Source organism: Myotis daubentonii, chromosome 2 (genome assembly GCF_963259705.1).
Source record: "Myotis daubentonii chromosome 2, mMyoDau2.1, whole genome shotgun sequence".
NCBI classification, from domain to species: Eukaryota; Metazoa; Chordata; class Mammalia; order Chiroptera; family Vespertilionidae; genus Myotis; species Myotis daubentonii.
In genome coordinates, this window is record NC_081841.1 from 75,416,022 (window position 1) to 75,560,200 (window position 144,179).

Here is a 144,179-nt window from a genome sequence, read left to right on the forward strand (position 1 = left end):
CACAATAAGAGAGGCGTGTGTGTATGACATCTTTTACTCCTTCATATCTCTTGGCACACTTTTTTATGCTCCAGCCTTTGCTGCCACAGCCAGCCATGCTCCATCATGGCCTTGCCTCAAGTGCATGGAGCATCTCTTGCTTTTTGCATAGGGCTTCTCTGCCACCACCATCCAGCTGTTCTAGCACAGGCACAAACTGGGGAATGTGTGGGAGTTGACACTTACTGGGGCAACCTTTTACCACTGAAGAGTAGAGCCAAAGAATCAACTGTCCTCCTCTGTGTCAGATAATTCTGACAATTCCGAGGCACAATTCACCAACTCTCAAAGGACACTCAGCAGGATCAGGCTCCAGGTGCCCACAGTGTGACCAGCTTGATAATGTGTCTTTGGATCGGCTTTCTTTCCTTCCATTTACCATTCCTCTCCAGACCTCTACTCGTGCCCCCTGGAATAATTTCCCAAAGTAAACCAACTGCATCCAACTCCTTGTCTCAAACTGCCTTTCAAGGGAACTCAAGGTAAGATTTTTGATATCAGGAATAGACTGCAAAGCAAACACCCAGGAAAGGATTCTGGAATTGAATGCCTTGCCAGTCAGACACTCCCACTGCTGATGGGAAGTGATAACCCCTAGCCTGAGTCAGCATTGCTAAGACGTTCACTGGTGGATGAGCCCTGAGGACCCAGCATCTGACTATGTTTCCCAGAGGACGTATCCATCTCCAAGGCAGTAAGAACTACAGTGGTGAGGGTACCCCCCACATTTTTGAGAAGCTCGGTGGTAGCTCTTCACTGTTGTTGACAGTAAGAGATGCTTCTATGGAACTGGGCTTCCAGATATCAATTTGATTGAGTCCAAATTATCAGAAGCCAGATGGTAATTAGGATAATGGGTGACAAGACCAGAGGGGCAACCAGAATGTCTTCAGCTACAGGGTTCTGAGATAATGATTAATATACCATGGTGTTCCTCAGGACAAGTTAAATGAGTATCCACTAGAGTGTTACTTGACCTATTTGTATAACCAGAAAAAGTGAACAGCTGGTGAACAGAAGGCTGATGACAGCTGTCTCAATGGGAAATTGCAACCTCTCACCCAGTTTACAGATGTAAGCGAGTTCTCGGACCCAAAGTCTGTCATTTGAAGAAGGCTGTGTAAAGACCCAGCAATACCAGCACAAGTATATATGCTACAGACTCCCCCAATTGTTCACCAAAAGGACATATACTCGCTTATGGAGAAACTGTACGTTAACAAAGGGAAAACATACAGGCTTTCAAGGCTTGATGGATATAGGATCTGAGCTGACACGCATACCAAGAAGCTAGAAGCCCTATCATAGCCTCCAGGGAGAGTGGGAAACCAGGGTCAAAGTTCTTCTCACAGTGGTTCACGGAGCCACAGACACACCTTTGTTTATATCCCTGGTTTCCAATTGAATTGGAATGGAGTATACTTAGCAACTGGCAGAACCCTCACTTTGGTTTCTAGTAAGAATTAGTATGGTCGTAGTTTGTTTGGCTCAGTGAATAGAGCATCGGCCTGCAGACTGAAGGGTCCCAGGTTCGATTCTGGTCAAAGGCACATGCCTAGGTTGTGGGCTCAATCCCCAGTGGGGGGTGTGCAGGAGGCAGCCGATCAATGATTCTCTCTCATCATTGATGTTTCTATCTCTCTCTCCCCTCTCCCATACTCTCTGAAATCAATAAAAAAAATTTTTTTTAAAAAAAGAATTAGTATGACAATTCTGAATTCTGGCCCCTCAGAAGCTCTCCAGCAGGGAAGAGCCCCCACTGCCTACAAAGGTAACCAGATCAGTAATGCACCTCTGCCTTGGTTTTCTTCTGATCCTGTTTTATTCCTAGTCCTCTACCCCAACTCTTGCTCCCTGGGGTTATGTCCCCAAATAAATGAATGTGAGTGAGCCCTTGTCTCAGGTCCTACTTTTCAGGGAACCCAAGCAAAGACAAAAAGGTAAGATATAGCCCCAAGTATGGTGTTATAAGGTTTTTCAGAGGAAATAATTGAGTTAGGTCTTAAAGTCTCTACCTTAGAAATTTTCCATGTGGACAAAAGAGAAAAGTGTTCCAGGTACAGGTTACAGCATGATTAGCCATAATTAACTCTGGGAAGTGTTATTGGATGAATAGGGAGGGAAAAGACAGTTAATTTTAATTGTAGATATTACTTTATTATTTAAATGTTTAAAATAATATGCAATTATTACTTTTAAAATTGAAAGGCTGGTTTTAAAAAAAGAAATTATTGATTTCCAGATAGACGGGAATCTTGAATAGGATTCTGCAGGAGTTTGGGCATGTAGCAATTCAATGCTGATGCCTAAAGAAAGTAAGGCTCTAGATTCAGGTAAATGATTTCACTTTTGTCTTATTCTCTTAATGTGGTATCTTTAGTTATTCTATCTTTTCTCTGAGTGAAGCTTAGAAGGGTATAATCTAGGAGAGAAGAGCGGGACTACCAGATACCACAGCTACAACAGTTTAGCTTTTCTTATCTGAGAGACAGAATATCTAATGGACTGCCTTTGGGTGTTAGGACTGTGTCTCATCTCATTTACCACGCACATTAATAATTTAAAAGTGGGAAAAGGGGTGCTTAGTGATGAAGTCTGCCTTAGGTTTCAGTGGTAAGACTTTACCTGTCTGGGGATGATTTAGGTAAGGAAGATAACAGAGAATATTAAGAAGATTGAGAAGAAAATAAAATAAAGAAGACCTACAGCATGAGAGGTGTAGGATAGAGATCCAGAAGAAGTTTCTGATGGTAGAAACTACCACAGACAGAACAGAGAGAGGCTAATTGCAGACAGTGTAGACTTTTCATTATGGCAATTTAAAAGGAAATTATTATCTGTTTAGGAAGGTATTATTATAATTAGAATCATAAAGATAAAAGAAACTTTAAAGAGATCTATTCTAAGCCCCTTAGTTTTATAGATGATAAAACTGACACTGAGAAATTAAAGTGACAAAGATCATATAGTTAATTAGTTGTAAAGCCAGAACCAGTGTTCACTTTCTTATAATAGTCTTTCTTCTATACTACATTTATGAAAATTATTTTGTCTGGAGGCACTAGGATAAACTAGATGACTTCCCAAAGTCTTTTATAGGTGAATGACATTAGTCAAGAACTAAAGCTATGACTTATGATCAGGGATTTTTCCTCATATGGGACCCATGGACTATGCTGAGGGAGTCCAGAACCCTGTTATATTTAGGCAAAATTGTGTGTATGTATGTTTGGAAATCTGTAGTTCTGGCACCTTCTCATATAGACTAATCTAACAGCATGTATACCAAAAGCTGAATTTGAGATTCATCTCAGAGAATTAAATTAGAAAAATGTGTGCTATACACACATACACACACACACACACACACACACACACACACACACACACACTAGAGGCCCAGTGCACGAAATTTGTGCAGGGGGAGGTGGGGGGATCCCTTAGCCCGGTCTGCACCCTCTCGCAATCCAGGGCACCTCGGGGGATGTCTAACTGCCAGTTTAGGCCTGATCCCGCAATCTGGGACCGCTGGTTCCTCACCGCTCACCTGCCTGCCTGCCTGATGACCCCTAACCACTATGTCTGCCTGCCTCATCAACCCTAACACTCACCTGCCTGCCTGATGGCCCCTAACTGCCTCTACCTGGGCCCCCGCCACCACAGTTTCATCTGGAAGGACGTCTGGAATGACATTCAGCAGGTCGTTTGGCTGTCTGGTCTAATTAGCATATTATGCTTTTATTATTATAGAAGTCTAAGCAACTGTTCAACAGGTAGCTATGGTGCACACTGACCACCAGAGGGCAGATGTTCAATGCACAGGCATGGAAACATGGAACAGACTGATGAATCTCAGAGGAAAGGGGGAAGGGGGGAGGTTGAGAAGATCTTATATGCATACTAGAGGCCTGGTGCACGGATTCATGCACTGGTGGAATCCCTTGGCCTGGGCTGCGGGAATCGGGCAGAATCCATGCACTGGGCCACTGACATCCCCCGAGGGGTCCTGGGTTGTGAGAGGGCGCAGGCCAGGCTGAGGGACCCCACCAGTGCATGAATCTGTGCACCGGGCCTCTAGTAATAATAATAATAAAAAGCAGTTAGAAAGAACCCAAACTTAGCAAAGCGGGGTGGTGGAGTTAAGGGGACTCTCAGGTTCAGTGATGTGGGAATATTTTCTCATGCATCTGATTATATCAGCATATCAAAAGCTGAGTGGGAGGGGAAGAAAATTCCCATGTGTTGGGGAATTTTAAAATGTCCAGGTGGCCAACTAAAACTGCACCACGGATTTTTCTATCCCTTAATACTTGCTTTTAAAAAAAGTCTAGAAAATTTACCAATTCAGCAACCAAAATACGAAAGAGGTATAGTGTGAAGTTAAAAAGAAAAATAAAAGAACTGGCAAGCACACAAAGAAACATTACATTCTGAAACGGAGCAGAGTATGGTTTGGCTTATTTCTTAACTTTGCCCTTTCACCCATTTGCCCATCTCAAGCTATACTGACAAATATACCAAATTCTGAGTCATACTAGCATCCCCAAATTTGTAGAGAAACAAATGTAATGGATCTCCTTACATTTTTTATTTCTTCACTGTACATTACTAGAAATAGCTACAAGAAAGGCTGGTGATATGGGGGAAGTAAACTATGGGCTGTTTCTAATGAAAGTAAAAGTTCCAGGACTACTCACTAAGATGGGAGACTACCCGATGCCTGGGGCTACATCCCTATGGAAATGACATATAATTCTCCACTAAAACAAACACTCAGCAAGGAGAGCATGACTCAAGCTTTCCAATGCAGCTTACCTCAACAGAGCTTATCTCTCCTTCACCATTTCTCTGAGGTACAGAAAAGTAAACAGAAGATAAAATACTCTGTAATCAAATAAAAATTAAGAGTGGAAACCAATCAGGACTCAGGTATGGAGGAAAGAAAGTGAAAGCCACCCATACCGTATTGCAACAAATAGAATATCTGTCAGAGCTACCCAAGCCTGAGCAAGATGAAGGGAAATGGCAGAGTAACCGTGCAAGCATGTTATTGCCAGAGAACATACGTAACATTCCTCAAGTCACAGAATTAAGATGATGAGACTGGGATTCAAACTCAGGTGGTCTGACTAGCCTGAGAAATCGGAATAGAACAATGTTTTTATTTACTAAACTATTTCCTAAATAAGATAAAGCAGTTGAAACAACTATAGTTACATTTCCAAATCTCAGTTTGAGTCTTAGATGTGAATAAGCCCGTGTGAGAGGAGTCTCTGGTTCCTAATCTAATGGGACATAAACTAATTAGGTTGTATCCTTCCAATGATGGGCCAGGAGCTTGGGGAAGAGTAATCACATTGTGGAAGTGACCTGGTCACAGTCTAGGCCTACACCAGTTCCACACATCCATATTGTCCTAATGAAGCCCTGATAGAAAACTTTATTCTTTCAATATCCTCCTGAACAGGAGCCTAGGCAGGGGTCCAGAATAGCGAGGCAAAACCTTTATTAGCACAATCACTGTTGCTGTTTATAGCCCTGTGTTAAGCATGCCTGAAACATAAGAGCATTCTGCCCTAAATCAGGGTAACAGGAGAGGGGATGTCATAGCAGGGGGCCACTTCCTTCATGTGTCACAATGGCCAAATCAAAGTCTCCTCCTCCTCCTCCTCCTCCTCCTCCTCCTCCTCCTCCTCCTCTTCCTCCTCCTCCTCCTCCTCCTCCTCCTCCTCCTCCTCCTCCCCCTCCTCCTCTCCCTCCCCCTCCCCCCCTCCTCCTCCTTTTAAAGACAAAACATAAAGAATACCCAATTTGTTCTCAGTGTGGGTTTGGGTCAGTGAAGATGTGCAGACTTTAGCCAAGTCCAGTAGCCATTCTGAAAAACATAAATGACATTAACTACATGGCAGCATATAGGAGGTAAGAAGAGGATGAGTAGAAATGTGGAAAACATGTGGGAGATCACTGAAAATATGTTTTAAGTTTTATATATTTCCCCCTAATTCATGAAGGGCTATGGCATAAAATTTCTCTCAACAGCTTTGCCTAATGATAGCAATGTAAAAGATTTCTGTTATTTTTTATAGTTTTTAAAATCTTTATTGTTGAAAGTATTACAGATATCCCTTTTTTTCCCACTGACCACTATGATTTATTTTCAATAAGAATTAACTTCATCTTCTCTTAAAGTTGTGATTAATTATAAGTACTATGTAGATAATCAGTTATAAAAACACTTTCCTGGGACTGCTGAATTGTCATAGAAAAGCTAATAGTGTATTTGACATTGGATCAAAGAAGTAATTTTATGGCAACAATAGTCATATCCAGTCATGATACTTAATCAACTATTATATCTCAATCTAATAGCTTATTAGCTGTTGTCTACATATTTGATTTCAGGGATTGTTAATGCATCTTTAGTTGTTTGCAAACTTCCTAACATGTGGTTCTATACAGACTCCCTAGTACAATCCCATGCAACCGTCATGTACACTCACTATAAATGGTTAACAAACCTGTAAAAGGGAGATGCTAACCGTACTTACCTCATAGGCTGCATATGAGGATTAAACGAAATAATGTATATGAAGTATTTAGAACAGTGACTGGCACCTAGAGTGTGTATTAGTCAGGCCCCTCCAGGAAATAGAATTCCCTCCACACGACAAAGGAAAAAATGTTAGTGAAAGTACTACTTACAGCGAAGTGTGTAGGTTTAAGGGAACAAGCAAGGGATGGTGGCCACCCAGAGACTAGCAATACCCTCTGGCTGAGGGGACACGGGGAGGAGCGCCCGCTGACAGCTGGAACTACAGAACAGGGACCACTAGGTGGGCACTGTAGTCTAAGAGGATGAAGCTGCTGACAGAGATGCTTTGTCAAACCAGAGGGGGACTGGGAAGAATCACTCTGGCCTATTTCTTCTGCCAGTGCCTCCCATCAGCCAAACCCAAACTGCAGCCAACTTGGCCAGCGTAGCCCAGGAGAGGAAGTCCTTGGTGAGTAGTTCGCTATAGCACCGGCAGAAATGAGCAAAGAATGGTTGGTGCTGGGGGGCGGGGATGAAGTGTAGGGGGAGGCTGTTGGGAGGAGGAGGGATGCAAATGAAATACTTTGGATCATTTTCTATTTTAAACCAAACATACTATTTGAATCCTCACAAAGTTGGTATAACATTATCTTTCTTTCCCTAGGGGAAATAAATTATCTGAAATTTTGTCTAAATAGAGGCTCATATATGTTTTCCTTTTTTCTTACCTTCATTAATTATTCATTCATTTAACAAATAATTATGGAATAACTAATTGAGAAAGTAATATGGTAAGTATTTTGTATAGGATTGGTATTCCTGTTCTTATGGGGGTTATAATTTACAAACCACTCATATAAATTAATATCCTATATAATAAAAGTCTAATATGCAAATTGTCCCCACGGGCAGGAGTTCGACCAACTGGGAGTTAGACATGCGCTGACCACCAGGGAGTGGCATGGAACATGGCGGGTGCCGGTGACGTGGTGCTGGTAGCAGGGGGCAGTGGAGGCACTGCCGGCCCTCATGGGCCCCGACGAGAGTGGGACCATGGCGGGATGGTGGAGCAGCTGAAGGGGTGGCTCCAGGCCAAGGCAGGTGTGAGCAGGGGCCCCGATTGCCCTGCTGGCACCCCACAGATTGGCCCTGATCCCTGGCCAGGCCTAGGACCCTACCTGTGCACTAATTTCGTGCACCAGGCCTCTAGTCATTTAAATAATATAATATAGTAAAAATCCCCAGGGAAAATTTTTATTAATGTAAAAGGAGGTAATACTTCTAAAAATGGGGACTTTACATTTCAAATGTTCCTTTTTTGGATCAATAACCCCTTAAAAATATGATGAAAGCTGTGGATTCTTCTCCCAGGAAGCAAAAAAGTGCAGATGCATATAGGAAGTGCTTTCATTGATCATTGTCTTAGTTGAAAGAAGGGTCTCAAGCTTGCTCAATTGAGCCTTTCTCACATACTCCTCCCATCTCCTAACTGGGAGGTGTGCAGGGGTTCCTTTGGGCTTGGAGGTGCACTAGAACATTGCAGAGGGTTCAGGTCAAAAGGCAAAGAGTAAAACTTAGTGGCATTGCCTGGCATGGCCACACCTTGAGTTATTACCAACGTCACCGGCAAAGAGGTTCTTGGCACCCCTTCAAGATAGCAATCAAGAGAGGAGGCAAACCAGATTCAAAAGAAGTAGTTTAGTGAAAACAAGGTGGAGGGAGAGTGAAAAAGGAAGGAGCTGGATGCATTAAGCGAGCACACAGGGTCTGGCTTGGGGCTGGGTTCTTCACACCAGTGTGGAGTGGAGCTCTCTGGGGAGTGCCTGAAGAGAAACTTTAAAATTATCTAGGAGAGGCTTAAAAATAACTGAAGAGCATTCTCATCCCTTTAAGAGAGGCACAGCCTGTCTCGCCAAGGCGCAGTGAAATGATGGAACACTGGTGCTTAACAGGAGCAGCTTCCTCCCGTATACAGAATGAAGAGAGGCCTTGGACACTTACGTTTTCCAGATAAACTAGAAATCTAGATTTTAAGGTAAAATCTCCTGATTTATTGAATTTTGGTATCTACTTAAAATATATTTGGAAAACTACCATGTGGGCCAAAGGAAACATGTTTGCTGGGTGAATTTAGCCCTTCGTCCTCCCACTTAGGACCTCCATGAACCTAGGATCACTGAGAAGGCTAAACATCTTCGTGTTGTTGTTGTGTGTTTTTTTTGAAATCTCTTCATCGTACCTCTGCCCCAATATTCCTAATCCATGGCCACCCATGACACACTCTTTCCTGTTCTTCATGCCTAGTTTCTTCACCCCTCCATCATTCAACACCTCCTCTGTCCCATCGCCCAACTTTTCTACTGTTTCCTTTCTGTGCTCCCATCTTTTCTCTATTCCCAGCAACTGCGGGGCATAAGGACAAGGTGTCATTTGAACTGTTGACGTGAAAATAACTTCCGTCCATGGTAAGGTGCGTCTGAAAGCAGTTTGGAGCTCCCAAGGCAGAACCCTAATCCTTTCCAGTTCGGCATCATGGGTGCAAGAATCCCAACCAGAATTCTTGGTTTGGGCCAGGACCAAAAGAAGGAGCACCAGCTCTGACTGGACTGAGAACAAGCAGCAGCGACCGGACAGGCACAGAGAAAGCCGGCTGCAGAGTCAACCGGGAACCTTGTATTCGCGCTGCCGCGTCTTCTGTGAGCAGTTTTGCTGTAATGAATGACACCCAGGCCGCCTTGGCTATTGTCGCTTATGACTGGGCACCGCACCCAATCCCCGCTTCGTGCCCGCTTTTCCCAATCGCGCCTCGGGAACGGCGTCCAATCCAGATCCCCGCTCTCCCTAGACCCTCCCCTCCCTCGGCGGGAACCGAAACCTCACAAAAGGCGCTTCCTCCTCCTGCCTTTCCCGGTGGTACCCACGCTTCTCCTGCACGGTCCTTCCTCCCGGTTTATTTACAAATAAAGCTGACCTTAGCGGATCGCAGACTTCTTCCTGCTGGTCTTGGGCTGACTGCCTGGGCTTTAGCAGGAGGCAGGTTAGCAGCAGGATCGCTCAGGGTCATGTTTCATCATCGCTGCTACTTCTTCCTCTGAGCTCGCAGTGGTTCTCAACCTTCTGGCCCTTTTAAATACAGTTCCTCATTTTGTGACCCAACCATAACATTATTTTCGTTGCTACTTCATAACTGTAATGTTGCTACTGTTATGAATCGTGATGTAAATATCTGATATGCAGGATGGTCTTAGGCGACCCCTGTGAAAGGGTTGTCCGACCGCCAAAGGGGTCGCGACCCACAGGTTGAGAACCGCTGGATAATGTGTAACAGCTCAGCACAAGGAGGAATGCCTTCTGTAATGGTCCCGTCCCCACCCCCCTGCGGCTCCAAGATGCGTTTACAAGTGGCTTTGGCCATGTTGTCTGGCTCCCCTTCCAGCGAACTGAATGCCCGGCCCGCATGAACATGCATTAGATGGGGCTGCACGGGCCTTGCGGACGTACATTTTTTTAAATGAGGTTCCTGCTCATTCAGGACCCAGGGGCAGAGGTTGGGGTCCTTTTGAAAAGACTGCTCTAGGAGGAAGCCTCCAGCATTACTCGTGCTTTTGCGGGCGGCCCCACGGCGGGCATACATTCGGGGTGACCTTTAGGAAGCGTGGAGGAAGAGGGTGAGTCTTTTGTCTTCACAGGGATGCGCGTCTGGATTCAAGCCGGAGGTTCCCAAACCTGGAACCTGTGCGGGTTCCGCCGGGGTCTCCGAGGAGGGGTCCCGGGGTCCCGGGGTCCCGGGGTCCCGGGGCGGGACAGTGGGGCTGTGGGCCCGGGCCGCCCGGCTGCCTGCGCCCCCGACCGCGGCCACGCGGCTCCAGTGCGCCCCCGCTCCCGCGCCGCCGCCCGGTTCCCCACTTTAAGGACTCAGTTGCCCTCCGGCGCCTTCTCCGGGCGAGCAGAGGCGCACCTCCGCCTCGGGCTGGGGCCCGCCCCCAGCAGCGCGGCCCACGCCCAGAGCGGTCCGCCCGCCGCCCCGCGCAGTGCAGCAGAGCGCGCTCCCGCCCGGGCGGCCCGGCTCGCGCGCACGCGCAGGGACCCGCGCCCTCCGAGGGGCGGGCGCAGAGGGGGCGTCCGGGGGCAGCGGCCGCAGAGGGAGGCGGTCGCGTCGCCGCCGGCCGGGCTCGCGCTCGCCCTGCCGCTCGCCCTCCGCCTGCCCCGAGCCCCGCGAGGGTGAACGCTTTCTCCCGGCATGCAGCGGGCGGAGGGATTTAACACCAAGATGGCGGACGGCCCGGACGAGTACGAGGCCGAAGCGGGCTGCGTGCCTCTTCTGCATCCAGAGGTGAGCAGCGGCGCGGGGCGCGTTCCTCGCCCTCAGGTCCCCGGGCGTTTCGCCCTCGGACCGGCGGAGGGCGGGGGCCTGCGGGTGGCGGGTAGTGGAACGTGCCCAAGTTTGGGGCGGCTAAGCCAGGCCCGGGCGCGGGCGGATAACGGGGGAGGAGATAGCGGGGCGGGCCCGGCCGGGGCGGGCTCCGGGACGCGGTCCCTGGCGGAGCCTGGAGGACGGAGCTGGAGAGGTTGATGGCTGTGCCCTGTCGCCGCGCTGCCCGCGGTGCACCGACGGCGGGGGCCATGGTGCTGGTTCGGAACCGCTCCTGGAGCCCCCAGTCGTGCCCCAAGCTTCTCCGGCGAGGAGGAAGCGCCTTTAGTTTTGATTTCTTCTTTCCATGCGCCTGAGTGCATGACGCTGTCAGTTCCTCCCATGTGGCTGTGTGTGTGTGTGTGTGTGTGTGTGTGTGTGTGTATGCGTGGGGGGAGTATAGAGGAAGAACACAGTTTCTTGGACAAAGTGATGTCCTTCCACGTTATGCTGCAAGCAGCACCTCATATAGCAGCACCTTGTGTCGGGTGTCCTTTTTGAGCATTTGTCCTTAAGCAATTAAAAAGGGAGGTCAAAACTTTTGGGAATGGACCCACGCTCCCATTAGCTCGTCAAGGTACCATTTTTATATTTTTATTATTTTTGTTTGTTTTGGAGCCAGAGGAGGACAGTGCAACACGTTACCCATCACGCGAGTATCCTCCCCTGGAAGTAAACAGTGCCCCCGCTCCAGGGCCAGCCCCATTCTGCACTTGCTTACCTCTGAGCGGGTCGCCGAGCGCGTGCTAGTCCAGGCCTGGCAGCAGTTCTTGATGCATTCTTGTTTTCCACGACCCGCAGTGATGTGTGGATGGGCAGCGGCGAAGCTTCCGGAAGAGTCCCTGTAGTTTTTATGCGGTTAAAGGATGAAGATCATCTTTGCGTTGTAGTCGGGTGAACATAGAAGTCTGTACCCGGCTACTCGGCCTTAGAAGGCTTTTCTGTATTTCTGGATTTTGATCTGTGGCATGCTTATGTTATTTAGGAAGGTGTGAATAAAGACAAGCACTTAACCATGTCATGTATGAATACTCAACTAGGCTCGTATTCATTACTTTGATTAATCAAAAAGAGACGGGACAGTTCCTTAGGAATATACCTGGGTCAGTCGCAATAGAAAAGGCTACTCTGGGTTTCCGACAGATAGAACTGAACAGTAAGACTATACCTTTTTTATGTTTTTGTTGTTGTTTGTTTTTTAACCAACGTGGTAACATTTTCTGGGATTGGAGAATATATCAAGGCCCTGAAAATATATCAGGAAGTAGACAAAGTAGTTTTCAGATGATGGATTGAAAATGTTGCCAAGGAATTTTTTTCCCTTAAAAAAAAAATTTTTTTTATTGATTTTAGAGAGGAAGGGAGAGGGAGAGAGAGAGAGAAATATCAATGATGAGAGAGAATCATTGATCGGGCGGCCTCCTGCATGCCCCCACACGGGATCAAGCCGGAAACCTGGACATGTGCCCTGACCGGGTATCCAGCCGTGACCTCCTGTTTCATAGGGAGATGCTCAAACACTGAGCCATGCTGGTTGAGCACTTTTTCTGCATTTTAAAAATTGGGTTAATAATACTTATCTCTTAGAGTTCTTGGGAGTATAAAATAGAATGATGTGTATAAAGCAGTCTTCAGAGACCTAGGCACATAGGCTGCCAATCAAACCTACTAAAGGTCTTGACATACTGGTGCTGTTATTTTGTTTTCTGACTAAATAGGTGATTATTTTATCACAATGTCGGAAATTAGAGGCTATTTGGGAAAGGATGAACTGATTAGGGTGCAAATCCCAGCTCTGACTTGAGGCTAGTGGACATTTAACTACTTTTAGTGTCTTTGCTTTTAAGATACAGAGTCCAGACTACATAAGTCTAAGATGTCCTCAAACTTTAATGGTCTAATTATAGTGATTTTTCAAGATTCAAGCATAGCACTGTGCTGGGTTATATGGGTGAAACGAAAATAAATGGGGTAGCTTCTGCTCTCCAGAAGTTAATGATCTAGTTGGGAAGATGTATGCATATGAGACACTTAACAGAATCCAAATAAGTGCTGAACTGAGTAGTGTAACCTACAAGGAGTGTCAGATTCCTGTCATCTAGAATGGTTAGAAGACAGACTTTAGTGGAGAGATAGAGGCCATAATATGTTGGTCTACAGCAGTGGTTCTCAACCTTCCTAATGCCACAACCCTTTAATACATACAGTTCCTCATGTTGTGGTGACCCCCAACCATAAAATTATTTTTGTTGCTACTTCAGAACTGTCATTTTGCTACTGTTATGAATCGTAATGTAAATATCTGATATGCAGGATGTATTTTCATTGTTACAAATTGAACATAATTAAAGCATAGTGATTAATCACAAAAACAATATGTAATTATATATGTGTTTTCCGATGGTCTTAGGTTACCCCTGTGAAAGGGTCGTTCGACCCCCAAAGGGGTCGCAACTCACAGGTTGAGAACCGCTGGTCTACAGGTTCAGCTGACTTGCTATTACTAGTCATCTATTTCACCCACTAGTACATCCTCAGGAAGTCATCTCAGTTCTTTCCTAGAATGAGGCCACAATACTCTCTTCTACCAGAGCATTATTATAGGGGCTGTTTCAGCAAGATCTGAGCTTTGAACTGCATTGCCGAGATTATCTAGGGCTTTCATCTCTTGCCTGCTTCCTTTTCCCCAATTTGCCTTCTCTCTAGTTTCTCATTTTTTTAATGGTCACATTTTTTTGTTTCACATGTTCATATTCATGTCTCATTTTTTGTTATTTAGAATATTAAACCAAAGTACTACTACATCTCTTGTCTTCACATCAAATATAATAAAAGGGTAACATGCAATTATCCCCTTGACCGAGAGTTCTTCCGGGAGTTCAACTAGGGGGCGGGGCTGGCCAGGGGAAGAGAGGGAGCACCCGGTGGCAGCTGGCAGCCAGTAGGGACGATCCTGCCAGTGCATGAATATAGTGTACTGGGCTTCTAGTATTTTATAAAATCTATTTTTTGAAGCTTTTCTTTAGTAAATGTGATTTTGCCTTTTCCATTACTATTTTTTTTTTTGCCCTATTGTGTAGTTAGAGATACACATGTTTACAGTCACATAAAATAACTCATTTGCTTTCAGAAAGCAGATATAAAATTACTTTGAAAATTGTGTTTCTCCTTCTGATAGGTTACTGGCATGTTCTTTCCCTTTAAAATGTATCTTTCTGGCAATCTTTAGGATCTCATGCCTTTTATTATTCAGCAAAAAGGTTATAGGTCATAAAATTATAATTTAGATTTATAAATATTATACCTTAAGCATACTAACCACTGAGTCAATATCTAGAAAATGAAAATGCAACTAATTGGTTACCTCATGGGATTGTGGCAAAGCCAAAGTTGAAAATTACTGACCTGTAGAACCAAAAAATTATATTTAGTTGCGAAAAATGCCATTTTATGTGTTGAATTTTTTGTTTTAGTGCTCAGTATTTTTATTTAATTTGAGAGAATTATTCCAGAAGTATATAAGAGTTGACTCTGAAGTGGGTAGATACAAGAGCAGATAGGTTAAAAGTGTGAGGGCTGATGTTTGGCTGCTTGGGTTCAGATCCTAAGTTTGTCACTTACTAGCTGTGATCTTGGGCAAATTATTGAACTTGTCCCAGTCTTCCAGACTAAAATGAAGATTAAATAAGACAATGTATACAAAGTTCAGTTGTGAAGATTAAATGAGATAATGTATAGAAAGTTCTGTGGCATTTAGTAACACTATAAATGTTAGCTATTAATGTTGTGGTAAGAAGTTAATATTTCAAGCAATCCTATATAATAAAAGGCTAATATGCAAATCGACCAAATGGTGGAACAACTGGTCGCTATGATGTGCACTGACCACCATGGGGCAGATGCTCAACGCAGGAGCTGTCCCCTGGTGGTCAGTGTACTCCCACAGGGGGAACGTTGCTCAGCCAGAAGCCGGGCTCACAGCTGGCAAGTGCAGCGGTGGTGGCGGGAGCCTCTCCTGCCTCCAGGACATCCCCCAAGGGCTCCTGGACTGCAAGAGGGTGCAGGCCAGGCTGAGTTGGCCCCCCCCCCATCCCCCAATTGCAGGAATTTCATGCACTGGGCCTCTAGTAGTAGTATACACATCTATCTATATATATAAAAGCCTAAGTGACTGTTTGACCATTTGACTGGTAGCTATGACATGCATTGACCACCAGGGGGCAGATGCTCAATGCACAGGCACGGAAACATGGAACAGACTGATGAATCTCAGAGGGAAGGCGGGTGATGGGAGGGTGGGAAGAGATTAACTAAAGATCTTATATACATACTAGGGGCCCAGTGCATGAATTTGTGCACCTTGAAAGGAACTGTGGGCCGCAAGACTGTGATGGGCACAGGGGTGGGTCTTGGCCCATCCTCCGCGCCCCTGCCCAGCCCCTCCTGCTGCAGCCCCCGGTCCCCTGTCTGCTGGCAGCCCCGCTCCCGCCGCTGCCATTCTCACGCGCTGACGGCTCCGCTTGCACCTGCTGATGGTGCGGAGCAATTGGGGCTGGTACCAGCAGCATGTATGAGCGGGGCCGGTGCCATCAGTGGCTGCCAGCGGCGGTGGCTGCCCCGATCACCGCGCAGGAGCAGGGGGAGGTGGAGAAGCCCTCAGGGGCTATTGGGGCCGGCAACCACCATTTGCACCTGCTGATGGTACTGAATGATCGGGACCAGCCCTGGGCGCTGGCAGTGGGTACAAGTGACGGCTCTGGTGCTGGCTACAGGTGCGAGTGGGGCCGGTGCCGGCAGCAGGTGCGAGCGGTGGTTGCTGCCCCGATTGCTCCCCAGGAGCAGGGGGGAGGTGAAGAAGCCCTCAGGGGTGATCAGGGCCAGCAGCTGCCGCTCGCACCTACTGATGGTGCCGAGCGATCGGGGCTGGCACCAGGTGCTGGCAGTGGGTGTGAGTGGGGCCAGCGACAGCAGCAGGTACAACGGGTGGGACTGAGGAGCGTGGGAGCAAAGAATTTTCAGTAACCACCAGAGACTCACTCTGATGATAGCAACCAGTGCCCCAGCTTGGTCTGGTGCCCCTGCTCACCTACTCCAGCATCCCATCGAGGCCGACACCCGCCATGTTCTGCACGTCAGTCTTCAGTCTATTTGCATAGTAGGGTTCTATCTATCTATCTATCTATCTATCTATCTATCTATCTATCTATCTATCTATCTATCTACATACTAGAGGGGTCCCTCGGCCTGGCCTGCGAGAATTGGGCCGAAACTGGCCCGGTGTACGGATTCGTGCACCAGTGGGGTCCCTCAGCCGGGCTTGTGGGGATCAGGCTGAAATCGGCAGTCCAACATCCCCTGAGGGGTCCTGATTGCGAGAGGGTACAGATCAGGCCGAGGGACCCCACTGGTGCACTAATTTGTTCACCGGGCCTCTAGAATTAGATATGGAAGCAACTGACTAATAGCTAAGAAAATTAAATTTGATTGTCTGGGAATTGAGGAGATGGGCAGAGGACTCTTTTTACACGCCTTTTTGCACTATTTAATTTTCTTAAAGATGTGTGCTATGATTTGAGGAGTATTTATTGAGCATCTAAGTATGGTATTGATGCTTTGTTAGGCCACAAAGTAAAGAGGAATACAAAATAGGGCATTGCAAAGTCCTGCAGATCCCTCAGGATAGATGGTGAGTGTGTGTACATGCGTATACATTTTGTTAAAAATTAAAAAGGCATGTGGACCTCTTTTCCTCCAGAGAGTATCCTAAGGGTATGTTAGACTAGTTAGGGTTAGTTAGTGAAGGGATCTTGATGGAATGTGTGTTTTTAAATATATTTTTATTGATTTTTTACAGAGAGGAAGGGAGAGAGATAGAGAGTCAGAAACATCGATGAGAGAGAAACATCGATTAGCCGCCTCCTGCACATCCCCCAGCGGGAATGTGCCTGCAACCCAGGTACATGCCCTTGACCGGAATCGAACCCGGGACCTTTCTGTCCGCAGGCTGACGCTCTATCCACTAAGCCAAACCGGTTTCGGCTGGAATGTGTTTTTAACAGAACCCCCAACAACTACGTAATCCAAAAAGGCATTATTTCAGTATCAAGGTTATGTGCAGTTCTCTTTCAAAGCATCATCCTTACTAATAAAAGGCTAAGTAGTCGTCACGCCCTCATGTATGATACCCTGACGCTGTCACAAGATGGCTGCGCTCACAGTAGAGGTGGGGCTCCCAAGGCCCTGCGCGCCTGCTGCGGAGGCGGGACACCCGGCTCCGGCTACCTCTTTTGGGCAATCCATCGAGGAGCCCCGGATGGGTGGGTGGGGTCTACCTCTTTGGGGCGATCAATCATGGGGCTCCCACACTGTGAGAGGGCACAGGCCAGACTGGGGGAACCCCACCCCTGAGTGCATGAATTTTGTGCCCCAGGCCTCTAGTCTAATTATATTATTACTATATTACTAGAGGCCTGGTGCACAAATTCGTGCACGGGTGGGTTCTGGCTGCCCGGGGGAGGGGCGGAGGATGGTTGGCCAGCCGCACCACCCCCGATTGGGGGAGGGGTGCTGGTCAGGGGTGGGGCCAGCTGGGGGGAGGGGCCAAGGGGCCCTGCCCCTGGTCAAACTCCCTGTTGAACTCCTGGTCAAAGGGACAATTTGCATATTAGCCTTTTATTATATAGGATTTTATATTTAGATTATATTACAGATGGGCAATTCAAGAATCAAATATTAACTATTTTAAACTTGTTCATTTGAAAACTTGATTCAGGACAATATTATATTATAAAATATGCAAGTAAAATTTTCACCCAGTTTTCATCCAATTATTGGATAATGTCTTCTTTTTTAAAAAAAATATATTTTTATTGATTTCAGAGAGGAAGGGAGAGGGAGAGAGAGGTAGAAACATCAATGTTGAGAGGGAATCATTGATCAGCTACCTTCTGCACACCCCCCACTGGGATTGAGCCTGCAAACCAGACATGTGCTCTGATCAGAAATTGAACCGTGACCTCCTTGTTCATAGGTTGACACTCAACCACTGAGCCACACCAGCTGGGCTGGATAATGTTTTCTATTAAAAAATTATTAAAATAAAGCTACAGACAGCTAATTTGAAAATACAGTGGAACTTCAACCTTCTGTGAAGGAGATGCTATGAAGAGCTTAATTTCCTGAGTTTTAGAGGGCTAAACAGAATATTTTTAGGTTTTGTTTCAAATGAATTACTCCATATTCTAGGGATAATACATACTGAATTACTCCATTTTTCTAGGGATAATACATATTGAATTACTCCATTTTCTAGGGATAATATATACTAAACATGATAGAATTTTTCTTTTATAAGTCAGAATATTATAGTGTCTTAGGCTCATTGTTTTCATTATCAGTAGTATTGTTGAGGAAATGGAGATCATTGGGCTAAATGTACCTGAAGGTTTCTTTTTGTATACTATATATGTCAGGTAGTTTGTGTTTTTTATCAGTTGTTTTATATTAGGAAAAAAATCAAGTGAAAAAATGATAACTACTGATTGAGATGTTACTGTTTTATACCCTTCTTCAGTTTTTTAAAACAACTTTCTGATTATGTACCTTTGCTAATTTATGCATGATTTAATGAGGGATGAACAAAACTGGTGACCAAAACTATCCTCATTCTCATGAAAATAAAATAAAATAAACTTGTCTGTGAGCTGAAGACTGAAGTTGTTATTGTTAGAATCCCCAGGTTGCAAATATCACCAACCCTTCTAAAACTTACTTGGGGAAAAAAAAGGGAATTTACTGGCTCATATAACCCAAATTTAGGATGGCAGAAGTACAAGTAAGCTCTGAGCTGAGAAGATCACCAAACTGTCTTCTCTCTTCTCATCTCTGCCTTTTAGCTTCATTTTCTTCTAGTGCAGAGCAGCTTCTTTCTTCTATGTACTGGGGTTTTGGATGCCAGCATTTTTTTTTGCCATACATCTCAAATCTCAACTAACCATTACAAAGGGTCTGCATATCTTCCTTTATTCCATACCTAGATTGTGGGTTCGATCCCTGGTCTGGGTACGTCTGGGAGGCAACCAATTGATGTTTCTTACATTGATGTTTCTTTCTCTCTGTCTCTCCTCTTTCCTCTCTGAAATAAAAAATATTCTCAGGTGAGGTTTAAAATTTTTTTTATATAAAACAGCAGTATAATACTTACAAAAATTACATGTAATGGCATGAGAAAATATGAGGGAAGAATATAAAATATATGAGTGCTATGATTACAAATCACATAAAATATATAAACATTTAAGCAAATAAATTTTGTATACCAGTGTTCAAAGAGATTTGCAGAATTAGGTTCAATTAAAAACCGCTTCCTCCTAAAAACATAATTCCCGTCTAATAATGGGGGAAAAAAGCCCACAAAGGCAAATTCCAGTTGAGCGTCATTCTACAAAATACCTGATAGTTCTCGTCAAAACTGTCAAGCTTATAAAAAACAAGGAAAGTCGAGAAATTATCATAGCCAAGTGGAGCCTAGGGAGGAGCCATTATAACTTAAAAGTAATGTGGTATCCTAGATGAATCCTGGAATAGAAAAAGGACATTATATAAAAACTAAGGAAATTTGAATAAAGAATAGACTTCAGTTAATAATAATATTTCAGTATTGGTTCATTAATTGTAAAATATGTACTATGTCAGTGTTAGATATTTATATCTAAACTATCTAGAACTTAAACTATTTTAAAAATGTTTATTTTTAAAGAGATAGAGATAATATACATACAGAGACTTTTTTTGTGTGCATATAGACATTTGTTGATCAAATATTTGTGGAAAGAAAAAGTATGCCAACTTTATGCATATTGTTACAAATATGTGTGTACATATGGATTAATGCTAGAAGGAAATGAAGTAAAAACAAGTTTTTGAAGAAACTAGAAGATAATGAACATTTTCCTGGTCTAAATTTTGTTGGAAGCAAGCATTATTAATTTGACTAGGGGCCCAGTGCACAAAATTCCTGTATGGGTAGGGTCCCTAGGCCTGGCCGGCAATCAGGGCCGAACTGTGGGGTGACTGGTGGGGTGATCAGGGGCCCCCTACTGGCACCTGCCTTGGACGGCCTGGTGCTGCCCGCTCGCTGGCCCCGCCCCCCACTGACCAGTCGTTCTGCAGGTCATTCCGCCATTTGGTTGGTTTGCATATTAGGGTTTGATATAGATAGATAGTTTGGATTGAGGAAGTGGTACTACACTATGAAGAGAACCTGTGTCTCAAGTTGGACTCTGATATTAGATGCAGCATTCATGTACTGTTAGCCAGGGATCAGGGACCACAGCAGAACACATAACATGTAAGAGACCATTTGCATATTGGAAAAGAAAATGGAAATCTTTCCATTATATAACCACATCATTTTTGTCCAGTGTTTCCTTAAAGGAGGATGGATGCATCAAATAGGTTAGTAAAGAATTCTCTCTTGAGTTTAGTGCCATCTGCTGGCACTATTAAAAACATTTTTAAAGAAAGTTATTTTATGTATTATGTGGTTACCGGTTTCCCTTGTTATTCATTATTCACTTGGTTATAAAAGTTTTATGCTTATGCTACCTTTTTCATTATATATAATCAATATTTCTTTTTAAAAAATCCTTATATCTCTAGAATTTTGTTCATTACTTTCTTAGGTTTTAAGATGGCCTCACATTTGGCCCATTGATTTTAGTTAGGGTTTAGAAATGAATCAAGTACACAGAGACCTTTTTTTCCTTTTCTATTTTCTTCTTGTCAGCAGCCCTACATAGTGTTCTAATATTATCTTGTACATTTAATGGAATTAAATTTCAGCAGCAACATTATATAATTAAGTACATTTAGTTCCTTGAATTAGAGTCCAATCTATTAGAATGATACTAACAGCAGATATTTACACAGGGCACATCATAAGCATATGGGTAAGCCCTAATGGCTTGCTAATTCACCTGTGTGTATGGGCTATGCACCAAAGGCATGTGTCTTGAAGGTAGCATGTATATGCCCTAGAATTTTATTGACTTGATTTCGCTTCCTCATTTTTTTTGTAACATTTAATTAATCTATACATATTTTTTAGATTACATAATACAATTTACATATATTTGCCATTGTATTTTTCTTTGAATTGTCTTCATAGCTTTTGCCCATTTTTCTTTCTTTTTTTTTTTTTTCAATCTACAATTATTTTTAATGAACTGTAGTCTGCAAAGCAGTTGCAAATATTTCAGTCTTTGGAAAAAGTGCATACTGATAAAGAATAAGAGTAAACAAAGATACACTTTTTGTCAATTTAATGCCAATCTTTTTGTGAAGTTTTGAAAGGGTTACCAGTCTACTCTTGACACAATCTTCATGGCCACTCTCTTTTTAGAGTGAATTCATTTTTTTACTTCATTATACATGCTCCAGAAACTTGGGTAGGATTGATATTTTATGACATAGATTAGATTTCAAACTTACTTTATTAAAGTCATGACTTTTTAACTGAGTTTTGATGTCAATTTACACAGAATGTCTATACTATATTGAATTCAGAAAGGAAAGTTTTAAGTTCTCTTGAGGACCTTTTCAGGTCCTTCATAAAAGAACCCTATTGCTTTTTCTGGAGTCTTTACTAAAGAGCTTTGTTGTCCAGACTAATATCAGAAACCATAAAATCCAAATCTACCTATTCTTTCTTTCTTTGAGTCTACCAAGGAAAAAATCATTCCAATGCTACCTTGCAAACCCAAACTATCGCTCAGGCTTCAATGTCTAGAATGTTAGTTTTCCATGATTTCTGTTCTATTTATCTAAATCACTATTTTTCTACTTAATTCTTATTTTTTTTATTAAATCTTTATTGTTCAGATTATTACAGTTGTTCCTCTTTTTTCCCCCCATAGCTCCCCTCCACCCAGTTCCCACCCCATCCTCTGCCCTTTAACCCCCCCCCCCCCCCCCCCCCGTCCTCATCCATAGGTATACGATTTTGGTCCAGTCTCTTCACCCACCCTCCAAACCCCTTTCCCTCCCGAGAATTGTCAGTCCACTCCCTTTCCATGCCCCTGATTCTATTATAATCACCAGTTTATTCTGTACATCAGATTATTTATTCACTTGATTCTTAGATTCACTTGTTGATAGATGCGTATTTGTTGTTCATAATGTGTATCTTTACCTTTTTCTTCTTCTTCCTCTTCTTAAAGGATACCTTTCAGCATTTCATATAATACTGGTTTGGTGGTGATGAACTCCTTTAGCTTTTTCTTATCTGTGAAGCTCTTTATCTGACTTTCAGATCTGAATGATAGCTTTGCTGGGTAAAGTAATCTTGGTTGTAGGTTCTTGCTATTCATCACTTTAAATATTTCTTGCCACTCCCTTCTGGCCTGCATAGTTTCTGTTGAGAAATCAGCTGACAGCCGTGTGGGTACTCCCTTGTAGGTAACTGACTGTCTTCCTCTTGCTGCTTTTAAGATCCTCTCTTTTTCTTTTGCTCTTGGCATTTTAATTATGATGTGTCTTGGTGTGGTCTTCTTTGGATTCCTTTTGTTTGGTGTTCTCTGCGCTTCCTGGACTTGTAAGTCTATTTCTTTCACCAGGTAGGGGAAGTTTTCTGTCATTATTTTTTCAAATAGGTTTTTAATATCTTGCTTTCTCTCTTCTTCTGGCACCCCTATAATTTGGATGTTGGTTCGCTTGAAGTTTTCCCGAGGCTCCTTACACTATCTTCATATTTTTGGATTCTTTTTTCTTTTTGCTTTTCTAGTTGGATGTTTTTTGCTTCTTCATATTTCAAATCTTTGACTTGATTCTTGCAATCCTCTAGTCTGCTGTTGGAACTCTGCATAATATCCTTTATTTCAGTCAGTGTATGCTTAATTTCTAGTTGGTCCTTTTTCATATCCTCGAGGGTTTCACAAGATTTCTTGAGGGTTTCACTAAATTTATCGGCGGTTTCTAGAAAATTCTTGAAAAACCTTATAACCGTGGTTTTGAACTCTATATCCAGTCGTTTGCATTCCTCCATTTCTGTCATTTGTGACCTGTTTCTTTGTCTCCGCATTTTTTATGCTTCCCTGTGTTGATAGGGTGGCTTTGTGTGCTAGGTATCCTATAGGGCCCAGTGGCTCAGCCTCCCCAATTACCTGAGGTGGACACACTCTTGGTGCACCCCTTTGTGGTCTTTGTGCACAGTCTTGTTGTAGTTAAGCCTTGATTGTTGTAGGTATCACTGGGAGGAATTGACCTCCAGGCCAATTGGCTGTGAGAATCAGCTGTGTCTGCAGTGGAAGAACTTCTGTGCTGAAGACACCCTTATGGGGCAAGACTTGCTTCAGTGGGGCTTTGGTGCTCACTGAGTCTGCCCTCTGAGTGTGTCCCTTATGGATCTGAGGAGTTGTAATCTGGATGGTCCCACTCTGACCACTGGGTACACTGGCTCTTGGATCTCTAAGGAGGTGCTAATTCAGCCTCTATGTGAGGCTACCCAGCAGGAGCTATGGAGAGATCTGCAGATTCCTCTTATTTCTTTGGGATTTGGAGGTGCCCATATGAGGCCCAGCTGTGAAGCAATGCAAGCTGCTATGGGGCTTTGGGTCTTCTTTTGGATGTTCTGGGTCTCTCTGACCCAGCTGCAATTTGTTAGGTAATTTTCAGATTGCAAAGGGTCAGGTCATTCCTATGCAAAAGGCTCTGTGCACAGCTTGGGTGGGGAAGGGTCTCAGGGAATCAACAGGAGCAAACAACTATGGCTGATCCTCAGCCCTGCCCTAAGAGACCCTGGGTCTCAGTGTCCCGCGGTAATCGCTGCAGGCACCTCTGAGAGAAAGCCGCCCTCAAGTTCTGCCCCCTGCCAGACAGTCCAGTTTCTCCCTGAATGATTCTGGGTCCCCAGAGACTTGCCCGGAACTGGAGTTCAGAGCAATCGGAGCTTGAGACTCCCTCCTGATTAAAAAAGACAACCTCGTCCTCAGTTGCCAGCCCTTGCCACGCGCACCTCCGTACCTCTGCACTTTACTTCCACACGTCCTATGAGTCTCATTGAGCTTTTCTCTTTCCTTCTAGTTGTAGAATTTCCACTCAGCCAGCTTTCCTGTGATTCTGGATGATGTCCGTTTTGTCTTTTAGTTGTAGTTTTGAAGTGGTTGTGCGAGGCAGCAATTTCAGGTGTTTACCTATGCCGCCATCTTGGTTTCTCTCTCTAAATCCTGCCCATTTTTCAAATATGTTGTTATTTATGCTTTTCTTAGATTTTTTTTTTTAATACATTAGGACACTTATTGCCAGTATTTTTATTTTTAAATCTTTGGTCTGGCTTTTGAAGTTACCTGATATAAGGAATGAGGTGGGAATCCATAGGAAGAGTCTTCAGGAGACTGAGGCCTGGTCCTGCCAGGGTATAGTCACAGCTCTGGGATCTTCAGTTGACTGTCTTGAAGTAAACAGGAAAAGTCCCTGTAGCCATTTGGAACAAGTTACTTAGATCCCATGAGCACTAGGCATATGGTCAGAGTCTCCATCCAGAACAATCAAGAGCCCGGCGGGGGAGGGGGGGGTGGTTGTGGGAGGAACACAAAGACTCCCCAAGAACAGGAGGGTGGTGCATGCTTCTCTCATTAGGTCTAGGCATCTGTATGTTCTCTGGAGAGTGGCTGACCTGGCAAAGCCTTCACCTGGGAGCCTGCTGCCCTGAGTCCTGCTTTGGCCCTGTTATTCTCAGGCTCATTTCAGTATCACCTGCCATTAAAGAAACTATAGCTGTGGCTGTATTTGTTGGCATCTTTCCATCAAGGATATTACCCTTTTATATTGAAGCCTGCTGAATTAAAAAAAAACAAAAAACAAAAAACAAAACACAAAAAACCCAAATGGCTAGCCAGTGGTCCTTTTTATACCATTTATTGAATGTCTTTTCCTCCTGATTCTGATTCTCACTCTTCAAGCTCTATTACATTGCTCTGACTGTTTATAACCAATGCCCCTATTTTTATATTGGTTTGCTTTCTAATAAATTGTAATTGTTGGTAAGTCCCTTCCTTTACTCTTCTTTCTGAATATTTCTGAACTTACCTTGTATGTTTGTTTTCAGACATACTGTACCATAGGACCTATTCTTGGAGAACCTTTGCTGATAGAGTACTTGTAAAACATCTATATTTGGTTGGTATAAACTTAGAAGCACTGGGCCAATAGAGGATTCTTTGGTCACAGACACGTAGTAACTAGTTGATTGGTTTTATAATTCTACCCTGCATGTGAATAAATGTATTATGGCATCTATCACCTTGGCATGTAAGTCAGCATTTGCCTATACCTGCTGTATAAATTGAGTTCTAACATGTTGATTTCTCTTAGCAACAGGGTATAGTAGCTGAGCTTATCACAGCTCTTCTTATTCCTATCTACTATTTCAGCAGTCGATTTTGGAGGTTCTTTTTCACCTTTCAGCTCTCTTCAACAAGCACCAGGGCTGTGTTTTCCTAGTGGCTATATTTTCTATACTCTAATGTATAAAATCATTGTATGTTAGCCTTAGAAGAGATCTTGGAGGACTTCAAATCTAGTAGTTTAAATTGTGGGTTTTTTTTTTGTGTGTGTTTTTTAAGAGCAGCTGGATCTTTTGTTTTTAATTAAAGAAATCTAAACACAGGATAAATTACAGTTTAAGAAGGAAATGAATTGAGTGGGGCTTGGAACCTTTTAGCTCTTTGATGTCCTGATATTTGTCCTTGAAACAACTCAGAGGAACTCCATGAAGATCTTATTCATCCTTCTCTTTTTACAAATAAGGGGCCTGAATTCTTGTTGGATTGTAGCCTAGATAAGAGAGTGGCAGACATTCAATTCAATAGCCTTGTACTCAAGGACTTTTTCTATTACACCAAGCTGTTTCTCATGGAATTAATGTATTTTTAAAAGGTACAATGACCTACATATGTATTTTTAAATTAGTATTTTCTTGCCAGAGCTATCAATTAAATTGCTTCTTGGTTCCTATTAAAGTCAAGGAAAAATTACAGAATTTTAAAGTGTCATTAAATATTTGTATGTTGAATTGTATCTGATATAATAGCAAATTGGTAATTAAAAAAATTGATATTGTCTGTATATTTTCAAGATGTACTTATTTACATGAACATAGTAATTTTATTTTATTTTATGTTTTCAAAGTTTAAAAACTACGGTTGTTATATCTAGGACTAGTGATAATGGTTATCTTGATAGACAGTGTTGGCATTTGTCATATTGATAGGGTACTAGTTCTAGAGATGAACCAGTTTCCAATCTGTGTAAAAGCGAGAAAAATACATTTAAGTTCTTTATAATAATGGAGGGTAATAAGTCAGGTAAGAGATTTGCTTTGCCATTTCTTCTATTTTTTATGGGAATAACTGTACCTTGCTAGAATTAATCTAGGGATATTTTTAAGCCATCTTTAAAAAAAATCATTTCTTTTACTAAAAAGTAAAAATAATAAAATAAAAACCTTACAGATGGGATAACACAGATGCCAGTGTAGGTTTAATATAAAACTATTACTAGAAAAAATAGTGATTTTTGGTGCTTTTGGAAGATCGTATTTGGCAATGTCAGTGAGATTAGAGAAACTATAGAGAAACTGAGAATAGGTCTCTGGGGATAAAAATGACCTTAAAGAGCATGAAGACATTATAGTAGTAAGTAAGCCTTAAGTAGAAATTTACTTTTTGTTTTATGAATGTTATGCCTGTAAAGCACTGTATTTGTCATTAGTAAAAAAAAAAAAAAAATAGCAGTTTGCCCTAAAAGATTTTTCAAATTGAAATAGTTTTTAAAGTTATTAATTTTTGGATGTAATGTCTTTATTTAGGTTTTAACTTATTATTGGAAGGTTTTTGCATCTACCAGTACTATTTGACCTATATTTCTTACTTTGTCCTTCCACTCTGGACTGTAAAGTCCTTGAGGACAAGAGGCTATGTTTGGTGTTTGTAGTGCTTCTCTGAGCCATTGTGGAACCTGGTGCAAATAGAAAAATTAGCAGTATTGATGCTGTCTATATTCAAAATGGTGATGTTAGGGATTTTTTTGCATTTTTTTTATTTTTAAAAGATAATGCATTAAAATATTTTAAATTGTGATTACTGAGTTTTTTGGCACACTCTTAAACTTTGCACTGGCCTTACACTTATTCTGGCCTGAGGTCCCAGTACATTGGAGAGTGCTTTTCATATAGTAGGCTCTCAATACATGTCTTTTTGGATATACAACATTTTTCCATTTTGCTTGTAAACTACTACCCGTTTTAAAAAAATAAAATATATATATATATATACACATATATATATACATATATATATTCACACACATATATATATACATATTTTAATATATTTTATTGATTTTTTTACAGAGAGGAAGGGAGAAGGATAGAGAGTTAGAAACATCGATGAGAGAGAAACATCTATCAGCTGCCTCCTGCACACCTCCCACTGGGGATGTGCCCACAACCCAGGTACATGCCCTTGACCGGAATCGAACCTGGGACCTTTCAGTCTGCAGGCTGACGCTCTATCCACTGAGCCAAACCGGTCAGGGCTAAAAAAATATTTTTATTGATTTCAGAGAGGAAGGGAGAGGTAGAGAAATAGAAACATCAATGATGAGTGAAAATCATTGATCAGCTGTACTCCCCCTACTGGGGATTGAGCCTGCAACGAGGCATGTGCCCTGACTAAGAATTGACCATGACTTTCTGGTTCACAGGTCGATACTCAACCACTGAGCAACAGCAGCCAGGGACTAACAGTTTTTATTTCTCTTCAGGTGTGTTTCACCACTATAGAAGTCACAATCAAAAGTTTAAAAAATTATTTTCCTGGTGGTAGAGGAGAATAAAAATCTAAACAGAAGACTTAGAAAGAAGGAAATGTTATTGGTCTAAGAAGTTTCTTTCTTGACTTCACTCCACTGAATATAGAGCATAAAGAAGTTGAGAACTGTAATTCAGTGGAAAAATTAAACAGAAAAGATTTAAAAATATTAAATGGTTAAGTCTTATGAATTGGTTTGTTTCATCAGTTATTCAAAATGTTGCACATACCTAAAATGCTATACCCCTGTCCATGTTCAAATTTAACCAGTTTTATTTTAATGGAGTCCAAGAACAATCTCAAAGAAAAAAAATCACTTAGTAAACTATATGCATTATGCATGTTGTGAATCTTGGTTTAAGACTTATGTCTATTTTCTTTCATCTGCTAATGTAGATTAATGATTATTACTGTGGCATTTTAATATTAGCTATAACATTTTCATAAGGAACTAATCTGTTGAAACATTCTATACTAAGCAGAATTTGCTTTTGTGAAACTTTTTAATTCTCCTTGAAAATATTCAGATTGACATTCTTCTAAATTTATGGCTCAAACAAACTAATTTTGGAATTTCCCAAACAAATTGAATGGCGATAGTAATTTAAAGATAATAGCCTTTTTCTTTCAATAAAATGCCATTCAATTTGGGTTATTAAATATCAGTGGCCAAGAGAGCATGAATTCTTTTAAGGATTTCATTCTTTCCAGATATCTTGTTATGCTGTATCCTTTTATTTACATTTACATTTGTGTGTGTGTGTGTGTGTGTGTGTGTGTGTGTGTGTGTGTGTGAGAGAGAGAGAGAGAGAGAGAGAGAGAGAGAGAGAGAGGAAGAGAGAACAGAATAATAGAAATTTGAATGGGTGATATTAGAATTAAATATGCTCAATTTTTCTGTTTGCATATAAGAAAATATAATTGTATCTCAGCGCTACATTATATTGAGGATGCTGATTATGCATAACAAATTTTGTATTTTAAATAGAAAATTACACATAGCATATAAGTTTTGGATATACTAGTAATATTCTACAAAACAGTTGTTTAATTGAATTTTTATATAAAAAGTTACTTTAGTGGGTTTACATTTTATCAGAGCTGTTCCATTGTTCCTTATGCATCTAATGGTAGGTGCTTAACACTAGATTGCCCAAGGAAGTCATTTTGACTGCTTTTTAATTTCAATTAGAAAAACAATTATGTATATAAGGACACAATGTCTTAGAATTTTGTGACTTTTTGTACAACATATAAATGCGTTTATTAATAATTGTAGTTACCTCCCCCTCCTTCATTTCCGGTATATATATATATATGTGTTATACCTATATTGCCCAAAAGCAGTCATTTTGACTGCTTGGGAAATTTTAAATAATCAAATGACTCTTATTATTGAATTGAGTAAATTTCTTATATGACCAGTTCAGCTCTGTATTGAAATAACAGTTTTCATTTTTTTTCGATTACCGTCACATGATAACATACAAGTACATGATAAATTGTCGATACTTGATAAGTTGCAGTTGCTCAATAAGCTAAACTAGTACTTGTTATTCGAATCTTTATGCAGTGATACTTGTTCTAATAAGTTGTTTACTTTTTTTCTTTTGCGCCCTAAATTCATGAAAGAAATGTCGAATAGAAGTGAGTTATTGGAAAAGCTAAGGAACATAAGTGAAGAGTGCTCCGATATTATTCTTTCACAATGCAGTCATTTTGACTGCTTTTGGGCAATATAGGTATATACTAAATTTCAGTCTTTCTAGTGTTAATAAGTCCTCAGCATGAATGAGTATAAGAAAAGATAATATCTGAGAATAGTAGAAGAATAATATCCCTGAGTTTTTATCTTTAGGAACCTAGAGTTTATTTGGCATGTAATGAAGGTTTTAGAGCAGGGGTGGGCAAACTTTTTGACTCGAAGGCCACAATGGGTTCTTAAACTGGACCATGGGTTCTTAAACTGGACCGGAGGGCCGGAACAAAAGCATGGATGGAGTATTTGTGTGAACTAATATAAATTCAAAGTAAACATCATTACATAAAAGGGTACGGTCTTTATTTTTTTAGTTTTATTCATTTCAAACGGGCCGAATCGCCCGCGGGCCGTAGTTTGCCCACGGCTGTTTTAGAGTAAGGTGTTAGGCCTAGGGGTAATGTTAGAATAATAGAAAAACTGGTCTAAGAGAACAAGAGTTGATTTGATGAAGAGATAAGAGAGTTTTATGGAACTAAAGATGAATTTCACTTACTAATTTGTCACTAATTTCAGGTCTTGCATCTTTTCTGTTTTGGGAGTGTGTACCAAGGGTTTTTCTCTAAAGAGTACAGACCTCAGAAAAGATAAAACTTAATAATTTCAATAACGAGCATTCTTCAAATAATGTAAAACAGTAGAGAAATATTGAAATGTTTCCTGTAACTTTTATCAATTCTTGCCTCTGTGTGATTTTTCTCTTAAAAGGAAATTAAACCCCAAAGCCATTATAACCATGGATATGGTGAACCTCTTGGACGGAAAACTCATATTGATGATTATAGCACATGGGACATAGTCAAGGCTACACAGTAAGTTTCTGTTGTAGTTGTTTTCTTTGATATATGTATTTTAAGTGAAATATGAACACATATTTCTTTGTCTTTATTGAAAGACAAAGGGATAGTTGGTGAGACATTGTTTTCATATTTTGGTTCTTTAGACATGATTTCCTTTAGTTCTTTGTACAAATTCAAAATAGCTGATTTAAAATCTTTGTCTAGTTAAGTTCAGCGTGTGGCATTCCTCAGGGACAGTTTCTATTACTTGCCACCACCACCCCCACTCCCCCAGTATAAATTATACTTTCGTGTTTCTTTGGAGGTCTTATAATTTTTTTTAATTGTTTAAAGTATTATATATGTCTCCTTTATTCCCGATTGACGCTCCCCACCCCCCCCACCCCCCCGCCCCAGCTACTTCCACCCCCGATGTCTTATAATTTTTTGTTGAAAACTTGTCAAATAATGTAATGTGACAGTTCTGGATATCACGTTCTTCCAGGGTTTGTTGTTTGTGACATTTCTGAACTATTCTGTAAAGTCTGTATCTTTGTTTTGTGTGGTCACTGAAGTCTCCATTCAGTTCGTGGTCAGGTAAAGATGAGACAGACTTCTTAATTCCTTAGAATCATTAAGTCTTGATCTTTGTCAAGGGATTCTTTGTGCATGTTGGGGCACTGAACACTCAGCCAGGCAGCTGCCAACTCTGACTTAGCCTTCACTTTCTGTTTACATAGAACCTCAAGGTCAATCAGAGGTGAGAGCTTGGGCTATCAACAGCTAATGTTCATGGCCTTCTAGATTCCCAAGAATATGTCCAAACTTTTTTAAAGCCTCTATGGATATCTTGTTCCTTAGGTCTTGTTTTTAAGCTTTTTGATTTGTCCCTTGTTTGTTTCAACTACTATTCATCATCTCAAACAACTGCTATGTTAAAACATTGACATGCTCCCCAGAGAGAAGCTTTTAATGAGTTTGAGTGAGATCTAATTGGTAAGTCTTTCAAGTAGACAACCAGACAGGTCAAATAATGACTCCTCTTTGTGAATGAAGCTTTGAAAGACTCCATCCCTATTCTGCTCACTCCAGTACCATAACACAATCTTAGTTTTTAAGGCAGCTGGGAAGCAGAGGATGGGACCATGATATGTTAAAACACCACCATTCTCTTGTTGCTCTTTGGATTGCTGAAAGCTTTTGTTTCTTTTCAGAATTTTGAAAAAGTTGACTCTTGACAGTTTTTGCCAGATTTTTAGTTACTTTTGTGGAGAGGCAAACTTTGGAAGTCCTTAGGCTACTGATGTCACCCTACTTTCTTGAATGTTATGTATCAAAAAAAGCAAAGTACATTGTGCCAATTGTATTTAACAAATTATACTGCTCTACATTCATTTTTCCTTTTGAGACTTTGTTTCTTTTGCTATTGCTTTTCCTTTATCATTAATCTCTCTTGCCCTACCTAATGCATCATTTTCATCAGCAAATATAACATCTTTTATTTTAAGAAAAAAAACACACAACACACAACTGTTTTTTTTTAATCCCTCACATACCTTTGTAACTACTCTATTTCTTGAAAAGTATCTAAGTATGAGGTCTATAATTTCTACCTTTAAAAACATTTATTTAAATTTTGAAGCATTTCAGTCCCATAGAGAAGAATAACTATCAGATTAAGCAGATGTTAACATTTTGCTGAAGTTACTACAGGTTGCTCAGTGTGTTCTTTCCCCTGTCTCCCCCAAGGAAACCTCTCTTGAAGTTGCTGTGAATCATTCTCATGAACATCCTTGTACATTTCTCCAAATATTTATAAACAAAATATGCTATTGTAATGTATGCTTAAAATGTATATAAATTGTATTCTATATTACATATCCTTTTGCAGCTTGCTTTTATTAAAAAAACTATATCGCTTTTGTGATTTATTATCATCATCCTATCTAATAAAAGAGAAACATGGTAATTAGCGTATGACCGCTACCCTTCCCATTGGCTAATCAGGGCTATATGCAAATTAACTGCCAGCCAAGATGGCGGCCGTCAGCCAGGCAGCTGACGCGAACAGGGAGGCTTGCTTGCTTCAGTGACGGAGGAAGCCAAGCTTCCCCGCTTGCCTTGCCAGCCTCTCAGCTACACTCTAAGCAACATTGTAACAAATATAGAAGCTAAACAAAACCCCGGGCTTCAGCCAGCAGGACCGCAACATTGTTTCAAATACAGAAGGTAAACAAAGGCCAGAAACCTGCTTTCAGCAGCGGAGGTCTCATAGCTGGAGCCGAGCCTCAGAGCTAAAGCTGGCCCAGAATAAAAAAAAAAAAAGGAAAAAAGGACAGGTTGGGAGCTTCAGTCACCCGCCAGACTGAAAACGGCCCTCAGCCCCTCACCCAGGCTGGCCAGGCACCCCAGTGGGGACCCCCACCCTAAAGGGTGTGTGACCAGATGCAAACAGCCATCATCCCCTCACCCAGGTTGGCCAGGCACCCAAGCGGGACCCCCACCCTGATCCAGGACACCCTCCAGGGCAAACCAGCCGGCCCCCACCCGTGGACCAGGCTTCTGTCCTATATAGTAAAAGGGTAATATGCCTCCCAGCACCGGGATCAGCGGAGCCGCGAGGCCTCCCAGCACCGGGATCAGCGTGACAGGGAGCAGCGCCCAAACCCCCGATCGCCATGCGGCTCTGTGTGTGACGGGGTGGGGCCACAACCTCCCTATCTGCCCTGCTCTGTGTGTGACAGGGGGGAGCTCCCCAACCCCCTGATCGCCCTGCGGCTCTGTGTGTAACAGGGTGCGGCGCCCCAACCCCCTGATCGGCCCTGCTCTGTGTGTGACGGGGGAGCTCCCCAACCCCCTGATCGCCCTGCGGCTCTGTGTGTGACGGGGCGGGGCCACAACCTCCCTATCCGCCCTGCTCTGTGCATGACAGGGGGGAGCTCCCCAACCCCCTGATCGCCCTGTGGCTCTGTGTGTGACAGGGTGCGGTGCCCCAACCACCCCCACCCCCATTGGCCCTGCCCTGAGTGTGACAGTGGCGGCACCCCAACCCCGTGATCCGCCCTGCTCTGTGAGTGACAGGGGAGCTCCTCAACCCCCTGATGGGCCCTGCTCTGTGCGTGACAGGGGGGAGCTCCCCAACCCCCTGATTGACCCTGCTCTGTGTGTGACAGGGTACGGAGCCCCAACCCCCCTGATGGGCCCTGCTCTGTGCGTGACAGGGGGTGGCACCGCAACCTCCCCATCGACCCTGCCTTGAGTGTGACAGGGGGCGGTGCCCCAACCCCCCAATTGGCCCTATCCTGAGCGTGACAGGGTGGCATCGCAACCTCCCGATCCACCCTGCTCTGTGCATGACAGGTGGTGGCACCCCAACTCCCCAATCGGCCCTGCTCTGAGTCCGACCAGGGGCCGCACCTAGGGATTGGGCCTGCCCTCTGCCACTTGGGAGCAGGCCTAAGCCAGCAGAGCGTTATCTCCTGAGGGGTCCCAGACTGCGAGAGGGCACAGGCTGGGCTGAGGGACCCCCTCTTCCCCTCCCCCCCCCCGAGTGCACAAATTTTTGTGCACCGGGCCTCTAGTCTAATCTAATAAAAGAGAAACATGGTAATTGGTGTACGACTGCTACCCTTCCCACTGGCTAATCAGTGAGATATGCAAATTAACTGTCAGCCAAGATGGCGGCCGGCAGCCAGGCAGCTTGAAACTAACATGAGGCTTGTTTGCTTCAGTGACGGAGGATTCCAACGTTCCCCGCCTGCCTTGCCGGCCTCTGAGCCTGCAGTTTTAAACATTTTAACAAATATAGAAGCTAAAAAAACCCCCAGAAACCAGCTTTCAGAGAGCTGGGATCTCAGAGCTGGAGTCAGAGCTGGAGTTATACATTGTTTCGATTACCTACTTTCAGCAGCGGAGGCCTAAGAGCTGGAGCCTCAGAGCTAAAGCTGGCCCAGAATTAAAAAGAAAAAGAAAAAAAGGAGCGGTTGGGAGCTTCTATCACCCGCCAGCCTGAAAACAACCCTCAGCCCCTCACCCAGACTGGCCAGGCACCCCAGTGGGGACCTCCACCCTGAAGGGTGTGTGACCAGCTGCAAACGGCCCTCAGCCCCTCACCCTGGCTGGCCAGGCACCCCAGTGGGGACCCCCACCCTGATCCAGAACACCCTTCAGGGCAAACCAGCCAGCCCCACCCATGCACCAGGCCTCTATCCTATATAGTAAAAGGGTAATATGCCTCCCAGCACCGGGATCAGTGGAGCCGAGAGGCCTCCCGGCACCGGGATCAGCGTGACGGGGCAGCGCCCTAACCCCCTGATCGCCCTGCGGCTCTGTGTGTGACAGGGTGTAGGGCCACAACCTCCCTATCCGCCCTGCTCTGTTCGTGACAGGGGAAGGCTCCCCAACCTCCTGATCAGCCCTGCTCTGTGCCTGATACGGGGGAGCTCCCCAACCTCTGATTGCCCTGCGGCTCTGTGTGTGACAGGGTGCGGCGCCCCAACGCCTCCCCCCCTCCCCCACGGGCCCTGCTCTGTGTGTGACAGGGTAGAGCCATAACCTCCCCATCGCCCCTGCCCTGAGTGAGAGTGGCGGCGCCCCAACCCCCTGATTGGCCCTGCTCAGTGAGTGATAGAGGGCGGCGCCACAACCCCCACCCCTCCCACGGGCCCTGCTCTGTGTGTGATGGGGTAGAGCCAAAACCTCCCCATCGGCCCTGCCCTGAGTGAGAGTGGTGGCATCCCAACCCCCTGATCGGCCCTGCTCTGTGGGTGATAGAGGGCAGCGCCCCAACCCCCTTATCCGCCCTGCTCTGTGTGTGTCAGGGGGCGGTGCCCCAACTCCCCTATCGGCCCTACTCTGAGTGACAGGGTGGAGCTCCTCAACCCCCTGATGGGCCATGCTCTGTGCGTGACAGGGGGCAGCACCCCAACCCCCGGATTGGCCCTGCTCTGTGCGTGACGGGGTGGCGCCGCAACCTCCCCATCGACCCTGCCTTGAGTGTGACAGGGGCAGTGCCCCAACCCCCCAATCGGCCCTACCCTGAGCGTGACTGGGGGTGGCATCGCAACCTCCCGATCCGCCCTGCTCTGTGCATGACGGGGGGCGGCACCCCAACTCCCAGTTGGCCCTGCTCTGAGCCCAACCAGGGGCTGCACCTAGGTATTGGGCCTGCCCTCTGCCACCCAGGAGCAAGCCTAAGCCAGCAGGGCGTTATCTCCCGAGGGGTCCCAGACTGCAAGAGGGCACAGGCCAGGCTGAGGGACCCCCACCTTCCCCCCGAGTGCACAAATTTTTGTGCACTGGGCCTCTAGTATATAATAAAAACCTAATATGCTAAGTGTCCATTTGACTGGTTAGCCGTTCAATCAATCAAAGTGTAATATGCTAATGATATGCTAAGGCTACTCAACCGCTCGCTATTATGTGCAGTGACCACCAGGGGGCAGACGCTCCAACCGGTAGGTTAACTTGCTGCTGGGGTCGGGCCGATTGGGACTGAGTGAGACAGGGCCAACACACCCTGGACCCCTCCCTTGGTTCCTCCCCAGCTGGCCAACCTCTCACATCTCTCCCTGGCCCGATCATGCACTGGCTGGATTCCCCCAGCCTGGCCTGCACTTTCTCGTAATCCGGGACCCCTTAGGGGACGTTGGAGAGCAGGTTTTGGCCCGATCCTGCAGGCCAGGCCAAGGGACTCCATTGGTGCATGAATTCATGCACCTGGCCTCTAGTTGTTAATAAAGACCTAGTTTATTCAGTTTCACTGCTTTATAGTACAGACTGAGTCCGCCCCTTATCTGTGGCTTCGCTTTCTGTAGTTTCGGTTACCCATGATCAACCACTGTCCAAAAATATTAAATGAAAAAGTCCCAAAATAAACAATTTACATTTACATTGTACACTGTTCTGAGCAGTATGATGAAATCTCGCACTGTCTCATTGAATCCCACCTAAGGCATGAATCATTCCTTTGTCCAGCATATTTATGAATGTAAGCTACCTGCCTAGTCACTTACTAGTAGTTGCCATCTTGGTTATCAGTTTGACTGTCAAGGTGAAAACCGCAGTGCTTGTTTTCAACTAACCCCTATTTTACTTAAGGATGGCCCCAAAGCACAATTTGGATATGCCAAAATGAAGCCTTACAGTGCTTCCTTTAAGTAAAAAGGTGAAGTTCTCAATTTAAGTCATTTTATCATCTCATCACAACATGGGTGAGTACAATACAATAAGATATTTTGAGAGCATGAGAGAGAGAGACCATATTAACATAACATTACAGTATATTATAATTGTTTTATTATTGTTAGTAATCTTTTACTATACTTAGTTTATAAATTAAACTTTATCATAGGTTCCTATGTATAGGAAAAAACATAGTATATGTAGAGTTCAGTATTATTCATAGTTTCAGGCATCCACTAGAGGTCTTGGAATCATCTCCCCAGGGTGAAGGGGGATTACTGTATTGTATCACTCTTTACTAAGGGACACTTAACATTTCTTTTACTTTTTCATTATTACAAACATTGTGTCAGTGAATGTACTTCCACTTGTTTCCCCTGCACATAAACAAGAGTTTTTCTAAGGTAGACACTCAGGTGGAATTTCTGTCTTGTTTAGGATATTCTTTTTCAACACTAGCAGTTATTGCCAAATTGATTTCCAAAGTGCCTTTGCCAGTTTATACTTCCACTGTCGAAAGAGTTCTTTTTTACTACATTCTTACTAAATTCTAGTTTTGTCATACTTAATAATTGTCAGTTTGACAGTTGTGATATGGGTTTTCTCTGTTTTGATGGGCCTTTCTCTGATTACAAGTGGTGTTGAATATCTTCCCTATGTTTATTGACCATTTGAGTTTCTTCCTGTGTGAATTGCCATTTTAAATCCTTTACCCATTTTGAGTTCTTTTATCGTTTTGTAATTTGTAAAAGTTATGTATTTTGATGGAGTCTGCTTTGAACTTAGTGGGATCTGTGTCCCTTAATGTATACATAAAATAAATATATATACCTTCCAAGTGTCCTGTCTGCTGCTCTCCCAGCCTCTTCCCACTCCCAGGTCATGTAGCTTATGATTCAGTCCTCCTCTCCAGTGTGTCCAAACTTGCATATTGTTCTGCTGAAACAATGTGCAGCAACCTCTCTGGAAACCTGGACTTCCACAAAGGCTCTCATCCACAGGTGGTTGCCTAAAACAGTGTTTTCCAGAGCTCTCAGACTACAGCCCAGATCATGGACCATTTGCAGGGGCCACAGCTGAGTTAGAGGTCTTTGTTCCTATTACCCAGTACATGGGTGAGTGAGACTTCTCCCAGATCACTTGATGTATGGTTCTGGATCCCACAGTTCCACAGAGGCACTTTGCCTGTGAATAGTACAGAATTATTGTTGGAGGGGGAACAAAATGATGGAGTCTTATTTTACCATGATGCTGATGTCACTCTGTGGTCCATATCTAAATACTCTTTTTTCTTCCATTTGCTTAATCTTTTATAGTTCCACATTGTTTTAATCATTTAGTCTTTAGAATGGTCTCAGCTATTCTTGGCCTTTTACTCTCACTAATGAATTTTTAGGGTTCTCCTTAGGAATTTCATGAGATAATTCATTTAGGATTTAAATTAGAATTTCATTGTATTTATAGATCAATTTGGAGGAAATTGGTGTATATATTTTATGTATACATTAAATATGTACTTTAATGTCTTATTAATTTTATTTACAGTGAGTGGTGTAATTAAACAGGCTTTCTTATTATTTTAGGTGGTATATGTATAAATGATATAGAAATCTGATCCTAAATTGATTTTTTAGATACTTTGTTTTAATTATTTAATTATTGATTGATTGCTGAAAAAAGGATAACTTCACAAAGAAACATAATTCCCTTATGGAAGAATTGCAATGTATGCTGCATTTACTAAGTCACAGTCATTACTTTTTCAGCGTTAATCACTAAGCAAATATTTTTTGATCTTTATCTTGTAAATATCCATTTTCTGATGACAGTTACTATGAATTAATCAGACTTTGGCATTTTTGAAATTACAAGAAATGGGTTCACACATGTTAGAAAACTATATCAAAATTTTTCAGTATGTCTACATGAGAAGGATTTTATAGGTGATGTATTTAAATCTTTCAGAAATTATCCTATATAATAAAGAGATAATATGCTAATTAGACCAAACAGCAGAATGACCGTCTGGACGAAGCCGGGCTGCGAGGGCCGGCCAAGGCTGGGAGGGGCTGCAAGGGTCGAGCCCCTTACATGAATTTCATGCATCGGGCCTCTAGTATTACGTAATGATGGAAATATTTCCAAACGTTTTTAAAAAATATTCTCTTTATAGTTTTTCTGAAATAAAAATAGTTACTTTCTCACTATTCCCTTTGCCTTGAAGGGGAACAGACTAAATATCTTTACCCTTCTAAAGAATATATGGTTGCTAGCATACTACTCACAGTTTTTTGGCATGACTATCCCCCGCCTCACACGCAAAGCCAGCAATTTGGAACACTTGTCTTTTTTGTTAAAGGGAAAATGAATGCATACTCACTTTTAATTGTTAGAAAAATAATCAGTGATTTTTTGAATGGTTAAGATTTTTATGGACACTTATTTCATTCAAAATGTGAGGTAGATTCTGCTCTTTAAGGTAATATACCTAGTTCACTGAACTGGGCATATGTAAACAATTTTCTGAAAAAGAACAAGGAATTGAAGAAGGTATCACTGTTGTCTACTATAATTTGTGGAACTCTTGGTCTTTCCTCAAGTTGATTACTTTGGGTGTGTGTGTGTGTGTGAGTGAGTGTACACATGCAATACAGAGCCAGTGAGAATAGCAATGTGAAGTCTGTACCAAATATTAGTAAAGCCTAATTTCTGTATTAGGTAAGATGTGAATATAGGTAGAAATTTTAATATTTGCTTTGAGTGTCCCATTAATGTGCCACTCCTACTGTGACCTCTTCCTATGGGGTGCCTTCCCCATTTTGAAGACCACTCTGATTAAGAAATTACAAATATAGTCATTTAAATATACTTTTGTGTCTCAGTTCCAAGGACCCAGTATTTTGTTTAGAATAAAGTTGATGGTTCTTGAGGCTTGAGGGTGGATTCTTGGTGGTTTATTGTACTACTAGAGGCCCAGCGTGTGAAATCGTGCGAGACCCAGACCCGCCCTGCACGAGCCGTGGGCGTCGGCCCCGTGTGAGCCCCGCCAGCCTCGCATGAGCCCTGCCCCTCTGCTGCAAGCAGCTCATGGATGCGGGGGGGGGGGGGGGGGGGAGCGGGGGGAGGCACTGAGAGGTGCACCTCCTGGTGACCAGTTGTTTGGTCGTTCCGCGTTATGGCATGACGACCACAGGCCTTTTATAATATAGATTCTTTCTACTTTTGCTTATGCTTGAAAATTTCCATAATAAAAAGTTTTTAAAAATTTAGGCTGCCTCACAATTACCAAAGCGGAAAGGTGGGAAAGGATCAGGGTCTTTGCCACTACCGTCTTTATCAAATATGAGCATCTCTCCTAGAACTCTCCCAGTAGATTTTTTCTTATGGTTCATTAGCTTGAACTCACAAGACTCTTTCCCCAACCCAATCCACTTCCCACTCCAACACATCCTTTTAAAATTTTCCTTCATGAATATCAAAGCTAAATTTGAAATAAAGAAGACTGAGGCTTGTAAAACATCTTTTCTTCTTGATATTAATGTAAGTCATTGATACGCTGTTTGTTACTGCTCTTTTATGTCCTTAACTAGAGGCTCAGTGCACGAAACTCGTGCACTCAGGGTTGGGAGGGGTCCCTCAGCCCGGCCTGTGCCCTCTTGCAGTCCTGGAGCCCTCGCAGGATGTCCAACTGACAGCTTGGGGGATGTCCAACTGATGTGCTACCTAAGCCATCAGTTGGACATCCTTAGCGCTGCCGCAGAGGAGGGAGAGGCTCCTGCCACTGCTGCTGCACTCGCCAGCTATGAGCCCAGCTTCTGGCTGAGTGGCGCCCCCCCTGTGGGAGTGCACTGACCACCAGGGGGCAGCTCCTGCATTGAATGTCTGCCCCCTGGTGGTCAGTGTGCATCATAGTGACCGGTCATTCCACTGTTGGGTCGATTTGCATATTAGCCTTTTATTATATAGGATATTTTAAAAAATAATTGTATATACTTTTATAAGCTGCCTCAAGTGTTTTGTGGTATAAATAAGTAGTGATATAAATAAAAACAAGTAAATGATAGATGTTTGATTTTTGGTATCCTTTTCTCTTCCAATTAATAAGATATTGCATTCTTATAGATGAGACAAAAACTCATCTATAAGATGGATTAGTAAAATCTGTTGGAATATTCATATGTTAAAAGTAGCATTTTATGTTCAGAAGTTCATTTTAATTTTCAGATATCAAAATGGAGCATTATTTTCTTCTGAAAATGTTATTTTTTAGCTTTAAATTTCTTGTCAAATAGTAGTAATCTCTATTTTTTTTTTTCAAGATATGGAATATATGAACGTTGCCGAGAATTGGTGGAAGCAGGTTACGATGTGCGACAACCAGACAAAGAAAATGTTACACTTCTCCATTGGGCTGCTATCAACAATAGGATAGATTTAGTCAAGTATGTGTTTTCTGTATTTTTAAGTAATTAGTTATAAAAATATTAGAAATTATTATAAAAAATAATAATTTCTAACAATCATAGCTTTTAAAATGTAGATTCTATGTACCTTTTTTCCTGAAAAGTTTTGTTTTTAACATATATTGAATGCTTATTAATGTGTCATACTGAGCTGAGTACTTTTCCATGTATATTTCCTTTAATTTTAATTCTTGAAGTAACCTTGTATGAAAAATAACAATTACTGCTATCCTGCAATGTGGAAACTGAAGCATAAAGAGGTTAAATACACTACTGACATACAGCTAATAAAGTTTGGAGTCAGGATGTTAACTCCGGCAGTCCACCTTGCAGCTCACATTTTAAATATGAATTCTATGGGGAAGAGTTACAAAAGAAAAGAGAGGGGTTAAAAAGATAATAGGTAATAATACTCTGATTTAACTATTCAAACTAGCATAAGTGATGAATACATACCAAGTATAAAATGATTTTTATTACTGTTAATCTGCTGGTTTAGTATTACTAACAGGTAGTTAAATAAGCCAGAGTCAGATGATAGAAATCTTAGTCAATCTGTTTTAATAGTCATAATTTGGACATAAGACCTTTAGATAAAGACAAATTTGAAAAGAACTGCTTGCAAGTATGCAGTTAAGTACAGCACACAGAGTCAAGTAAGATATTAATGTCACATAGAATAATTCATTTGCACCTAGAGTTCTAAAGAAAGATTAAGCAAGTAATATCTAAAGCATTGAACTCCATGAATCACTTTCTTCCAGAGAGCATGTTTTCATTTTATTCTTTTTTTTTCCTTTATGTATCTCTAACCGTCCCTTTGCTTTCACTGTGGGTCTCCTAATATCAAATTCTGCTCATGGGAAAATGTTTTGTGTGTGTGTGTGTGTGTGTGTGTGTGTGTGTGTGTGTGTGTGTGTGTGTGTTTAATCCTCATCCGAGGATATATTTATATTGATTTTAGAGAGAGGAAGGAAGAGAAACATCAATGTGAGAGAGAAACATTGATTGGTTGCCTCCTGAATGTACCCTGACTGGGGATTGAACCTACAACCTAGGTGTGTGCCCTGACCTGAAATTGAACCCACAACCTTTTGGTGGATTGGATGACCCTCCAACGCAGGAAAATGTTTTTAATCTTCATTAGTGAAGGAAATTTTCACATAGTATAGAAATCTAGGTTGACAGCTTTTGTTTGTTTTATTTTTAAAATATTCCACTGCTTTCTGGCTTCTTTTACTTTTGAGAAATCAGTCTTTTTTTTTTTTTTTTTTTTTTTTTTTTGGTGCCCCAACCAGAAATCAAACCTGAGACCCTTCAGTCCGCACAGGCTGACGCTCTGTCCATTGAGCCAAGCCGGCTAGGGTGAGAAATCAGTCTTAAGTATTGTGCTTATGGAGGCTTTCTGTTTTTCCTGGATGTTTTAGGATTTTCTTTTTGTTTCTGGCTTTTTGCAGTTTTATGATGATGTATTCTTGATTGTATGGATTGATGTTTCCATCAGTTCTGAAAATAATCTCAGTCATATTTCTTCACATATCACTCTGCCCCATTCGCTTTTTGCTCTCTTTCTGGAAAACCAGTTAAATGTCTGTTTGACCTTTTCATTGTATACTGCCTCTTATCCTCTCTTCTCTGTGTGTGTTCTCTTCTTCTGTCTCTGCTTCATTTTGGAAACTTCTGAGTTATCTTGCAGTTCATTCTCTGTTTATGTATAATCTGCTGTTAAATATATTCATTGTGTTTCTAATTTGTTTATTTTTAAGTTCTAGAATTTTTAAAAAAATATGTGATACTTAAATATTTGTTCCTGAAATTTTCTATCTTGTTTTATATACTTGGACATAGTAAATATAGTTTCTTTATAGTCTGTCCGAGAATATTTAACATTTTGAGTCTGTGTGGGTCTGTATCTGTTATATTGTTGTGTGTCTGACTATATTTGAATATGTATTAGACATTGTGTTTGAAAAATTATTTGTTGAGTAAGTTGAGGCCTAAGATGAGAAGATTTCTACTGGTATTTGTTTACGCTAGCCCCAACTTTAACTTAATTTTAAGGCTTTAGATTTTCTGGATCACTCAAGTGGCTGAAGACCATGCTAAAGCCAGTTTTATTTCTGGTTCTTAATTACTGCTACAGTACAGCCTTTTGGAATCCCAACCCTTGTCTTTAAGGCAGATGGTGTCCAAGTGGTTTCCTAACTTCTCTAGGTTTTAACCCTTTCCTGAATCTTGGCCTGATATATGCTCTTACTCTTCTTAGGCTTTGCTTTTTAGGAAATGTTTTTTAAATTTCATTGAGCTTTTTAGTTTTCTTTAATATGAGGGTTGGCTCAGATTATATCTAGCCTTCTACAACCTATAGTTTTTTCAATTAATACATTTTAATCAAAATAGTACATAAATGATTTGGAAAAATCAAATAGTACTTAAAGGCTTACAATGGGAAACAGCAATCCCTCCCCACTCTCTGAGTCCTGTATCCCCAAAGTAACCCTTTTCAATACGTTAGCTATTTTTTTCAGTATTCACTCTTGTATTTTATATATTTGTATTGCTACTTTTATCTAGAATATTATTTTCTTTACACAAATGATAGTAAACACTATTCTGCCTTTTCATTTAATTTATATATCTTTGAGATTTTCCAGATTAGTACAAATAGAGTTGCATTATTCTTTTTTTTTAAACTGTATAATATTCAATTATATGGACTTAATTCATGAATGGTTTCCTTATAGTTGATTCTGGTATTTTTACTAGTACAAACAGTGCTGTACTTGTTCACATATCATTGTGCTTATGTTCATATCTACCTTTAGAATTCTTAGGAGTAAGAAAGTTAGAAAGATGAATTTTGAATTTTAATGAATATTGCCAACTTCTATACTATTATTTTTTGATTTATCAGTTATTATATTTTGGCTTTCTACTTTGGGATAACTAGATGTCCTAGATCACCTCACCACGAATACTTCTTCCTTCACCTCTGTTATAGATTTAGTTAAATCATTATGCAAAGTTTAAATTGTTAGTACATAAATTCTCACTGCTAACCCCAGGAGTCTTCTATGATTATCTGTTCTTTCCTGTAAAAATCTGTTTTTTGTCTGAAGTAACATTTGCTTCATTTAAAAAAAATATATATTTTTATTGATTTCAGAGAGGAAGGAAGAGGGAGAGAGAGATAAAAACATCCATGATGAGAGAGAATCATTGATCGGCTGCCTCCTGCAAGTCCCCCATTGGGGATCAAGCCCACAACCCGGGAATGTGCCCTTGACCGGAATCGAACCTGGGACCTTTCAGTTCGCAAGCTGATGCTCTGTCCACTGAGCCAAAACTCCTGGGGCCAGGTGCTTCATTTTTAAAAATTGGTTCAATTTGCTATATGTCATAACTAATTCTTACTATACTCTTAGTCAGAACTGTAAAACCCCTCTATATGCAAATAGTATCAGATCATTTATCAGTTCTTCCTGGATTTCCACCTTTCTGCTCCAGCCCAAACTGTTTGCCCTTTAAAGCTACTATACAATTGTCTTGAGACTTTCCTTTGCCATTGTCCTGAGAAATCCCTTTGCTCCAGTGTTGCTCTGTTTCCTGATCTCAGGTTTTTATCTTTATTGCTTTGCTCCCTAGTTTTAGTAGAGCACATTTCCTGATAGCTTGCTGAGGGAGAGAATGATTGGGAGGTAAATGTTTTGTAGTTACAATATCTTCTGACCTCAAACCTTATTGGTTGTTTGTCTGAGCATAGATTTCTAGATTAAAAGTCGTTTTCTCTGAATTTTAAAACATTACTTTGTTATTTTCTTGCTCTATTATAGTGAGATACATTTGATTTCATTTTATTGATCAAAAATTCACTTTTGTCTTGTGTTTAGAAATATATAAGGAAGTTTGAAGTGAGAAATACAGATAAAAAGTCTTAATGCTACATGCCTTACAAATTGTTCCAAACCACGTATGGATTAGTGAGGTTACAAAATAAAGTCAGTAACTATAGAGTGAGTTAAAAATTATAGTGTCTGTGTATATTATATTTTCAGGTGGGTAAGCTTAATTTCTTACAGTACATAGTCTAGCAAGTTACTTTTCTAAAACAAACATATGCTGAGTAAATATAGTTTTCACTAACAACTGGTATTCATAGCCTCAAGATTAATTTTTACTATTGGGTTTGGAATTACCCCCTACTTAAAAACTCCAACATATTACTTCTATTTCATGGATGCTGGCAGAAGATACATGACTCAAGTAGAGACAAAGGACTTGATTATTCATAGCATAGCAAATAGCATGAACATAGTATTTGCATAGGACCCTCTTGCTCTTTAGGTCCTATAAGAGTGGCTTGATATTGCCCAGATGGATGCAGCACACACAGCAGGTTTGTGTTGCAGCTTGGGGAATTAATTTCTTTATAGTAAGTGGTAAGCAAGCTTGCTCTTTGTCCCAGAGGAAGACGTTACCTCATCTCTAAAGGCTGCTTGATGCAAACACAGCTCAGAGAAATGGCCTGTGTAAAGAGTGGGTAGGGCCTTGCATTTTTGGTATACCTAGCAAGACATGGGAGCACAAGAGACCCATGGACAAGTGTCTCTTCTAACAGTTAACATTTTATCAGAATGTGTATTAAAGGAACTTACCACAAGCAAAGTAGTTGGGTCGCCTTCATGATGATGATATATAAAGTAAATGTACTTTAAAAAGGAGGAGATACTCAGCCTGGATAGGTTTATATTCCTAATTAATGTCTTCAATTGCAAGTCTTTCAACTATTTCTCAGCTTTTACCTTAATAATAATAAAATAGAAAAGATTAGCTCAACCTCTTGTCTTCAACAGTCTGTTGTTACCTTAAAGATCTTCATTAACAACAACTAACAATGCATGAGTGTCTGATTTCAAGTCAAGGCTTTATTAAGAAATACTAGAGGCCTGGTGCACAGAATTCGTGCATGGGTTGGGTCCCTAGGCCTGGCCAGCGATCAGGGCGGTTCAGGTTCCTTGCCTCCCTGCCTCCTCCTTTCCTTGTTCCCTCAGCACACCGCACCAGCCATGTTCTGTGCCAGCCCCTGGTGGTCAGTGCACGTCATAGCAAGTGATCAAACTCCCAGTCTCCAGGTCGAACTCCTGAGGGGACACTTTGCATATTAGCCGTTTATATTTATAGATGGCCTTTATTAAAAAATATGGAGCTTATAATTTTCTGAGAACAAACTATGTGTGTGGCGTATTACTCTTGACAACATGTAATTTTTTTCTTTAGCCCCAATTTTGTGAAAGTTTATTGTGCATTGATGGGTTTTTATTTATTTAAAAATTCAATTTATGGCCATTAATTTGCCACTTTTAGCCTAGAAATTTGCCTTTTTAGTTTAGGGAAGAATTTTTGCATTGTGCCCTCAAGAGAGCCTCATTTTTATTTTCTGTTTTTTTCTTTCAGGAACTCTTACTTGTTAGATACTGGAACCAACCAAATTAATTTTTTTCTTTTTATAGCTTTATTCTAGCTACCTTTTGTCTCCCAGTATAGCAATTATACTTTGAAGAGAGTTTCTTAATTTATCTTCTAATCCCTCTTTTCATTTCTAATTATATCTAACACATTTTCAGTTTTTAAGCAGTTCTTCTGTTTCCCCCTATCTTTAAAGAAAAATTTGGTTCTTTTATCATAGGTATATAGTCTCTTATTTTTTTGGAGGCTATTAATTGTAACTTTTGTTGTGTTAAGTTTTTCTTCTCTGTATATTATCTATTTTAGGCTTGTTTTATTTTGGTCTTCTTCCATATTTGAACTTTCACTTAATTGTCTAGTCCTATTTGGCTGTTCATATTTAGGAGAGACATAAAAAACCTGATTATGCCCTGACCAGTGTGGCTAAGTTGGTTGGATGTTGTCTAATGCATTGAAAGGCTACCAGTTTGATTCCCCATCAGGGCACATGCCCAGGTTGCAGGCTTTGTCTCCAGGAGGCAGCCAATCGATGTTTCGCTTTTTTACCCTCTTCCTTCTTCTTTCTTTAAAAACCAATAAAAATCTTAAAAAAACAACAACCCTGGAAGCTGTGAGGCTTAGAGAATTTACATTAGGAGCCTCCCAAATGTCCTTTTATGGAGGTTTTTCTCTTGGGTTGTTCAGTTGCTCTAGAAGAATCTTCTAATTTGTGGGATGGGCCTAACCATCTGTCTAGCTACCTGCTGACCAGAGCAAGGAAAATGGCTTGGAATTCTTGTTGTTCAGTATGTAAACTCTCACTGGATTGCTACATTTTTAGTAAAGTGTTTTATATGGTTCTTTGACTTAATTCCCAGAGGCTCAAACTTCTTGGGTAAAGGTGCACAGAAAACACCTTTTGGCAAACACTGATGATTGACTATTAAAATCAACATGGGCCTAGCCCAGCGATGGCGAACCTATGACATGCGTGTCAGAGGTGACACGCGAACTCATTCTTTTGGTTGATTTTTCTTTGTTAAATGGCATTTAAATATATAAAATAAATATCAAAAATATAAATCTTTGTTTTACTATGGTTGCAAATATCAAAAAATTTCTATATGTGACACGGCACCAGAGTTAAGTTAGGGTTTTTCAAAATGCTGATATGCCGAGCTCAAAAGGTTCGCCATCACTGGCCTAGCCTATGGTTGGCAAACTGTGGCTCGCGAGCCACATGCAGCTCTCTGGCCCCTTGAGTGTGGCTCTTCCACAAAATACCACGTGCGGGCGCGCGTACAGTGCGATTGAAACTTCGTGGCCCATGCGCATAAGTCGGGTTTTGGCCTGGGCGAGTCTATTTTGAAGAAGTACTGTTGATATTTGGCTCTGTTGACTAATGAGTTTGCCGACCACTGGTAGGCTGAAGACTAAGTCACCACCATACCATGAATTTTAAGGATGTAAGAATGAATCAGAACTTTAAGAGTTTGAATTACTACTACAATAATATTAAAAATTTGAGTAGTCACATTTTAAGATTTAGCAGTATAGTGTACACTGTACTGTTAAATCAGTGAATACTTTTCTTTCAGCTGCTTGATTGCTTCCATGTCACTAAAATGCCTATTTGTGATGTTAAATAAATACTCCCTTTCATGGAGTATGTAGGTCAGAAAACAATTTTTTAGTAACTTATATTGACTTTCAGCCAGTGTTTATGTTTACAGTCCAGCTTCTTATTACTTTCTTTGGAGGTAACAATTGACTTTAATCTCAGCTTTTCTAGGGTTTTATAATATATTCTGGTTTGCTTCTCATTGGTGTCCTCCTCTGGAGACATTTGAGTTTTAGCAATTTGCTTTTCATTTTTCGAACGCTTGTTGATATCTCTTGTTCATTGATGGTCCTTTCTCAATACCTAGGGATCATTAGTACTTGCAATAGCATTCCGTGATAATAACTTTTTTCTAGTATTGCAGGAAAATTCTAGTTTAAAAATAAGAAGTATACAATCTCAGGAGTATAGTTTTGAGCTAGGGTTTTATAGCTACAAAGAATAACATGTTATAAAATACTAGAGGCCCGATGCACAAAATTCGTGTACTCAGGGCAGGGGGAGGTTGCCTTAGCCAGGCCTGTGCCCTCTCACAGTCCGGGAGCCCTCGGGGGATGTCTGAGTGGGCCTAAGCCATCAGTCGGACAGACTTAGCACTGCTGTGGAGGCTGGAGGGGCTCTCGCCATGGCCGCTGTGCTTGCCAGTTGTGAGCCCGGCTTCTGGCTGAGCAGCGTTCCCGCTGTGGGAGTGCACTGACCACCAGGGGGGCAGCTCCTGCGTTGAGTATCTGCCCCCTGGTGGTCAGTGTGCATCATAGCAACCAGTCATTCCACTGTTGGGTCGATTTGCATATTGCCCTTTTATTATATAGGATAGTAGTACTTCTCTTTCAGGAGTTTATAATGAAAAGGTAATAGGAGTGATTCTTTTTTAGCATGGAGGAAAAAAAAATTCCCCCATCCTATTGAAAACAAAGTTATATTTTAAAACCATGTTGGAAATTGCTTATTGTCCTAGCCCTAGAAAGTATTTGAAATGTGAGTAAAAATAATTCTCTGGAACAGATATATTGACTATAGAGAAGGCAATCAAATTTATTTGTTTTAATCCCAGTTGAAATTTTTCGGAAAATATTTTCTATCAAAGCTATTCTTTTGAGCTGTACTTTTCTTTGGGCTCAAGATATAATTTTTAGCTATTATATAATCTCTGCCAGGTACCTTAAGAAGCAATTTAGGACTAGTTAAATGTCTTTGTTCAGATTACAAACATTCTGTATTTTTGTTCTAATTTACAGAATTTAAAACTGTGATATTTTGGACAGAAAATATTTTAGTATGGAAATATTTTAAGTTACTTCAAACTATTTTACATGATAGAGTGGAGTTGGACTCCTCACTGCACAATGCTTTATAAGCACCAGTTTAATAAACATTTATATAAAGCAGAAAATTTCTGAATCAAGTATGTAAATATGAATATATTAAATGTTTAGAATTGTGTATATTAAGAGTGATTGCATTAAGAGCCCCAGTAATATACATACATCAGCAAGCATTTGACATTAAAATGCCTTAAATCAGCAGTAACCAGCCTTTCAGACCTCATGGACCACCAGAGGTCTGTGGACCACCGGTTGGCAATTGCTGCTCCAAAAGTTTCCTTAAACTAGAGGTTGCCAACCTTTTGGACCTCACGGACCACCAGTAAATCATTTACTATATTCAAGAGTCATTGCATTGATAATTCTTAAAGCAAGTATTATAAGAGGCAGCTAAGTCTTATTCATTTCACAGGGTATCAAGGTGCTATGACATTAATATATTAAGCAGTGAGGTTGCTCTTTCTTTTTTTAAAAAAAGCAACACAGCTTTAAAGTCATAACAAACAAGGCATCATAAAAAAAAACACCTTTATGCTATACTTTATAATTTACAAAATTCTTTCATGTGTATTGTTTGATTTAGTCTACAGTAAACTTGTGAGGGAAGTAAAGCTTAATAATCTGAGTGTCTTCTGCCCATAGACTGTCTAACAGGGGTGGGCAAACTTTTTGACTCGAGGGCCACAATGGGTTCTTAAACTGGACTGGAGGGCCGGAACAAAAGCATGGATGGAGTGTTTGTGTGAACTAATATAAATTCTAAGTAAACATCATTACATAAAAGGGTACGGTCTTTTTTTTCAATAGTTTCATTCATTTCAAACGGGCCGGATGCGGCCCGCGGGCCGTAGTTTGCCCACGGCTGGCTCTAGCATGTTGTACAGCTCTCCTAATTCCAAGATCTGCTGCTTTCTGAACCAAGTCTTTGGGGTTCTCTGACTGCTTGTTTTTTTGTTTTTTCTTGCTTGCTTTTTCACATGATTGTTTTTTGGTATTGCTATTACCAAATTGTAATTTTTTTCCTTTTACTTCTAGAACAAAAGAAGGTGATGTGTTTGATGTAAAATTCTGCTAGATATATTTTTTTAAACTCTCACAAATGATCATTTATCTTTAAAGGCATAAACTAGTTTGAGATCTAAAATGAAAAACATTTTTCTTTTTTTTTACATAATTTCTTAAAAATAGAAAATGAAAGTTGTCTAAATTATTTAAAATTTTGTCTTATAGATACTACATTTCGAAAGGTGCTATTGTGGATCAGCTTGGAGGAGACCTAAATTCAACTCCATTGCATTGGGCCACAAGGTTTAAATCTGCTTCTGGATTTATTTTTCCTTTTGGTTTCTTTATTAGTCTGTAACTAAGCAACTTTTTTAATGATATGCTATAATGAATAGGAAAACGTATTATGCCAATAGTATTAGCATCATTATACTAATGTATTGCTGTTCAATGTTACCTGCATTAGGATAAAAGTTAAAGACATAACAAATAAGGCATCATAAAAAAAACCTTTATGTTATACTTTGTAATTTACAAAATTCTTTCATGTGTATTGTTTGACTTAGTCTACAGTAAACTTGTGAGGTAAGTAAAGCTTAATAATCTGAGTGTCTTCTGTCCATAGACTGTCTAGCATGTTATACAGCTCTCCTAATTCCAAGACTCTATCTGCTGCTTTCTGAACCAAGTTAGGTTCAGAAAGTTTATTGTCCAAAATGTCCTTAGGGAATGAACTATGTTTATGTTAATCCAGTTAGTTATATGATTGGTTAAACTTTAGACTTGTAAATGTAATAATACTTTTGCAGCCTATATATATTACAATTAAAGAAGTTGCCCAGTTTATCAAACAATTTCTATCATGGTGGAATATAGTAACTATTTATTACAGATTTAAAGAAGGTATGAGTATCTAAATTTCCAAGGACAGTTATTCCAGTTAAGAATTAAGAACCATGAACCCTAAATGTATCTTGACACATATGCCTGTTATAAAATAATTCTAAAGGTATTTGTGGTATCTTTTTTTTTTTTTTACCATTACCCTGTTTAAAAAAAAGATCTTTCCAGAGGATACTATTTGAAATAACTGTATATCTAACTGTTTATTCTTTTATGTTTTAGACAAGGACATCTATCTATGGTTGTGCAACTAATGAAATATGGTGCAGATCCTTCATTAATTGATGGAGAAGGATGTAGCTGTATTCATCTGGCTGCTCAATTTGGACATACCTCAATTGTTGCTTATCTCATTGCAAAAGGACAGGTAAAAAAATCACAATGGTGGATTTTAATCAGATGTTCTTCATGGTTTAAATGCCTGATATCATTGGTGTTACAAATGTAATAACCTGGTAATATTTAAATAATACTTTCTGATGGATGAAGAGAAGAAATAAATATATACAGTAATTAGTTTGATATTCAGCTATGTGATACTTTATGTAGTTAACATAAAAATAAGGAAGATAATCATGAACACATAATAGTCCATTAAGTTGGGCTTTTTTATTTCCGAGAGTGACAGAGGTGAATCCCAGAAAGTAAGGAAGAAAATTTAGGTATTTTAAAAACTATATCATCTGAATTCATTTAAACTTTTTGAACATATTACTGGCTATTTTCTATATTAAGTACCTCTCGAGGGAGGTAAATTCTTTAAGATCAGTTTTTCAGTTTCTGCTAAATAAAATAATGCTGCTTCACAAATGCCAGAAAACGTCTCATGATTTAAGTGGTTTGTCTGATTTTTCTTGAATGTACATTGACTATAATCATGTTAAATATTATAAGTTTATATGTATCATGTTTTTGTAATAAATGTATTTTGTTAAAAGTAATGCCACTCAGTTTTTCTTTCATGTATTTTTTCTGGTTATGCTTAAATATTAGTTTTATAGCTAAGGATCTTATTATAAGAGTAAAACAAATGATTTGAGTTGATTGTAATTAACCTATATTTATTTTAATTTAAACTATTATGCTGATTTAGAATTTGAATAGTATTTATTTTATGAATCCCTTAAGGTATTTGTTGTTGGCAGTGTCAAGCAATGACAGTTGTGTTTGTGCATTATAGCTTAGGAAAAGAGACATAAACTGTTTAAGTTAATTTCTGGAAGGGGGAGTTTATTTATTACTGTGTTAACAAACTACCCCAAAATCGATGGCTTAAGAACAACACCAGAATTTATTATATTTCACAGTTCTGTGGTTTGGCCTTGACTAGGTGGTTCTTGTGATAATCGCTGGGAGCTGCAGTCATTTGGGAGCTCAGCTGAGCTAGAGGGTAGCTCACTTAAACATACTTTGTACCTTGGTAGGAATGGCTAAAAGGCTGGCCTCAACTGGAATGTTGAGACAGCTTGGCCTCTATCTTTTTCTCCATGCAGTCTCAGACCTTCTCCACAGTACCCTCCCCTCGCGCCCCCTGCCTGCAATGTGGTCTCTGCAGCAGGGGAAGTGGACTTACGGTGGCTCATAGGTCCCAACAGAACAGAAGTAGAAGCTGTTTTGCCTTTTTTAAGTCTTAGGTCTTGAACTGGCACAGCAGCATTTCTCCATTTTTTCAGTTACAGCAAATGACGGAGCCGGACCATGTTCCAAGTGGTAACGCAAGGGCTTGAATACCGGGAGGTGAGGTTTACTGGGGGCCATCATTGGAGACCAAAAACAGGGGATTATCCTTGTTCTCCCACAGTTTCTTCTAGACTGGTGGTTGAAGGAGTAGGTAGTGCCATACCATATGACAGTATCTTTAATGGCTTTCTGTATTACAGATATAATTTCATATTACTCATTTTTTTCTTTCAGTTTTTAACTAGGTAAGAAAAGTGTAAATCTTTGAGTCTTCCTGGTCTTTTTGTTAGTGCATTAATTTTAGAATTTGGATGATTTCAGTAATCTTTTCCAAGCATGTCAAACGTGTGGCCTGCAGGGAGGCTATAAAATTATTAAAGAGCAATGGTTTCTACCTGTCATGGTACTTTTTGTATAATAAATGCATGATGATGGTGATAGATGTCTTTCAAATAATTACTCTTTTTCATAAGTAAATTATTTTTCTGCTTACAGCAGTAACACATGCATAATTAAATTATTCAAACATAATAGAAGAGTATGAGTTAGAAAATGAAATCTTACTTCTCCTTCCCCTCTATTCCCCAATGAGGTTACTTCCTTTAACAGTTTCATATATATTTTCCCAGCATTTTTTACCTTGTATACTCTAATATGTTGTAAAGCACACCCCTCTAACGTGCATTACATTATACTTTGAATGGGGTCCAAAGTCCTTCCTGGCCTATGTGATGTAGCCCTGGATACCTTTTGAACTTAACTTCTGCCATCTTACTCTGCTTTAATTATCCCAGTCATGCTGTTTCTTGAGCAACTCTGTTATGTTATTGTCTTAGGGCCTTTGTGTTTGCTGTTTCTTCTGCTCATAAATCCTTTCCTCAGATAGTCACACAATTCTCTCTCTTCAATCAGTGTTCAAACAAATTCTATTAGTTTTGATTAGTTCCGAAGTATAAGCAGTAATAAGTGTATTTTTATTTCTTCTTCTCTTTCACTGACTTTAGTCAATAATACTGTTTTTTCTTAGTACTAACTTTGTTCTGATAAATATAACTACATTTCTGTTACTTGATTTTTCAGCTTTAAATAACATCCTTTGAGTTACAACTATTAAAGATTAGGCACTCATCATACTTTTTGTCAACCTTCTTTTTCTATTCCCTTCCCCCAATTTTTTGTTAATTGGAGCAATTTTACATTTTTAGGACATATAACATTTCCATACAGTTTATCATTCTATTCTTCACAAATGTTTCATTTTAGTTATACCACTAAATATATTTAGTGCTCACTACCAATTCTTTTGGATGATTTTCAGGAGAAAAAGGGAAAATGCTAAGTTACGGATCCCTGTTAATCATGGAATTCCCATAAGCTATTGATCTGGGCTTGTTAATTCTTCCTAATAGAGATACCCATACATCCAGGCTGTAATTGGAAAAGAAGTACCAAGTTTTAAATCCTGAGCCAAAGAGAGAAAAGGTTGAATTTCATTTTTCTTTTAAGTACTCTAGAGATGTGACATAATTTTACATTTTTTATTTATTGATATTTTTAATGCCATCACTTTTTTAAAAGGATATGAAAAGACTTACAAAAAGGAAGAAAAAATCTAAACATAATAATTTACCTGTTTGTTTTAATTGGGCATCAGATTTAGTTGAGCTTTCTTGAAACCATGACAGCTGAAGGAAGTAAAATAAGATAAAGTACTTAACTCCCCTGTAATAAACAAGGAAGCTCGCCATTTTTTTAGAGAAGATTTTTTAATTTAAAAAAATCAATGTATATAGTGTTGGAAATATTGTGTGAGGTTACATGAAATGTTCCCCAAAATATTTAAAGTAAATCCAGAAATGGGTTTATAATAGATAAGCCATAGCATTTAATTACATTATTCATGATGAGGCACTAAACTAATGACAACATCCAAACATGTGTGTTCTAGTTTGTCTAATGTGGTTCTCAGCTTTTTTTCTGCCTCAATACACTTGGATAATATTGACATTTGAGACATACTCCCATCAGTAATAATGGCTCACAGAGAACTGCTGCATAGAGATATGTGTTTTAAAGTGTACTCACTGTAAATCTGCTCTCTCTTCACTGACTGGTAATTAGATAACAGGTTAGATTAGAACTGCTGATTTAATGTAATTCAGGAGTGGGTGATGGGGAAAGGGGGAAGAGGAAACTTAATATTTGTTGAATATCTGTTATTTTCCAGGCTTTGGACTAGGTGCTTTACACATAGGATTCCATTTAATCATTACAAGGGTCTTATAGCCATTATTTGTATTTATATTTTTAGATGAGGAAGCTGAGGCTTAGAATTAAAGTAATTTTTCCAGTCTTATAGCTATTAAGTGGTAGAGCTCGGAATTCATAACCATGTCTGTCTTATTCTAAAGCCTGTGCCTTTTCCAGGAGTAGATGAATAAACATGTCTTTTCATTTAATGAATGAATTTTTATCATCTACTGTGCTGGGCACTGAGAATATGTGAATTTAACATAATTTTGATCCTCAGATAACTCGTAGTTAATGAGACGGATGCTTTGGTCATATAGGTTAATGGGTCCAGATTGGAGTGAATTAGGAGAGAGAATTTTAGGGAAGTGAAACTGATAGAATCCCTGATACATCAGAATGTCTTGAAGTTAGACTTGGATAATTTGGGAAGAGTTTTGGTTGAGTAGGTGATAGTTTCCATTTCAATTTGCTTGAAAAAACACACAAAAAACTAAGCAAAGGGCTGGGGGCGGCGGGGCGGAGGGGGGGGGGAGCGGGGGGAGATAGTGCCAAGTAAAGCAAAAAGTTGGGTGTAGAAGAAAAGTAATCATGATTTACTACATGATTTTGCTGGGAATAGTCACATTTTTATAATAATGTAAATATCAAATGTTTTAGAACCAAAATTACAATTCTCTTGAGAGGGAAGAACAAGAAAGGTATATACTTGTGATGGCACAGGGAGAAGAAAGAGAGAAATTCTCATTTTGCAAACTGAGGGGGTCTCCGAAGATAATGCCTAAAATTGAAAAATCAAAAAGTAGCAATTTAAGCATTTTATTTTAAGATACAGAGGTAAATACCAAAATAATGGACTAAAAGGTGAAAATAGTGAGGAGTAAGGCAGAGAACTGCTTTATCACCACGAACTTTGCAGAATTATTTAACTCTAAAAGTGTATATGCATAACGATAGACTGAAGAAAAAACATCAAATTTATTTAATTGTTTAAAAAGATAGGTCTTTTATTCATTGTTTTGAAATGCCTAGGAATAAACAGAGTTTTATTATTCCCTTTTATTATGAATTAGTATAAATTAAGTTTTTTAAAGACTTTAATCATTTAATCTATCTTTTGTGGCTGAAAGATCAAGAGTAGGTGAAGATCTTTAAATGCAAAACATTGAAAGGCTGATTAATAATGCATCTTAAAAAGGAAAACTATAAATATATGTTAAATATATCTTTAATATATACATCAATTAAATATTTACATACACATTAAAATAATTAGTGACTGAATAGTTTTACTTTGAAGTTAAGAAAAAAAGTTTGATAAATCACCCATGATTGAGTAGTGTTATATTGGCTTCTCCTATGATATGTAAATTAGATTTTTTCAAGTAAATTGTTTAGGAATTTAGTAAATTTTTTTTTTAATTTTTTTACTTTATCAGGATGTAGATATGATGGATCAGAATGGAATGACACCTTTAATGTGGGCAGCTTATAGAACACATAGGTATGTATGCATTATAAAATACTTATTCATATCATTTTCAGCATAATAAAATGTAAATAGTTGAAAAGAGAAAGCAGTTAATGTTATACTTGTTAATACTTAAATTTTTCATTATGAATACATAGTATATGACAAATAACCTTTTTGGATGTTTGAGTCTCTATGCTTACCCTTACCTTAGTAATATAGTACCTTAATCTATTTTCTTTCAACAATTTCTAAGAATGGAAGAGGATGTTATCTTTTTTAAAAAAGCAATGAATTTTTTCATGTTATTTGCATATTAACAAGTTTTATATATTAGTAAGTTGCCTTAAATCATTTTTGGAACAATCCAGATTTATATTTTAAAAATATAATTGTTTAATTATATAAATATTAAAGACATAATTCCAGGATCAAAAAAGAAAATATCAGGACCAAGTATGCTCTCTCTTAGAACTGTATTACTTTATATAGTATTTCACATACTTAATATTTCATATTAAAATGTTATCTCATTTGTGATTATAAAGTTGTTGAGTATAGGTTAGATTAGAAGTGTTCCAAGATGGAATGCGAATACAAACACAGTCAGTTTAGTATCTGTAATGATTTCTATAATTGAAATTAGGGTTGTTGTTGTTGTTGTTTCTTTTTTCCTTTTCAGTGTGGATCCAACTAGATTGCTTTTAACATTCAATGTTTCAGTTAACCTTGGTGACAAGTATCACAAAAACACTGCTTTGCATTGGTCAGTACTAGCAGGGAATACCACAGTCATTAGTCTGCTTCTGGAAGCTGGAGCTAATGTTGATGCCCAGAATATCAAGGTAAAAGTATCCTATATTTATTATGCTATGTAAAATGTGGCTATAAGAAACAAATTTCTCAATAAACCAGGTTTTTTCACAAACTATCAAAGATGAAGAACTTCTTATTTAAGCTCAACTATTTGCCTTCATGCAAGAAATTTTTTTTGAAAGACTGGTTTATTTACTTTCATCTTTTAGTATTGAAGTAATTTTCAGATTTTGGTGGCCTTTTCATTAGTGAATTCTTAATTACTTTTGGAAATGATATAATCTGTATTTTTATAGCTGAAGGGAATAGTGTTTTGGTTTCTTTAAGAAGATCATTACAGAGAATCACAAGTTTATACTTAAACCACATTACCCATAATAACTTTTAGTAATTCCTTGACTAGGTCATTTATTGTCTTTTATGTTAAAGGTCAAAACCTTTAAATTTGATAAACACCTTTGTGATGTTTATAAAGAGAACCTCTCTCCTCCAAATGCTGGACTGATCCAGGAAAAGTACACAAAATCATCTAAGCAAAGCTCAATTATCATTTATACTCTGAGCATTTTGAAATTTGTAGATATTTTATGGATATTTGTAAGAATGTTCTTTTGGTAGTCTTAAATTTTGGGTAACCATTCTCATTTTTAAAGCTTAAGGATCTACCCTGTTTTTTAGCAACAGATTTTGTGAAATGACTTTAAACTTTTATATTTTTAAATGTTTTTATTGCTTTTAGAGCAGGAGAAGGCTAGAGACCTAGAAACATTGATGAGAGAGAAACATCATCAATTGGCTGCCTCCTACACACCCTTATTGGGATCAAGCCTGCAACCTGGGCATGTGCCCTGACTGGGAATCAAATCAGGGACCTCTTCGTTCATGGGTTGATGCTCAACTACTGAGCCACACCAGCCGTGCTAAACTTTTAAACATCATCTTTTAGTAATGTGTATTCATAAATAACTTTGTGTCAATGACAAGTGTTCTTTAATTTGACTATAAACCATAATATTTTCTGAGTCATGTTTTTTAAATTTCTAAGGGATATGTGGTAATTAACTATAAAAAGGGTTCAAGCACATAATACTATGAAATGGCAATCAAAAAGTAGGTTATCTCCTGCTGGATCAGGGCATCTGTTTATGTCTCTCTCGTATTACTCTACAAGTGAAGCTTAAATACTAAATGAAATAGCTTAGACTAGATATAAGGTGCTAATGTAGTTAATATAACCAATATTTAGAAATGAGTCTAATTAAAAATATTTAAAAGTAAATATCACATACCTTATTGGAAACTAAGAAATTTTTTAAAAAACAGACACATTTTCTTTCTTTCTTTTTTTTTTTTAAAGTTCTTGTTCCTACCCAAAGTGATAAGAGCGGTCTTGTCTGCAAATTAACATGTCATAGTGCCTGACACATGATGGGCACCCTTAAATATTTGGTGACTGACTGAATGATGATTTGTGTAGTCTTGAGCTTTACTGTTAATTGTCATGACTTAGGTAATATACTTCTCTGCTACTCTGAAATTATGGGGATAAAATTTTGCATTTTTAAATAGGAAACTCAGAAAGGTTCATAACACTGTAATTAGCAAGTTAGGGATTAAGACCTAAAGTATAAGGAAGGAGGAGTTTGACTAAATCTGACCAATATTCCTATAAGAAAAAAAGTCAGTGAGATTACCTTATATTTTATAACCTGAATTGTTTTAGAGTGCTATTTTTATTTTTTATTTTCTTTTGCTACCAGTCATTCCTAGAGTAATTATGCCTCCGAATACATTTTAAGATTTTTAGCATTATATTATTGAAAAGATAGAACTAGTTTCAATATGGCAAATAGTGAATCTTCATAGACTGCCAAGAGCCATATCAGTATTAAAATTGCGGTAATACCAAGGAATTATGACAAGATGACTACCCCATTCTGGAGTTGGAAACGAGTAGCGTATATATTTTGAACATTTAAAAATATCATTCTATTCATATAAAATTTTAGATAATTTCTTTTTGATTATGATTTTTAAGAAGTTGAGGTGTGGTTTGTAAATTTAATGTCTTTTCAAATAAATAGTGAACACTTGCACTCCACATTAACCATTGCATAAGCTTTTGATTAGTCTTAGTAAGAGAAATAATCTATAATGAATTTACACAGAAAAGTAGTGGTAAGAATAGATATTTGAAAAGATTTAAATGGTTTGAGCCTCATATTTTTAATATTTTCTAGGTTCAGACACATGAATTATTTGGTGCCAAGATAGGATAAATGAATGTAGCTTCCTTAACTAGTACAGTTCATGTGAATACTTTGCAGAATCTAGTGTCAATAGTTAAAATAATTATTGTGCCTGTAGAACTTTGTCATGATATTTATTTTAGTCACTTTCTTTTTATGAAGATTTCCATTTTATCTGACATGTACAATCAGGGTTATTTATTGATAAGAATATTTTAAATGTAATTAATTCCCTAATAGTTTCTGGAGGGACATTATTTTTAAAGAAAGTCTAAGGAGTTGCTTCAGTTGCTCAGGGAACATTTATACTTTCCGAGTAAAAATAATCTTTTTATCTACACTGGTGGAAAAGTAGATTTCTGTTTTAGAATGCATTTTTTATGTAATTAAAATAAGTATCAGATGCCTATTCTACTGGAATCTGGCATTCCTAATATGCTGAAGCCTAGTCACCACCTTCTAAAGGAAGCCGTTTATTCATTCAACAATGTTCAATGCTGTGAAGTCGCAGTATAAGAAAGATGAAGTCCCTGTTCTCTCAGAATTTACATTGTATTGAGAGAATAGACAATAGTAAATTAAACACACATGCTCACATAGGCAAATGGAGTAGAGTGATGAGGGCTGAGGGAGCCACATCATGTGAGAGTGATTTGTGAAAGTCTCTGCGGAGATGACATTTGCTGTGAATTTGTCGGATGAGAAGGACTCAATTATGCAAAGATATTTGGGAAAAAACTTGCCATGTGAGCAAGCATGTCAAACTCGTGGCTACATGCGGCTCACAACGACTATTTTTGTGGCCCAGCCAATATAAAGGTGTGAGCAATTGTTTACAATTATGAAAGGAAATAAGTCTCCTGTCAGATCCAGAATTACTGACATTCACCTTGTGTCAGTTTTGAAAGTAATCACTGCGAACAAGATTTCCCCCGAAGTAGGAAAGATAGTAGCAGAGAAGAGATGCCAGTATCAGAAAGAAAACATTAATTTTATCACTGCTCTTGTTCTTTTTTTTTATACTATACTTTTCAAAATAAATCTATGTTTCTATGAGAATTGAAGCTTTTTGTTTTTTTGTGGCCCACATAAACTTAAACCTTGTTTATTTGGCCTGTGTTAGCCTTTGTGATGTAGAGAAAACTGCAAGTGCAAGGCCTAGGGATAATGAATAAGCCCGGAATTAGCTTGCCATGTTAGAGGTGCAAAAATGATGGCCTGGACCAATAGTAGTGAACAAGGGAGTGAAGCCACGGAGAGAAGCAGGTGCCAGATTTTACAGGGCCATGATAAGGAGCTTGAATTGTATTCTCAGTCATGAAAAACAAAATGAAGGATTTATGTAGGCTGGTTATATAATCTTTGTGTTTTAAATATTTTTAAAAGATTACTTTAGTTGCTGTAGGAAGAATAGCATCAAAGAATTAAGAAAATGGAAGGGATGGATGAAGATCAGTTAGGCCAGTGGTCGGCAAACTCATTAGTCAACAGAGCCAAATATCAACAGTACAAGGATTGAAATTTCTTTTGAGAGCCAGATTTTTTAAACTTAAACTATATAGGTAGGTACATTGTTATTAACTTGATTAGGGTACTCCTAAGGCTTAGGAAGAGCCACACTCAAGGGGCCAAAGAGCCACATGTGGCTTGCGAGCCACAGTTTGCCGACCACGGAGTTAGGCTATTGCAACTCTAATGATTTAGTTTAGCTTATTGTAGGAGTAGAGATAATGATAAATGAGTTGATTTGGAAATGATAGAGTAGAAATGAAGAGGAAGATTAGATATGAAGGTGAAAGAAAATAGCATTGATGGTATGTTTTGGTTTGAATAATTGAATGTCTTGTGATATAAAGGTTGTAAAGACTGAAGGAAAACTTTTCTGGGGTGAAGGTGATAGGAATTGGTTCCGCTTTACTCATATTTAATTTGAGTGGTGTCTTTTACTTATGTGGAATGCCAAGCTAATTAAATAAACTTAAATTGCTGCAAAGTTTGAAAGGGAAAAGTTTATTAATTAAAAAAAAAAAACCAGTTAAGATTCTTTGTCCAGGAATTTGACAAGTAAAGTTGATTTATACCTGTATATTTTTACATTTTTTTATTTCAAGTCTTAAGAAAGAGTTTGTTACTAATCATGAATTATGACAAAAAGATGTAACCTACAAATCTGGAAATGGCTTTAATAGCCAGTAAAAGTTACATTCTTTAAAGAATACGATAAATTATACTTTGTGTTATAATAGTTATATAACTATTAGCTGATCCTCTTCTAAAATAACTATTTTCTAAATAAGGCGAAGCTTAGGTTGCTTAGAAATCTGTCTTTATATTAACTAGGTATTTACCCTTGTAAATGAGTTATTTGACTAAAGAATTCAATTCTTTTAATGTATAAACACGTGATTACTCTATCAAAAGAAGATAGAACTTATTTTGGAGACAATTAATATTAAATAGTAGGTAACTTTAAAATGGCTACTTTGATCCCTAGAAGGATTAGAAAAGGCTATATACCCCAGACTAGAGGTTCTTAATTTTGATTAGGGGGTGGATCCATGGACCTCTGAAATTATTATTAAAAAATTAAATTTCAGCTTTTCTAGAAGACTTTCATCTGATGACTTAAAAAAAATTCAGAAACTGGATAATAGTTACGTAAGATAAATTTGAATTTTAAGTAGTAACAATGGGGGGAGTTATTTGGGAATACTAAGATTTTTTTTAAATGACCTATGTAGTTATCCTTTTTTATGGTAACATCTCATTTGTGAGTTTAAAAAAATATTTTACCCCCTTGCACATCTTTTTGGTTATGCAGATAAATATAGATGAATTGGGTATTGAGAAAACAATCTTGGAGTAATGCCCAAGCATTTGTAATTGTTTTCTTTCTAAAATGATCAAAGGACATAAATTTTAGCTTTTGAAGAATGTAAAATTACTGAGCCTCGTTAATTAACATATTGGAAGACTCGTATAGTTTTTTTGAAATGAGGTAAGAAACTGTTTTTAGAAAGTAATTGTATTAAGTAGTTTTTTCTTAAGCACCTGACCTAGATGGTCTCCAAGGAAGAATTTTCCTTCGTTTTAATAATGAAATTCAACCTAACTTAGGCAAAATATGATCTTTCAACTTCCACCTTCCATAATGTTTATTTATCTGACCAAAATCCTTGAAGAATTTCTTTTATTACAAGTCACATCGTCCATAAATACTCCATTTAAGAGATGTTATTGTTTACTATTTTAGCTAACACATGGAGTGATCAAATAAAGACTTGATTCGGAACCCTGGTTTTAATACAGTTCTTTAAATTAATTGCTTGTTTATTTTACCAGCTGAATAAAAGAACTATACAAAAGCAGACAGTTGACTAGAGGAGTAGTTGAAAGATTTCTTAAAGCTCCCTCCATCTTTTTATCTAGGCAATCCCTAGGTGTCACATGGCCCTCTAGTGGAAGGGATGCTCAGCTGGACCGAGGCAACTGCAGAATATTCTCTGGGAGTTGTTATCCAAGGGATTGCTTTTATTCAGGTAATCTTTATAGTTTGGATTAATTAGCTGGTTCTAACAACTTAGGTGATAGAATCTTTGAATAGGTAAGGAGATATTTAAAAGTAAATATTCCTATTTGTGGAAGACCCACCTAGATTAGCCTGTTCCTAATTAAATACAATTGCTCTTTTTATTAAAGGATTGGTTGGGCTTTCTGTTGTTATTTTGGTGTTGTTATAGTTGTTGCTATTGGTGGTAGTGGTGTGTTTATTTTTTGTTTGCTTTTTAAAATTTTTTAGGTTTTTAAAAAAATAAACTGTACTTCATACTTGATAATCATCCCTCATAAGTAAGGCACCCTGAGGCTCCTTATTCCTTTATTTTCATCTAGTTTTTAAAATTAAAATGTTAATATTTTTTCTTCTTTTTAAAGTAATTTTAAATATTCATTGATACATTCTTGAAATTTTGGCAAATTTGGAAAATGTTTTATCTCACATTTATACTGGAAGTAATAGATAAATAGTGGAAAATATTAAAATAGATATGTAGGTGTTTGATTAATTTAAAGGAAAAGATTTAAAATTAATACAGGCATAAAGAAGCATAGATCTAGAATTAGGGATGCTATTTCTTGTTTCTTACTTCCTTTAAAAGGTTTTAGTTCTGTTCACTTAATATTCCTTGGCATTCTTTTTCTTGAGATAAAAGGGAATAACAAGTTCATAACTTGAGGTTCACTCTTTTTTGGTTACTGCTCTTATCTTATTCTCTTTGGAAATTTCTATGGGTGAATGAATTTAAGGTGATCAAGAATGGCAATACAACAGTAGTAGAAGTAGAAGTTGATTTTTTTTATCCCTGTATTCATCTTCAGACTTTTGTCATCATTGAAATTAAACTGAAAGAGTTCTGAAAATTTGGTAATATAGCAGGATGTTTCGTAGCAATAACTATTACTAATGAAACCTTTAATGAATATGAAATAACTGATAAACTGTGTGATAGTCTCTGATCCAGCAGGTACTAAAATACCTACTTTTTGATTTGCTCTCTAATATAAGCCAAAATGCAAGCACAAATAGAATCTATATGAGTAAATTCATTTTTTGATTGTGCCTTGAATGGGAAAGCATAAGTAATATTTAATGATTTTTAGATTCTTCTAGTAGTTGGCTGCCCAGTGTAAAAACAGTAATGAACTAATATGCAGTCAATTTATTTTTATAGATGTGCTTTAAAAGTTAGTAACTAAAATATTTTGTTTTTATTATTAATATGAATTTCTTCCACTTATATTATCAGGGTGAATCAGCACTTGATTTGGCAAAGCAGAGAAAAAATGTCTGGATGATCAACCATTTGCAAGAGGCAAGACAAGCAAAAGGATATGATAATCCATCTTTCCTTAGAAAACTGAAAGCTGATAAGGTAAGTTCATGATTGAAAATTTTCAAATATATAGTCTTTTTAAGGTTTATAAGTATACTTTCTTTTTTCAAAATTTTTTTTATTGATTTCAGAGAGGAAGGGAGAGGGAGCGAGAGATAGAAACATCAATGATGAGAGAGAATCATTGATCAGCTGCCTCTTGCATGCCCTGTACTGGGGATCTGGGGATCGAGCCTGCAACCAGGGCATATGCCCTTGACCAGAATTGAACCTGAGACCCTTCAGTCTGCAGCTCTATCCACTGAGCCAAACCGGCGAGGGCAAGCATAATTTTTTCTCATGAGCATTTATAGCTTTTAATTTTGACACTGGCCAATATAATATTTAAATATTTCACCCAGCATACAATGAAGGTAGATAGCAAAGGCTCTGCCTATTTGGCTGATGGTCTATTTGTGTTATATGATAATTAAGAAGGATATATGTGAGATTGCTTAAATCTCACAAATTTTAGTTCATTGATTCAGCTGGCCTTAGTTAAGTAATTCATAAAAGTTTTTCCTGTTTAAGTATATTTTTTAATATGATAGTCAATTGTAAAAAATCTTAGTCCCAATACATATCTTTTTAACTACTCACAAGTCTACCTCTAATTAAGTTAAGCTTTTCATTCTTTTGTGATGTTGTAACTTTTTTCAAAGAGAGGAAATCTATTTTTTCATTTCTCTATAGAAATCCCATTTTAGACCTTTCATATACCTTTAATTATAAACTGTGTGACTTTTGGCTCAGTTGCCCATTTGTATTTATATGATTTCAAAACCAAGAACATTTTCCCAAAAGAGTTGATATTCCTTGAAAATTTCCCTTAAAAAAATAGCTGATTGACAATTTCTTTTATATGCCTAAACAATTGACAAGGTATTTGCTAACTTGTCCATAGTTAAAACTTGAATGGCATACATATCTTATGCATGTCTTCCTCAGGTTGTTCCAGTGGTAAAACTATTTGTGTAAATTTAATATTGGTCTGTCTGTTATCAGAACAAAATGACAAGTTTTGAATAAAGGGAAACACGCTTGAAAGCATGCCTCATTTACTTGTAGTTCAGACTTCCTTAATGAGCTGAAAAGTTTATTGGTGTATTATATAGGCATCAGAAGAATTTAATTTATAGTTTATAAACTTGCCTATTTTCTGTGCTATAGTTGAGAATAATGAACAATTTCTGCAAGTTATGTTAACTCTTATTTCACCATTAGTTATGATATAAATGTGGTTTATTATTTATTTTCTTTGGTTTTGCTCTATCCTCCAGGATTTAGAGCAGTTTTGCTCAGCAGAGTGAAAATGGCTGATGTCTTATAATAACTAGGCTAGTAATTAAAGTATTACTTTGGGATGTCTCATAATCTTTATGCTTTCATTTGTTTAGTATAACTATTCTAAAGGTTTTTTTAATATATTGTCAGATGAAAATGACATTGTAAATTCTAGATATTCATTAACATGTAAAGTTATTTATAGCAATAATGAACTATATATCAGGTTTGTGTGTTTGAATATGATCTGTTTTAAAAAAAGAGCTTCATTAAAAATTTTAGCACAGTTTTACTAACATTTATATATTATTGTGATTAGTTCAGAAGTCGAGTATTCCTGTGTTTTTTGTTTTGTTTCGACTTAGTAGCCTTAAATATATTACCTTTTTAAAAAGGTTACTAGATTAAAAATAGGTGATGATTAGGGGCTTTGTGGAATTAAGTACTTGTAATTATGTAGACTATTCTTTTTCCATCTCAAATTAGAGAAATGTAAATCATGATCATGACTTGATTTGCTAGTCTGTAAAGTATATTCTGTATTTAAAACTAATAAGAAGACAGTAAGACCTAAGATTCAATAGTATATACCAAAAATAAGTCATTCCAAAAGGGAAAAAGATTTTTTTTTTTGACAGTGCTATTAAGACAATTAGATATGGAAAAAATTTTGATTTTAGAACTTGGGTTTTTAAAGTTAGAAAATTTTAGATAGGCAGATATATGGTTAAACAACTTGCTTAATGAAAAATTAGATAAAATCTCTAAATTAGTATTTCTGCACATTTAAAAATCCATGATCCCTTTTGTTAACAGTGGATATCTCACAATACCTTCTTTTTTAATGTTGTTTATTGATTATGTGAAAATAAACCCGGGAATATGAAGTACATGTACTTTTCCCTGTTCCTCCCTCTAAGTATCTAAAAAACCTGGACATTATTTACAAAATAAATGTAAAATGACTCTGGAAGATGGAGAGAATGTGGCAAAATGGCTAGGGAGCTCAGGCCCCAAAGAATAACATGGTGTTGAGTTCCCTGTGTTTTCTTTTGTTTATTTTTGCCTCATATATTAGTATCCCCGAAGAGGAGTTGACAAAGCCAACAGCCTAGAATCATGAATGGGTGCAGACAAAAAAGCTTGCAACAAAAAAGTCTCTGTTCTCTATTCAAAGGACCAAAAACAAAAAAAACAACAAAAAAAAAGACAGAAAAATTTTAGAAGCTTTTAGAAAATAACTTTCTACTATATCCAAACACTACAGAAAATACTGTGGCCCCACCCTCATTCACACAGCAAAGGCCAGGACTTCTGCCCTTACCAAGCTATAATGAGGTACTCCAACTTCTCTCCAGGGGTGGTGTCAGAAAAAGGCTGAGTAGAGAGTTGGGACTTTCATTCCCACTGGCTGTGAATGACGTTCCATCCCCTGCTGTATCAGTGGAGAACACATAGGAAAAAGTAATGAGGCACACCTAACTCTCCTAGCCAGGGAGGTATCAGTAGTGGTTCATTGGAGACCTAGAAGTCCCAGCTTTGCTCAACAGTAATGAGGAGCCCTGTCCTCATGTGTTAGTAGAGGCCAAGCAAGAATCCTGGACTTCCACCCCACCTGGCAGGAATGAGAAAGTGCCTCACTCCCCTCCCAACCTACATCAGAGGAATCCATCTAAAATAAAAGGTTTAAGTAAGATCTAGTATCTAACAATACTCAATATGTCCACGTTTCAGTTGAAAATCACTCATCATGCTAAAAGCCAAGAAGATCTAAAACAATGAAAAAAGAATCAACAGTTGCCAATGCCGGGGTCCAACCCCAGCAGGTCCAGGGGTCTCCAAAGGCGTGGACGGAGTCGGCGAAGAGGGAAAGACTCGGAGACAGTGTTCAGTTCATCAGCAGCCTAGCCAGGATCTCCAGCCAAGTTCTGGTTAGGATCTCCAGCCAGGTTCTGCAGGTTCTCCAGCCAGGTCCAGTCACCAGGTTCTAGTCAGGCTCTCCTGCCAATCTCCGCAGTCAGGTTCAGTCCAGGATCCCCTGCCATGCTCTCTCGCCAGGCTCCACCTCCAGGCTCCGAGGCCAGTCCCTGTCCAGGATCCTCCGGCATGCTCTCGCCAGCGAAGTTCTTCTGTCCGTAGAGAACGTTCTGTGTAGGTTCTGTGCCTAGGCTCTGTCTCTCTTGGTCCTGTCTTCCAAGCCCTGTCTCCTAAGTTCTGTGTCTGAAGTTCTGTCTCATGAGTTCTGTGTTCTGAGTTCTGAGTGTTTCTGTCTTGTTACAACTGTATTTATACCAGTTGATTCAATCCTATCAATCTCTATTACAAAGGTTAGGGCGTTTCTTATCTCCATTCCAGGGAGAAAAGATTATGTAGTTTAAGCATGATTGTTCGTAGTTAAAGGGATTAATTACCCGCCTGGCACTTAGTTGAGGGGTTTTATTCCCTCCCTAATTTCAGGGGAAAATCCCTACCTGGGGATTCAACCTTTCTTGGAGAGGTGACCTTGGTTAAAACACAGCGCCAAGAAGGTGAGCAAACATATTAAGAACCGTATGCCATATATGCCAGGTCCCTTGAAACAGCAAGGATGGACCGGCTCCCGGCATGCCAACAATATGAGAGATGTTAAAATTATCTGATAAGAGATTTTAAAGCAGCTGTCATAAAAAGGCTTCACCAAGTAGCTATGAACATGTTTAAAACAAGTGGAAATTAAAGTTTCAGCAAAGAAATAGAAATACAGAAATAGAATATAAAGAAAAGCCAAATAAAAAAATTTTAAACTGAATATTACAGTAACCAAAATTAAAAAAAACTCATTGGATGGGCTCAATAGCACATTATAGGGGAGAGAAGAAAGAATCAGTGACCTTGAAGATGGAACAATAAAAATTACCCATTTTGAATGACAAAAGGAAATAAACTTAAAAAAAAAAAAAAAAGAACAGAGGCTGTGGTTATAACAGAATATCTAGCATTAATATGATTGGAGTCCCAGAAGAAGAGAAGAAAGAGGGTGACGCTGAAAAAGTACTCAAAGATATAATGGACAAAAATTTCTCCAATTTGGCAAAAGACAGAACTACAGATTAAGAAGCAGAACAAATCCAAAAAAGAATAAACACAAAGGTATCCTCACCAAACACATCGTAGTCAATCTTCTGGAAAAAATAAAGATCCTAAAATCCCTTTGTCAATAGGGCAACACAATTCAAATGACTGGATTTCTTTCTCGTCAGAAGCCATAGAGCTCACAAGGAACTGGCACATTTTCCAAGTGCTGAATGGGAAGAACTATCAACCCCAGCATCCCATACAGTGGAAAATATATGTTAGGAATGAAAGAAAATCAACACATTCTCAGATAAAGAAAAACTAAGAGAATTTGTCATCAGCAGAGCTATTCTAAGAGAATGGCTAAGAAAAGTTCTCTAAACAAAAGAAATAAAATCAAGACTCTTAACATTAAGATTATGGTAGGCAAAATTATGGGTAAATATGGTAGATTTTCCTTCTTAAGTCTTCTAAATTTTGTTTGACAATTGAAGCAGAAATTATAATGCTGTCTGATGTGACTCTAAATGTATGTAGAGAATATATTTGAGATAATTTATAACATCAGTGAGGTTAGAAGGACATAAGGGAAGTAAGCGTCACTTGAACTGGTAAAATGAAGACGCGTATACCGTGATAAGTTATGCTTATATAATGTAATATTTAGAGTAACCACTAAAAAAGCTATACTCACAAACATTGTAGATCATGAAAATAGAACTCTAAAAAACTTTCCGATAACCCAAAAGAAGGCAGGAAAAAGAAAAAAGAACAAAAAACAGAGAACAGACAGAAAACAAAACATAAAATTATAGACTTAAACCGGAACGTATTAATAATTATGTTAAATGTAAATGGTCTAAATATACCCAATAAAGGACAGATATTGGCAGTGTGGATTATAAAGTATGACCCTACTATATGCTCTCTCTATAAGAAACTCACTTCACATGTGTGAATATTGTTATGTTGCTTGTATATGGAAATAACAGAATGGAAACAATGTTTCCCTGATACCAAAACCAGACAAAGGCAGTACAAAAAAGAAAACGATAGACCAACATTCCTCATGAATATACTCAAAACTCCTTAACAAAATATTAACAAATATAAGTCAGCAATATATAAGGAAAATTATGCACCATGACCAAATGAGGTTTATGGATACAAGGCCTGGAATAAATATTCAAAGATTATTTCATATACTCTGCCTTATTAACAAATTTAAAAAGATATTTTATGATTGTATCAGTCAAAAAGTATTCAATAAAATTAATGTCCATTCATGATGAACCTCTTGAGAAAAATAGGAATAGAGGAGAATTTCCTGAACTTTATAAAGAACATATATAAAACCTTTTACTAACATGTACTTGAGGGTAAAAGATTGAATGCTTTTCCCCTGAGATCAAGAACAAGGCAAAGATATCCCTCTTACTGCTCTTGTTCAATAGTACTGGAAATTCTGGCTAGTTAGATGAAGAAAGAAAGGAAAAAATAGTAAAATTGTCCCTATTTGTGGTTGACATGATTGTCTACATAGAAAATCCCAAGGAATCTGTCAAATAAACTTCTAGAACTAATAAATGAATTCAGCAAGATTAAAGGATATAAGGTAAATATATTTAAAAATCTGTTTTATTTCTATACACTTGGAATAAATATGTGGGTACCAAAATTAAAAAAATAAAGTACTATTTAGGATTTCTAAAGAAACCCCAAAATTTAAATATTTAGGTGTAAATGCAAACAAATGTGTAATGTACTTATGTACTGAAATTTTTAAAATGCCAATGAAAGAAATCAAAGATGATATAAATAAGTGGAAAGATATACTGTGTTCATGAATTGGAAGACTCAACATGTCAGTTTTCCCAAAATTGATATACAGATTCATTGCAATTAAATAAAAATTCTAGCAATATTTTGCTATCGTCAACATAGAGCTATTTTTTTGCTGGAGAAATAAACTCAGATCAGTGGCCCAGAACAGAGTCCAGAAATAGAGCTGTCAAGATATGCCCAAGATATTGACAGAAGTACAATAGCAATTCAATTGAGGAAAGATAACCTTTTCAGCAAATGCTGGATCATTTGGATATGCATAGGCGCATAAATAAACAAAACCTTACTCAAATCTCACATCATATAAAAAAATGAAATGATTCCCAGAATTAAATGTAGACCATAAAACTATAAAAGTTTTAGGGAAAAAAAACAAACAGAAAAATCATCAGAATCTAGGAATAGGCAAAGAATTAGAATTTACACAAAAAACATGATCCATAAAAGTAAAATTGATCAATTGGACTTTATCAAAATTAAAAACTATAGTTCTACAAAACACCCTGTTATTAGGATGAAAAGACACACTACAGACTGGAGAAAAGTATTTGCAAGACACATATCTAATAAAGAACTAGTTTTTAGAATATATAAAGAACTTTCAAAACTCAAAAGTAAATAATCAAGTTAGAAAATGGTCTTAAGACGTGAAGAGTTATTTTACCGAAGATATAAAAATGGCAGATAAGTATATGAAAAGATGTTCAACATCATTAGTCATTAGGGAAATGCAAATTAAAACCACAGTGACTTATTTTCATATACCTATTAGAACAACTAAAAAGTTGTGAAATCACCAAACGCTAGTGAGGATGCAGAGGGACCAGATTCCTCAAACATTGATGGTGGGAATGTTTGGAGAATAGTTTGGCAGTTTTGTGTGTGTTTTTTTTAAAAAAACCTTCAGATGCAATTATCATGCAACACAGAAACTTCACTCTTAGTTATTTATCCCAAAGAAATGAAAACTTGTGTTCACATAGAAACCTGTATGTGAATGTTTATAGCAGTTTTATTCATAATAGCCCCAAATTGGAAGCAACCCCAAGGTCCTTCAATGGGTAAACAGTTCAAGAAACCATGGTATACTTGTACCATGGAATATTCCTCAGCAATAAAAAGAAATGAACTAATGATACATACAATAACCTGGGTGAATTTCCAAAGAATTATGTTGAATGAAAAAGCCAATTCTATAAGGCTATATACCATTTATATAAAATTTTTGACATGAAAAAATTATAGAAATGTAGAACAGATTAGTGGTTGCCTGAGGTTAATTATGGGGGTGAGGGTAGGGCTGGAGGAGGTTGTAAAAGGACAACATGAAGAATCCTTTAGTGATGGGAATATTCTGTGTCATAGCTGTGTTGATGTCACTGTCTTGTTGTGATACTACATTACTGTTTTGCAAGATGTTAGTCATTGGGGGAACTTGGTTAAAGGTTACTTGGGATCAATCTGTACTGTTTATTACAACGGCATGTGAATCTACAGTTATTCAAAATAAAAAGTTTAGTTAAAAAATAGATTACTGAATTGTAGAAGCTAGGTGGTAGACATGCAGGTATTCAGTATAAAATTATTTCAAATGTACTTTATATTTGAAAAATTCCATAATCCTATCTAATAAAAGAGAAACATGGTAATTAGCGTACGTCCGCTACCCTTCCCATTGGCTATTCAGCGAGATATGCAAATTAACTGCCAGCCAAGATGGCGGCCGGCAGCCAGGCAGCTTGAAGCTAACATGAGGCTTGCTTGCTTCAGTGACAGAGGAAACCAACGTTCCTTGCCTGCCTTGCCGGCCTCTGGGCTTGCAGTTTGAAACATTGTTACAAATATAGAAGCTAAACAAAACCCCAGAAACATGCTTTCAGCCCGCCAGGATCTCAGAGCTGGAATTGATACAGTGTTTCGATTATAGAACCCAAACAAACCAGATACCTGCTTTCAGCAGCAGAGGCCTCAGAGCTGGAGCCAGAGCTAAAGCTGGCCCAGAATAAAAAAAAAGAAAAAATGGAGCAGTTGGGAGCTTCAGTCACCCGTCAGCCCAAAAACAGCCCTCAGCCCCTCACCCAGACTGGCCAGGCACCCCAGTGGGGACCCCCACCCTGAAGGGTGTTTGACCAGCTGCAAACAGCCATCATCCCCTCACCCAGGCTGGCCAGGCACCCCAGTGGGGCCCCCACCCTGATCCAGGACACCCTTCAGGGCAAACCAGCCGCTCCCCACCCGTGCACCAGGCCTCTATCCTATATAGTAAAAGAGTAATATGCCTCCCAGCACCGGGATCAGCGGAGCCGCGAGGCCTCCCAGCACCGGGATCAGTGGAGCTGAGAGGCCTCCCGGCACTGGGATCAGTGTGACAGGGGGCAGCGCCCAAACCCCCTGATCACCTTGCGGCTCTTTGTGTGACAGGGGGCGGGGCCACAACCTCCCTATCGGCCCTGCTCTGTTCGTGACAGGGGAAGGCGTCCCAACCCCCCCCCCGCCCCCCCCCCCCCCACACATGGGCCCTGCTCTGTGTGTGACAGGGTAGAGCCATAACCTCCCCATCGGCCCTGCCCTGAGTGTGAGAGTGGCAGCGCCCCAACCCTCCGTCCACGGGCCCTGCTCTGTGTGTGTTGGGGTAGAGCCATAACCTCCCCATCGGCCCTGCCCTGAGTGTGACAGTGGCGGCGCCCCAACCCCCTGATCAGCCCTGCTCTGTGGGTGATAGAGGGTGGCGCCCCAACCCCCTGATTTGCCCTGCTCTGTGCGTGACGGGGGAGCTCCCCAACCCCCTGATCGGCCCTGCTCTGTGCGTGACAGGGGGCAGTGCCCCAACCCCCTGATTGGCCCTGCTCTGTGCATGACAGGGTACAGAGCCCCAACCCTCCTGATGGGCCCTGCTCTGTGCGTGATAGGGGGCAGCACCCCAACCCCCTGATTGGCCCTGCTCTGTGCGTGACGGGGTGGCTCCGCAACCTCCCCATCGACCCTGCCTTGAGTGTGACGGGGCGGTGCCCCACCCCCCTACCCTGAGTGTGACTGAGGGTGGCATCGCAACCTCCCAATCCGCCCTGCTCTGTGCATGACAGGGGGCGGCGCCCCAACTCCCCAATCAGCCCTGCTCTGATCCCGACCAGGGGCTGCCACCCGGGAGCAGGCTTAAGCCAGCAGGTCGTTATCTCCCGAGGGGTCCCAGACTGCGAGAGGGCACAGGCCAGGCTGAGGGATCCGATCCGCCCCCCCCCCCTCAAGTGCACAAATTTTTGTGCACCGGGCCTCTAGTAAAATATAAGAGAAAATAAATTTCTCATATCTATAAAAGTAGTTTATCACCATTACACCTTTATAATATTATGTATGTTATGTGACAGTTTTAAAAAATCTAGAAATCCCATGCATAGGTGTTTAATCACATAAAATGTACTTATGTTACACAAAAACCTGTATGTAAATGTTTATAGTGTCTTTATTCACAATCATCAAAACTGGAAACAACCCTAATTCCTTTGCTGAGGAATGGATAAAAGAACAGATAAATCCTGTAATGGAATACTACTCAGCATTAAAAAGGAACTGAGTACTGATAAACACAACAACATGGATGAATATCAAATGCATTCTTGAAGTGAAAGAAGCCAGACTTAAATGTTTGCATTCAGTATCATTCCATTTATATATATGGCATTCCTGCAAAGGAAAAAATTTAGGGACAGGAATCAGATTAGTGTTTGCCAGGGGCTGGGCCTGCGGCTACAAGGTATTTTTGGACTTGATAGAACTATGCTGTTTCTTGATTTTTGCGCTAATTACACTATTGTGTATGTTAATCAAAACTCAGAGAACTATGCAGAAAAGGTGTATTTTGCTATATGTGAATTGTATCTTATTTTTTTAATAATGAAGAAATGTGCTCATTGCTGAGGGAAAAAAAGTAACTTGACTAAAAACAAGCCAAATTACAGAAAATTTTATACCAGACTTTTTCAAATGACACATGTCCACCTTCTCTCCCACCAATAACTACCCCCTTACCTATAGGTTCTTTCCTCTAGTTATAAATCTTCTCTAATGTCTTGATATAAAATTCAAAATACTAGAGATGAAAAAATATTGGAAGGATTACTTATTTTACTACAACATAAAGTTAAACTCTGGAGTTGATATGTTTAATCATTAATTTAATTTAAAATTACACATTTAGTTCAGAAATGGTTGAATTGGGGAAAACATGGCCATTTATTTGAAAAAGCATATAGTTTTGTAACTCAAGAAACTTGATAGAGGCTTATAAGTTTGTGAAGGGGTTGTTATGTGGAAGAGGCGGTATACTTACTTTATGTTGCTCTGAAGATACTATTGTGGTAGATGTTACAAGGAAATAGATAAATTGTTAGAGTGGACTTTCTAACAACCCAACCAGTATAAAAATGAAATAGAACTACCTCTGGAGTATTAAGCACTTGGCTTTTATATGTTTTCAGAGGCACATAATCTCCATTCTATGGATTCTGGTACCCTGTAGATTGTTTTTATTCTGTACCTAATTTTAAGGTTTTGATATGCTGTTTATATGTATCAGTCAAAATGCCTTATCCAGGCTCAGCTTCCTCAGTTTCCTTATATAGTTCTTCGATCATTAGTCATTCTGATGGTCCTTGTCTCTAGTTATCTATCAATGCCCCTGGTAAAATGGGGTGGTATTTGTCCTGTACTGTTTCTAGCCTGTTCATGTGTTAGCAGGTGATACTGCTTTCTTCTGTATCTATCTAGACACACTCCTATAACTTCTGTTCTCATTCTCCACAATTTTAACCAAGTACTTTTAAATTATTGCCTGTGTATTGCCTGTTTCCAGAAGACAGAGACCAGCACCTTGAATAATACCTGCATATAGTAAGCTTATTTGAATGAATCAGCTCACTCACTTGTGGCTTGTTTTTACAAAGGTAACCATGGTTCATATTGAGGTTACTTAAAACATTAAAAACTTTCTAATTTTTTTTTCTTTATAGGAATTTCGGCAGAAAGTAATGCTAGGAACTCCTTTCCTAGTTATTTGGCTGGTTGGGTTTATAGCAGACCTAAATATCGATTCCTGGCTCATTAAAGGGTTAATGTATGGTGGTGTTTGGGCTACAGTACAGTTTCTTTCAAAGTAAGTGTCATTTTTAACTATACCTTAACTATAATTGTAAGATTATAATTTGGATCCTGCTATATAAAATTAATGTTTTGTATGTTCAGAAAATTGCCTTTCTGTAACCTGTTTGATCTTAATGTTAAAGAATTTTGGCAAATTTATATGTGAAATATTTAAAATTTTTAATAGTGTTGTCTAGCATTAATTCTTAAGGCTAAAGTACAGTTTTAAACATTTCATTAAAAGTGGACTTGAGTTTGTTGAACTCTAAATGTAATATACGTATTGCTTCTTTCTAGATCAGCGGTTCTCAACCTGTGGGTTGCGACCGCTTTGGGAGTCGAACGACCCTTTCACAGGGGTCGCCTAAATACATCCTGCATATCAGATATTTACATTACGATTCACAACAGTAGCAAAATTACAGTTATGAAGTAGCAACAAAAATAATTTTATGGGTGGGGGTCACCACAACATGAGGAACTGTATTAAAGGGTCAAGGCATTACGAAGGTTGAGAACCACTGTTCTAGATAATTATAATGCTTGAACTTACCTTGCCATCGGAATGATATTTTCTTTGGTCATAGGCAATATGCAAAAAAGAGGTGATTTTAGTAGCAAGGTAAAGTCTAAGCATATGAAGCAGCTCAGTTTTTTATTATTATTATTTTCTCCCTATTTTTTATTTAAATATTTTGATAATTTCTTTTTCTTCTGTCCTTAGATCTCATTGCCTTAAAATTGCCCATCTGGTAATCCCTAGTCTGTGATCCAAAACTTCCCACCTTCCATTCATTCCTTTAGTACTTTGTTTTTACCTGAATTTAAAAAAAGAGTTCTGCAAATAATTTACACAGAGATGAGAATGACTAGTAATACACTAAATGTGTTAACTCTTAGGAATAGGCTTACTTCTAGGTAACTAATCACATTTAAGTGTTTCCTGCAGCTTTGGGGGCCTTTATAAATAGGAATTCACCACGATTTTCTATTTAGCCTACATGGATGATTGATCCTGCTTATGTTTGATGAAATTTATTAATATTTATTTTTCCTGAATTCTAAATGCTGTAAATAATGACCTTTAGTTTTACTGAATTAGTAGTTCATTCTACTTGAAAAGATGTGGTGAAGACTTAACAGGAGTATATAGGTTAGGCGAAATAAAGATGAAATACAGAGAAAAGCTTTAGGATTGCTTTGTACTTCTTTGTCAAGTTATAACCCATCATCAGTGAATAATGCTGAATGATAAAGTTGAATTTTTGATTAAGAGTATAGGAATACACTGAAATATTAAAATTGAAAAGTAATGGAATATAATTTTAAACTCTTGGTGAATTAAAAGGAGCTTCAAAATCTTGCTGAGTCATTCAGCTGTGAAGTCATTTATTGTTGATTACTATGAAAACAGTCTTGGAATTTAAGCATTCTGGACTTCTGGATTTTGGTTAACCAGAGTTTATTATGTGAAAAGTGTGTAATTTTCATTTAAATATGTAAATATTCATTTTCATAATGAAATATAGAGCTCAAATTTTATAAAACTTATGTTTTACAGATCCTTTTTTGATCATTCAATGCATAGTGCATTGCCCCTTGGAATATATTTGGCAACCAAATTCTGGATGTATGTGACGTGGTTCTTCTGGTTTTGGAATGATATCCTTTGGTTGTAAAGGCCATATCCAAGCAATTTTTGTTCATTATTTAAATAATTCTTTAATAATAATTTAACATTAGGACTGAACTACTCACAATTCACAGTAAACTATTTCTAGAAAAATAAATATGAACCGTATTTCTAGAATAATAAGTATAAAAATATTGTTTTTAAAATGTTACATATTGAATAGATTGCTTTTGAAAATTGCTCTTAATAACATCAATAACAATAATAATAATAATAATAATAATAGCTACCATTTATTGTATGTTTAAAGGGCATTTTCTTAAATACTTTGTATCATTTAATACACTTCCAGTACATTAGTACTATCTCCAATTTATAGATGAGAAAATTTAGGCTTAACTAGGTTAGGCTGTTATCCTTGACCAAGGCCACACAGCTAGTCTCTGGTATAAAAACATGTACTTATTTGATTCTATAACACATATTCTAAATCTTTCTTTTAAACTGTGATTTTTATGTTTTAATATCAAGCAATTTGCTCTAAATATTTTCTTAATTTCACAACTTTTGCTATGGTTGCTAACAGTTAATTTTCTCTTTTGCCTCATGAAAAGCATGTAATGCTGCATCTTCAAATATTTGCTAACTTCAATAAATTGTTTCAATGTAGTATATTTAAAAAAACAATATTTCAAATTGTAAATGTGTATGCATGTGTGGGTACCAGAGAAGTAGGGTCATTGTTTTTTTTTTGTTGTTTTTTTTTTTTTTAAATATATTTTATTGATTTTTTACAGAGAGAAGGGAGAGAGATAGAGAGTTAGAAACATCAATGAGAGAGAAACATCGATCAGCTGCCTCCTGCACATCCCCCACTGGGGAAGTGCCCGCAACCCAGGCACATGCCCTTGACCGGAATCGAACCCGGGACCCTTCAGTCCGCAGGCCGACGCTCTATCCACTGAGCCAAACCGGTTTCGGCAAGGGTCATTGTTAATTTCTGATATTTTTACATAGAAAAAGTTCAGTCAGTAAGAGAGTCTGATGTATTATAATAAAGACACATGTTTCATAAATGTTCGTTAAGTCATTTTCAAAACATTACCAAAGTATATAAGATTTTAAATGGGTGCAGTTTTTGGTGACTTGATTTTAATTAGTATCTGGTTTTACTTAACAGTCTTGCATGCTATAATACTGTATTCTTTTTGTTAAATTGTCCTGTATTTTAGTTGAAAAACAAAACATGCTTATTTTTGAGAGTAAGGCACTTGTAGCTACATTTGTAATGCTTATATTTTTATCGTGTATATAATTACTTTCAGAAAGTATAGTACTTTTAAAATACTTCCTTGTGTAAGTATCAAGTGAAATTTTTCCATGTGGCAGTTTTCACTAGCTCCTTCTGTGCTTGCATAATATTTTCACATAAAAATTGTCCTTCCAGAATTTATTATTAAACATTAGAATTGTCTTATTGGGACATTTAGTATGAGTAAGACAGATTTACTTGTTTTCATTACCTCATCTATTTTAAATTTATAAAAAAGCACTGACCTCTGAAGTGACTTTGTATTCCAGACATATTTTTTAACTTGATTTCCTAAATTGGACAGTAAATTTTATGTTCAAGAAAAAAGTTAGATTCCCATCTTAAAATAATTTGAGGCTGTTGCTAAACTCTTAATCTGTTGTGCATGTAAGTGAAGAAAAAAACAGGAAAATTAGTAAATTACAAAATAATGAAAACTTTATGCCAGACTTTCTTATGTAGTGCAATTTGAATTTTCTTTATTTGGATATAGTATAAAAAAAAATAGCTCTGCAGATTCCTATGGCTGGAGAGTTGAGAATGTGAGAGGAAGGAAAGGCCAGAACATTCAAGCCTATTTAACTTGCCCTATTTGAATAATTCTGCATTTAAAATAGATTTGTATGTATTTCCTTTTTAAATGCATGGAATAAATTGCACATGCTAACTTTTCAAACAAAAATTGTAGTATGAGAATACTAAATTTTATACTTGCCTGTAAAGTAAGGTTGATCATAGTATTGTCTCAGAGAATTCTAGAAAAGATGAATATAATACGGTTTAAGACATGCCTGACATGTAAAAAGTGCTAAATAAGTACCTGTTATTATTTATATGTGAATTTTTAAATCTTACGTTCGTGTCTCAATGGGCTTTAAATGTGCATTTACATATTTGAATGTATTTGTGTATATCTTACTCATGGGATGTGGAATACAATCACAAATAACTTTAAATTCTGATTTAAAAAAAACCCCTCCTTTTATACTTGTCTGTGTTGTGAAAGAACCATATCTCTAGTTCCTGTATTATTTTAGAGCTACATTTTTTGTTTTTCAGTATTAAATTTCTGAGCCAGAGAGAGAAGCCCCAAAAACCTGTAGGAAGGAAATAGTAAAGAGCCCAGATGAATTTATAATGCATACACAAAGGATATTAGACAGAAAGGAGCCATGAAGCTCATGATACAGGATAATGATTAAGGTGCAGAGATTAGCAGCAGCAATCAGGGGTAACTACCTCTTTTGCTGACCCCGTCTCCTTGCTATTGCTTCTGCCATTTTCCTCTTGTTACTAAGTACTATGTATGTAATTAAAGCTGATTAGATAGTTTTGAAAAATAGAATTACAGTCAATTTTCATTATTCACAGTAGTTAAGTTCTATAAAGTCACTGTGAATACCCACTGTTCCTAGGGGAAAAGAAGGTTAGCTTCCTATAAGCCTCTGGTCACAACATTTTTATCAACCAATCAGAACATAACCTTGTTTTACATGTGTTTCTGTTTAAACACAAAGTTTAATATTTATTGTTGACACATTAAAGTGAACTCATTGCCAACCACACGATAATCCATGCCTGAATAAAACATATCTAACACATGTATTTTCTCTGTAGGCATAGCACAGTCTTCTTGCACGTAGGACATTAGATAGCACTTCAGCACTACACTTAGAGGCCATTTCAAAAGGCAAAGTCACCAATAAAAATACAACGATGTGGAAGATATGGCACTAAATAAACTATGAAAAAACATTGTTCACAGTATAAAGGTGAAACACGAAGGCAGAGTGTGACCTTGTTCAGCTCAGCTGAGAATGTGTGTGTAGGGTGACTCATACTGTTTGCCATTTTGTGCATATACATAAAAGACTGCAAAAACACCATGAGTATTGATTTGCGGGCTGCAAATAAATTTTTTACTGAGTAGGCATGAGGATCAACTTTATGTTTTTCATAATATACACACCTAAGTGTTTTTGTGAGGATAATGAGTTTTATATTGACATAAACTATTTCTTTTAATAAATAAGTTCTTATTTTTTTACTATTCATTAAATATTTACCACCCCATTATACACCTTATTTATTCAGTGCTTTTTGGTTTATAGCTTCCTGAGATATTTTACTTGGTTCTCAGAACAATTCTTTGAGATTAGAAAAAACAAAATGCACAAATTTTAATGCTGTTTTCTAACCAATGGATAAATTGAGTTTCTGAGAAATTGTATGTCTTGCTCAGAGTCACATAGGTAGGTGATATCAAGTCTGGTGTAAAACCCAGTCCTTTGACCTGATATAGAATAACCTTAAATTCATAGACCTTCCTGTACAGCAGTTTGGCAACCTGTAGAAAGAGCTTTAAAAATACACTTTGATCTCTTAATCACTTATTCATAATTAAGTAATCATGGATAAGATCAAAGATTTATTTACTAGGATGTTTATTATAGTACTATTATAATAGAGAAAAATAGAAATAACCTAAATATCCAACCTTAATACAGGGATAGTTTTATCAGTTACACTACATATGGTATGAGATAAAATAGCTATTAAAATGCTTTTTATAGACTTGATATGGGCTGATACTTAGGATGCAATAAAAATGCTACAAAGTATGTTTACAGAATGATCCTAATTTTAAAATGCACAAAGGATATGAACTGGAAGTGGCGACATGTAATTTTAGCAGTGATTATCTCTGGGTGTCAGATTCATGCGTGATTTTATTTTGTTTCTTGTCCTTTTATTTATTTGAAAATTTTATTGACTATGCTTCTTTTATAATAATCAACTCTAAAATTCACTGTCATACCCAATACAGTCAACTATGGTTGGCACCACTTATTATTTATTTATTTTTATTTCAGAGAGGAAGGAAAGGGAGAGATAGAAACATCAATGATGAGAGAGAATCATTGATCAGCTGCCTCCTGCATGCCCCCTACTAAGGATCCAGCCCACAACCACCAAGCCACTGTGGCTGGGCAGCACCACTTTTGAAATATTGATAGTAGGTTATTAGAAATTCTTTGTTTCTAAAAATAAATTATTTTCAATTATGTTTTAAGGTCAACTAAGTTTTTAAACTAATGATAGATGTGAAAAACTTTAGAGCCTGGAATGATTACATATATAAAAATGAAGAGAATGCAAAATTATCATTTTCACCATTCTCTTTTATGTATTTTTCTCTTAAATATTTTTTCTACTTCTTCAGTTTTTTGTATATCTTTCTTAGTTTCCTTCTAATATCCTCTAAGTTTGTTATTACCTATCTTTAGGTATCCAATCACCACCAACAATATTGCTGTAAATATTCTTGTATATTTTTGTGCACATGAGCAAAAGTTTCTCTGAAATTATTAAGGATGGTCTTTTATTTTAAGTTCTGAAACTGTTATAAGTAAAAGTACTGTCCCTGAAAAAATGCCAGGATTCAGTATTCTTTGCATATGCATTTACCTAACTTTATTCTCAAGAGATTTTTAGCTGTTGGAACAGCTGAAAATTTGACTTTGTATTTAGTCTCCTCTGTACCAGTACATTTTCTTTTTGTTTTTTTAATCCTGTTTTATTGATTTCAGAGAGGCAGGAAGAGGGATAGATAGAAATATCAACAATGAGAGAGAATCATTGATCAGCTACCTCCTGCACACCCCTCACTGGGCATCAAGCCTGCAATATGGGCATGTGCCCTGACTGGGAATCGAACCACTACCTCCTGGTTCATGGGTCGACGCTCAACCAGTGAGCCACACAAGCTGGGTTGTACCAGTGCATTTTCTGAAATAAAAATGATAAAAGTTGGGAGAAATAGAAGACTGGAGAAAGAGAAATCACTTTTATATATATGATAGGTGATAATAATTACTCTTCTTCCTTTTTTTTCTCCTACTATATTTTATGAGGTTATTTAGTGTTTGGGTATTTACCAAACAAATATAGGATTATTTTATTCAAAAAGCTGTTCTTTTTCCTGTGCTTCATAAGAAATGTAAACAGTATATATATAATCATGTCCAAAAGTCTTACAAAATTGTTGTAGGATACTTTGTTACATAAAACCTTGAAAATGAAATCTTAGTATTCCAGATTTTTGTGTCTCAGAAATGTATTGTTCTAACAACATTGCTTTATTTTTCCTAATGCTTTTTAAAAGTCTTTGATTCTTCACTTATTTTTCTAAATGCCTAGTACATTTTTATATTTTTATTAGATAGAAAAATATGACCATAGAAACTATTTCTGTTTTAAGCAACTTTATAAATATCTTTTCTAAAATTAAGGTTAGCTTGAATGTTTTCAAAAAAGGCAAAGGAGAGAATTTGAAGGCAGTATTTTAAATACATGAGTATGATATCTGAAGAGTTTGGTAGCTATATAAAGATTTTAATGCATATAAATAAAGATATAATATGGCTAAGCGACTATTCAACCGTTCGACCAGTAGCTGTGATGCGCAATGACCACCAGGGAGCACACGCTCCGACCCATAGGTTAGGTTGCTGCTGGGGCCCTGTCAGCCTGAATCTAGTTCACCCGCACCCTGGGCCCTTCCTTTCTGAAATCAATAAAAATATATTTTAAAAAAAGAATTCACATTTTTACTTTTTACATTTAGGTATGGACATACGGAAACTATCTCATTTGATGTTTACAGAATAGATAAACCAGCTTGGGTAGTAGATGTAATAATCTATTTTCATGTAATAAATCAGTTTGTATTTTTTGATTGGTAGGTGGGGTTTTTTTATGGTAAAATTTAATGGATTATAAATTTACCTATAAGAGTAACTCATTGGCTCTTCAGATTCCTTAACTTTAAGTACATCTCAACTTTTTATTTATTCATCTTCCATTCCTTGCCAATAGTGTTGCACTTTTCTACAATTTTGGGAAGTCTTGGAAATCTGATCCAGGGATAATTAAAGCTACAGAAGAGCAAAAGAAAAAGGTAGCAAGAAACAATCTAACTAGTCACTTGAGTTTCACTGCCAAATCATCAGTAGTTACGGTAGATATTAGAGTACAAAGGAAGAAACTGTTGTTTAGAATTTTCAAACCAAAGAAGTTTCAAAACAAACAGATGTATAGTTGGTGCTCTTGTGATGCCTGTCCTTACACTTCCATAACATTTGATACTTTTATGCATTGCTTATTCATAAGGCTACTGGGATTGCTTTGAGAGATGAATACAATATTTTAAACATCTCTGTAAACCCTCCACTAATAATATGCATTCAGTAGATGTTTGTTGAAAGACTTTGTAAATTGAAAGGCCAATAAATTGGTTGATACTGCAGCTATATCATCACAATAACTGAAATATTTGTATATATGATCCTGGGCACCCCTCACTGTAACACAGGTACTTAGGAAGCCAATTTTATTATTTTAAGCGCTAGTTATGGACATATGGAAAATACCTATTTAAACAAAAACAAATCCTGATGAATTATGTCTGCCTACAGTAGACTAAAACACTGGCATGTTCTTATAACCCAATCCCCCCTTTTCTAGGAGATTGCTACTGTTATGTTCTAGTATTCTTCAGGCATTACTGCTAATAATTGGTTTGACAGGTTTTCTTAGTCATAATCCAGTTCTGAAGATTCAGGACCAGCTGTTAGGGTAGGTAACTTAGTTTTATTCTCAGAGGAATATTCCCATAACTAAGTTTAGGATCGCCTTTTCATATATCCAAGGAACAAAACTCCTATATCCATACTGTGGTGAAATAGCATAAGTAAATGAATAAAAGATTTTCTTTGAGCTGAAAACATTGGTTACTTAAAGATGAACATCATGTTGATTGATTGATTTGATGGCACAGTAGTTGGTGAACATTGTTCAGTTTTGAGTAAAATATATATTTTTAATTTACAGACAATAGTTGAACTTGCAGAGACAGGAAGTCTGGACCTCAGTATATTCTGCAGTACCTGTTTGGTAGTATTTTTTTTTTTCTTCATTCTTCCATCTATCCTCTTCTAGCAGTGGTATAGCATAGAGGGTTTGGGAAACAAAGAGAAGACGTTCTTTTGCTGAACACATTTGTGCCCTCCAAAAAAGTGATACAAGAGGAAAGATGGTAAAACGATGTCTCCTTCCAGTGTGCTTTTCCCTGATAGAACTTGACTATAGTTCTGATTCAGAGATCCCATTCATTGATATTCATTCTTATTCTCTTCCTCTCTCTTAAAATGTAATTCAACAAATAAAAAACTAAGTAATAATGCCTTTAAAATCAAAGGTTTAGTATGATCCCTAACACTATTATTATTTTAACTACATCAGTCTGTCTATATTAGAATGTTATGCAACTTTGAGCACTATTTTATTGATATTAAAAATTGTTATCTTCATCCAGGTCATAGATAAAGATACATATGAAATTAGATAGCATTTACTTGTTGACTCAGCTATGGTAATATTGACATTATTCTATTACAGACATCAAATTTCTATAGAATAACTATTTTTGTTTTTATTATTTTCTGCTTTAATTTTTATAATTCTTGAGAAAAGTGTATAAATTGCTACAATGTTTACCATGTTTATCTACATGGAAATTGAAATATCTTCAAATTGTACCTGAAACTAAATGCTCTTTTACACCTTTGCAACTGAACTGATGTCTTAACATTTGAATAATAAAATAGTTTAGGATTATGGAATGACTTTTTGAAACTGAGCTCTAATGCTACAGATTCCTTAAGTTGCTTCATTTAACATTCATTGACCAAGCAGTCATGGTTTTGAATATTCAAAATATATACTGCTGTGCTTTTGGAAGGAACTTTAGGGTGCTGTTTTCAAGCATTCTTTAAAAGATGGTTTTTGTTTCTATGTTTTACAATGAGTTATTTACATGTTTGGCATTCTTAACATATAGAATGTTTTTATAGCCTACTGTTCTGTGGAAATTATTCTGTCCTATAAAGTTAAGAATGCATTGCTGATGTGTTTGCCATATGGCAAAGAAATTCTTTATAGAGTCACTCAGTACAGTTTTATTGTTAAACAAATATTTAATAGGAAGAACAAAACTATTTTTGCCATCATAGTGTAAATGTTTTATAATGTTTTTATAAGACGTGTACTCCTGGGTAGATAATTTGATTTTGTAAAGTAAGAACATACATGTTATGAAATGATTCAAATCAACAGAGTATTTCTCATCATATGGGTATCTTTCACTTTGATAAATAGGCGAATCTCTAGGAGACACACCTAGATCACAATTTTCTAAAAAAGTTACTTTGTACGTGAACTGAAGAGAGTACTATATTCAGGAGCCTCTGTCAGTCTTTAGTTCAGAATTCATTGACAAGTGAATTCCCAGAGGGGAAATGTAGCTGAGGGTTCAAGGTGGGAGTAGAATTTACCTAATATATCCTGCTACTTTCTCCTAAATAGATGTTGTCACATTATCTGTGGTAAAGACTAACTTACCCTTTTCTTTGATCCACAGATCATATTAGTACATGTAAGAACTGCAAAGTCAATTTAGGTTTTCTTCGTAGGACCTCAGAATAATGTATAATCTTATGAAAATTATTGGGGAAATGGCAGTGCTTTTGTTAAAACACCAATGAAGGATATTATAAATTTTGTTTCTGGCATAGTTTAATCACTTTAGCTTTTTGTCATATACCCAGCACTGGGACTACCAGTCCTTCAAAGATTACTACTGAGTTCTTATATTCACTTGGCTGATTTAGAAAAATATAGAGTAAAATATTTTACAACAGTTAAAACATTAAGACATTATAAACATAAACTCTTTATTGCCTGTCAGAAGCTGAATAATGTATTTATAATTTGTTTTGCAAGAAATAGGGACTACCTAAACTTCCTAAGCATATTGTACATTCTTAGATATGGCCATGCATTTCAGGGTATGTCTGTACCTGAAACTGAGATCGCAGGAGGCACTGAGAAATAGATGTGTACACTTACATTTTTTGCTAGAATATAGGATGACTCATATTAAATGATTTTGAATTCTAAAAGCTTTTATTCACTTCTAACTTGACCTTCCTTTTACTAAAGAACAATTTCATTATTAAAGAACAACTAATATCATGACCATTAATCACAATAAATTTTCATTTAGAAGCCTGGAAAGTGGTGTTTTTATTATTCAGAAATTTGAGGGATATAAATTAAAAATAGTATCATTCATCCAAACAGCAAATTGGATGATTCTGCTTCATTCTTAAGAGTTTATATTCTAAAGTAGCCTTATCCTTTTCAACTTTGTTGCTGCAATTGAAATTGTTTTGTTTTACCCTTGGAAACCTTGGGATAATTCTTTCCCAAAAATACAGCTTTATTTTTTCATAATTATACTTTGAGAAAATAAATGTTCTGCTTTCCTCTCCAAGATACAGTGCCTTTTATAATCTTTTAACATGCCTATTAACAGATACGGAAACCAGTGAGGTCCAAACATTGTGGTGTGTGCAACCGCTGTATAGCAAAATTTGATCATCATTGCCCATGGGTGGGTAACTGTGTAGGTAAGTTTCATTAGTAATTTCTAAATATATTGTTCATTTAAGTCATTCTAAGTAATTAATAATGTATAATATTAAAGCTGATAGTAGAAAGTTCATTCCTGTACCTTACTACACTCATTCCCCCTAACTCCCTAATTATCTTTGGGTTGACAAAACCAGTTCAGTTGAGAGGATGCGTTTAAAACCAGTGTCTAGAAAAGATTGATAGCATTTCTCTATCAGTTTTTTCTGGTGCCTACTCTTTCCTATTTTCTCCATTGGATAATAGTGAAATTGAAAAGGAGACAGATAGTATTTTTTTTAATTAAACTAGAGAAAGTAAGGCAATAAAAATATTTGAAAGGATATGATGCAGAGAGGAAGAGAGGAATGACAAATAAGAACTCTACATAATTCATTGTTCAAGAATGGTGTAGTCTGAGGAGATGAGCTGAGTGATATGAGAGATGGCCCTGGGATTTCATGAGGTGACAGCAGGGAAACATTACAAAGATTGTGTAACTGTTGGGGAGAAGTCTTTGAAAAGTTGGATTATGAACTTTATAAAAGTAAAGCTGAAATAGGGATATTTTAACATCACAAAGCAAAGAAGAGCATTAAAGCTCAGAATTGTGACTTACTTGGTTCTTTGAGACTCTTGCCTTCAAAATGAGTATCATTGCAGTCATCACATCTTTGTATGTTGTTATAAGCATTCTTATATTAAGACTTTAGTGAAATCATTAATTTTCTTGAAGAACATTTTCTAAAATAATGTGTGTGATTATTGTTTCAGTTGTATAACACCTTTCATGACAGTCCCTCCCTCCCCCTAATTCTTCTCACCCCTGGTGTGTTTCCAGTTGTTTTTTCTTAGCTGAAAAAAAGTGCTTCTTTGTTGTTTTTTTAGGTGCAGGCAACCATAGATACTTTATGGGCTACCTGTTCTTCTTACTTTTTATGATCTGCTGGATGATTTATGGTTGTATTTCTTGTGAGTACAATTAGGTTTTTTCTCTTCTTAGAACACAAATGTTTGCATACTCATGCTTACCATGTTAACAACAATATGATAATGACAAAAATCTTTTAACTAAAAATTTTGGTTTGGGGCAACTCACTGCAGTGAAGCATAGAGAAAAAAATAGATAATAGAATTATCAATTATGTTCAACTTATAGTATAAGCAACATAATTACCAATTAACTAACTATTGTTTAATACATGTGTCCCTGAAAAATGTGTTGGCTTACTAGGCTTTGAAAAGCTTCTGGGTTAAATGTATGTACATGTTTTTTACATCATTTGCTTGCTTTACTCTAGTAGTTTATAGATTTTGTGATTGTGCTAGTTGCTCTTTCTTAGCAAACGTAGTTGTTTCTTAGCAAACATGGTAAAGATAGTTGAAGTTAAATTTGCAGAGAACTTGAAATATTTTGAGAAGTGAGGTAATTATTGCCTACTAGAGAATATTAAAAGATACTAGAAATTCCTCTTTTAAGAATAAGTTGTCATTCATTTGATCATATAAGTTTAGTACCTTAGAGGAATTTGTGGGGTTTTATTGCATTGAAAACATAAATTGGAAAGAGTTTAAATCAGTAGTTCTCAACCTGTGGGTCGCAACCCCTTTGGTGGTCCAACGACCCCTTTGGTGGTCGAACGACCCCTTTCACAGGGGTCGCCTAAGACCATCCTGCATATCAGATATTTACATTATGATTCATAACAGTAGCAACATTGCAGTTATGAAGTAGCAACGAAAATAATTTTATGGTTGGGTCACAACATGAGGAACTATATTTAAAGGGCCAGAAGGTTGAGAACCACTGGTTTAAATGAATATATTAGTTACTATGCAGGTCTTGGTGGTACTTAGCATAAAGATGTATTAGATCCCAGCTTAAAAATAAATCTTGGAAGGATGATTTCCTGGTTCTCCTATGCACACAGATATTGAGAATAACCTCTGTTATTGCCCTAATAAAAAAGGAGGCAATGTCCTCAAATACGTGTGTATAGTATCCATCAAATAAAATCCGAATATTGTTAAATACAGTGATTTTTTTTAAAAGATTGGCTGCTTTGCTTTCCATTTCTGATGTGATTTTTTTTTTGTTTTTATTTTACTTTTTATTTATTTTACTTTTTCCATCGCCATTTATCTCAAGTCCTCTTCAACTGCCACCCTCCCTTCCCATCTCCCCCTGCAAAATCACCACAATGTTAACCATGATTTGTCCCTGTTTTGTTTTTTTCTTTTTCTCAATCTCTACACCTCCCAACCCTAACCCTAAACCCCCAACACACACACATTTTTCACTAATGTATAATCGGATTATTTAAGATTTTAAAAAATGTGCATTGAAAGTCACTAATTAAAGCTAGACTCTTAGATCATGCTTTTTGTTTTGTGTTTCTTTTGGCGGGGGGCAGCCCTTTTTTTATTTTAAGCCTCATGTAAGGCTATGATTATTGTGTTGTTTTGTGTTTTTTTGAAAGAGAGAGAGAGAGAGAGAGAGAGAGAGAGAGAGAGAGCAATCAGTTACCTTCCATATGCACCCCATCCGGGGACCAAACCCGCAACATTGGCATGTACCCTGACTGAGAATCAAACCTGCAACCTTTTTGGTATATGGGACATTGCTCCAACCAACTGAGCCACCTGGCCAGGGCTTGGATCATGTTTTTTAAGTGGTGCCTACCACAAATATCTACACAGGTGCCTGGGTGATTATTGAGTAAAAGTGAGTATTTTTCTGATTTTAGACTGGGGACTCCACTGTGAGACCACTTACACCAAGGATGGATTTTGGACATATATTACTCAAATTGCCACATGTTCACCTTGGATGTTTTGGATGTTCCTGAACAGCATTTTTCATTTCATGTGGGTGGCTGTATTACTCATGTGTCAGATGTACCAGGTACGTGCAAGTGCATTATTTGTTCTTTAGTGTACTAATTGAAAACTCTTAAAAATTTACTTCTTGCTTAAAAGGTAATGTATTCTCTTTTCACTCACTCCTACATTTCAAATAGTACAATTTTAATTTACTTTTTCTTTGTACTTTTCTTCCTCCTTTCCTCCTCCTCCTTATTTTATGAACTTTTGACTTTGAATACTACTCTTGACAGAACTTTTTATTTCTGTTTTTCCTGATTCAAATACATCCACTTGGATATAATTGTAAGTTTAGATTGATGATGCCATTAAATTTGTGTTCATTTTAATAATAATGTTTTATTACTGACAAATATCAACATTTGTCTTTTATTAAATTATTTTTTAAAACGTTCATTCTTAAAGGGGCTGATTGAGGTGGTCTGTGTACATAGTGTCCATCTCTCCATGTGCACAATGCCAAGTAACCTGTTTTTATTTTATTTATTATTTAATATATATTTTTATTGATTTCAGAGAGGAGGGGAGAGGGAGAGAGAGAGAAACATCAGTGATGAGAGAGACTCATGGATCGGCTGCCTCCTGCATGCCCCCTACTGGGGATCCAGCCGCACCCAGGCATGTGCCCTGACCGGGAATTGAACCATGACCTCCTGGTTCATAGTTTGACGCTCAACCACTGAGCCACAATGGCTGGGCCTGTTTTTAAATATATTCCCCATTTTATGAGCTATTTTTCATGGAGTCAAAATGATATTTTGTGAACTAGCTTGATATTCTCCTGATTGAAAACCAAAAGCAGACTTCATCATTTTTCTCTCTATCCTGACCTTGACAGTTCATTAACTTATTTACATTAAATACTCAGAGAATTAATGGCTTGCTTTCCTTATCTCTTAGATATCATGTTTAGGTATTACTACAAATGAAAGAATGAATGCCAGAAGATACAAGCACTTTAAAGTCACAACAACATCTATTGAAAGCCCATTCAAGTACGTACATGTTTATAAATTTAATATTTTCCCTTGGCATATAAATTTCCTTCCTAAACCAAGCTCAGCAATTATCTAGTGAATACATCAAAGAGAAGTGTTTTCTTTATTTACGGCAATAGAATATTAAGTAGGAAATGTTTCTTTTACGTAGCAATATGTAAAATAGTTTATAAATCCTACTAAATTTTAAATTTCAGCCACACGTAGCATTAATTAGTTTATCATAACTTTAGAATTTATCACATTAACTGTTTATAAATTTGTGGTACTCTTTTTTTTAATTGCACAATTCAAACTTTTTTGACCTATTAACATAAGTATTTGATTTTTAATCTTTCCATCAATTTATAAATTTTCATTAGAAAATGAATGTATCCAGAGAAATGAAATAAGATTTTAAAAATATAATGAATTGAAGTTTATATTTAGGGAAATTTCCTAGGCTCTAAGACAGCTACTTTTCAGTACAAGTTGTGTATTTACCCTCTGATTGAGACAAAAATTCCCACGTCTTATCTTTTTAAATTGAGGTATAATTGGCATGTAACATTACATTAGTTTTAGGTGTACAACATAATTTGATATTTGCATACATTGAAAAATAATCACCACAAGAGTCTAGTTAACATCTGCCACCATACATAGTTAAAAATTTTTTCTTATGAGAACTTTTAAGATCTACTCTCTTAGCAACTTTCAAATATGCAATACAATATTATTAACTACTAGAGGCCTAGTGCACAAAATTCATGCTCGGGTAGGGTCCCTAGGCCTGGCCGGTGATCAGGGCTGATCAGGTTCCCCACCTCCCTGCCGCCTCCTTCCCTTGCTCCCTCAGCGCCCCACCGCCACTGCTGGTCACCCACCATGTTTTGTGCTGCCCCCTGGTGGTCAGCACACATCATAGCGAGCGAGTGAATTTCCAGTTTCCCTGTCGAACTTCTAAGGGGACAATTTGCATATTAGCCTTTTATATAGGATAGTCACCATGTTGTACAGTATACCAGAACTTATTTATTTTATAACTGAAGTTTGTACCTTTTGAGGAATTCTCTTAACACATTTCAACCATCCCACCACCCTTTACTTCTGGCAACCACCAAACTGTTCTCTTTTTATGAACTTGGGTTTTGTTTATTTGTTTGTTCATTTGGATTCCACATATAAGTGATAGCATATGGCATTTGTTTTTCTCTGTACACACTACTTTTTTTATTTACTCATCCATCAATGGACACCTAAGTTGTTTCCATATCTTGGCTATTGTAAATAATGCTGCAATAAACATGGAGGTGCATTTATCTTTTCAAGTTAGTGTTTTTGTTTTCTTTGGATAAATACTCAGAAGTGGAATTGCTTGGTCATATTGTTGTTCTATCTTTAAATTTTTGAGGAGACTCCCTACTGTTTTTCATAGTGGCTGCACTATTTACAATCTTACCAACAGTTCCTCACCACTTCACCAGCATTTGTTATTGCTAGTCTTTTTTTTTTTTTTTATAATAGTCATTCTAAAAGGTGTGAAGTTTATCTTATTTGTGCATTTCTCTGATGAGTAGTGATGTTGAACATCTTTTCATGTCATGTACCTTTTCACCATTTGTATGTCTTCTTTGGAAAAATGTCTATTCAGATCTTCTGCCCATTTTTTAATCAGATTGTTTGCTTTTTTGCTATTGAGTTGTAAGATTTTGTTATATATTTGGATAGTAATCCCTTAGCAGGTCTATGATTTGTAAATATTTTCTAGTCAGTAGGTTGCCTTTTCATTTTATTCATGGTTTTCTTTGATGTGCAGAAGCATTTTAGTTTGATGTAGTCCCACTTATTTTTGCTTTTGTTGTTTTTGCATTTGGTGTCAGATTTAAAAATTCATCACCAAGACTGATGTCAAGGAGCTCACTGCTTATTTGTTTCTAGGAGTTTTATGGTTTTAGGTCTTATATTTTTTAATTCATTTTAGGTTAATTTCCATGTTAATGATGTAAGATGGTCCAGTTTATTCTTTATATGTTGCTATCCAGTTTTCCCAACCCCATTTATTAAAGAGACTGTCCTGTTCCTTATATATACATTTTAAAAATGAATTCAGTTTGAAGCCAAGAAATAGTAGTTTCTTAATTATATGAAATATTTAAAACTTGGAGTTTTATTCAAGCTACTTGCCTCCCACCTGGAAGCTTTTGCAGTGCTATTAACTATTGTATGCTTCTAGGAAGCAAACAAGCCTGTAACTAAGGACAAAAATAAGAGAGGCAATTAAGTAGTTTTCAGAACTTTCCTTTAGGCACAATCCTATATAATAAAAGGCTAATATGCAAACAGACCAAACTGTGGAACAACTGAACCAGTTGCTATGACATGCGCTGACCACCAGGGGCGCGTGCGGAACATGGCAGGCGTTGGCAGCAGGTGGCATAGCGCAGAATATGGTGGGCATCAATCACGGCAAAATGGTGGAACAGGTGAGCGGGGGCGCCAGATCAAGGCAGGGCACCCGTCGCTGTCATTGGGATGAGCCTCTGGTGGTTAATGAAAATTCTTTGCTCCCACCTGCTGCGGTCCTGCTCATTGCTCACACCTGCTGCTGGTGCCACTGCAGGTGCAAGCGGCAGCTGCTGACCCTGATCGCCCCTCATGGCTTTTCCACTTCCTGCTCCTGAGGGGTGATCGGGGCCAGCAACTGCCACTCACACTTGCTGCCAGCAATAGCTCTGCTCGCACCTGCTACTGTCACCGGAGCTGCCGCTCACACCCACTGCTGGCACCGTCCCGATCGCTTAACGCCATCGGCGGGTGCAAGCAGCAGCTGCCAGCTCCAATTGCCCCTGAGGGCTTCTCCATCTCTCCCTGATCCTGAGGGGTGATGGGGGCTGGCAGCCGCTGCTCTCACCCGCTGACTGCGCCAGCCTCGCTTGCACCCACTGCTGGCACCAGCCCCAATTGCTCCACGCCATCAGCAGGTATGAGCAGGGCCAGCGCCATCAGCGTGTGGGAGCGACGGCAGGAGCAAGGCTCCCAGCAGACAGGACTGGGGGTCACGGTGGGTGGGGCTGGGCAGGGGCATGGAGGATGGGCCAAGACCCACTCCTGTGCCTACCAGAGCCTTGCAGCCCACAGTTCCTTTCAAGGTGCACGAATTTGTTCACTGGGCCCCTAGTAATTACGTAAGGGGGAAGCAGACTGCTTTTCCAAAGGTGTTCTCAAAGTTCTAAAATTCCCTGAACTTACCTGCACCCTTTTTTAAATTGTTATATTAGGTACACTACCAAATTCATGCTATTTGTATTTATTTTGTCTTTTACTTTCTCAAGTTTGGATGTAGTTTATCCTCTTGCCAAAGAACCACCAATCAAGGAAAGGTTTTATAAAAAATTACATGACAAGAATGAAATGCAAATTTGAATAACTTTAAAGTGTAAGTGTGTAACTCATTAATTAGCACAAGAGAAAAGAAAAACCAGGGTTGGCCAGGCCGTGAAGAAACACGAATGCGCATATATTTTATTGATCTATAAACAGGTTCTTTCTGGCAAGTAACCTGAGATTTTAAATTTAGAAAAAAAATACCACCAAAATTATATTAAACTCATCTAGTAAATCATTGTACTAATACTCTTTTTCTTTTTTGGGTTTTTTTTTTTTTTAGCCATGGATGTGTAAGGAATGTTATAGACTTCTTTGAATTTCGATGCTGTGGCCTCTTTCGTCCCGTTATCGTGGACTGGACAAGGCAGTATACAATAGAATATGACCAAATATCAGGATCTGGGTACCAGCTCGTGTAGCAGCGTCTTTATCTTATGAAGCATATTGCTAAGTGGTGCCTGAAAATGTGTCTGTCCGTGTCTCTCTCACACTCGAATCCACATCCTTTGAACAAGAGCATGTTGTATGTAGGGCCAACAGTGAATTTTAGTCTTTTTTTTTTCAACACTTTTATTAACAAAGGTAAATATGGACAGAACACACTGCCACTTCCGGGAAGAGTAAAGATCTTAAAAAGAATTTTAATGTGGGAATTCACAACATACTCAACTTTTTGGTTTTGTTCTCATAACACTTTTCACAAAAAAAGAGTGAACTTACTCTGTTGACAGATACTAATCAGAAATGTTTGAGTGTTGCTAAAATTAAATTTATGGTATACAGCTAAATTTTATGGTACAATCTACTAATAGTATTGCAGTTGATTCCACGAGAATTGTCTTAAATTGATTCAAACTAGAATTATGTACGTTTTAGAATGTACATGTTTATACTGTGATGAAAATCATGTGGGTTTATTAGGGATCCTCTCTAATGTGTCTTCAAAGGCACAAGAAAATAACGTTCACCAAAAAAAAAAAAAATGTGCTAACAATATTATATTGCTATCAGCTCTTGCAGTGCTGATATATTTCTGGTTCAGTGAAATAATTTGTAGTAACCTTGCTGTGAGGTTTTATGGTCTGATAACAAAACACTTGCATGAGTATAGTAAGTCATGCCATTTTGTTCAAGCTTAAAAGCCCTACTAAATGCATGATACACCTCATAGAATGTATTCTAGTACCTACTATCCAGTAAAGCATAAATTAGAATTTAATTTGATGTGCACACAACCTACTTTCTAAGAGTTAAGGTATTTTCAAGAAAATGCAGAATAAGTTAATGCTAAATTCTCACTAATAGATAAGTGAATTTACTTTTAAAATTCTGAGCTGCAAAATAAAGACAAAATGATGGAGTTTAGCTAATGATGGAGCATGATCTCTGTACATAGCACATCTGAATAAAAGAAAAGCTAATAGTATATTCTGGTTTTAAAAATATGACCTATCAGAAAGAATTCAATCCCAAGTTTGAGTTTTTTCAGTATTGAATGTTTTGAAATTTGTTATGCCATCTGGATTTCAAAAAAGATTTTCTTATATTGTTAAATGTGATGCACTGATCAATTTTTGTTGCAGCATTTTCATGCTCATGATGAACTATCAGTCACTGCTTCCATAAATATTGTTTACAGAGTGAGACTTGCTGTAGTCCTCTTAAGTGCTGTAGCAAACTGTGGTTCGAGCAACCTGTGGGAAACCTGTGAGAGGGAATGGGCTGGGGGAGGGTGGGAAAAGGGTGGTCAGACTAATGACAGATCCTAGGCCAGTGTAAAGATTGTGTATCTGTATATAAATAATTTATCAAATAGTTTTCTCTTTGTGTCTGTGTATGTGTTAGTTGTTTAAAGCTGCTCATTTCATTTTATCCAACCAAAAGAAAAGGAAGATAACTAATGAGCTTCTAGTGATGTTTCATAGTGCTGTTAATAGGCATTATACCTTGCAAGTTCACTGCATGTCTGATGCTTGGTAAAATTAGTATTCCCTGTACAATGCAGATTACAGGTATTAAAGCAATCTAGTGGCATACCCGCCGCCCCTTGCCTTAGTAAGAGGAGCAGTGAAAATGTATATAGTTGATGTTCAGTATTTCCAAATACTGTTTTTATATAGTTCCTTTGACCATAAGTCACACATCAGAAAGATTACCCTTAGTGTGTTTGTGAGTGTTTTAAGACTAGAAAATTGGCATATGTACTTTATTTTTGAAAAGGGAAGATTTGGTTGTCGGGTGGCAATAGCATTGTGCCATTTTTGTCAGAGTGTAAAAAACTGGTCAATTTACTAATGTCTCTGCTAGTTTTGACTACTAATTGGGGCAAATTTTAGATAATTTTTTATTTCACAATTATTTATAAAAGCCTAGAGTTTGTTTTAATTTTTTGTATTTTGAGCCACTTCACATGAAGACTCAGTTACAGTTTTTATTGAATACATTTTTATTAACAGTCAAATACTATGGTGATTTTCTAATTTGGATAAGAGTGTTGTTACCATGTTTTTTCTTTGTGGTACAATATTCTTTTCAGTGCAAGAGATGTCTTTCAGTTAAATAGAAAAACCCTCTAGATATATAATTACATGGAAAATATTAGCAATGTTAACTAGTACTAACCATCTCATAATACCAATGAAATCTGTAACTCAGAAATGATCAGATGGTCAGGAACCAGCTGTGCAGCATGGCGCCCTGTTTAATTATTTCATAGGTCTTGTATGTGGCACCGGCTTAACCCAGTTCTAAACTTGTGTATGAAGGTGACCCTTCGGGAAGTTCATATCATCTTAATTGGGCACATTTAACAAATAGGAACTTATTTCTCAGCTCTGAACATGAACTTTTTCTTTGGAGTTTTTTTCCTTCATATTTTTGTTGTTCCCAGGAATTTGTTTGAAATATTAGAAGGCATAAAACATCATTATAATTAAGCTATTGATATTTTTATTTTATATTTTCTTTATTTATAACTGTGCCAAGTATTATTTTGCTACTTACCGTGTTACTCTGTGGAAAGGAAAACCTGTAAAGTGTTTAATAAATTAGCTCTCCTCACATAAATTAAATCTGTCAAAATTTTTAAAATATTAATCAGAATAAATATTGACTCTTAGGTGTGTGCTTGCTTATTTCACTTGATTCACTTCAAGAAATTGATGAAACACTAGTAGTCGTACCTATAATGTGAAAAGATTATTCTATATACTTATATCGAGTCAACTAGGATTCAAGTTTCAAGATTAGAAATTGGTGAAAGTAAAGGGTGGTAGTGGTATTCTAAAAAAAAGTTCCACAATTTTATGTGTATTTGTGTGTGTAATTATTTTTAAGAATCTTAGGTTATATGGAATTAGTAGGATCCTCTGGGACTATATGAATCTCCAAGTTTTAAATATAAGTATATTTAAGAGGTTTTTAAAAACATATTTTTCTTGATTTCAGAGAGGAAGGGAGAAAGAGGGAAATAGAAACATCAATGAGAAACATTGATTGGCTGCCTCCTGCACCCCCACCCCCACCCCCGAGGATCGAGCCCGCCCTGACCCCCTGACCGGCAATCAAACCCACACACTTTTGTTGCATGGAACGAGGCCCAACCAACTGAACCACATCAGCCCAAATGGATAGTTTTTAAAATAAAAATATGTATTTGCCACATAGCACTTTAATATCACCCTTGGATTACTTGGGTGCTACCCTGTCAATTTGCATCCAAATGATGAAAGTAATTCCTCCCAGAACAGTCTGCCCAAAGCCAAATTCCCTTCTCCGCTCCTGAAACCAGTGGAAGCTAAGTTTACAGTTTCAGAGTAGCTGTTTTGCCATGACTCCCAGTTTAAGAATAATTTTACTTATTATGAATGGATATCTACCTAACTTAGCAAGAAGTCTCAAATTACCAGGCACCTGGCAACTTCACATAGAATATTTTTCTCTAGGATATTACTAGCATCTCCAACACAATTTGGGAAACAGTAAGTGTGGGAAATGTTGCCTCTGTGTAGGGAAGTTTATTATATAAAACATTCTGGGTAATCTATCACTGCTTCAAACCACCCCAAATTTAGTGGCTTAAAATGGTATTTTTGTTCACAGATCTGCATTTAGTCAGAACTCAACAAGAGTAGCTCACGTAGCCAAAACCGGTTTGGCTCAGTGGATAGAGCGTCAGCCTGCGGACTGAAAGGTCCCAGGTTCGATTCCGGTCAAGGGCATGTACCTGGGTTGCGGGCACATCCCCAGTAGGAGATGTGCAGGAGGCAGCTGATCGATGTTTCTCTCTCATCGATGTTTCTAACTCTCTATCTCTCTCCCTTCCTCTCTGTAAAAAATCAATAAAATATATTTAAAAAAAAAAAAAAAAGAGTAGCTCACGTTAATCCCCTTGGTGTCAGCTGGGATGGTTCAAAAACAGGACTGGAATGACCTGAAGGCTCAGTCACATGTGTGATAGGTTGATTGATACAGGCTGATGAGTGATAGCTATAACACCTATATTTAGCTTCCATATGTAGTCTGGACTTTCTTAAAACATGGCGGCTCAGTTCTACAAGTAATCACCCCAAGAAAGTAAGCAAGCAGAAACTGTATTGTCATTTTTTACCTAGACTTGTTCATCAGATAATATGAATTAAAAATGCATCACCAAGGTTAGCCTTTGTTCAAAGGGATGAGAATTAGACTCCATCTTTTGATGGGTATGTCAAAGAATCTGTGTGTGACTAGGATGTTTTAAAACTCCCACATACAGAAATTACTGCATAATTCTTCAAGTCAAGCTGTCTCCTTTATTGCCAATTAACTTCCCTAGCCTGCGTAAAGGAAAGGCCCACCCCTCTCCCACACTGAAGTGCTCTGGGCAATGAGGTAAATCAGCATGAATTCTATCACTTGGTATACTCTCAATTCACTTCTTCCCACTAAGTTTCTATCTTTTTCATGTCATACATAACACACACCCTTTAGCTCTTCAAAATAAGCAATTTAATAAGATAGGCTTTGGAAAAGGTTAAGATGTGTTCACAGATCAGGCTGGTTCAATTTTACTAAATTACAGACGAATTTCAGACCCTACTGGAAAAAAGTTTGGGTTGAGTCTTTGGTAAAGAACAAAGTTTCTAAGTAATGAAAACGGTCCTTACAGAATCTAATTCTCCTTTTCTACCCGAGCCAGCTGAATGCACCAGGACAATGCAATAAGCTTTGCTACTTGTGCAGAATTGACGTGAGAAAGCACTCAGTTCCCAGGGCTTAGCAGAGTCTAAAACGTCACCCTAAGCCTCAGATTCGACAGTTGTCAGTACGGAGCTGTTTGCAATGACCTTTGGGTGTAGGAAAGAATCTTTAAGCTTGGTTTAACAGTGCATCCACCTTAGGTCAATGTGCCTTTCTGAGGAATTTTTTTTGAAAGGGCTTCGGCCCCATCCCTATTGATTCTGCTGCTGTGGGGTTGAAGCTGGGCCTGGGAACAGCCTTTTAATACCCCCAGGTGATTCTAATGCAGGTTGTCTAGGAGCCAATCGGAGTAACCACCACGCTATAGGAGATGCTGCACTGCTGGATACTAGCTCTGAGGAAGCTGAACTGCTCAGTAACCCTCGCTATTGAGGCATATTTACCATCTTAAAAGAGAAGTCTTTTCCAATCGCTGTAATGCAGACCTTAACCTAGTGAGTCAACTGGGTAATGGGGTGGATTCTCTCAACAAATAAAATGCAGGTAGGGACCCAAAGGATTTTCTACTAACTGAAATCACAACAGCTCTTCCAAAAGTCAATTGAAAGACAACACCCATATCCAGCTGAAGTTTTATTTAAAATGTAAAAGAAACGGTTCTTGAAAATGCTGATGAATAAAGCAAAAGGATACAGTGCTCTCTTCCTACTAGTCAGCCAGCCTATCCAAGTACAGGGCAATATACAGTACATAAGTGCTGGTAGAATTTCACAGTAGTTTAGTGTTAGATTTTCTGTGCCTAGATTATGTAGAGATTCTCAGTGTGTGATCTCGGTTCTGGGTTTACACCTTTACTGAGAATGAACAAGGGCTCCTGCTCCTTGGCCATAGCCAAATCCTTTGGGCCCAAAGTTCTTTGCATAGCATCCTACAAAAAAGGAAAGGGAGAGTTACTGCAAGTTCACTAAGCTTTGCTAGCTTTGCTTAAGACCCATGAACAGACCATCAGAAGTTAAAAAACTGCTGATTATGCCAAAAAGTTCAACTTACTTAAGATGTAGTAACTGTAACTGTAAAGGCCAAGTCCGAGCATTCTGGTTCCATAGTGTTCAGCTCGCTGAGTTACGAGCATGAAAATCAGGCCAGGTAAGTTATATGTGAGTCTATTACCTTGTATACTCACCTATAGACAAAGCACATACTCATAGGCTTTGCTTAACACAAAAAGATGAAAGAAGACTTTGTTATGGGGTTTTGTTTCACTGGTAGGGGAGTTTTAAGTGATCAAGAACTTAACTGTATCCATCTAAAATTGTTCTGTGGGTTTCTGTCATCTGGAAGTATCCCTAGATCTTTTACTTTCAAACAGCCAGTGGCACTAGCCTGCTTTCCCCCGATTTCAGAGTGCTTTTTTGTTCTTGTGTGTGTTTTTAATGCTGGTGACATTTCATTAACAAATAGCCAGTGCAGGATATTCATACGGATAAACAATACCCGAAATTAATTTTACCTTTACAATAGATTTCACCTTCCTTCTCAGTCAGAGTTGTTGATTCAAGACTCTTTCCACACTTGGCACAGCGGAAGCAGTTTTTGTGCCAGGGCTGAAAAAGACCAGTGAGCAAGTCTGAGAGGCTGATTCCTGCAGTACAAATTCAGACACTCGGGAAGATCAACCCAGAAAGAGTTCCTGACCTCTGGTTCAACCCAACCACGGGGGGGACTGGATCTCCCCGCATTTGCATTCTCGGTCACCGACAAAAGGGCTTAATTCAAACTTCATTCACACAAGACATGGACTGGAAACTACCCCGTGGTTTCCATTTCCCTGAGAGCAGTCTGAGACCTGTGACAAGGCTGGTGCGCACCTTTAAAGACGGCCTCCTTTATGGCTGAGAACCCTGCAACTCCAAGAGGTGAAGTGGTGAGGCCACTTCCCTAAATCCACGCACCAGAATGGCATCAGGTGTGCCGACTCCGGTTCAACAGCTTTGTTCCCCACTACACCAAGCATGTCAAACTCACATGCCTCGTTTATTTGGCCCGCGTTAGCCTTTGAGTTTGACATGCTGGCACTACACTGAATAACCTGCAGAGCCAGATTTGTTAACGGCCCAGCCATGTTTGTTACCAACCTTCAGGAGCGCCCCCTAGGAAAACAAGTTTCCTTTAAACATAGATGTGATTTGTCAAATAAGGGCAGTACTTCAAAAAATTAACGATTCAGAGAGAAATGCAATTAAAAAAAATTTGATCCTCGGCATTTACTTACAAAACAGTGCCTGTGCGGGATGTGGAGGGTTAAGGGGAGAAGCGGAGAGTTGTCCTTCACTGTTGTTAATGCAAAGCACCACCTTACCTTTCCTGCTCCGATGATCTTCTCAGCGGCGTACACGGAATCCCCACATCTGGAACACTTCTCAGCACCTCCGTACTTCTGAGCAAACTTAGAAGTGTTGGGGTTTGTTGTCGGCCTGTGAGGTTGAGCACTGTGGAAAGGAGAGAAAAAATTATTCGAGATTTTCCAAAGGGCCCCTGTAAGTCCATACAGCAGGCACAATGGAACTCTAGGATTTGGTGCTACACCTCATGGCTGGAGACCTTCCCAGGCCAGCCGAGGGGGAAGAAGAAATTAATCTCAGGTGCAGCCATAGTTATTACTTTAACCTATTTATGGGCTCATTCTTGTTACAAAAAGACCCAAGCTGAAATATCTCTTTCTGAGCCTAATATCAAATTTCATTCAGTCCCCAATGCTAGCCTCTCCACTAAACTACTATGCTATGCTTTAAAAAATCATATCATCACACATATTTTTAACCCAGAGTCATATTAGTACCACTAGAATCACATCTAGCTTTCTACTTCACATGAGATTGGAAAAAATCAATGGTAAGTTAAGCAGTTTCTGCATGTAGGTCAGTTGACTTAAGTAGTCTATAATTAAGATTAAGCATGCTTTACAAATTAATTTCCAAATATAGCTTACATAGAGGGAAGTATAAACATACCACTTTCTTTGTGGGAAAATATTTTAGAAAATTTGCTTATACTATCTGATTTCATTTCATTATTTTTTCTCTCAATTGAGTGGAATTTTGTCACTATTATAGGTCACTGGATAAGCGATAGTTTCCTTGCTTCCCAATTTTTTTGTATGTAGGTGCACCTCCCATGCAGAACACCAATCTGGGCTTTGAGAAGATTTAAAGACCTTTCTGGAACCTTAAAAATGAGTCGAGCAGATAAGATATAATAACAATAATTAGTGTTTAGCAAATGGTATAAGTATCAATTTTTCCTATTGGAAAAATTTATTCAGTACTATTTTGAATCATGTTTGATGTGGCCCCTGGAAATTTTATTCTAAGTAACAAATATCAATTCATAATACTAATTCAAAATACAATTCATATTAGTATTGGTTTCTCTAATTGCCCTAGTGTAGGCATATTTTAAAAACTGTTTCCATAGCCTACTGTATATATACTTCCTTTTAAAAGTGATCTTCAAAAGCTGTTTACAAAGATATCCAGCACTTGCAGTTAACAAGTCAATTCCCAAATCTGTCAATTACTATGTTAACAAGAATTCATATAAATTATCTCCCACCTGCTAACAACTTTGTAGGGTAAGGATAATTGTTACCACAAATTTCAGATGAGGCAACGGGGGCTTGGATGTTAAATAATTTGCCAAAGGCCAAAGGACTAGTAAACTGGCGAGCCTGAGCTGAAAAGGGCAGGTCTGCCTCAATGAGAATGCGCCTACCCACTCAGCCTCTGCAGGAGGTCCTTGTGAAGGCGTGTGGTCCCCGTGAGGGTTAAAATTACCACCTGTTCCAGGGTGGTCCAGACCACAGGCTTCTTGGAAAGGTAGTCCCTACACCTAGTCCTGAAGGAGACTCTGCATGCGGCCAGGCTAACACAGGGAAGAGGTGTGCAGAGGTCAAGAGGCCAGCACAGAAGGCTCGGCAGCAGTTGGAAAAGATGGAGAAACGGGAGTAAAGAGGACTTTGTGACTTTAAATCTGGCCACGATCACTGACTGACATTTTTGAGGGTCATGGATAAATTTAGTTTTATTTGGGGGAGGGCATATAAGTATATGTGTTTTGAAAGGTTTGAAATAAGATCTTGGGGAGTGAGTGAATTTTAATCAGTTGGAAAAGGAGAGCAGAACATAAACAATGAACTTCAACCAAGACAAAGGCAAGCTGGGCTCCTGCAAGTGATGGCATGCAGCAATGAATGGGTCGGCCCTTGCACAACTGATGCACAACAGGGACATGGAGTTACACTAAGTCCCATTCTCTACAATTAAATCTACAATTAACTAGCAGCATGGCTTTGGGCAAATCACTTCATTCTCATTGTTTCAATTTGTCCTTGAGTCAGATGGGAAACCATACCTGTAGGGTTGTTGTGAGGATTTCATAAGCTCACATATGTTAGTACTGCCTGGTGTCTAGCCCGTAGGGAAGCCACGGTTAGCAGTCTTGTTCAGGAAAGGGCCATCTTATTGGAGTACTACACCAATTTTGGCCTCTTCAATATAAAACAGGTGTGAAAAAATATGAAGTTCAAATGAGGGAATAATTGGGTCAAAACCAGAAATAAGAGAAAATTCCCAGTGAAGAAAATAGCAATGAAGTTTAGCAGCCTTAGCTCCTCACTACTTTGGGGCTAAAACCTGTAAAGTTTAACACTATTATCTCAAAGAACCAAAAACGGGGAAAATTCAATTTTTAAGTAACTGTAAGAGAGAAAAGTAAATTCCTGATGAGGAAATATTCTTACATGATGCCCTAACCGGTTTGGCTCAGTGGATAGAGCGTCAGCCTGCGGACTCAAGGGTCCCAGGTTCGATTCCGGTCAAGGGCATGTACCTTGGTTGCAGGCACATCCCCAGTAGGGAGTGTGCAGGAGGCAGCTGATCGATGTTTCTCTCTCATCGATGTTTCTAACTCTATCCCTCTCCCTTCCTCTCTGTAAAAAATCAATAAAATATATTTAAAAAAATAAAAATCATCATTCTCCCCTTAAAAAAAAAAAAAAGAGAGAAATATTCTTACATGAAAAGAGCCCTGGGGAATTTTTATTGGCCACTTAACCGCACATGGGCAATGCATCTCGGGATTCAGATGCCTCATTTCCTTATGTGACTTCATGACAGCTGGCCTCCGTGCTGTGAAATGGAGGCACTTTCACACCACTTGATTCTGAGGACATCATGACAGCTTGACACACTTTGGAATGCTGTCAAACCAGGACTGGAAATCACTAAGAACTGTGGTAGGTCTAAAACTGTCAAATTTTGACCTTAAAGAATAGCCACTACTTTACGCTAAAAAATCTGAGTCACTTTAAGATAAGAGTCTGAAAACTCCCAGGTTCCTGTTTGCCAAGCAACATTAATTGTTATAATTCACCTCTGAAGGTCATGAACATGGTCCTAACTCACCTCTCTGGCTTGATGCCCAGCCTCTCGCCCCGGTCCATGTTGAGCGTGCCAGCGCCCTGGCCGTACCCGTAGCCTTTTGGCCCATACTTCTTTCCGTAGCAAGATTTGCAGTAGATCTCTTCATCATGAATTGCCACTGTTGTGCTATCTAAGTTTTTCCTGCAAACCACTGAGGGGGGAAAAGTTAGAATTTAAAAATGGGCCAAAGATGCCTTTCTCCTGAGAACAGTGGTGGTACAGACACATGGTCTGCAAATGGTAATGGCCAGGCTTGCTCACATCCCGTTTATCTGTGGTTTCCCAGAAGCCCTGAGACGGCATCTGGACAGGTCAGCCACATCTGAGGCCTGTTTGCTTTCCTCCGTGGATATGACAGTTGTTTCAGAAAGGCATCTGCATTTTAAAGCCTCAAACTTTTCCATATGACCTGCCCTCTGGCAGGAGGGAGAGGAGTTTGAGAATGCAGCAATTACACCAACAAAAGGAACAAAACTAACACTTTGCTCCCAAACCTTCGACACTCCCATCTTTTCAGCCTCTTCATACCAAATGTTAAATCACAACCTAATGAACAACAGGGGTGGCTGAGTGTCTTGGGACAGTTGCCTCTCTGTAGCACCACCTCCCGGAAGCAGCTCCTGGGAGAGCTTGTCTTTGTCTTGGTTAAACTGTTTTCCATCTAGAATTCTCCTTTTCATCACTAGTCTCACAGAGAAAGCATGCTCCCATCTTGCCACTGCTTCTCCGGCTGTGGGAGGTTTGTCTGAAGATCATCAAGTGGGTGAAAAGTCTGCTTTTGTTTCCCTTCCACCCCAAAGGAGAGAACACATTCTTTCTTGATGGATTTCTTACCACAAGACATTTCTAAGTATCCCACTTCATAAAACTGCCAAATGTCATGTCTAATCCAGACATTATTTCACTTTCGAAAACTTCAATTAAACTTGAGAAAAGTAGAAATTATGAGGGAGCCCGCTGGTAGCACAATCAGGCAGCTGGAAATCCAACATTAGTGTGGTAGACAGAGGGACTCCCCTCTTATTTGAAAGAGGGGAGAAATGAAAAGAGGAAGGAAAGAAAGAGAAGGGCTGGGGACTGGCAGGGTGGCTGAGCATAGAGAAAAGTTATGAAGTTTCTACTGTCTTCCAGGGGTTCTCAGCCTGCTGGCCCTTTAAATGCAGTTCCTCATGTTGTGGCCCAACCATAACATTATTTTCGTTGCTGCTTCATAACGGTTATGTTGCTATTGTTATGAATCGTAATGTAAATATCTGATGCAGGATGGTCTTAGGTGATCCCTGTGAAAGGGTCGTTCGACCCCCAAAGGGGTCACGACCCACAGGTTGAGAACCGCTGTCTTAGACCAAAGTCTCTCTGGAAGAACAAAATGACATCACCTACCCTGGCTGTGGTGACTCAAGTACTGACATACACTTGTTTAAAGAGGCAATTAACCTAAAACCATATACTGCTGAAGAGCAAACACCCTTAACTGACATTAAATATAAACTAACATAAAAGCTGTTTTGAAAAACATCTAGTGCCCTGGCCAGTGTGGCTCAGTTGGTTGGGCGTCACTCGGGGCACTGAAAGGTTGCCGGTTAGATCCCTGGTCAAGGCACATGCCCTGGTTTCGGGCTTGATACCCAGTATGGGGCGTGCACTAGGCAGGCAATCAAACATTGCTCTCACATTGATGTTTCTCTCCCTCTCCCTTCCTCTCTCTCTAAAATATAAACATATATATATATATATATATATATATATTAAAAAAACAAACAATACAAAAACTATTTAACCAAAGCAAGTAAGTATATGAAAAATTTACTCCATAACTCCTCTCCTCCCTGTCCTCATTCTTATTCTACTTTAATTATTTCCTTAAAAGGCTGTCGTGAGCAGAAGCAAATATTAGGAAGGAGTAGTAAAAATAACCAGTAAAATACCTGACATTTCATAAACAGCGACTTCATTATGGTGTAAACATCATGGCTCAACCTAGATGAAACTAAGAGCAATTTCTAAAGTATTTGCGTTTGTGTTCACATATTCTTTTGACTACAAACCTGCTGAAAAATAGATTCTTCCAAAAAAAAAAAGAAAGAGTAACTTCTAAGAGAAGGAATAGTTAAACCAAACCTGAGAAATGGTAGTTATCATGGAGGCGTACATAACAAACCTTCATATGTTGTATTTTTATTCTTTGTGACCGTGTTGTGTTGTCCGTGTCTAGTTCTCTACAGAGCAGTTACACTATAAAAAGTCCCAGGCACCTTGAATGCTGGTGCCGAGAAGGAAAAGGACAACTAAACCTTGAGAAGTCTCCTCTGAAGATTATTTCTCAGTGTAACCAAATTCATTTTTAACGTTTGTGGTTTCCAACAGTAATAGTCACTGTACAGTACTACAGATAAAGCAAATAACTGCATGTAAGGGTGGGTTCCCCACATAACAAATCCTTCATTAAAGACAATGATTTACATCAGAAGATGACTAATGAAGAGCTTTTGATGCAACTACTCTCCTGTTTAAAACTGAAGACTTGGAGGAAATGCGCTTGGAAGAGGGAGCTTATCTGACTGTTTCTCTCATTATCAGGTATTTACTCCCTTTTGAGCATATAGGCTAGTGTTGTTTTATTTCCTGCCTACATCAGACACTGACCATTTCCCATCTTAAACAATATTTCCAACCTGCCTCTGTGGTATTTCCATATTCCAAGTTCCTTTCCCTCAACTGTAGGGTATCAGTGACTAGAAATAACAGTATTCACTACCAGAGAAGACAGAATTTGAGCTTCCAGAGCAAGCAGGTCAAACTCGCGGCCCACAACGAATGTTTTTGCGGCCCAGCCAATGTAACGGTATGTAAGAAATGTTTTAATAAAAATTTCGTAGCTTAATTTTTATAATATCCTGTTATACATAATTATTAATAATGAACCACAATGTTCACTAATGACTGATTACTATAATCGTGTTGCATTCATCTCCCTTATGCACCTTACGTGCAGGCGCACCATTTCTCTCCACTAATACTGGCAGCGAATATTTTAGCAGCTGATGGCCACGTCATTAGCCTTGGACTGACTTGTTTGGTGTGCGCAACAGGAAATATTTCGCTTTCGGAGAACAAGAAAAATAGGTTTATTTGCGTTATGCTTATTAATTTGTGCAGTTATTCAGTGTCTGGTAATTTAATGTTCAAGAAAAAAGATTAATTTTGATTAAAATGTTCCATTATTTTATGTTAACGATTACTCATTTATTTCAGCCCTTTGTATTCAGCATGTCTCTATAGAAATAAACCTACGTTTCTATGACAATTGAAGCTTTTGGGGTTTTTTTGTGGCCCACATAAACTTAAACCTGGTTTATTTGGCCTGTGTTAGCCTTTGAGTTTGACATGCTTGCTCTTGACATTTGAATTTCAACAGTGTGGTGAGAAACAAGCTGGCTGGTTTCAAAGAGAAGGAGCTCAGGCAGGAAGAGAAGGCTGGGGTGGATGGGGTGCCAGCCGAGCTCCATGCACAGCGCCAGGCACTGTGTCTGTCGGGTGCCCGACTAACCCACACTGAACTCTCGGGGAATGGGAACGGGGAAGCAGCTGTGACAACAAATGACAGTCAAGGCCAGAGGGAGGCTCAGAGCCATGAGGACTCAGGAAGCCCAAGGCCTTGGGTCACCGGCCGTCCTTGCTGCTGGGCTGAGCACTTACAGTGCCTAGGAGAACAGGCAGGCAAAATCTTTTCCAGAACCACAGTTTGTTCATTAAATGTGTAAATCGAAGCTTCGTACACAGAAGCCTGTCCCAGCGGAGCGCGGGGAGGTACTTACTGCACAGAAAGCAGCAGCGGTGGAAGCTCCGCCCATCGCACTGCACCTCCTCCGCGTGGTACACGGTCCTCCCGCAGGCCCCGCACTTGTTGCCACACCCCCAGACCGGCATCCTGAAGGAATGAAGATGCATTAGAATGTCCCCATCCCCAAGCTCGCTGGGGGGCTGTTTAGAGCATGTGCAGATTTCCTTCCCTTATGGACCGCTCTAAACACATCTTTCGGAGGCCAGCGTTCCTCCAAAGTAACCTCCTCTCCTCTCCCAAGTTACAGGTCTTTCATCAGAAAACTCTGGCTTGTCACGTGCACGTTTTTTCCCTACAGGACAAAGGACCCGCATTCAATAGAACAGCGCAGGTCGCCGGGCACAAAACAAACTGGCACTGGAATGCACAGGAGTGAAAGCGCTCCCCGCCGCCCCCCAAACACACACACACACACACACACACACACACACACACACACACACACACGCCCAGTCACAATGAGCGGCTTAGAAAACAGCGGAGGAACTTGCACTTGGGTGGAGTGTTTTACTACAGGTTTAATTCTTTGTAACCCCACCAAATTCTTAACAGTTGGCATGCACAAGCTATGGCACACTTTCTAGGGAGGAACTTTCCAGGGAGGAAGAACACATTTTGCATTTGTCTGCTAAAGTTATGTGAGATTGTAGCATAAATAGTGTGTCTGTGACAAACATGATTGCGAGCACAGAGCCTTGATTTAATCACAACAAACACCCCTCCAGATGGCTACGGTGTAAGTTTCTATGCTCCCTAATCCCAGAGTCCTCTAATTCAGCCAACAGTTAAGGTTCCCTCTTGGATGGGGCAGTCAGTCCATAGAGAACACGCTACGAGTTCCCTTCCCGGCAGAATGAACTGTTTGTTGAGTGACACAGGATAACCTCTGAGCAAGGTGGCCCCATGTGGTGGCAGAGCTAGAAGTTTAAGTCCTCGGCTACCCTGCTCTGATGGAGGGCCAACGTGTCCCATCTCCTTCTCAATGGACTGGTCTACCTGGATGCAGGGTAAATGCATACTTCTGAACGGCCATCGGACCCAAGTGCCCTCACCACTACAGACAGTTGTCCTGCAACTTTCATCTGCCCTGCCCGGAGGTGGGACCTCGAAACAGGGAAAGAATTCCTTTTCCCCATCATTTTCAGACTTCCCTTCTGTGAGTGGTGTTCACAGTCCCTGCCTGGTAAGTCTCCACCGAGGAGCAGCTTGCTTCTCTAGGGAACAGCTTATTAAGAAAGCTGGACCCCTCTCCTCACTCTAACCTGGCTGGGGAGAGAAGGGAAAGGGGGGCCGCTGAGCCAAAGACGGAGGAATCTTCAGTCCTTACAATGAACAGGAGAGTGGCAAATTCCCACCCTAAGCATCAGGACAATCCGGAACCCAGCAACTTCCTGGACACCAGGAGGCCTTTCCAAAGGAAAGATTGCTCCTGAATCACTGTGTTGGGCATCTTTCTGGCCCACAGCATCCACTCTCTGTCCCTCTTCTGATAATACTTCCCTAGAGTCTCTTCAGAGAAGCAAATATCTCTTTCTTGGTCCATGTGGTTTAGAGAAGTACTTATTCAATGTGGTCTCCCGGTGATGGTCCGCCATGCTTGTGACCAATTCAAGACAAAATTCAGGTAAGCATTTCTAAACTTTTATACGATGTCATACCACAACAGTCGGAAGTATGATCAGTGAATTCATCTTGTTGAACAGCGTAGAGTCAGAGAATCAATCGGTACTTCGAAATTAAAGCAAAACAAAAAGAGGTCCTTGGCCACAGATGTTTGAGAAGCATTGGCTGAAACAGTGTGGACTCTGCCCTAACTCCAGGGCAGTGACTCAGTCACGATGGCAGCCAGGTCACTGCATTCTCCCTCCCGCCATAGTGATGGGTTTAGGAATGAGTACACGACCCAAGCCAATTCAATGAAAGTTAAATTTGAGCTCTGGTTTAGAACTGTGTGAATGTAGGGATGGAGTTTCTAGCAGCTGTCTAGCCACTATAAGAAAATAAGCCAGCTCAGAGGAAAACAGAGATGGGGAGACTAGATGGAGACACTTTTCAGCCATGCCTCATCGTATCGTGTACTCTGTATGTGAGCCAATAAATTCTCTTTTTAAGTCACCTGGACACGGAGCTCCTGTTCCTTGTAACAAACAATAATAACACACACCACACACACACACAGACCTGACTGATATGACTAATTATCACTAAACTATCGGTCTCAACTTGCAAAAAAGCCTATTCCCTTATTCAGGCAGGAACAAAGTTAATTCCAAGGGCCCACAGTCTTACCAGGCTACTGTGAAGGTATCCACACAGGATCAATATCTAGCAACAACAGAGCATATTTGCAAGCTTTCCCTTAGTAGTTGCATAAATTGCTCCTTCCCTTCCCTGGAGACAGGTGCTCCATTGTTCAAATGCACAGTGAAACCTGAGCTGGGCTGTACAACCTGACCCACGGCCTTGGCTCCAGCAGCCGGCACTGGCTTGAGTGTAGAGTGCAGTTAGTGATGTTGACTTTGCCCCACGGCTCCAAAGTTACCTGTGTTCTGGAATGTTCAAGGATGCAACAGACATCTGCTAGAGAGTACCCGAGGGTTCCTGAGGAAACCAGAAACCAAATCCAGGCTTACAGGTAATGACATACAATTACTTAAAATTGGGTCTCAAGAATTAGTAGCCCAGCTGGCTTTTAAAATATTTGTTATTGTCTACGAATTTCTCACCATATAAAGTACTAGAGGCCCAGTAAACGAATTTGTGCATCAGTAGGGTCCCTCGGCCTGGCCTGTAGGATCCGGCCAAAAACAGCTCTCCAACGTCCCCCGAGGGGTCCCGGATTGCGAAAGGGTGCAGGACAGGCTGAGGGACCCCACCAGTGCATGATCGGGGCTGGGGAGGGACGTGGAAGATTGGCCAGCCAGGGAGAGATTGTGAGAGGGCTCCAGGGCGTGTCTGGCCCATCTCACTCAGTCCTGATCAACAGGACCCCAGCAGCACGCTAACCTACCAGTCTGAGTGTTTTCCCCCTGGTGGTCAGTGCACATCATAGCAACTGGTCAACTGTCTGACCCCTGGTGGTCAGTGCACATCATAGCGAGTGGTTGAGTGGCCTTAACCTATCATTAGCATATTATGCTTTGATTGGTTGAATGGACGACCGGACGACTGGACACTTAGCATATTAGGCTTCTATTTATAGGACACTGTCTAATATCAGCCTGCCATCTTCCACATTCACACACGTCTTCTTTGGAGCAATCACCAATAGGAAGCCAGATTTCCATCAAGACTCACACTATCCTGAGTTGTTTCTGAATAACATTTAAAATGCATTTTTAAAAACCTAACTCATTACTTTTTTTATTATTTCTCTATAAAAGAGCAGCTTGGGAGAATATCTTCCCTTTATTTATGTAATTCAGGGTTACTGAATTTCACTTCTTACAAATCAAGTCTTACTTCTATTATACATCCATAGGAGCCAAATGGGTATGTGTCATCTTTCCAGGAAATAGCCATCAAAGTTCTCCAACATTCAACTTACTCTGTTATTTCTTCCCCTCGGGGGTAGGGACCACATCTCTGTAATTCCCCAGCCCACCTACCAGCGTACTTGACATATATAAAAATATTTCATTTCTATTGTTTTAAAGAATCCTTCCTTTTTCAACCTGTTGGTATGATTCCCAATTAGATCTTATCCTTCTCAAAACAAAAGGAGTACTGCCCTACTTCTCTTTGTCACATTTTTGGAATTTATGTAAAAATTTCAAGTCATTAACTTTTTAAAAGCTTTCCTAAATATTTCTGAATAAACTTCTGTGGTCCTGGCAAATGATGTTAGGAAGAGCATCCTCAGGCCTGGCTGTTGTGGCTCAGTTGAACATCATCCCAGGCACCAAGAAACTGTCGGTTAAATTCCTGGTCAGAGCACATGCCCAAGTTGTAGGCTCACGCCCCAGCAGGGCGTGTGCAGGACGCAGTTGATCAATGTTTCTATCTCCCCTTCTCCCTTCCTCATGCTCTAAAATCAATTAAAAACACACACATTTTTTTTTAAAGCATTCTCAGAATTTGTTTTATTTTTTAAGCTAGATAGTGGATAGTTGGGTATTCCTTATATTCTCTACTTTGTATGTCTGAAATTTTCACCATGGAAGGAAGGAAAATAAAGAGGGAGGAGGGGAAGTTGGTTTAGACAGACTTGGGTTAAGTTCATTATTGTAACAGTTGTGCAAGCTTGGGCTTATCTATAGCATAGTTACGTTTTTTATCTGTAAAAGAAGGAAAGGTAGCTCTCTACCTCTCCAGACACTGAAGACAAAACATGGTAAACAAATGCCTTGGCAGACATCCAGGAACTGTGAGTGTGCTGGACGGGGCGTCCATCCTGTCCACCCTGCGGTCAGCACTGCAGTAGGAAACCCACGGACCGGCACACAGAGCCAAGCTCAGAGCCACAAACAAGGTAAAGAAAAACTTAGCATTTAGTCACTCACAAACCTTTTCCTGGGACGATGAAATGCATTGCAAGTATAGCAATGGTTTCACTTGCAGTGGTTCTCAACCTTCCTAATGCCGTGACCCTTTAACACAGTTCCTCATGTTGTGGTGACCCCCAATTTCATTGTTACAAATTGAACATAATTAAAGCATAGTGATTAATCACAAAAACAATGTGATTATATATGTGTTTTCCGATGGTCTTAGGCGACCCCTGTGAAAGGGTCGTTCCACCCCCAAAGGGGTCACAACCCACAGATTGAGAACCGCTGACTTAGGGTGACCATCTAAGAAACAAAGTCCCAATTTACACTTCAGGGTGTGCTCCTATGGGCATTTCCTGCATCTGGCAGGGGAAGTGTGATGATCTTCCATTCCTGTCACTCTTTGGCATTGCTACACGTGTAAAAAAAACCACTCGAGGCTTGTTTTTCACACGTGCATTTGGCTGTCCAACTCCACAACAGCTGACATTAATCACAGCAAACTGCATGTGCACTGAGCAATCTGGGCAGCATGCCTCCAGGCCTATGTATTAATTTACAGAATGGTAAGAGGAGACAAAATCCCACTTCACACACATCTCGCACAAGTAGGCCAATCGGGTGTATTCTGTTTCTCAGTCTTGTTTTTGGTTTCCAATGTCTGAAAGTATTTCAGCACTAGAATGTATACACTGTGTTAGATTAAAAAGCTTGTTTGCATCCGAACACCTACTTGCAATTTCTGTTTGCTGCTTCTCCCCAGTCTGAGACACCACCCAAAATTACAAAGACCTGCCTGCCCCCAGAAGAAAATTACTATAGTCTAACACTGAGTCACCTTGTGGTAAAATTACCTCACTCTCGATAACCAACAAGAGCCACAAAATGAGCACGTGAATCCCTCATACCACCTGTGGCATTTGCTGTCCTATTTTAGAATCTGAATGACTTGAATCCATGAATTCCGAGCCTCCATGTCGCCACCTGAAGTTTGTTACTCGTTCTGAAAGCAAAGGTTTGGATTTTTGTTCTGATACCAAAGGTCTGGAGTGAGTCCATCAATACACCCAGATTCTAAATGCTTCCAGAAGCTTTCACATTATATCACCATATGCGCAGCTTTGTTGCTACACTAGAACATGGTGATAACCCAATTTCCCGAAGGGGCGAAGTTATTATAAGCCAATTTCATCCTGAGCCACATCCAGAGGGGTCACTTTGCTAAAGAATACGTAAGTTAATCGCATTGTCCCCAGTTACAATGATTTTTAACAAGGCCAGCGTTTACGAGCTGCCAGTAATTGGACATGAAGCTTTACTCAGTGTCCATTCTAAAAACTGTTTCTTCTGCTCCCCAAATCACCTGCTTAGTCTCCTTCCCTTATCTAAGTAGATACCATGAACCAAGGGTAGACTCCTTGTGCCTCAGCAATCGGCTCCATGTTTCATTTGACTCCTTCCACCAAAGCCAAATCCTCAAGCTGGCTTTTAAGTCATCCCAGCCTCAGGGTGAATTAAGAGCACGGATTAGGGCAGTGATGGTGAACCTTTTGAGCTCGGCGTGCCAGCATTTTGAAAAACCCTAACTTAACTCTGGTGCCGTGTCACATATAGAAATGTTTTGATATTTGCAACCATAGTAAAACAAAGACTTATATTTTTGATATTTATTTTATATATTTAAATGCCATTTAACAAAGAAAAATCAACCAAAAAAATGAGTTCGCGTGTCACCTCTGACACGCGTGTCATAGGTTCGCCATCACTGGATTAGGGAGTCAATAAAGTCTCTCTTCCCTCATATGTAAAATGAGGATAACAGTACCTTTCTTATAGAGTTGTTAAGAGAATGAGCTGAGAAAATGCTTAGAGTAAGCACTCAATTATTGGTAACCTTTGTCATCAATATTTTAGCAATTTTCAACCTTTGTTGTCAATACTCATCTTCCTCTACCCATCTTATGTCTCCCATTCCTCCTTATACCTCTAATCCCTTCCATCAGGGCAACTGACTTACCTCCCTCCCTCATTTGGCTAACTCCTTAACTTCATTTCTGTATCTCAAGTAATTGTAGGGTAGGGGCAGCTAATAAACACTGTGCAATGCTTTGCTGTTTTGGAAACTCTCATATAAATGCATTCATTCAATCTTTTATAAGCCATACCCTGGGTTAGGGTTGAGGATAAAGGATATTAGGAAGTGTGCCTGTTTCTCAGGGAGTATGACTGTGGTGGTAGAAATATGTACACAAATAATAGCAAGACAACATAACCAATGACACAGAGGTGTGCAGAAAGGCTCTGGGAAGCCAGCGTGGTCTGCTTACACAGGGATGGATGGCAAACACGGTTTTAGCTCCTGGATCTACTGAAAGTGGGTTCCTGGAATGATGATGAGGAAGATTCAGAAGTTCATAACGTGTGTGAAGTGCCTGGCAAAGAGCCTGTACTCCATATACGATGATTTTCTTTTCCTTAAGGCAGCGGTTCTCAACCTGTGGGTCGCGACCCTTTTGGCGGTCGAACGACCCTTTCACAGGGGTCGCCTAAAACCATCCAGCATATCAGATACTTACATTACGATTCATAACAGTAGCAACATTACAGTTATGAAGTAGCAACGAAGATAATTTTATGGTTGGGTCACAACATGAGGAACTGTATTTAAAGGGCCAGAAGATTGAGAACCACTTCCTTAAGGAGTACTGCTGGGCCCAAATATGGCTACAAAAAGCTCAGTCATTCTGTGACTTGCTGAGGTCACTGACGCCCAAAGAAGCAAATCCAGACCCAATCCACTCGTCTGACTCCAGGACTTCAAGCTGTCCCCCAAACTCCCATATCTGATTTAAGGGTTGAGATCACTAAATCACCTGAGAACGATCACTCCTGCGGTACCAAATTACTCGCACACACGAAGACCTTCTTCTCCCCCAAGTCTTCCTCCTCACCATTAATTACTGATTCTATAGCCTGTTACCATTTACATCTTCAACTTGGGAGTATAGAAAAATCCTTGACAGAAAAATCCTTTGACTACCTGCCAAATCACATACTGTAATTAGAACGGAACTAGGCTATAAACTCCGTCACCCTGGCCTCCAACATCTGCCATAGCAATTCGCAAGCATGCTCACTACAATATATTGAGTTATTCAAACAAATTAATGTTTGAATGATTTACACATGATGGAGTCAGACCAAGATTTATATGTCAAGACTACTGTTTATCTGCCCAAAGTATCTTAGGTTAGGTTGGTTATTTGATCTGCTAGTTTTCTCATTTCAAAAATGGAGGTAATGCTTATTTATATCACAAGGCAGTTCTGAGATTAAACAATCTATAAGGTACTCAGAACACTGCCTGCACATAAGAGGTTAAAATATTATACATTATTATTCACTTTTTATTTATTTATATAAAGCTTACTATATGCTTTACTTATGCTAAGTAGTTTACTTATAGTAACTTAATCCCCATAACACTGAGGTAGGCATTATCATTAACCCCTTTTTATAGGTGGGGAAGCTGAGGTATAGAGATATGAAATGGCTTATAACAGTGAAACCAAAACAAAATGACCAATTCAACCTAAAAATTAATACCAATAAGCTTCAAATGAATCCATAGATGTTTAGAGGTTTCTCTAAAACTAAACCACTACTAGCCTCACAAATATAGTACTGACTTACATGGCTCTGGTGTAGGTTCTTTTTAAGTTGGGTATTTCCGCCAAAACCGGTTTGGCTCAGTGGATAGAGCGTCGGCCTGCGGACTGAAGGGTCCCAGGTTCGATTCCGGTCAAGGGCATGTACCTGGGTTGCGGGCCCATCTCCAGTGGGGGATGTGCAGGAGGCAGCTGATCGATGTTTCTCTCTCATCGATGTTTCTGACTCTCTATCTCTCTCCCTTCCTCTCTGTAAAAAATCAATAAAATATATTTTTTTAAAAAAATTGGGTATTTCCTGTACTGCTATGTGCTGGATGAGGATTCAATTCTCCTCACCCTTTTCTTCTGGGAGAGAAGCTGCCAAGAAACCATCTTGCCTGTAGTGAACTAGCCCTAACGTATTACATGGTATGTGTCCTCTTCTTATGAGTCAAGGAAAATTGGTAGTACTGTTGAGGTAGTACAGTTTGAGGTGGTAAGCAAAAAAGCAAGGAACCTAATATCCTTTGCAAATGATTCACAATATACTTCTGTTGGTTCTTCCTCTATGACTTCCACTAAAACTTAAAATGTTTAACAATCAGAACTCGTGTCCAGCTCCTCCACAATCCAGTTTGAGAAAACTCCCTAAGTTAGGGTTATGACCCTGGGGTCACAGAGTCCTTGAACCTCTGGGGTTCAGTGAACTTGGTACCATGTACTTTATTTTACGCACTTCACATTTTGAGAAGGAGTCCAGAGGCTTCACTAGGTTGCCAGAAAAGTCACGACACAGAAACAGTTAGGTAACCCTGGCCAGTGTTGCTTAATGGTTAGAGCGTCAGCCAGTGCACCAAGGGGTCTTAGGTTTGATTCCTGACCAAGAGCGTATACCTGGGTTGCAGCTTCAATTCCAGACCCTGGTCGGTCAGGCACGTTTGGCAAGCAAACAATTGATGTGTGTGTCTCTCTCTCCCCCTCCTTTCCTCTCTCTTTAAAAATCAATGGAAAAATATCCTTGGGTGAGGGTTAATAAAAACAAAACAAAATAAACACGTAGCACCATCCTTGGCAATTAAGGTAATTAAGGGAGGGAGACCATGCAAATACCAGACCAGGAAATGATGGGAGGAAACCTGTGAATGTCTGCAAAGGGAGGCGAAAGAGCTGGACTCTGGGCAAGGCCTAGGGTTAGTGTTCGCGTCTGAGTCAGCTCTCCTGGAAGAGGCCTTCACTAACAGTCTTTTCCCCACAGACTCATCAACGTGTAGAACTCGGTCTAGTTACAGGAAACCGCCCCAGGCTGGGCTGGGCTGTGTATAGGCCTTAAGACAACCCTGCAAGGTATGTGATGTTCTACCTGTTTTACAAGATAAAGTAACTGAGGTCAGACAATAACTTGCCCAAGGTCACCAAGCCAATGGGTGCTGGAGCTGAGATATGAATTTGGGCCCAACTGGCTTCAGTCCTGCTCTTCTCACTGTGCTGTTTTTGGCAATTTAATCGGGACAGAGCTCCACTGCGTACTGCTTTCAGCGCAATATTTAGCAGGTATCAGTAACAACCAATATTCGTTGAATACATTTAGTGAAAAACATCAAAAACTTTTGACAGAAACCATAGATAAAATCTGCTAATGCATCGACTGCTTGAGTCCAGCTAAATCTTTGTTCACCACAATTGTAACTTACTAATTCCTTCATTCGTTCAATAAATCAACCGTGGCTCTGGTCAAAGGGTGTTTAAGGCACCCGGGTAAGCACTGTGTGTTTCAAGCTCTCATGGGATGCAGATCCTGTCTCTACCGAACTTCCCTTAGAAGGAGCAAAAGAAACAAGAATCCAGAGTAGGAAGAACCTTGAGAAATATTGATCAGTGGCAATCACCTGGAAGGTGCAATGACCAAGAAGAAAGTGGGGAGAGACCACAGAGGCCTTGAAATTGGTTATAGTTTGATAAGCAGTTTTGAAACTTTGTGACATCCGCCCTTTTAGAATACTGCCCATCTCTTTCCTGAAAAATGTGAGGCAGATTATAGCCAACTTCAAGATAGTCCTATTTGAGTTCTTTATATAGATAGAGCTTTAAAACAGGTTGATTAGCAAAGTTAAAAACGTCATTCTTACTATCCGAGTATAGAAAGTTACCCCAAATAAAAAGCAATTCTAGAGTGAAAATGGGCTTGGTCTGCAGACTGCAAGTTAAACAGGTCAAACACTTTGGGTAACCATTTAAACACACATGGTCAACAAACGTCCTAGCTTGGGTGGGGGTCGAGGTAGGCGTCTCCGGACTTAGGAGACGCCCTGGGGCTGCCTGCCTACGTGGAGCTTTGAAACCCAGGATGTGATTTTTCAGGACCTGTTGCAGAATTTCTCAACCGAGCATTCTTACTCTCCTATTTGTACCCGAATGGTAGAAAGTTCCGGAAAAAGCAGGGAGTTTTCCATTGACGTTTCACGGCTGTTCCTTCCACGGTTTAAGGTTCCGTGCTTAGTGGACAGAGACCACCGAACAATGGGAGGCCGGGGGTCCGAGCCGCAGCAGGGGGAGGACTCCGGGTGCGCGGGCTGTGGGAGCCCTCGCCTCACCCCCCAGGCTCCGAACCCCCCGGGAAGCGCGCACCACGCTCCGGGCAGGGGAGACCCGCGGAGGGGGAACCGGCCGCGGAGGAGGGGCCCCGGGCGACTAACAGGCGGATTAGCAACCACGAGAAACTCTCCAGCCCGCCTCTCCCAGAAAACCGGCAGGGGCACGCTGATATGGGGGTCATGCACTGGTATTTATCTGCCCCGCGGGCCCGGGATCCCAGGGCAGAGCCGGGGCGCCAGCGAGGGGAGAGGTATGAGGGTGGGGAGGACGGAGGAGCAGGGGTGAGGTGGATGGCTGGGGTCTAAATGGAGGAGCAGGGGTGAGGTGGATGGCTGGGGTCTAAATGGGGACCGCGGTAGGGATGTCATAGGAGACGGGGGGGGGGAGGTCCACACGGCGGGCGGAGGACCCCGGGAGGCTGTGGGAACCCGCCGCCCCCAAGGTCAGCGGAGGCGCCCCCACCGCCGCTACTCACTCGAGTTGGAGGCTGGACCACGCACGGCGGGCAGAGCTGGGGCAGCGCAGTCGGAGGGAGTGCGCAGAGGAGCCGCGCGAGTGCGGCACCTTTAAAAGACCCCCTGGTGGGCGTGGCCTCGGGAGCCCCGCCCGCCCGCTGCGCCCCGCCCCTCGCTCGGTTCCTGGACCCGCGGCAGGGAGCGCTGGGGGCGTCGGGCGGGAGGTGGGGCGTCTGCGCCGCGGGGCTCTGGGCTTTAGGACCGAGAAACAAAAGGCAGGAATCCCGCCTCTTCCTGCTGCTTCCCGCGCTCCGGGGCCGCTCCCGCCGGCCGTGCCCCTCTGCCCGCATCGGACCCACTGTTTCTAGGGGAAAATGGAGTTGGGAAAGGAGCCTTCCTCCGGCGCGGGACGGCCCCCCGCCCGCCACGTCCCCTTCCCGCCGGGTGCGCGTCCTTCCTGCAGGAGGGACCGGTCCCTGGCCGGGGAGGCTCCAGCGGCAGAAATCGGCCCGATGGGGCTTCCCGCCAGCCTCCTCCCTGCCTTACCCTCATAAGTAAACGCCCGTGGTTAACGGCCCCGGTGGACAACTGCTCTCTGGTTTGCTTCCCAGCTTCTGGGAATCCGCAGCCTTCCTGTTCTTAAAGAGCAGAACGCCTCCTCTAGACTAAATACCTGACGTTAGGAAAACGCCTCATCCCCAAGTGCGTTGCTTTTCCCACCACGAGGACACAGCTACACGGGCTGCCGTGGGAAGTAACCTAAACCCCGCCAGGAAGGGGGTGCTCCAAGGGACCTCGGTTTAAGGCGTGTTGGTTTCAGGGAAGTCCAGGGATGCCAGGGACAACCGAGGGAACCAATTCCATGAGCTACAGGATGATTTGTTGTTTTAAAAATGAAAAGAACAAGAAAAATGCCAGTCTCTCTCTGGTTCCCATTCCAGGCGTACTGATGACCTCAGTGTCGTCGGGTGCGATGATCCCTGAGAGCTGATATTTGGGACAGTGGGCGGCTCAAAAAAGGCGGTGAGTCAAAACATCCCTTAGGCCTCCTCAGGCTCGGCTCAGAGCTTGTCAACCTCCACACTGTTGACGTTTGGGGGTAATTCTTTGTTGTGGGGGCTGCTCTATGCTTTGTGCCTCCACCCACTAGCTGCCAATAGCACCCTTTCCTTCCCATTGTAGCTCATAGGAGATGTGCCAAATGCCCCCTTGGGAGGGGGCAGAAGGCCTTGGTTTCAGAACCACTGCCCCGCTATGTATCTGCATGACAAAGTGCAGAGCAGGTTTAGAATAATATTGTTTTATTTCATGTGCTGGGGCCAATCCAGGATAAATTCATTATCATCGCAGCCTTATTCTCTGTCTACCGAGCACTGTGCACAAACACAGTGGTGATTGACATCTCCTGATATTGTGGCAGGAGTCTGGACGTATTCCTGCCTGCTGTGAGCTCTTCTAAATATGGGCAATCCGAATTTTCATGATATCAGCTTGTGCAAAAGTGACCTGACCTATGGGACTGACATGAAAGACTTGTCCTTAGAATCCACAATAGCTTTGCTGCTTACAAGTACTTATTTTTCTGGCATAGGTTTATGTAGTATTTCTGCCGAATGAAACTATCGGTGAATTTCACTGCCTACCCTTGGGTTCTTTTTGATGCCTCCAAGACCTGACCCATAGCTTTCTAACAGGCTCTTGTTGTCCCTGAATTCCATCGCCACATCCTGTCATTTGAAGTTGGGCTTGCTTCTAATCTGAAAGTATTTCTGCTGTCTGTCCACATATATATATATATATTTCCATATATATATATATATATATATATATATATATATATATATATATATATATATATATATTATTTGTCTTAGGATATTTTATAGTAAGTGTGGAGATAATGTACAACATTTGGTTTTAAATAACTGTATTTGTGTTTAAGTATCAACGTGTTTAAAGTATTTTATTTCCCTTTAAACATTTTTTAAACTGTCGACTCTCTAAGAAATTCTTTCTGTTTATTTAGACAGTGGTGCAAAAGAAAAAGTGTGGGCTTTGTAATTAAACAGACATGGTTTCAGCATACAACTCTGCCACCTACTAGCTCTGTGAGCTTGGCCTAATACTTGACTTTTTTTAAAAAGTTGATTTTAGAGAGAGAAGAAGGGAGAGGGGAAGAGAGAGAAAAAAATCAATGTGAGAGAGAAACATCAATCTGTTGCCTCCCCTTACTGGGGATTGAACCGTGATCCTGGGTATGTGTGCTGACTGGTAATCGAACCCACGACCCTTTGGTGTGCGGGACGATGCTCCAACCAACTGAACCATACCAGCCAGGGAAATACTTGACTTCTTTGCACATGTTTCTTTATCTGTAAAATGATTATACAACACATACTAGGAGAATTAAATCAGATGATGTCTATAAAATGCAAAGCATTTACCTGGCACATGGTAAATACTCACTATGTGGTTGTTGTTATGTAAGGATATCTTGATGTCCTCTTCTGCCTTGAGAAAGAAACAGAAAGTGTTTTGCTGAGCATTCATCTTATGTGGCTGCTGAGATTTTGGTAGTAAGAAGGTAGTAAGCGTTTTCCAAAAACAATTAAGAGCCTTCTATAGAAAGTAAATTGTGTGCCTGGGGAAGAGCTAGTGGGAGAAATTTGCCCTCATGGACAGGAATAAGCCCTGAGTAATTCCGTGTAGTCCTGGTCTGTTGACTCTTTCAACCTTACAAAAGGCAAAATTGAAGGTCAGATGTGTCCAGCAGGATGTTTCTTTTTTCCAAGAAATGCCATTATACTTGTAACATCTCCTTCAGACCTAAGGCAAGGTGAACCAAGGATGCCTTTCTTCATGACTTTGTGCTCCAAGTTCAGATTCTTAAAATATTTTTACTTCATGCTACTTTTCCTTAACAAAACCCTGAACCAGATGAGTGTGAATATAAACAAAGGGCCTCTTTATTTTATTTTAGGGCAAAGATTCCTTCCTAGAAGCCAGCTAGGCTATGGAGGAGAGGAATTTTTTAGTACATGTTAAATAAAGGAAAAAATAAACTCTCACTTAGCTGATCTACACAATTTATAATAAAAAACACACAAGCAGCAAGTCCATCTTATTTCTTGGCCAAGATTTAGCAGCAGCGGTGGGAATTAAAAATTACTCATATTCAACTCTAATACTCTGTGATGCATTTTCTTACTTAAAATTTGAAAGGTAGATTAGAGTATTTTATTATTGTAGACATTTGTCATAGTTGCTTTTAAAAAAACTTGCTTTAAACTCCCACTTTCTTATAAATTTCATTATTCATAACATTTTTTCCTCCAATGATTACTATTTCCTTTAGTGCTATCTTCTGCTATAGCCTTATTTATGTTTTCTTCTGCTACAGCTTTCTAGTTTTTCTAGCTCCACTTATGTTTTCTTCTTGCTGCAGAGTTTTTCTACCTTTACTGGTATGAAAACAACTGTAACCTCCAAGACAGTCTACTACATCTATCTTACCTCAACCCCTTAAATGACCTTATTCACTTTTCTCCCTTCTTCATTCACATCCTCAACCACCAGCCAACATTTCCTCAGTCTCCCATATTGCCTCTAAGTCTAAGCACACATATTCTCTTCCTTGTTTACATATGCTGTAGCTGGGCTCAGAGGAACCGGTAGTTCTTCAACTCTTTACCAAGAATATCCACTCTGTGCTTTTGGATCTATTTCTTCAGCATTCTTAATTATATTCCCTTACTTTTCAATTCCTCTGCTTCTACTGCTTCCTTTCTTTCAGATTACAAAAATGCTGTCTTCCCAATATTAAAAAACAAACAAACAAAAACTGACAAAAACTTCGTTGACTTTTGTAATAGATATTTGTAAGTTGCCTCTTCAGCATCCATTCCTCTTTTACCAGAGGCCCAGGTTTTTGTTTGGGGTCCCTGTGGGGTCGGGGAAGTGCCCCCACAACCCTGTTTCAAGAGTAGAGCACTGGAACCAACCAAGTCTCCCAACCCCTGGTTTGGTTTAGGGCCATGTCATGTGACCTGAGCTCATCCAATCAGTGTGAATCTCTGAACTCTGTTGGGTGCAAAGACAGAGCGACACTCACCTGTTCTGGAAGGTGCTGTGTGCATATATGAGGCCTGGGGTTGCTATAGCCATTTTTGTTGGTAGGAAGCCAGCCTGCGGATGATGAGACAGAGAAATGGATCCAGAGCTCTGAACAGACTCCTCAGGAAGTTTATCTACCTACAGGATCTTTTCATTTCAAAGCAAATGAGTGCCCATTGTTGTTTTGAGATGGATTTTCTGTTTCCTGTAGTTAAGATTCCTAACTGACTATGGTGGTTTAAAACTATGTCCACAAATTCTTTGATTCCCCTCCCTTCATCAAATGGACTTTAATTCTTCCCTGAGTATGTGCTGGATTTAGTGACTCACTTCTAGAAAATAAAGTGTATGATTCTAAGACTAAGTAAAAAAAACCCATTATGATTGCCTCCTCATTCTTCTTCCCACCCACTGCCCCCACTCCGTGTGTGTGTGTGTGTCTCCCTCTCTTTCTCTTGGATCACTTGCTCTGGGGAAGCCAGCTGCCATGTCAGAAGGACACTCAAGTAGCCTGTGGAGGGCCACATGGTGAGAAACAGGTCTCTAGCCCCAGGGGAAGTGAAGCCTTCTGCCAACAAAAACAAGAGTGAGCTGGGAAAGAGATTCTATAGCCTTGAAATGATTCCAGTTCTGGCTGACTATTGAGCCTCTCACTGTGGACATCCGAAAGCTTCTAGTTACCAAACCAATTGCCATTTTCAGTCCTTACCCTACTTGACCTTTTGGTTATGGAGCAATGTTAAATAAATATATGATTGTGTGTACATGCACAGGATGGAATTTTCTTACACTTCTGAAGTTTCACACCAGTGTTAACTTCTGTCTTAAGATACTGCTCTAATGAATGATGGGAATAAATGCTTAAAGCCATAACCACTAGAAAACTTAGTTCTTCCCCCTAAAAACTAATATGAAAAACAGAGCATACTATAGGATATATTACATAATTTTTATTATCTCACTTGTAATAGTAAACACCAGACACTTCCAAGAAAATAAAATATACATATTCTAATTTTTACATAGAATTTATTTCTGGCTACAGATTATAGAAAAATAAATGTATATTTCTCCACTAAATTTCAAGAAAAATTTTAGAGTTTGTAATAGGGCTTATCAAACAATTTTGATTATTTGCCTATTTAGAAAAAGACTAAATAGGAAATTAGTCTAATTGGTGGTTTAAAAATTAGCATTTAGGTTGAACAAAGCTCCAGAGAAAACCTCATAAGAATTTCCACTTAAAACAGCATATATATAATGCTTCTCTGGGAAATGATGTAAGGAAGGTTAACAGGATTTTGGAAACAATGCACAATGATATAATTGATAGGCACTTAATTATTTATGGGCATATGCCTGCCAGGATTTTTGTGTAATCCTCACATATGGAATTAAATCCATTTGTAAAATGAACCTTTTCTTGTAAAAGAAAATAAAAACTGTCATTTTCTGCAGCTTTCACCTCATAAGAAAAGTGTTGAGCTATAGAAAAAAGGTTAATATTTTAAGGAAAAATAATAGCTCTTATAAATTCTATATTTATATGTTTATAAGGACAGCTTACTTAGGTTTTACTTTAAACACTATTGACGTAACACTATTCCAAAAAGACTGTGGGACTACCTAATCCCCATTCCTAATTCTTAAATACTGTCATGTGTTAAAAGATTCAAGCTTTTGATTTATTCATTCCTATGTTCAATAAGAGACTTGGAGTGCTACAGCCAAACCAAACTCCACTGACCTGTTAATGGCTATGTATGAGCTTAAGCATATATATTTGCATGGACTTGCAAAACCATCTGAGTCAGTGGTTCTCAACCTTCCTAATGCCGCAACCCTTTAATACAGCTCCTCATGTTGTGGTGACCCCCAACCATAAAATTATTTTCGTTGCTACTTCATAACTGTAATTTTGCTACTGTTATGAATCATAATGTAAATATCTGATATGCTATATGTGTTTTCCGATTATCACGACCCACAGGTTGAGAAGCCAGCTGCTTCTTTGCACATGTTTCTTTACTGTAACATTTAGTCCTCTGTGGAAGGCCATTGGACTACCCTGGAGAGATCTTACTGTCCTGACCAAATTCAACTGTCTATATAAAAGGCTAATATGCTAAGAGTCCCTCCAACCAGTCCCTATGATGCGCACTGACCACCAGGGGGCAGATGCTCAACGCAGGAGCTGCTATGATGTGCCCTGGCCATTTACAGAGAAACAGCACCGTGGACCTGGTGCCCACAAAGCAACACTCGGCTTCCCCCAAGTGGGACACAGGCACTGCCACCATCCTGGAGCGACACCCCACCAAATCACAGCCAACGCTGCCCCATAGTGCAAAATGCAGCCTACAGCCCAGCTCAGCCCTGAACCAGTTGCTGTGGGCACTGGGTAATGACATCACATATCAATGCCCGGCTTTCTCTCCCTAGCGACTAGCCTCCTTGGAGTTTCTTCAGCCCAGGAACATGACTTGCTTTATAGCCAGGTGGAAACATTTTACACTTTAACCAAGTGTCTGTGAAGCGTTTTCCTATGCCTCATCTCATTTGATCCTCACAAAAGCCCTGGAGTAGATAGATAGGAGACTCGGTGGAATCCTATTTTCTTTTCATTAGCTGGAAAATGGAGATTTAGAAAGCTTAGAAACTTGACCTGACTGAAAAGAAGAAGTGGTGGACCTTGAAAATAACTTCAGGTTTTCTTACTACACAGAATATAGTCAAACACTGCTGCAGTTAAATATTTTACCCTTTGTTCTCCCTTTGTGATCTACAATAATAATCAGCTTCATGTTGATATTTACTGCTGTGTTGCTGACAATTACCTGGAAGAGAAGTTGGGGTGCTTCACTGGGCTGGAAAAGTTTAGCTAAATCAGAAAACAGGTCTAATTAAGCAAGTTTATCCTATATATCTAAAAGGCTATGTTGACTTGCACATGTGCAATACATATAATGCTCTAGCTGGTGCCAATTGCACACATATGTTTTGATCTGTCATTGTTGATCATGAATTTGGTTGACACTTCTATTATAGAGAAAGGGCGAATAGCAATATTAAAATATTTCTTCTAATTAATTTCCTTTCAATGTGCACAAGTTCGTGCACAGGCCACTAGTAAAATTATAAATGGAGAAGAGCCAAAGTACACACCATTGGCTATTCTTCAAGCCAACAGCATATATTGCAACCTAATAACAATAACTATTTATTGAATGTTCCTTGCATGTCAGATATTATAGTAATACATTTTTGTTTCTGGTTTGAACAACAGCCTTGTAAGGTCATTATTTTTCCCCCCAGTTTACAGATGAGTAAAGCAAGACTCATGGAAATTGAGTAACTTGTATCACAGCCACAGAGCTAAGTAAGTGGCAGAACTGGGACTCAGATCCAGTCTGGATCCGAACCCCACACTCTTTTTCATTGCTGAATGGGGCTTTTCAATCACGCTCTTTGCTGTCATATTTGAAGAACAAAAAGATACCTTTGCTTGATGACCCTAACGATGTTAGTGCCTTGGGAGCAAATCTTCAGCCAGGCAAACCAAACTTGAACCTTTGCAGTCTGAGGAGATGTTCCAGACTATAACTGCCTGGAGTGAAGCCCACCACAAGAAGTGGCACCGTGATGAGCCCAGCTCATATCCAACCAGGGGAGCAGGTCTGGGATGGGGCCTGTGTTGGGGATGGGGGGTTAGAAATGGAGAAGCAAACACATTGAGAAAGCATCACACTCTGACTATCCTCTTCGGCCAAAAGCCTGCCTGATGTGGATGATCACATTATGCAATACAAAACCATCAAAGTTTAATTTGGGGTGCAGCCATTTTTGTCCCATTTCCTCACTGGGGCACAGAGTGAGACTGAGGAGACTTGCATGTGCTCTTGCCTCCACCACCGTCCAATCTGAAGAAACAGGTAAGTTATTTAACTTCTTTGAGCTCAATTTTCTTAAGTCCTGCTGATCAGTAAGATCCCCTTTAGATCTGAAATTATTTGATGTTATAGTCATGTACCTTTTGACATGGGAAGATGTTCATGTGTATTTCTTGGTGTTCTTGGTTGCAGATAACTGAATTTCTGAGAGGAGCAGGGCAGTCAGCAATGCTATAGAGCCAGGATCAATGTCTGACCCCAGAATGGCATGTTTTACAGGCGACTCCACTGCTGCCCAGGCCTGCCTCTCAACATCTGTTATGCTAGAGCCAAAGAGAGGACTTTCTACTTCAGCTACCAGAAGAGCTGCTGTCCCTGACCATGGCTATCACCTCATGTTACTCATATGCCTTCTAAATCAGAGAATGTATCTTCCACCAGGGCTTGGTGGAAATGCAGTTTCATGTAGAACCCAAGCTGCAGGGGAGTCTGGGAATGTTTAACTTTCTAGCCTCTGAGGGGCAGAAACCTGTCAGAAGAATGAGCAGGTGTTAAGGGAGCCCCTGTGCAGTGGCTGCCACATTGTGTTACATTGCTGAGTGCAAAGGTGGGGGCAGGGGGGGGGGGAGTGGCAATGTATTCACACCATGAGCCCTTTTATATATGTATGTAAAGTACTATACAAAAAAGTCAGAAAGGATATACACTAAAATGCTAGTAGTTTGTTTTGATCAGAAGTATAATTATATTCTTTTTGTTTCTCTGTATTTCTACCATCAATGAGTATTACCTATATAATTTCTTAAAAGAATGAGGCTTGTTGTTTATGTTTCTAGGATTGTACATGACATCCAGATGTGTGTCTTGTAGATATCTGTCAAAATTAGACCTTGGAAATAACTTTGAAGGGCATGTAGATCATTAGTCCAGTTCAGACTGTGTTACAAATGTCTAGATATTTGAATGAATTTCTTACTGAAGACTTATAGGCAATATAATAATGACAGGGAAGACAAGTGAGGTCTGAGGAAACATTATTATCTGAAGGAATTGGTTTTTTTCCTCTTCATCGTCCATTGTGTATTTTAAAACGATAATTTTTCTTATGATGTGATATCTGTGATATTATGTAGTTTTTGTTAACAAGAAAAGGTAAATTTGAATTACAAGTCATTTGCTTTAAGATCATATAACTATATAGACAGCAACAGAACAGAATGAAAGTTAAACTTGGAAAAAGAGGTGAGGGCTAGACCAGATGGGTCTTTGAATGCTATGTTAAGAAATATGGACTCAATTCAAACTTGTCCCCGCTAATTCCCTCATTGGGTGCTGAATTTTTTTCAAGTATAAAGTGTTAAAATATATTCAATCTGTTGCTTAAACTTGAAGACTCATTTTGAACTTGGCACAGCTTATGATATTTCTAAATCAATAATTATGATTCATAAAAACATTGCTTAAATAATTTGATTTATTTCGTGCCCCAGAGAATGCTGTGAACTGATTATGTGTTATATTTCTATAGCACACACACGTTTGTTATAAAAATCCTCAGTTTGATTAATATAGTTAATCTAGGTTTGTAAAGGCACCTGCTACATGCAAGGTACTTTGTTAGGCATTGGGGGATGCAGCATTTAAAGAGATTTCTGTTCTCAAAGACTTTATAGTTTAGTTTCAAGAGCCAAAATCCTGCAATAAAGAGCATAATGTGGGAATACAGAAGCCCAGATGGGGAGCAGATCTGGATACAAGGATGTAAGGAACAGGGAATTTTCTTTAGAAGGTGTAGTAAGGAAGGTGAGTGGGAGAGTAAAGCAGATAAGAGAAGGTGACCAACAGAAGATGCATTGTCAAGCCAGGCATCACTGTGGGCAAAGGGAGCTAACATGGGAAAACAGGGAAATGATATGGATACAACCTCAGACTTTCTCCATCCAAGGAGCAAAGGAGTTGAGATGCTTATTCACTAACTAGAGGCCCAGTGCATGAAATTTGTACAGTCAGGGTTGGCGGGGGTGCCCTCAGTCTAGATTGTGAGAGGATGCAGGCCAGGCTGAGAGACCCCACCAGTGCACCATCAGGGCTGGGGAGGGATGTGGGTGTTGGCCAGCCAGGGAGGGACCACGGGAGGGCTCCAGGGCATATCTAGCCTGTCTCGCTCAGTCCTGATCGGCCAGACCCCAGCAACAAGCTAACCTACCGGTTGGAGCGTCTGCCCCCTGGTGATCAGTGCACGTCATAGTGAGTTGTTGAGCGGCCTTAGCATATCATTGGCATATTACACTTTGATTGGTTGAACAAACGACTGGATGACCAGAGACTTAGCATATTAGGCTTTTATTATATAGTAGAGGCCTGGTGCATGAAATCCATGTGTGGGTCCAGTCCCTAGGCATGGCCTGTGATCAGGGCCATCTTCTCCAGCTGCCCGCAGCCAGTCCTGCCCCCCACTGCCACCCACCCTCTGTTCCCCATTCGCCATTGGGTGATCAGTGCCTGACAGTGGGGGAAGGGACCGAGAGGTCCACTGTTCCCACCTGCTCACTGGCCCCGCCCCCTCTGTGGATGGCCATCAGGTGATCGGAGCCTGCCGGCCAGGGAAAGGGACCAAGAGGTGGTCAGTGCATCTCATAGTGACTGGTCCAGCAGTTGTTCTGCTGTTAGGGTCAATTTGCATATTACTCTTTTATTATATAGAACTAGAGGCCCAGTGCACAAAAATTTGTGCACTTGGGGGGGGGGGCCCTCAGCCTGGACTATGCCCTCTTGCAGTCTGGGATCCCTTGGAGGATGTCCACCTGCTGGCTTAGGACCACTCCCTGGGGGATCGGGCCCAAGCTGGCAGTCAGACATCCCCCTGGCAGCCTGGCAGCCCTCAGGAAATGTCCACTTACCAGCAGGGAGCAGACCTAAGCTCAGCAGGGAGCAGACCTAAGCTGCAGTCGGATATCCTTAGTGCTGCTGAGGAGGTGGGAGAGGCTTCTGCCACCACCGCTGTGCTGGCAGCTGGCAGCCTACCTTGTGGCTGAGCAGAGCTCCCCCTGTGGGAGCATACTGACCACCAGGGGACAGCCTCTGCATTGAGCATCTGTCCCCTGGTGGTCAGTGTGTGTCATAGTGACCAGTCATTTCCAGTCTTTCTGCTATTAGGGTCAATTTTCATATTACTCTTTTATTATATAGGATAGAGGCCTGGTGCATGGGTGGGGGCCGGCTGGTTTGCTGGATCAGGGTGGGGGTCCTGCTGGGGTGCCTGGCCAGCCTGGGTGAGGGGCTGATGGCTGTTTTCAGGTTGGCCACACCCCCTTTATGGTCGGGGGTCCCCACTGTGGTGCCTGGCCAGTCTGGGTGAGGGGCTGAGGGCTGTTTTCAGGCTGGCCAAGCCCCTGTGTGATGGAAGCTCACAGCCTCTCCTTTTTTCCTTTTATTCTGGGATTTATTTACTTTCTATAATTGAAACTTTATAGCCTTGAGTGGAGCTCAGAGCCAGCCAGGGTGGGCAGGCGGGATGCTTGGCTTCCTCCATCACTGGGGCAACCAAGTTTCCTGCTTGCTCCAGCTCTGTGGCTGCCAGCCGCCATCTTGGTTGGGTTAATTTGCATATAGTCACTCTGATTGGCTGGTAGGCGTGGCTTGGGGGCATAGCGAAGGTACGGCCAATTTGCATGTTTGTCTTTTATTAGTGTAGATAATATAATAATAATAATAACATTTATATAATAAAATTTATTATTATATAGGATTTGGTGCACGGGTGGGAGCCGACTGGCCTGCCTTGAAGGGGGTCCTGGATCGGGGTTGGGGGTCCCCTCTAGGGGGCAGTGCCAGCTGCGGCAAGGGGCCACAAGGTTGGCAGGCTGGCCACTCCCCCGGCTTTGTCAGGAAGGACGTCCAGAATGATGTCCGGTCTATCTGGTCTAATTAGCATATTACCCTTTTATTAGTATAGAGAATGTTATGAATTGAATGTTGTGTTCTCCTCAGATTAGTATGTTGAAATGTTAACCCCCAATGTGAGGCATTGGGAGATAGGGCCTTTGAGAGGTGATTAGGTTTAGATGAGGTCATTAGGGTGGGGTCCTCACGAAAGGATTAGTACCCTTATAAGAAGAGACACCAAGGAGCTTGCTCTCTTCCTCGTGTACAGGAGACACAGCAAGAAGACTGTCTGCAAACCAGGAAGAGAGCCTCACCAGGAACCGAAGGATTTTGGGCTTCCTAGCCTCCAAAACTCTGAGAAATAGATTTATGTGGTTGAAGCCATCCACTCTATGACATTTTATTATGGCAGCCTGAGCATAAACCAACCAGCTTTCATCCATCCTGGAGTAGAGACTTCCCTGGGGGCCGACTTTTCCAGCACCCAGGCCTGTCCAGAACGTGGGCAGAGCAGCCTTCTCCAGGTTTGGAGGAGGTTCTGAACCAACCTCATGCCACTCCTCGCAGTTGGAAGTCTATCTTTAAACACTGAAGATAAACCTAGAGCCATGTGGGTGAGAATTATCAGCACCTCCTGGTGAGGATGGAGGGGTGTGAAGGTCTTGATATTTCACCTCAATGGGGCCTTAAACAGGTAAGAAGTTAACAAATACAGGCAGGGAAAAACCATTCCAAACACAGGGACTGGTTGGAGCACAGACCTAGAGAAAGCAAAGTTCAGGATACCTTAGATAACTAACACTTTTTTCCCCTCTTGACATCATGTAATTCTTGTTTTGGGCTGGGTGGGGGTGGGTGGGTACCACATTACTTTATTTGAAAGAATGATACAAAAGAAGGAATTTAAGTAGATGTTTGGGTACAATTTATAGAAAAGCTAAAGGTAACCCCAACTTGCATACACTGCCTTAATAACCAGGGAAGTCACCCCCTTGGCTCCGGGAAGCCGGCCCAGGCTTAGCTTTCATTATCACTGTCTCCTAGGGTGTGCTTGTCAAAGGGACACTCTGCCATCCAGGTTCAAGGACCCACGTCTTGTGCAAGTTGATTGCATGGTCACCCGATTCCTTGGTGGATTTCACCTGTTCATTCAGGTAATGAGTCTTAATGAAGTCACACAAATAGGGGTCATTTTTGTCAGTAGCCAGTTTGTGCAGTTAATAGCTTAATAACATGTTAATTGTTACTTTTATTTGCTGCCTAGTGTTTCCTTGTGTCTAACTTTTTTGTTAATTGCTGTTACTCCTCACCTGAGGATATTTTCCTGTTGATTTTTAGAGAGAGTGTGCGGAGGGAGGGGGGGAGAAATATCGATGTGAGAGAGACACATTGGTTGGTTGCCTCCCACACTCACTCTGACTGGGGCAGGGTTCAAGCCTGCAACCAAAGCCCAAGACCCTTCAGTCCGAAGGCCGGTGCTCTATTCAATGAGCCAAACCAGCTAGGGCCATTGTATCAACCTTTGGTTAGCCATTCGCTATTTTTAAACAGACCAGTCAGGCTGCAGCAGTTCTCAAGGCCTCCACCCATGGGAGAACAGGAGGGAGATGAGGCGACTGCTGTGAGCTCCCTGCAGGCCGGTCACTGGCTTCCTTACATTTAAAACGCCTGTAACTGTCATACCACCTGGCACTTAGTAGATGCTGGTGGAATTGGTTAAATTGTAGAAGAAATTTTCTAAGGAGACTGTGAAAGGAGTTCTAGGACTTGAGTTTACATTCTTGAAAAGAATCGCATTTTTCCCTTTACAACTTTTTGCACATCCTGGGGCATGAAATTTACTTCCCAGATAGTTTATTCTGTGAGGCAGCGGTTCTCAACCTGTGGGTCGCGACCCCTTTGGCGGTCGAACGACCCTTTCACAGGGGTCGCCTAAGACCACCCTGCATATCAGATATTTACATTACGATTCATAACAGTAGCAACATTACAGTTAAGAAGTAGTGACGAAAATAATTTTATGGTTGGGTCACAACATGAGGAACTGTATTTAAAGGGCCAGAAGGTTGAGAACCACTGCTGTGAGGTCTTTAGTTTAGGATGAAACATTCTATTTCCTTGGAATATGGTTAGCAAAGGTCACACCCCCATTATTAACATCATAATATGCAAAGAAAAGCTCCTCTTTAAATTCTAGAAGCAAACTTTATTTATTGTGTGAGTGTCTTCTCAGAAACACCCGCCCAGGCTCTGGCTTTCTCTTGAAATTACGTTTGTAATTTCTTGTAAATTGCATGTGTAATGTCTTAATCTTGCTAAATTTTGTCTCTCACTATAGCAGTTCATGAGTCATTTTTTATGGTTTCCATGTAGATTACAGGATGAGCTCATCTGCATATATCCAAGTCCCTGCCAGATTTAGGAAACCACTTTTAAAATTTATCCCCAAACTTCTATTTTCTTGCCAAGATCCCCCCTTTTAATATCATCTCATTTTTTTTCTTTTAATTTTTTTTACATCCCCCAAATGAACAGCTGACAGTTTTTTCAGGGCCATTGTTACAAATCAAACAAATTTTATCACTACAAAAGCTACTGTATGACCAACAGCAAACCCCATTAGGCTGTGTATGGTGAGCAGTGGGCTGGGCTTGTTCATTAGCAGAGTGACTCACTCCCCACCTCCATTCTGTAGCAGAATCACAAATCACTACAGCAATGGAATTTCTTCTGACAAATAGCTAACATTGAAAATGGTAAACTTACAAATGCCAAGGGTCTGTTCTAGTATTTTCCAAACTGGCTTCCAAGAAGTATCAGAGCTCCTCAAGTTGCTAATAGGTGTTTTGCAAAATAAAATGGTTCTCTGGTCATATAAGTTTGGGAAACACTTTAAGACATAGGAACAGAAACTATCCAAACTTAAACTCAGAGGAAAAAAAGACCAAAAAAAAAAATAAGTAGAGAATTAGTGAGATGTGAGATGACTTCAAATGATCTAATACATGTGTTTACAGTATCCGAGAATGGCAGAAAAAATATTTTAAGAAATAATTACTAGAAACTCTACAAATTTATGAAAACTATAATTCTAAAAATCTAAGAAATTCAACAAATTCTAAGAACAAAAAACATTAAAAACACATCAAAATCAAATCGTTGAAAACAAGTAATAATGAGAAATCTTAAAAGCAATCAGAGGGGAAAATACCATAGTATTTGCAGATGGTCAGGGTGCGGGGTAATAATGACAGCAGATTTCTTGTGGAAAACAATGCAAGCCACAAGACAGTGGCACAGTATCTTTAAATTACTGAAAGAAATCTGTCAACCTAGAATCAAAAACAAGTGAAAAATAACTTTTGAAAATAAAGGTTAAATAAAGTTTCTTCCAGGCATATAAAATCTAAAAGAATTCATCACAGCAGACTTAAACCAAAATAAATTTTAAAAAGTATTTCAGGCAGATTCTAGAAAGAAATCTGGAGCTACTTAAAGGAATAAAGAGTCAATGGGGGGCGGGGGGGAGGGAAGGGACATGTATAATGCTTTCAACAATAAGATTAAAAAATAAAAAAGGAATAAAGAGCACTAGGAATAGTATATAGATAGGGAAATACAAAAGACTTTTTCCCCCCTTGTTTTCAAAATCTGGAAAAAGATAAGTGTTTAACAAGAAAAAATGCAACATATGCAATGTATTGTAGTGTTTAAATGTATGCACAGTAATCCCCTCTTATCTGAAGTTTTGCTTTTCATAGTTTCAGTTACCTGCCGTCAACTACAGTCTGAAAATATTAAATAGAAAATTCCAGATATAAAATATTCAGAAGCGTTAAATTGCATGCCATTCCGAGTGGTGTGATGAAATCTTGGGTTGTCCTGCGCAGTCCTACCCAGAATGTCAATGGTCCCTTTGTCCAATATATTAATGCTGTAGCCTCTACCCACCCATTCATCACCTAGTAGCTAACTCAGTTATCAGATCGACTGTCTTGGCATCGCAGTGCCTGTGTCCAAGTAACCCTTATTTTCCTTAATAATGCCACATTCTCATAACTTTTATTACAGTATATTGTTATAATCATTCAATTTTATTTTTAGTTGTTGTTAATCCCTTATTGTACTTAATTTATAAATTAAACTTTAGCATAGGTAGTAAAGGAAAAAACATATGTAGGGGTCAGTACTATCTTCAATTTTAGACATCTACTGGGAGCGGGGTGGGCTTGGAATGTATCCCCTGTGGATAAGGGGTGACTACTCCTGAAGTCAAATGTGTGACAATAATAGCACAAAGGCCTGGAGGTGGGAAAAGGAAATGTACCATTGCAAGGTTTTTATACTAATTGTGAAGTGATATATTACCCCTTGAAAGTTGACTGTAAGAGATAAAGGATGTCCACTAAAAACCCTAAAGCAACCACTAAAACAAAAGATAAAACAAAACAAAACAGTTATAGCTAACAGCCCATCAAAGGGAATAAAACGAAATCATAAAAATACTCAACTGGAAAAAAACCCAGAAAAATATTTTTAAAATGGAACAAAGAACAGATGGGTGAAACAGAAAACAAATTGAAAAATGATTCATTTAAACCCAATCATATCAGTAAACACTTGGACAAATAAACAAGATTTTTTTGGGCCCATATTTTTAGGCAAATAAACAAGTCAGCTTTGATCTCCTATCAGCATTACATTTCTCTCAAAAAGTTGTGCAGTGAAAGATTAGAAACTTGAACTAATCATGGTTATAACAGCAAAATGATCTTGGCAGTGATGCCTTTTCTAACTTAAGCATATCACAGAAAGATGTCTAACAAGTTCAGCCAAGAGACACTGAGCTGAAGGCACTTTTCATTTCTTTTCACCGTGCACTTACCTAATTCAGATAGCTGTAGTGTAACAACGCAGGCATGTAGAGTTTGAAAGGGATTCTTTTTTACAAGGCTGAGGATTAGGAACACTATTGAAAAGGTTTCTTCTTCTGAGACTCAAACTCTGCAATCTCTTGGGCCAAACTCTCTTGCTTGGTGTCTGCTCTTCTGCAGAGCCCTGCTTGAGGATTACCTGACCTGCCCCTCGGCCTCATCCTGTGTCATGCTCTCCTCATTCTGAAGACACTTGCTTCTCTACAGTTCCTGCCTTCGTCCAGGCTCAGGGTCTTGTCCAATGATATTTCTGCTTCCCAGAATATATTCTCACCTGCCAAACCCATTCACTTAGTTGATTCTTATTTGTCCTTTAGATCCCAATTCAAAAGTCCACCACTGTTCCCCTTACCCCCACCCCAAATTCTCATCATATTTTAAAATCATATACTATGGGGCATGATTATTTGAATAGCAGAGATGGAAGAAAGATATTATAAACTTTTGTACAGTATTTTTCATCTCTTCAGATTGAAATAGTCCAATATTTTGTAGCCATTTGGCCCTCTCCCCCTCACCTTTTAGGGGAATTTCTGAACTTTATTATGCAGGTTGAGGTAATCAGTGGAAAGAAAACTTAAGACACTGGTAAACTAGAAAATCTACTAGAAAAGTAGAAAAGTACTAGAAGCAGTGGAAAAGTGGGCCCGGACAAAGGGACTTGAGCACAATAAATGAAGGAAGGACAGCAAGGATGTGTGAGGTAGAGTTGGTAGGAATTTTGGCAGGGACAAGGTAATAGGGTGTGTAGAGAGGCACTAGGACAATATGAGATATGAGATATGAAAGTTACTGAGAGTGAGAGGAAAGGGAAAAGAGAAGATCAGGAAGTGTGTCTGAGGCTAGGAATTGAATTCCCTTTGATAATTTTTGAGAGGTATCTTAAAGGATGGAAGTTGCTTTTAGTGACGTTTTGGCTGCTGTATCTGTCTCCTGGATGGAACAGGAGGGCACAGAGAGACTGGACCACATGGAGCATTGCAGTGGGTGGCGGCTAGAGTGCCGTGGCGCTCAATGTCATTCTCCCTCGTTATCAAAAGGTAAGGCATCCCCAGTTTCTTCTGAGGACCTTCTCTCCCCCACTTTCAATTCACAGACTTCTCCTGGAATTGGTTCCACCCCCAACTCTATCAATGAGCACGTGGCTTGCCTGTCCAATCAGAGTACCACGTTCCCCTGGCCAGGCTTTGTTGAGGGAACGTGCATGTGATCTCTTTTGGACTAATCAGAGTCAGCCCAGGGTATTTGTTGGGAGAATAGAAACACTGTTCATGTACCATTGGATTTGAACGTGGAAATGAAACCAAAGCATGGGTGAACCGGTATAAGGACAGGAACCAGGTCCTGGAAACATTGTTTGAGCCTCACACCAACCCACGCCTGAACTTGCCATCACCTTTTTAACTACATGAGTCAATCAATATCCTTTTTGGGGGGGGGGGGGTGAGGCTTGGTGTGAGTTGGGTTTTTGGCCACTTGGAACTAAAAGAGTTCTACATTACACAGCACTCAACTTCTATTTGTGTTACGTTTGATTAAGGCCTATCTCTATGACTAACTTCGTAAGAGCAGGGTCTAACCCTGACTGGGTGGCTCAGGTGGTTGGAGCACTGTCCCATACACCAAAAAGGGGTTGTGGGTTTGATTCCCAGTCATGGCCTATACTTAGGTTGCGGGTTTGATCCCTGGTCGGGGTGCATATGGGAGGCAATGAAACCCTTCCTTTCTTTTAAAAATCAGTAAACATATCCTCAGGTGAGGATTTAAAAAAAAAAAGAATAGGGTCTGTGTCTTTTTTATTCTTTACTATATCCCCATGACCTTGTGCAGTGTCTGGAATATTTGTTAGGTAAATGATTGCATCCTGTATAAACACATTGTTTTGTGACTGGTTTCTCTGCTAGATTTTAAGCTCTCTGAGGGCCAAGATTTTATTTTTTTGTCTTACTCCTCTTGAACTTCCAGCCTAATGCACAAGGCTTAGAATATATTAGGTGCCTCATAAATGTTGGCAGAATGAATAACAAATATAGGGGGAAAATGAAATCAAACCAGAGCAAGTGATTACAGTGCTGATCATGAAAAGGCCAGTGAATTTGGTTTATGTAATTTGATTTCCTAGATACAAATATTCAATGCCTATGAAGTGAAACCTTGGTTCTTATGACAGATTTTGAAAACTGGAAATGAATCAGGCAATCATAACTACTATGTTTTCTTCTCCATGATTTTTTATCATCAAATGGGATACTAACTTTTTGCTACTAGACTCTTATACGTCATTGAACTAAGACGGCCTAAGGCAGCGGTTCTCAACCTGTCATCACCAACCTGTGGGTCGTGACCCCTTTGGGGTTCGAATGACCCTTTCACAGGGGTCGCCTAAGACCATCGGAAAACACATATATAATACATATTGTTTTTGTGATTAATCACTATGCTTTAATTATGTTCAATTTGTAACAATGAAACTACATCCTGCATATCAGATATTTACATGACGATTCATAACAGTAGCAAAATTACAGTTATGAAGTAGCAATGAAAATAATTTTATGGTTGGGGGTCACCACAACATGAGGAACTGTATTAAAGGGCAGCGGCATAGGAAGGTTGGGAACCACTGGCCTAAGGTCATGTGTATAAGACTTGAAAAGGAGCAGTGGTTCTCAAAGAATGATCACAGTGTCTGGAGAAAAACAGTTGAAACACTATGGTAGTTAAGGCAAAAGTTCAAGCTAAATAAGCTATACAGTTCTAGATTGTTTAAAATTCCAATTTATAAAGTACTATATATATATATATATATATTCAGTAAAGACTGAAAGAGCTCACAAGTGCATTTAATCCCCACTCCTGGACCTGTGCAGGCAATGAGTCCATTCTGAGAACAAGAAGAAAATTTTTTCATTATTTCCTCTCCCTATTTAAGCATTATACATGATTCAATGAAGAAAATTGAAGAGCCTAGCTGGTGTGGCTCAGTGATTGAGCATCAATCTATGAACCAAGAAGGCACAGTTCAATTCCAGTCAGGGCACATGCCCAGGGATTTTGGGCTTGATCCCCAGTGGGGGACATGCAGGAAGCAGCTGGCCAATGATTCTCATCATTGATGTTTCTATCTCTCTCCTTCTCCCATCCCCTCTGAAATCAATAAAAACATATTTAAAAAAACAAAAAAGAAAATTGAACTTTCTAGAAAATACCTGGATGGTGTGGGTTCCCTAAACCATCCTCAATAGGGGCGGGGGCTGCGATTTCAGGAAAATGTGGTTTTGCCAGGGTCATCTTTTCTTCTGCACGGTACTGGTGAGCAGGCTCCTGATACAAGGGAAAGCTTTCCTTTTCTGCAGCAAGACCAAAGCCAACACCAAACCCAAAAACCAAAAAACAGAGCAAAACAGGACTCCCCTTTGCTCATTTCTGATAGTCTTCTGTCTGTTCCACATTCTTTTACTGATCTTCAGTGAAATGACATATTGAGTTAACAAGGTCGAGCACATCATGCAGAGGAATGTCAGATTTTCTAGGTTGACTTTATCAATTAGTGCATGATGTCATTGGAAACTGCGGTCTTCATTACCAAAGAATGAACTCCAGAGAATATATAACATTTTTAAACTAGAACGTTAGTGTTAATGAACTCATGGTTAGAAAACAGGTCTGAAAGAAACCATTAACATTTCTCCACTTTGTGGTGAATTTTACAAGGAGAGAGAGTTGAACTCCACATGTATGTTCAATGCTGGAGCGAGGATTGGAGGACTTCAACGGAGGAAGAAGTGAGTGCTGCTTTGAAGTCAGAACAAGAGAAATGTGTCCTGTGAGTCCTTGTGTGGCTTTTAGCTCCCATCTCAGCCTGAGAGAACTCTCCCTTCTACAGAAAACAACTAGGAACCTGGAAAGTCACTCTTTTTTAAGAGAGAGACATGAAAAATACTTTCTGTACAACACCTAGATCAAGCATGTCCAACTCAAAGGCTAACACAGGCCAAATAAGCCAGGTTTAAGCTTATGTGGGCCGCAAAAAAACAAAAGCTTCAATTTTCATAGAAACGTAGGTTTATTTCTATAGAGACATGCTGAATACAAAGGGCTGAAATAAATGAGTAATCGTTAACATAAAATAACAGAACATTTTAATTAAAATTAATCTTTTTTCTTGAACATTAACTTACCAGACACTGAATAACTGCACAAATTAATAAGCATAATGCAAATAAACCTATTTTTCTTGTTCTCCGAAAGCGAAATATTTCCTGTTGCGCACACCAAACAAGTCAGTCCAAGACCAATGACGTGGCCATTAGCTGCTAAAATATGCACTGCTAGTATTAGTGGAGAGAAATGGTGCGCCTGTGTGTAAGGGAAATGAATGCAATGGGATTATAGTAATCAGTCATTATTGAACTTTGTGGTTTGTTATTAATAATTATGTGTAACAGGATATTGTAAAAATTAAGTTACAAAATTTTTATTAAAACATTTCTTACTTACCGTTATATTGGCTGGGCTGCAAAAATATTCATTGTGGGCCGGGAGTTTGACATGCTTGACTTAGAGTGTATTGTGATCGGATTAATAGCGTACTGATGTTGTGGGTATTCTATGATATTTATCTGTACGTTCCATAGTATCCTTCTTCATAATGGTATTTACCATAATACAATTTTACTTATGTTATTAAAATGATGTAGTATCAATCATTTTAATATTACTTTATATATAAAAGCCTAAATAGCTATTATAACATGAGTACTTAGTATTTGTACCAGATATATCATAAGTGCTCAAGTGTTGAAATAAAAGAATAAACTATTGATTTGTTTTAGCAAGTATTCATTAAATAATTCCTCTGAATTCTTACCTGGCTTTTTAATGTGTTTATTCCTTTCCAGTGATGTACATAGAGATCCCACTTGCCAGCCTTCTTAATATTACATGTAAGCACTGACCAGCCTGCATGATGACTGTCATGGCCTTGGATGCCAAAATTAGTCAAGGGTTCTTCCCAGGCTTCATACATAAAACTATGTGTCACTTTCTCAGGGAGATTTTGCAAATTGAAGGGAAAAAAACCTGATTAAATTGTTTTATCATCACTAATACTTTTAAAGTATGAGTCCACAGGGTAAATATAGGGAAAAGTAGGGTAGTTAGTTATTTCACTATCAGTTCTTTTTCACCAAACTGGATCTTTGAGACATTATTTTAGAAAACATTGATAGTCAATAGAATTTTTCTCTTAATCTTACAGTGGCCCCAGAAATTTGCTGTCCCTGACTTGACCCATACAGATTAAAGGTGGAAGGAGGCCGAGATACGTGGCATTTCCCAACGATGGTCACCACCCCTTAGGATGTGATGTGGACCGCCCTCCTATCAAGAGGCGCATATGTTTCCTCTCCTGGAATCCGATGAGCCTGTAACCGGGGTGGAAGTGACCGATGTGACTGCCAAGGCTAGGTGATAAAAAGCGTTGTGGTTTCTGATTCGGAGGACGCTTTCTTTATCTGTAAACGTAACCACCAAGTTGTGAGAATGCCCAGGCCACACACGGACGCTCTTTGTAGATGGTCCAGAAGACAACTTTCGCTGACATTCCAGCCAATAGCCAGAATCAATGGGCCATGTGAATGAAGAAACCTTTGCGATGCCTCCAGTACCAAAAACTGTCAAACTGCATGAAGAAAAAAACAACACACTGAGAATTGTTCCCCCAAGTTGAGAAAACCTTCAAAATTCTGAGTTAATAATAATAAAAAAAGATTGTTGTTGTGTTAAGCCTCTATGTTTTAAAGGATAGCAATAGATGACTGGAACAAGATAGAATGGTCTCTTCAATGCCTAAGTAGCCTTTTGCGGTCTAAAGAATTCACAGCATGCTGATCATAGCATCAAACTAAGGAACTGAAAGTCAGACTGAACTGACAATTAAGTAGCCATCAGTGCTCATCTCACCTCTCAGTTCAGTCAAGACTTCTGGGAAACCACAAAAGCCTGACAATGTGAGGGGGGTAGTTAAAACACACACACAGCCAATTACAAACAATGTGAAAAATAGTACCATTTGGTTTTTAAATTTTTTTTTTTTTTGTACATAACTGACCTCACTGAGAGCATAGATTTTTGTCTATTTTAGTCATGCTCTACCCTCAAAGCCTAGAATAGTTCCTGGTACAGAGACTCAATAAAAATATGTTGAATGAGTGTAAACACCATCTGGCAGAATAAGCACCAAAATTTATTTTTGGTGGATAGAATTATGTACGGCTTTCTTTGATTTTTCTAAGTTCTCCACCATGATCATGGGTTACATTTTTACTGTACTTGTAAAAGATTGTAGTGTTTTATTTTAAAATAATAAAAGCTTTTAAATGCCTACATATAAACATCTATTTAAATCTTTATCTAATCAAAATATTCTCATGGGAAAAAAGATGCATTCTAATAAATCTCAAGAGAAGACTGGGCTATGTGGGCAGGGCCAGTAAGAAATGCAGATTCTCTACAAGGTAGAGAATAGATTTCTGTCAAGATTGAATTAATTTCACTTATTTTACTGCCTTATTATGAACTCTTTATTTAGTTCAGCTGGTATTTCTTTTTTTTAACTTTTTCAATTAAAGTTTACATTTAATATTATTTTGTATTAGTTTCAGGTGTACAGCATCATGGTTATGCAATCATATACTTTACAAAGTGTTCCCCTGATATTTCCAGTACCCACCTGGCACCTACATAGTCATTACAACACTACTAACTATATTCCCTATGCTGTGCTTTCATCCCCATGACTATTTTGTAAGCACCAATTTGTACTTCTGAACTCCCTCACTTTTTTCACCCAGTCTCCTAACCCTTCTCCTCTCTGCAACCATCAGTT

General features: G+C 39.4%; 2 protein-coding genes and 1 long non-coding RNA gene across 5 annotated transcripts; 2 read left to right on the plus strand and 1 right to left on the minus strand.

Annotated features, from left to right (window-relative positions):
- Positions 1-10,599: 10,599 nt before the first annotated feature.
- On the plus strand, positions 10,600-97,894 carry ZDHHC17 (zinc finger DHHC-type palmitoyltransferase 17). The gene is made up of 17 exons (XM_059683689.1): positions 10,600-10,904; positions 30,318-30,421; positions 40,891-41,013; positions 50,656-50,733; positions 51,556-51,700; positions 56,703-56,767; positions 57,417-57,579; positions 64,605-64,730; positions 75,920-76,062; positions 77,611-77,711; positions 83,830-83,954; positions 84,887-84,949; positions 87,432-87,525; positions 88,415-88,498; positions 90,274-90,431; positions 91,310-91,404; positions 95,057-97,894. The coding sequence occupies exons 1-17, from the start codon at positions 10,812-10,814 to the stop codon at positions 95,193-95,195; spliced, it is 1,899 nt and encodes a 632-aa protein (XP_059539672.1). The 5' UTR covers positions 10,600-10,811; the 3' UTR covers positions 95,196-97,894.
- A 2,683-nt stretch (positions 97,895-100,577) lies between these two features.
- On the minus strand, positions 100,578-120,833 carry CSRP2 (cysteine and glycine rich protein 2). 3 transcript variants are annotated; one of them, XM_059683691.1, is made up of 6 exons: positions 120,489-120,607; positions 109,256-109,368; positions 105,420-105,588; positions 102,317-102,446; positions 101,468-101,561; positions 100,578-100,885 (listed from the first exon to the last, which is right to left on the minus strand). In XM_059683691.1, the coding sequence occupies exons 2-6, from the start codon at positions 109,365-109,367 to the stop codon at positions 100,809-100,811; spliced, it is 582 nt and encodes a 193-aa protein (XP_059539674.1). In that variant the 5' UTR covers position 109,368; positions 120,489-120,607; the 3' UTR covers positions 100,578-100,808. The 3 variants fall into 3 exon arrangements, with proteins under 3 accessions (XP_059539674.1, XP_059539673.1, XP_059539675.1); XM_059683690.1 differs by lacking the exon at positions 105,420-105,588 and having other exon boundaries at positions 120,489-120,833; XM_059683692.1 differs by lacking the exons at positions 109,256-109,368; positions 120,489-120,607 and adding an exon at positions 105,065-105,131 and having other exon boundaries at positions 105,405-105,543.
- Positions 120,834-121,408: 575 nt separating this feature from the next.
- On the plus strand, positions 121,409-138,419 carry LOC132226191 (uncharacterized). The gene is made up of 3 exons (XR_009451010.1): positions 121,409-121,491; positions 133,401-133,510; positions 138,237-138,419. It is a non-coding gene; the product is annotated as an uncharacterized LOC132226191 (long non-coding RNA).
- Positions 138,420-144,179: the final 5,760 nt, after the last annotated feature.

What these genes read in the sequence shown, in the direction of transcription:
- CSRP2 (XM_059683690.1), bottom strand. Translation starts at nt 120,818, where the DNA reads ATGCGGGCAGAGGGGCACGGCCGGCGGGAGCGGCCCCGGAGCGCGGGA. An exon ending in CCGCTGCTGCTTTCTGTGCA is followed by an intron (nt 102,447 to 109,255) that starts GTAAGTACCTCC and finishes TCCTTTCCACAG; the next exon opens with TGCTCAACCTCACAGGCCGA. An exon ending in AGATCATCGGAGCAGGAAAG is followed by an intron (nt 101,562 to 102,316) that starts GTAAGGTGGTGC and finishes GGTCTTTTTCAG; the next exon opens with CCCTGGCACAAAAACTGCTT.
- ZDHHC17 (XM_059683689.1), top strand. Translation starts at nt 10,812, where the DNA reads ATGCAGCGGGCGGAGGGATTTAACACCAAGATGGCGGACGGCCCGGAC. An exon ending in ATGGGTGGGTAACTGTGTAG is followed by an intron (nt 87,526 to 88,414) that starts GTAAGTTTCATT and finishes TTGTTTTTTTAG; the next exon opens with GTGCAGGCAACCATAGATAC. An exon ending in TCATGTGTCAGATGTACCAG is followed by an intron (nt 90,432 to 91,309) that starts GTACGTGCAAGT and finishes CTTATCTCTTAG; the next exon opens with ATATCATGTTTAGGTATTAC.